The 144,179-nt window shown below is 45.8% G+C and overlaps 1 protein-coding gene across 1 annotated transcript; it reads right to left on the reverse strand.

Moving 5' to 3' along the window:
* Positions 1-8,645: 8,645 nt before the first annotated feature.
* Positions 8,646-98,297, reverse strand: LOC115478331 (galactose-3-O-sulfotransferase 2-like). Its single transcript, XM_030215634.1, is given in 3 exon segments — positions 8,646-9,869; positions 97,092-98,058; positions 98,185-98,297. Coding segments are annotated over 3 exon segments (1,977 nt in total). The 3' UTR covers positions 8,646-8,972.
* Positions 98,298-144,179: the final 45,882 nt, after the last annotated feature.

Consider the following 144,179-nt stretch of genomic DNA (forward strand, 5'->3'; position numbering starts at 1 on the left):
AGGCAATGCAGAGAAGTCCCAAGATCCCTTATAAGGGCCCCAACTCATGAAGTCATCATTGGGCAACCAGATGATTTCCTGCCATGGGCCCTTTAAAACATGACTCCCGGCATGTGCGACCAGGAGAGTCGGCATCGGCCTGAGCCTGTGGTTTCAAAGAGGGAGCGCCAGAGGCAGCAGCACAGCTAGCCCACTGCATCAAAGAGGCAGCCTGGAGTCTCAAGGGAAGCCACAGAGCCCAACCCCAACACCCCCCAACGGTAGCAGGTGAGCCAGGGCACGGGGCATGGCCAAGGCCACAACAATATGTTTTGTTTGAATCTTTGTTATTGATAATTTTAACTTTGATTTGTTTTTAGATTTTATGCCATGGCCTAGTGGTTAGGGTGGTGGACTTTGGTCCTGAGGAACTGAGTTCAATTCCCACTTCAGGCACAGGCAGCTCCTTGTGACTCTGGGCAAGCCACTTAACCCTCCATTGCCCCATGTAAGCCGCATTGAGCCTGCCATGAGTGGGAAAGAGCGGGGTACAAATGTAACAAAAAAAAAAAAAAGCCAAACATAACCACTTCAGGCTTGTTTGAATAAAAGTGACCTTTCCCATACTTCACTGGACTGTGTGTTTTATCCAACTCTTTTTCATACCTTTCCAGCATTGAATATCTGTGCCTGTGGAGGTCATCATTTTTATGTTTCAACATTTTTATTGATGACAGAGACACCATTACAAAGATAAGGATAAGAATTCAAGCATTTCATCAAAGAAAAGGACAAAATGTACAAAGTACTTGCCCAGAACATAATCTGTCATCGAACTTTTATCCATTTAACCCCCCCCGCCCCCCCCACTAACTGTTAAAACACAACAAATGCTATAATGGTAGTATATTGAAACCCATAGATTAATAGTCAATGACAAAATACGTGTACAAAGCCTGACCCCCAAACCCCCCTTCCACATCCTCAAACCACAAAAGTAACATTGGTGCATCCCATAATTACCTGATTCCATAACTCCCTGCTTGCCTAAACTAATATCAATTTAAAAAAAAGGCTAGAGCAAGAAAACAATCAATCAATCTCAAGCAGTAGGTATGCACTGACTATAAATGGGACAAAGCCGTCAATAAACCCTTCCCCTCCCCTCACCCTCTCCCCTCAACCCCTCCCTCCACCCAGAAAAGAGATACCTTGTATAGAGGCAACTCTATATAATCACAACCTAAACTGGAATACAACGAAATCCCACCTCCCCAGAGGCATTTAAAGAGAAAGAGAATTAACTACTAAACTTTTTCTCCGAGTGTGCAAAGATTGTATGTAGGGTCCTCAAATATCTAGAAACCATCTCTGTCTCTTATGAGAACAACGGACTCCTCGATGTTCAAATAACATAAGCCCATGGAATTTATTCCTCCAGTGCCAATAGTCCGGAGGGGATTCACTGGTCCACAGACTCAAAATGAGTCGCTTACCAATCAAACAAGCCTTACGGATCAGTTGTCTGGCAGGGCTGCTCTGCAATGCAAAAAGCTCATACTTGTCTAAAACAATTCCAGAAGGGGTACACGGAATTCTAGAACCCAGCAGGAACCCAAAAGTTCTGCACCAAGAAGCAATCCCATAAAGAGTGATAAAAAGAGCCTGGAGCACGTCCACATTTCTCACATAACGGAGTATCCACCCCCCCCCCCCCCCCCATTTTAAAAATCTGAGCTTTCGTGAGGTATGCTCTATGTAGGATGCAATATTGACACTCCCGTAAATCAGCATTACTAGTCTACATAGGAATCCTAGAGGTCAAAACATTGAAATCTAAGGAAAGGTTGGGCTAGACAAGTCCCGAGCTCAGCGCTGCCCAATCAACTCCTTATCCTTACGACCCGGCAAAGTTACTAAAGCCCTATGAAGGCCCCAGACCGACAGCCGACCCCCCCTGTACCAATTGAAAAAACAGCCTCATTTGATGGCTATGTCTAGAACGTAAAGCGACAGCACATAAAGAATTAACATAATGTGCAAGCTGATTATAAGCAAAAATATTATTGATCTCTTATCCAATCCCCAAGGCTCCCAGACTCAACAAAGAACCCTGTGCCGTCAAGACATGCTCCAAGTGAATTATAGCCATTCGCGTCCAACACCAAAAGGTGCTGTTATCATTTCCGGGCTTGAACAGCAAGTTTCCACAAATTGGTAGCAAGTCAGACGTATGAGAGTCCAATCCTCAAGACCTCACCATGTCTCTTCAGAGCACATGTAACGAAGTTAATAGTAAGCTGGTTCGTAAATGAACTGGAATAACAGACCTCAGAGCTTGTAGCAAAAAATAAAAATGACAAGGAGCAAAATAATGAAGCTCCAACTGCAGGGGCGTATAATCCTCCCTGCCAAAAAACCAATCACCCAAATGATGAAGAAGACATGCCCGATTATACCACCTTAAATCAGGCTGGCTCATCCCAGAAGCCCAAGAGAAATGATAACTGGAGCTTGGAGTTCTTACCTCCCTAACAATAACACTACAACAAACTATAAAGCAATTTAAAGTCCCTCTGACGAATATAAAAGGGCAGAAGTTGCAACAAATAGAGCCAACGTGGAAACTCCACCATGCGAAACATCTGTATTCTACTATACAACGTAAAAGGCAAGGACACCCATTCTCTCAACCGTGTCTCTGTAGCCTGCATCAATCAAGTAACATTTAGATGGAATAATTCCGACAATTTCATGGATAGCCTGAGACCCAAATAAGAAAAAGAGCCACTTACCCAACGAAGAGGGAAACTCGACCCCCACTTCCTTCAAAGGTCCTCCGTAGAGGCCAATGTCATGGACTTAGAGTAATTAAGCTTAAAACCAGCAAAACCACCAAACTCTTGAAATAGTTCTAACAGCGCTGGCAATGACCTAAAGGGAGCAGTAAGGTGCACTAACAGATCATCTGCAAAAGCCAACACAATAAAACTTGAGGAACCAACTGGGACCCCTGCAATGTCCGGGTGTTGAGCTATCTCTCTAATCAGAGAATCCAAAGACAAAACAAATGAAAGAGGAGACAATGGGCACCCCTGTCTCATACCCCAATAAATCCTAAACCATTGAGAACACACCCCATTCACCCCATACAAACTTGAGGCTATAAATAGATAACCCAGACAAAAAAACTTCAAAACCATAATGCCTCAAAACTGCAAACAGGTAGGGCCATCTTACCCTATCAAACACCTTTTCTGCATCAAAACTAACTAGAAGAGATGACAAACGTTTCTGAGCCACAACTTCCAAGGATGCCAAAATGGAACAAATATTTTCGAATGCCATCCGACCTTTCACAAACCCCACCTGGGCCACATCAACCAGATCTGGAAGCACAGTAGCCAATCTATTTACTAACATCTTGGCATATAATTTAAGGAGAGAGATAGGTATATAAGAGCCTGGATCATCTGGATTCTTCCCCTCTTTAGGCAACACAACTATCCGGGCTAACTTAAAAGTCTCTGGGATAGTCTGACCGGCCACCATAGAATTAAACAAGGCCAACAGCGGAAGTTTAACCCGATCATAAAACTGCTTATAGAATTCTATTCAATATCCATCCAGATCAGGTGTTTTGTGTAACGTGCTTTGTTATAAGGCTACCATAAGGTCCCCTTCCATAAAAGGCCTATTTAAAAACCTCAGCTGTTGAGGAGAAAGCTTGGGTAGTTCTAAATTGTTTAAGTATAAATCACTGTCTAACCCATTTGCTTCTGGAGTCGCATATAGATTCTCATAAAATTGGCAAAAACGATCAGCTATTTCCCTATCCAAACACAGCATCCTACCATCTGTGGCCCTCACCTGAAGGATCTGAGAGGACCCATCCCTTCTCCAAACCATCTGAGCCAGCAATCGCCCAGCCTTATTACCATAACGAAACAATTGATATTTATAATATAACTGTGACTTAACTGCCCTTTGATGTAACAGTTCATTCAACTCCTTCTGGGCTACCAACAGAGCCTCTCTTTGCACTCCAGAGTGGGAATATCCATACTTCCTAACTATCTATCCTATACTATACTATCCTAACCTCTATACCTTTCAGGAAATCTAGACTGCCCCAATTTGATGACTCCTACTTGACTAACTGTATATTTGTCCTTTAGATTGTAAGCTCTTTGAGCAGGGACTGTCCTTCTATGTTGAATTGTACAGCGCTGTGAAACCCTAGAAGAAATGTTAAATAGTAGTAGTAGTAGTAGTAGTAATATCCATACTTAATTCTATGACTCCTGACCAATCTCTCTAGATGAAAGATTTCTTTCTCCCTAAGTTTTCGCTCTCTCGCTCGATAGGAAATGATATCTTCCTGCAACACAGCTTTCACCGCTTCCCAAAAAAGAGCAGGCTGATGTTTATGAATGCCATTGTGGAACTCATAGTCATCCCAACGCTCCAACAAGTAAGCCAAGAACCTTTGGTCTCCTACCAAATCTACAGGATATTGCCAGGAGAAGTCTCCCCCTGTACCGCAGGGACAATCTAACAAAAGCCAAAATTAGGGCATGATCCGACACCTCATAAGGGCTGATCTCAGCCTGAGAAATCTGAGAAAAAAGGGGGCTCGAGACAAAAAAATAATCTATATGGGATTGAGACGCATTGGCTCTAGAGAGATGAGTGTAGTCCCACTCCAAAGAATGCAGAACTTGCTATATATCCACCAGATCCAATGCATTTCAGGGCAGCGATAAGGCACCACGACCCCACCCCCCCCGGAACTCCCCGCACCAGAGCCCGACCTATCCAAGGAAGGGTCAAACACCAAATTGAAATCCCCCCCAAGAATAACATTCCCATCTTTATAGGAGGCCAGCCTAGCGATCAAACCCTGATAGAAAACCTTGTCAAAAACATTTGGGGCATAGACATTACAGAGTATTAAGGGGCGACCCACTACTTCCACCGAGATTAATAAATATCTACCTGCTGGGTGGGCCACCATGGATTTAACCAAAATTTGTAACCCCTTCCGGAAAAGAATCATCATTCCCACCTTATGCCCAACTGTAGGCGCTTCTACCAAAGAGCCAACCCATCCTCTCCTAAACTTAGCATGCTCCACTGAGGATAAATGCGTTTCCTGTACAAAAGCAATATCCACTTTATGTCATTGTAGAGTCTGCAATACCTTAGTTTTTTTAATAGAAGATCCCCCCCCCCCCAAATTCCACAAAATTAATTTAAGTGATCCCAGAGGCCCAAAAATCCCACAAACCATTGCAAAACATTGTATTGCAAAAAGCAAGAAGGGATGCCCCCTAGCCCCTGGGCTCCCCTCCATATCCCACCAAACCAAGCCCTTTGGAAATGTTTCAGTTGTGTTCACATAACAGACAGGAAGGTACCTCATACTCACCCTCCATAACCACAACCAATTTACCCCCAACCCCCTTGAATTCCCAACATACCCTCTTCCAGGACCAGATCACGGAACTCCCTCCCCTGCCCACACACGCTAAAAAACAAAGAAACAAAAACCTCATTCATACATACATAGTCCCCAACTTGCCCTCATAAGTATTAAGCATCAAAACTGTGTCCAATATGGGCATATCCTCCTCAGGGCAAATGCGAGCCAACATAACTCTGTCCAAAATGAAGAAGGTCACTTCAGCTCCAATGTACCCAACTTCCTGTTTCACGAACCGGAAAGCTTCTGCTGGAGCAAAAAAAAAATGCCCTCCATTATACCTAACCCTCATTCCGGCTAGGCAGTGTAGATCAAGGTGGATCATTCATGCATACAGAATCCCCAGGTTGACCACATAAGTTTTAAACATCAAAACTCTGTCCAACATGGGTATATTCCCATTGGGGCAAATATCGTCCTCCATAATTCTGCTCAAAATAGAAAAGGTCCCAACAGCTCCAATATGCTCACACCCTGCGTCTCGAACTAAACAACTTCTTCAGCTACAGCAAAGGAATATTGTCTGTCATTATACTCAATCCTTCGTCTGGCTTGATATAAAAACACAAACAAACAAAAAAAAAAACACTTATCACTCATGTATCTATAAGCCTCAAGTGAACCACTTAGGTTGAAGTATCAAAACTTTGTCCAATATGGATATATTCCCATCAGAGCAAATACTGAACACCATAATTCTGTCCAAAATAGAAAAAGTCACATCGACTCCAAAGTGCTCGCTGCCTACTTCGCGAACTGTAAAGTTTCTGCAGCTTCAGTAAAAATCCGCTGCTTTCCATCATACCAAATCTTCCATCTAGCTGGGTAAAGCAGGGCAAATTGGATCTTTTTAGAAAATAACAGACTACAAGCCTCTCTGAATGCCCGTTGGCGTGCAGATACCCCCGCAGAAAAATCCTGAAAACAGCGTATCGAACATTTTCATATTGTAAAGGGCTCTCATGTCGTATAGCCCAAAAAAGTTTTTGTTTAGTACCTTAAAAATCACTACTCGGGGGCGCGGATCAGTGACTCTTCCAGGCCCCAAACGATGGACACGCTCAATGCACAGTGGGCCCATCAATGTTTGCAACTTTAAAACTTTGGGAAGCCATCCCTCCAGGAACGCCTGCAACTTCAGATCTTTGATTGTTTCAGGGAGCCCCACCATCCTTATGTTGCTCCTCCATGCCCGGTTCTCAAGGTCATCCAATTTAGCCTCCAACTGCTCCAGTTTCTGTTGCATAGATTGCTGTAACTCCCCATGTTGCTGAAGTTTATCCTCTACGTCAGATAGACGCTGCTGATACAGGGAAAGATCCAATCTAATAGTGCCCAGCTTCTCATCAATTCCTACAAGTTGATTCATAATCTTCTGCAACTTTAGATCCAATGAGAATTCTAACATAAGGGAGACTTCCGCTGCCACCTCTGCAGCCCACGCGGAGCTGATCGACCTCGGGCTCAAGCCTTCTCCATCCGCCATCTTGGAATCCCCTGCACGGCTTTGAGTCCCCTCTTTCCTCATCTGTTTGGACGCCATTCCAACCTGATATAAGTTCCAACCCTTGCAGCCGTATTCCAAACTTAGTAAGCTCTCCAAAATTACACATACACTAAAAAAATAAATTTAAAAAAAGCGTGTGGGTAGATGTTCAACCGGGGGAGCCAGGAGCTCAGCTCAGCGACAGCCACTCTTTAGCTAAGCATCACGTGACCCCGTCATCATTTTTAAAAATGCTGACTGCTACCAGTTGGACGGTTTCCTAAAGGACAAATCCATAAACCACTACTAAACGGACTTGGAAAAATCCACAATTCCAGGAATAACATGTATAGAATGTTTGTACGTTTGGGAAGCTTGCCAGGTGCCCTTGGCCTGAATTGGCTGCTGTCGTGGACAGGATGCTGGGCTCGATGGACCCTTGGTCTTTTCCCAGTGTGGCATTACTTATGTACTTAATATTGACTGGATTGAAATTTTCAGTCCTATGTGTCACCAGCTGCTAAAAAATCAACTAGATTGTTAAAGATTATCTGAAAAGGGATGGAGAGCAAAACTGAGAATATCTTTATGCCTCTGTATAGGCCCTTACTTATTTGAGATAGAAACGTTTCAGAGAAGAGTGAGAAAAATAATTAAAGGGGATAGAACACCTCCCTTATGAAGAAAGACTAAGGGGGTCTTTTACTAAGTGGCAGTAAGCCCAACGTGGGCTTACTGCTTAATAAATTGGAAGTACCGCTGGGCTACCACAGTAGCCTGGAGGTAGTTTCCACCCCCCAGCGTGCGCCATTTCTCATGCTACAAAAATATATTTTTGTAGCGCCGATGTTTACCTTGCGGTAATCAGGCAGTGCTGCGCACTGCCTGCTTACCACTAGGTTAGCATAGGAGCCCTAACTATCACTTCAATTGGTGGCAGTAAGTGCTTCCCCCCAAAATGGCCACGCGGCCAGTGCTTCACTCACCACATGGCCATTTTTTTAAAAACAAACAACACAGCCTTTTACTCACTGCGGTAAAAGGGGGCCTCAGTGCGCATAAAAAAAATGCATAGATGCCAGTGCAGGCCCCCTTTTACCACAGCTTGTTAAAAGGACCCCTTAACTGGTTAGGACTCTTCAGCTCAGAAAATAGATGACTGAGAGGGATTATGAAAAGAGCTTATAAAATTGTGAGTGGGGTGGAATGGTTAAATAGGGACAACTGTTCAACCTTTTAAACAACACAAAAATAAGAGGACACACCACATACCATGAAACTAATGACCAGCAGACTGAAAAACAAAATCATAGAAAGTGTTATTTTTTTTTGTTCAAGTAGTGCACAATGAAGTTGTGGAATCCATTGGCAGAGGATAAGGTCAACATAAATGATACTAGGATTCAAAAGAGGTTTGGACAAGTTCTTGGAGGAAAAGTTCATAAGTATTATTAGCCAAGTAGACTTGGAATAATCATTGCTTATTGCTGGAAATGAGCTATGAGAAACAGATCTACTTTTTGGGATCTGCTAGGTACTTGTGACTCATACTGGCCACTGTTTTATGCTTAATCCCTGTATTTCCACAGACTCTGTGTGATTTTCACAAAATTATTTGTTCTGACAATATTTTCATTTACCAGCTGTCACTGAGCAATGGCAACAGTAACAGTTTTATTACTCATTATCCTTTTCACCCGTTGGGAAAGAAACATACAGTAGACCATAAATTCTAACAATGGTAAAGGCTGGTGGGGTTAGCTAGGATTGACTCTGTGTGATTGTAATGTTATTCTTTGCAACAATAGGGGATTGTTTCAGTTTGGTTGTATGCCACTTTGAACCATGTGTATTGCAGTAAAAAATGTCATTGTTTTTAAAATTACATTAAAATAAACTGTTCCTAAAAGTTCAAGTTGCTGAAGTGCTATTCTATTTGTTAAATAGTTGCTCAACAATTTTCCATTCTTACAGTAGGTGTTCTTTTTTTATCCAATGATGTGTGAAGCTGGGCTTGATGTTTTAGAAGAGATTCTTTTTGATAGGAACCTTGTATTTTCCATGGTTCTGATGATTATTTCTAGGTTTAAAATATTGTGGCAGGAACTTAGCAGCTATATGGTTTTGGAGTTCAGTTGCTTTCTTGGGGAATTGTCTCTTGTATAGTAGACTACTGTACTGGAGTTCTGGGGTAACTAAGCTCTGACACAGTTCTCTTGTTACCTTGCCAATTCCTGGTTTAAGGTTATAGCCAAGAATCCTGGCTTGTCCATATTGTAATGGTGCTAATGACAAATCTTTGATTTTTAATGGATCCACCATGCCCTCATCTTGGAGACACATTCTAGTCAGCTCCTTCCGCCTCTTACGGAGTTCCTCCACTTCTTGTTGCATCTGTTCTCTCCCAATAGTTTGGTAAATCCTCTCCCAGAAAGTTCTATTAAAGTGAATGTAGAGCTCCCAATCCAGTTTGTTCCAGCTCTTGATCTTCTCTGTGCTGTTTTTTGAAAGGGCCACTCTATTTTTCCCATCTCTGCTATTGAGAGGAAAGGATACCACATCATCCAATTTCTAACACAAAGTTTCTTTTAGTAGCACCATGGACTCATCAAAGTACTCTGCAATGAGCACCAGGTCAAACATAGCCTTAATTAGTTGAATGTTTAGGTGAGCATGCTTGGCTGAAGATTTGCCGTTATGATTAAAACCAAAATCAAATGTCATAAGGTTTTTAGCATAAGAACTATCAGAGTCTGAGGCTTTATAGAATTTTATTGGCTGGTCTAGAAACTCATCTAGAGTCTTGGCTCTGGAAAATGGTGAAGTTGATTTGTAGTAGGCAAATGAAGACTCCATGAGATGAACTGGATTGCGTAGGATGGAGAAATAAAATGTGTCATTAGGCATTACTTTCTGGACCTGTGTAAAGAGAATAACACATAAATTTTATATAAATCCATCACTGGTGAAATCCATTCATGACAATGTATTTGTTTTGGTATGCTCTAATTTTGTCTATTTAGAGAGCAGTAATAAATCCTATTAAATAAATAAACTATTCACACTAGTGCAAATTATGTGGATACTTTTTACCTGTGGGATTGCTCTAAGTGAAAACAAAACTATTCTTACTTTTTTTATTCACCGGAAAAAATGTACTCTCAGAGATAAATGTCTGCTTTTTACAAGAGTACTTTTTCCCTTTGAAATAGTGCTATTCCTTTTTCCCAAACGAAATATACCTTTGGGAATGCCTCCAGACAACATATGCAATTTATCACATTTCATGTTTATTTACTATACTGCAAACAAAATGTCTAAGCAGTTTACAAAAAATAATAATTTGATAATGATATGATATGATATGATATAGCACTTATATCCTGCTAGCTCCCAAACCACATGGTGGTTCAAAGCGGGTTACAAAGTATTGGCACATCAAGCAAAGAGTTTAAACATAGTATTTTCCGAATAGGTATGTTTTCAAGTTCTTACAAAAAGAGGTGTAGGAAGTAATTGAATGCAAATCCTCATGTAATGAAAGCCTTGACTGAACTGCTTGATAGCCAAAAGAATATTCTAAGATAGAGGTTCACAAACCTGGTCCTGAAGGCACCCCAGCAAGTCAGGTTTTCAGGATACCTATAATGAATATTCATGAGAGAGATTTGCATGCACTGCCTCCACTGCATGCAAATCTCTCTCATGAATATTCATTCTTGAAAGTTAGACTATTGGGGCCTATTCATTTATGAGTTATATAAGAAAGCACAGTACAGGTTACCTAGACTGGTTGGTTTGTGGCTTGACAAGATTTTAGCGCATTAGTTTGTTAAATATATTTATTAATAAAAAATAGAGATATTATTTAATGATATAACTCAATGATTTATTATTCAAGATGAATATTCATTGTAGATATCCTGAAAACCTGACTGGCTGGGGTGCCTCCAGGACCAGGTTTGGGAACCACTGTTCTAAGACTTTCTTAGACTTAACTTCCACAAACGATGGGCAAAGTAGGAGAGAAGGGTCTCTAGATCTTGAGGATATCTTACAAGGAAAGGCCAACAAGTTTAACAAATACTCTGGACTGGCCCCATTAAACATCTTAAATACAAAACATGCTAGTTTTAAAAAAATATGAGCTTGTACAGGCACAGCTGTGGTAACACAGTCATGCTTTTTCAAATGAAAAATGAGTCTCTCAGCAATATTCTGTAAAATCTGCAATTTGGTTCACAATTTAACTGTGATAGAAGAATACAAACTATTATAATAGTCTAAATGGAATAGCACAAGGGCTTCGACCAAAACTGCAAAATGCTTCCTATGAAAGTAATGACATACATTACGGATCAAAGCTTTAAAAATACTATCTTAATAATATGATTAGCTTGAGGTTCAAAGGAGAGTGTTGAGTCAAGAATAAAACCCAAAACCTTAGTAGTACGTTCAACCTTTAAAGAAAGATCTTTAGAAATAGTAAGTGTATCTGGAATAGAATTTGTTACAGCATCTAGCCATAATAATTTGGTCTTATCCTTGTTTAATTTAAAACAATGAATTGAACTATGACATTCATTCAGAGAAATACAAGAGGCAACCTTAGACATAGTGGCAAGGTGATCATCAAATATTGGAACCAAAACAAATATATAATTTGAGTATGAGTAGAACCTTACTTTTAAGGCTGAAAATCCTGATTCAAAGTAAGCCATGTATATATTAAAGAAAATAGGCAATAAAGGCTAACTCTGTAGAATGCCAAAGGGTAGATCCAACTCTGAGAAAACTTTCCTCATTTTCACAGTATAAGCTCTATTAAATAAAAATTCTGAAAACTATAACAAAACCTTGCCAGTAATTCCCATTGTAAATAAGTTTAAAAGAAGAATCTCATGATCTACCATGTCTAAGGTAGTAGTCAAATCAAATTGCAGTAAAATGGACACATGAGGCAGCCTAATTCACAATAAGAAGTATTAAATCATATGATGGTTGATATTCAAAATAATTTAACCAGTCAGAAATGGCTGCTGACCAGTTAAATTGCTTGTTTGGGGCTATCCACTAATTTCCAGCATATCTTAACCTGTTATTGCCACTGAAAAATAGCGCTTAGCACCTAAGTGAAAACTGGCTATTTTGGGGGCATTCTGGGGGCGGAGTCAGCACTTGGCCAGTTAAATGCCGATATTCAGCAAATTAACTGGCCAGGGTAACTACATAAATGAGACCTCATTAAACAAATCTTATCTTTATGTGGCAACTCATGGCTGATGTCGTTCTGAATATCAACTTAACTGGCTCCGCATAAACCGAATATTCAATGCCAAAGCTTGGACATGACCCAGCATTGAATATCCAGGAATAGCACTAGCAGCAGTCGGCAAAATGTTCACCTCCGTTGGCTGAATATTTACTCCATAGCATTAAATTTATTCTAAAATACATTAGGAAGGAGGATGAGATAAGAAGCAGACATAAACTGGAGTGAAATGAAATCTTGTTATCAGGGATCACCATAGGGGAATAACTCAAATACATGTAATTGAGGTTTAAAGGGAAATGCTTTGGGGAAAAAGTGTGTCTTAAGAATAGGCTTGTAGTTTTGAAACAATAATTCTTGCCATAGTTGAAGAAGAATGGTATTCCAGAAGGTAGGTGCTATGACAAAGAAACAGGATGTTCTGGCGGAATGAGAACAGACCTGAAAATGGGTGACTAAAGTCAAAACAAGAACCTTAAAGCTAATCCAGTAATAGAGGGGAAGCCAGAGTAGGATAGGGGTGACACTATCAAATTTCTTAGCACCATGAATCAGCTTAACTGTGGTGTTTTCAATTAGCTGCAGTTAAGTTGAGATTGTCATAAACCTTGGAAAATAGAACTACAGTAGTCTAAGCTGGGAATAACTAAAGAGTGAACCAGTAGATGGAGTATAGGAAGGGTTTGGATCCCTTTGATGTAGAGATGAAAAATAGTCTCTCTTGGCTGAAGTAACTGATTGCCTATAGTGGGGTACTGCATCTTTATACAATGATAAGTATACGGGGAGTCAAGATTTAAGCCATTGAAGTTGGTGCCTCAGAGGTCTAAGGCCTTAATGATACCGGGGGTATGTGTGATAGTAGTGTAATTTTACTATAAGAGTAGGGGCAACGTTATCCAAGGTTGTTGGCATGATGGAGTTCCAACTTGGTTGTCCAAAGAAAGTAATGCAAACTTTGAAGGAAATGTATCACAGCTAGACATAAAGCAGTCTGGGGTGAGATGTCCTGATTTTCTAATCTGCTTAAAGTGAGATTAGTCATTTTGGAAATTTGAGGTTAACAAGGGATATAGAAATTTGAGAATATGATGATCAGATCATGGAACTGAGGAGCTGATAATATTTGAAGTTACAGAAAGGGAAGAGGTGATAATAAAATCTAGTGTATGTTCAGTTGAGTGGGTGGGTGAAATGACATGGAGGGGCATTTTCGAAAGAAACGTCTAAATCAGAATTTGAACATTTTACAAAGACGTCCAAACTCCGAACAGGAAAGAAGGTCATTTTCAAAAATACTATGGACATCCTGTGATTTCGACATTTTGTGATTTGGACATCTTTGTTTTTCGGCCATTAAAAAAAAAAAAACCCATCCAAGTGTAAAACGTCCAAAATCATGCCATTGGGACATAGGAGGAGCCAGGATTTTTAGTAGACTGGTCCCCCTGACATACCAGGACAGCATTAGGGCACCATAGGAGGCACTGCAGTGGAGTTCATAAAATGCTCCCAGGTACACATCTGACCATTGCTCTCTTACCTTGTGTGCTGAGCCCCCCAAAACCCCCCCGAAACCCACTACCCCCAACTGCACACCACTACCTTAGCCCTTATGGGTGAAGGGGGCACCTATATGTGGGTACAGTGGGTTTCTGGTGAGTTTTGGAGGCCTCACAGTTTCCTCCACAAGTGAACAGGTAGTGGAGGTATGGGCCTGGGTCCACCTGTCTGAAGTAACATAACATAGTAACATAGTAGATGACGGCAGAAAAAGACCTGCACGGTCCATCCAGTCTGCCCAACAAGATAAACTCATATGTGCTAGTTTTTGTGTATACCTTACCTTGATTTGTACCTGTCTTTTTCAGGGCACAGACCGTATAAGTCCGCCCAGTACTATCCCCACCTCCCAACCACCAGCCCCGCCTCCCAACTACTCTAGGGACCTGCATGTTGCTGTAATGGACCTGAGTATGTCATCTGAGGCTGACATAGAGGCTGGCAAGTAATGTTCTTCAACACACGTTTTGGGGGTGGGAGGGGGTTAGTGACCACTGGGGGAGTAAGGGGAGGTCATCCCTGATTCCCTCCAGTGGTCATCTGGTCATTTGGAGCACCTTTTTGTGCCTTATTTGTAATAAAAACAGGTCTAGCTCAAAATGTCTAAGTTTTAGTCCTGGACATTTTTGCTTTGTTCCATTATGGCTGAAAGACGTCCAAGTCTTAGGAATGCTCAAGTCCTGCCTTGAACACGCCCCTGGCATGCCCCCTTGAGATTTGGACGTCCTTCTGACGGACTTCAGAGAAAGACGTCCAAAAAGAGGTTTCAATAATACTGATTTGGACATTTCTGTGAGATAAACGTCCAAATGCTGACTTATGTCACTTTTTGGACGTCTATCTCTTTTGAAAATGAGCCAGATCGTGTCTTAAATTAGAATCAGAGAGAAAAGTCCAAGAATCAGAAGCAATTGGTCACTACTGTCAAAAAGATGAATATTAAAGTCACTTAAGATAATCGATAGTGACATATTAATTAGGAAGAGAGAGACTAGATCATAAAAAGCCTGTAGTAAAGTATGGGTGGCAGAGTGTGATACATAAATTAAAAGTAAGAGAAGAGATGGAGATGTAGGAAGTTGAAAAGCGATTCCTTCAAGTAAAAGTAATGAGTAAGTGTTCAATTGAGTAATTTCAAGAAAAGAAAATAGAACCACCAGTCCTCCAACTCGTCTAATTGGTTGGAGAAAATAAATCGATAGGGGGACAATATTGCTTAAGAAAGAATTTATCAGTCAGATAGCCAAGTTTTTGTGAGACAAAGATCTAGTCTATGATGAAGATCATAAATAAAGTGTGTCTTACGATGAATGGATTACTGATTGTGGAATAATCAGAATAGAAGCTGAGGGCAGTATAGGTGTAATAGTACAAAAACTCACTATGGTTGGCAATAAACACCATATAGGGGGACAAAGCCACTGACCCCATAGTACAGGAATGGACAAATAGAGAATCCAGCCTAAAAGTAGCAGCAAAATTGTGATGAGCGATAGAATAAAAGGTGCCAAAGAAGGTGCATAAAGGAACGCATATAGGAGCACGACTTGCTCCCTATCACACGCTGCTGTGTGTGCCATGAAAGAACAATAATTCAATTTAAGCAGTAGGAAAGGTAACCTCATTTCCTGTGATGTCAGAAAGGGGGCATAGTCCTGCGAGGGCAGTAAGAGAAGGCAAAAAAGGCTGGGCAATCTGGAAGACAAAACACAGAAACAGAGCTCATATGTATTGAGGGTTGCAAATTGTCAAACAGCCTATTTCCATTGGTAAAACTTTCATATGTCCCCCTTATTTTTCAAAGCATAGGGAGGACAATTTTCAAAAGCCATTGCATGTGTAAATAGCTATTTGTCTGGGTACAAGGGCTTCTGAAAACTGCACATGTTTTAAGCAAATGAAAGTATGCATATTTTTCCATAGCACACTTAGTGGCAATTCTATAAAACTTATGCACCATTTGCATGCACAAAATCAACATCAGGCAAGCCCATAAGCTGGGAACACATTCAATGGTATTCTATACTGGCAAAACAGGTGTGTGCATGTGCAACATGTTGCTTACATGTAGGTGCCCTGAAAGGGGACATGTTTGGGACAGAGATTAGGCACGAGCTAGGCAAGACCAGCAACCAAGCACACAGGGGCACAAGGGACATCACATATAAGATATGCTCAAATGCACATCCCCTATAAATGGCAGGGAATATGCCTCTTTTGACCTAAAGTATTGCTTGGTGCATTGTGCTACTGGTTGGCATCTCAGTGCATGGTCAGACCTCACTCTTTGTTTAACTAGATACCTTTCTGCCCTCACTTAACTAACTACAACCTCATTAACTCCCTGTTTGTTCTATTTTGTTCCTTTCTACCAAACACCATGTCAGTCCTCTAAAACCTGTCCCCCCTCATCTCTCTTCAGGTTCTCCACCCCATCTCTCTTTGCAACAGTGTGTATATTTGTGGTTTTGGGTGTATCCATCTACCTCTGTCAGTCTGTGTATCTATAATTGGCTGTGTCTGTTTATACCCTGTGTGTATGTGCATGTGAGTGTGTGTGTATCTGTGTGTGTGTATACAGTCCTGTACCATAGTTGGTGATGGTCACTGGATGCTACTAGTGCTGGTCATTGGTTGTTATTGGTGGTGGTTACTCGGTGGTCTTGGTGGTAGTCACGGGGAGTTACTGGTGGTAGTTACTGGGTGTTACTAGTGGTGGGTATAAGCATGAGTGGAAGCAGGGTATTGCTCCTGTGTGCCCTTTCTCATAGGAAAGAGAGGCAACAAAGGTTTAGTAAACAGACCATAGTGTATCTGTGCAATCAGCTAGAGCCCGATGCGTGGAGAGGACAAGCCCTACTAGTGCGCCTGATGTTCACCATAGCCCTAGTATTTTTTTTACACCAGAACCTTTCTAACACCCCTCAGGGCAACAGCAGGCATCTTCCAGCCAGCCACTTCACAGTGCATAGCTGTTTATAATGGCCTTTCTCAGGAAAGATACTCAATACATTTTCTTCCCTGAGCAGCAGTACAAAAATTATTTGACCTATCACATGTCCTCTCAGGGCTAGGGGCCACTGCCTGAACACACATATAGCCATTAGATGAACAAACATATAGCCATTAAACCACCTGTTGAAAGGCTATTTATAGGAACTGTATGCCATACTATTCCCTTGATATGCTGACGGTCTAATACCTGAAACATCACAACTGATGTGTGTGCCTGCTACCCAGGTTTCTGTCACAATTCCTACATGCTGTCACAATGTGGCATCAATGACTACTTTGAGAGTGGCAAGATCACTGGGGGATGGCTGCTAGGTGAGCTCACTACACTCATCCATAACCTTACTGCCACTAACCAGCACTTTCTCTCCCCACAGATGACTCCCTCTACCTGCAACAACCATCCCTGTAAATCTCTGAGATCATCAAGACTGCGATGTATCAACTCATTACACTAGATATACTGGCACTAATGTAGCCTTTTCACTCTTCCTTGAAGGTGACAGAGGCTATCCTCTCAGGGCCATGAATTCATCCAGACACATTTCTTGTGTGTACATAAAAATTTTATTACAGTTGCTCTTGTGAACATCACAAAAATCCAAACGGTGTGTATGCCTTGTTCTGAAAGTCCCTTGTTTGGTTGTATTTCCATGGTTTTATTATCTATTGTAAACTGCTTTGATGTCACTATATGCAGTATATCAAATAAAAATGACCCATAACAGTGCCAACGTGCTCCTGAATAAAACTTTCCTTCCCCCATGTGTGTCACTGTGTACATGTGTCTTTTCTGTCCTAATTCCCCCACCTTCCCTGTGACCCTTCCACATCTGTCTCAAACCCTCCCAATCCCTAGTTCTTTCCCCTGCCACTGTCATGCTTTGATGGAGCTGGATGCAGGCAAATGCTGTTGTGGGTCAGAGGGCTTACTAAAAGAGACTGGTCACCCTCTGTGCCTCACCATGGAAGTTGGGGGAAAACCAGGCATTGATGACTCTGGGGTATGTTGATGTTGGGAGAGGGCACAGTCATAGAGATGACTTGGGTAGGGTGATGTGGTTTGGAGATGTTCAGAGAGCGCATAGTCATAGAGATGTCAGACATGAAACTAGCTGGGGGAGCAAGGAAGACAGGGTACAACTCAGGGACTGGAGCTTACCACTCATGACCCATATGTCTTGATGCAGTCCACCTAGTCCCTCCTTCACAGTGGCTTGCAGACTCTGAACATCCTTGTGGAGGCCTTTTAGCTCTACCCGAGTGGGAGTCATCTTGAGAAATGTGGCTAGACAGTTTTGATATTATATTATCCCTTTGCCCAGCCAGGGCTGCTAATGTCTTGGGTGTCAGTCTCAGCTGTTGCAAGCTTTTCAGGCTGATGGAAAATATACTGTGATGGCTCTCCAATGTTCTCCTTGTCTTCCACCTCCTCCTTGGATGATAGCAGTGCCTCAGGCTTACTGTCCACTGATGTGTCCTCTTCACCCTTTTTAGAGTTGTAGATCTCCTCTTCAGGCTCCTCTGCAGGGCCCACAGGTACTGATCCCTACTAGCTTAGGACATCAAGGTATTGCACTGATGTCAGTGAATCACTGGACTCTGGAACGTTGGAAGGACTGGCTTTTTCATCCCTGCTGCCCAATGACTCGCTGCACCATCTGTAGGATAGACCAAAAAATGCTTAGCAATGGACTGAACTGAGACTTTGTTAAGGTAAGTGGGTTCATGTTTGCTCAAGAACTAGCAGGATCAGAGTACTACAAGAACAGATAAAAGAGAATTGTTTATGAGTTAACTAGCCGTTGAGCCCGTAAAAACGGGCTGGTATAGAGGTTTTCCTCCCCCCGCGGTCACCACCACTCCCCTCCCCCCCGCGAAGTCGCCACCGCTCCCCCCCCTCGAAGTCGTCGCCGCCGCCGCCGCTCCACCTGGTCCGGGCCCTCTCTTCACTTCTGAACTTACAGATCTATTCGCCGAACACAGCAACGCACATCAGCTGAGCTGCCCCTTCCTTCTCTGCCTGTGTGTGTCCCGCCCTCGCTGACATTATGTCACAGGAGGGCGGGGCCACAGGCAAAGAAGGAAGGGCTCACTGCAGCTCAGCTGATGTGCGTTGCTGCGTTCGGCGAATGGATCTCTTCAGAAGGGAAGAGAGGGCCCGGGCCGGGTGGAGGGGTGGCGGCGGCGACTCCGAGTGGTGGGGGAGCGGTAGCAACGTCGGCGGCGCAGTTTCCCTCTCTGTCCCGCCCCCCCCCGTCATCACGTATTGACGCGGGGACAGAGAGGGAAGTCTCTACTGCGCATTTGCAGTGAGTACGGTCACTCGCCGTTTATATGTTTGATAGACTGTGCAGACCTTTAGAACACACTTGAATAAGGTTAAATCATTATCGCCCCACAGGGGTTCCTTTCTGCAACTTTGCTAGACCCAATGTGAACTTCTATGAATTGCCAGTGAGTGCTACACACCATAGCATGTGTGTAGGTTCAGCCTTCTAGTGTTGTCTTTTGGGGGTTCCTTGTTGCATATGCGGCACAGGGATGGCTATGCTAACCTGGCTATGGTGCATTGATGTGGCAATCTGTCTTTCTACATTCCTACCATGTAGATCTCCTAGTCCATCTACCTCAGTGTGTTGTGCTCTTATGTGGCTTTATATTGTAAACGGGACCGCTGCGCCAGTAGGGGGAGGAAGGAAGTCTCCTCCCCAGGATTAATCCAAGCCCCACAAATTGCCACCAGCAGATACTTTCAAATATTCTTTTCTTTTTCTTTTTGTTTCCAAGTTACAAACAAAAGCTTCAGTCCAGCCCTGGGGTTAGGGCTGCCCCAGGCAGGGTAGTGCTGCCCCTCACCCAGCAATCCAAAGTCTCTGACCGTTCTTGAGGGCTGCAATAGTCCCCTTTGGAAATACTTCCTTTTCACAGTACGTATCACAAGCAGTGCTGGCCCCAAAGTACGTATCACAAGCTGTGCTGGCCCAAAGCAAAATTGTTCCCTCCTGTCCAACCAGGGTTTCCAGCTCCCACAGTTCTTACACAACCAACAGGAGCAGCTGGGGAACCAGGCTTATAATGAGGCAGTGGGCAAAAGAAATTGATTAATTCTGAGAAATCATATTAAGTGTTAATTCTGCTTAAAAATCTGGTGTTTAAAAGTTTGGTTTAGTTCTGCAAGTGATGGAGGAATGTCATCTGGTTTAGATTATTTAGAAATCTAGCTAAAGGTTAGAAAGGTCAGAAAGACCCCTTGTGAGTGATGGATTGCTAAATGCTGGCACATCTGTATACTATTATGAATGAACAAAGCATGAGCCAGACATGCTGTAGTTTAAAAGTAGTTTAAAGCTGGTTAAATAATTTTAGAAGTTCTTGATATGTAGATTTGTTATAAGGAATATTGATTCTGTGTATTTTAGAATATGTGTATTTTGTGTAGTTAATATGTAGAATACCTTTTTAAATCTAATGTTTGTTTAACTCTTTGCCTTACGTTCTGAGTAGGGCTGCAGTGAAGAGATCAGCATATGGTTTGACTTAGCCATAGTTCTGGCTGGTTTGATGTATGAAGCTGATAGGTGAAAAGAGGTCAGGACTAGTCAACTCTCTTCTCCTTGATTAATTATAGGTAAATGTAGGAATGGGTCTTGAAAGTAATAACTGATATGTATGCTATTAAGTAAGACTGGCCCTTGACCCCTTAATGAATGCCAGAGTTCAGTTAGTATGGAGTTGACTAGGAATATGAGAATTTAATAATAATAAAATGTAAGAGACTGGTGCCAAATTGTCTAGCGTGAGGGGCCCCAGGTCATAGGTCAGTTTGAGAAATATCAAACCTATGTAACTGATATTTTTAAAGTAATGATTGGCTGAGGCAAGGTAACCAATCCATTCTTTACCATCTGGAGAGTAAGGGGGGCTAGAGGTTAGGACTGTATTTAAGTGGGAGTAGAAGCAGCTTACGTCAGAAGGAACAGACAGGAGAAAGAGAGCTGAAGGAAGACAGGCAGCAGAAGAAGAGAAGAAGCTGAGACAGAAGCCATAACATCCAGAGAGCTGAGAGAGAGAGGAAGAGAGCTAGAACTGATGTCCTGCTTTGTTTGCTGGCAAATAAAGAAGATTTCTCCCTCATTCTGGTGTGTGCTGTTTGACTCCTGAAGTACCACAGATTCTGCTAACAATAGGGGTAATTCATGCATCAATTCCTGCAACAATAACTCTTCCAGTCCTCTGCCCTTCCCCCACAGCAAACAGTTCAAATCAAAACAGGCTTCTTCCTTACAACAGGTTTTAAATCAAAACTTTTAAACACATAGCTTTCCCCCTTTAGGTGCTACCTTCCTCCGGGCTCTCCAGCTCCCATTCCATCCTCCTTCTGCCTCTTGCTCAGCAGCCTTAACCCCCTCCTCCACCTGCTTTTCACCCCACCCTTCCCTCTACAGGTGGGAGGCATCATGTATTGATTACGGAGCCAGGGAACTGGGCTTCTTCCTTCTCCCTCCCTCTTGTGGTCAGAGTAGGTATATACCCATCCTGTCTATCCCTGGGGCTCCCTTTGCTGGGACGGGCAATGCATTCTGGGAGACGTAGTTCAGGATTTTGTTGTTTCATTTTGTACCTCTGGGCTGTAGCCTTGTCACAATATACACTGTTTACATGATGGTGGGGCAAAAGGGATTGCAGCTGGCCCCTATATGGAATTTGTGCTGTGCATCTCTACTTATATGTGTAGTCCCTGTGAGCATAAGTGCTTCCTCTTTACCTATCCTCCCCTTCCTCTTGAGGGTATTAGCAACTCCTTTCACTCTTCTCCAGGTCAGGGGTTTGCTACTCATTGCAGGTTTATTCTATAAGTTGTTGACCTTTTTCCATTCCCACTTTGTCACCCTCCAGTTTGGCTCTGGACCAGTGCTATGTTTTCTGTAAAACACCTCTAATTCAGGCACAGACTGGGGACTCTACCAATTATCAGTGTTGTCTTATTGTAGCCATCCAGCCGAATACCTCAAGTTCTCAGAACATTCCTCAACAGAGATGTACAGTTATACTAACCTCGTTCTTTCAGTTCAAAACCAAAAGAAGGAAAAGAAAACTAAGTGAATTGAGTTCAGGAACTAGATAGATGTTTCATCAGATTTTATTTGAATTCCAATGGAAAAATTAGCAAGATGTTATCAAAATGGAATTAACAGCTAAAGTATCTATATTTTTTCCTTAAACGTGTGACAAAATAACTTTCTGATTTACCCAATACTGATACTGATTAGCTTTCTGTGTAATACACAATTTTTTTTCCTTCAAACAGATTTAAATAAACTTTTGTCATGCCTCAGGCTTTAGAAGCAGCAATTATTTTTCACGTTCTACTAGAATTGGCGAAGGGTGAGCCCTTGTGCTGATCTCCAAGGGAAAGCAGCAGTCAACAAGCCAAGACTTTCACCTATACCAGTCATGATTCCCCAAGGGTTGAGCCCTCAGGTTCAAGTGACCAACAGGACTTACAAGTGGGCTGAAGGGTGAAGACAGCAGGAATGCTAGGCAGGAAACAGCAGATGCTGGGTCTTGGTAGGCAGAGTCAAGGTGGCAGGGGTCTGGAAGGCAGTGTTGAGGTATGGTCTGAGTCTTGGCAGGTAGCTGGCAGGCAGTGTCGAGGTCTGTTCTGGGTCTTGGCAGGCGGCTGGAAGGCAGTGTAAGAAACAGGCAGGCAGGCTCAGCATAAGAAAACCAAAGTCGAGACGCAGAAAGGTAATGCACTGGGAGCGCTAGAAGACTCCAAGCTGAAGAAGTATCTTGCAGATAGGAAGGCTTGAATATCTAGAGAAGGCAGGCGTCTGATGTCGGTGATCCCCCGACGCACCGGTGATGCTACTTCCACACCACGTGATCTAAACTGTAGGGTGAAGCTGTTCATCCTACCCATGTGCACACACTCCAGGGTGCGACCCCTAGGACCATCCGCTCCGTCCAATCCTGCTGGGATGTCGCGCCTTGCACTGAAGGTTGCTAGCCTGGCCCAGAGGACAGGGACGTGAGGTAAGCAGCTGCAACAGTACACTCCCCATTAAAGTCCTGCCCTGAGGGCCATGTTTGGAAGGATGACAGGCCCGAAGCGAGGCAGGTGCGTGAATGTGTGTTGCAGGTTCCCAAGAGTTATCCTCTGGTCTGAAGCCTTTCCATGAGATAGTACCTGCCTATGCCTGAAGTCTAGGATACCATCGTCTTCATATTCTGGGTCTGGATCAATGTCTAGAAAGGTTACCCAACCCTTATCAGAATGCCACTTTGAAGAGGTGTACGACTTGAGGAGGGACACATGAAAAGCATTATACACCTTCATCGTGGAAGGTAAATGAAGGCGGTAAGTCACCTTCCTAATTCACTACCATACGTGAAAAGGTCCAAGAAATCTAGAGGTGAATTTCTGGGAGGGTATCCAGAGTAGTAGATGTTTGGTGCTGAGCCAGACCTTCTGACCTGGAAGAAGGATGGGGGCAGGTCTCCAAAGATGATCAGCCCGATGTTTATAAGCGTCAAGATATAGTGGATATCATCTATTGTCCGTTGGGCTGCTGGAGTATCACCGGTCTCTGTGATGGGCATGGGAATTCGAGGATGTCTGCTGTACATGGCGTAGAATGGAGACGTTTGGGATGACCCGTAGGTGTTATTGTTGTAGGCGAATTCTGCGCAAGGAGAAGAGATGACCAGTTATCTTAATGAGAATTGATATACATCCAGAAGAAGGTCTTGAGGGTCTGATTGATGTGATCCATTTGACCACTGGTCTGAGGGTGGCAAGACGAGGAAAATTGCAAGGTAACTCTAAGAGAAGTACAGAGGCATTGCCACTTGACCACTGGTCTGAGGGTGGCAAGGCGAGGAAAATTGCAAGGTAACTCTAAGAGAAGTACAGAGGCATTGCCAGAAGTGTGAGGTGAACTGCATTCCCGATCACTGAGTATTCAGACAAGGAGCCCATGGAGCCGAAAGATGTGATGGACAAACAGGCGGCAAGAGCAGCTGCTGATAGAAGATGGGGCAGAGGAATGAAGTGAGCCCACTTGGTGAAACGGTCAACAACAACCCAGACGAATGTATTCCCATCTGACGGGGGAAGGTCCATGATAAGGTCCACGGAAATCTCCTCCCAAGGTTCCTTCGGAAAAGGTAAAGGTTGAAAAAGGCACCATGTACAGGTATGTGTAACTTTGTGTTGGGCACAAGTGGGTAAGTGAGAACATGTCTTGGTTCATAGTAACATAGTAGATGACGGCAGAAAAAGACCTGCATGGTCCATCCAGTCTGCCCAACAAGATAAACTCATATGTGTATACCTTACCTTGATTTGTACCTGCCTTTTTCAGGGCACAGACCGTACAAGTCTGCCCAGCAGTATTTCCCGCCTCCCAACCACCAGTCCCGCCTCCCATCACCGGCTCTGGCACAGACCGTATAAGTCTGCCCTCCACTATCCTCGCCTCCCAACCACCAACCTCTCTCCCCCACCTGCTCCGCCACCCAATTTTGGCTAAGCTTCTGAGGATCCATTCCTACTGCACAGAATTCCTTTATGCATATCCTACGCAGGTTTGAATTCCGTTACCATTTTCATCTCCACCACCTCCCGCGGGAGGGCATTCCAAGCATTCACCACCCTCTCCGTGAAAAAAATACTTCCTGACATCTTTTTTGAGTCTGCCCCCCTTCAAACTCATTTCATGTCTTCTCGTTCTACCACCTTCCCATCTCCGGAAAAGATTTTTTTGCGGATTAATACCTTTCAAGTATTTGAACGTCTGTATCATATCACCCCTGTTCCTCCTTTCCTCCAGGGTATACATGTTCAGGTCAGCAAGTCTTTGCTCATACGTCTTGGAAGGCAAATCCCATACCATTCTCGTCGCTTTTCTTTGCACCGCTTCCATTTTTTTTAACATTCTTCGCAAGGTACGGCCTCCAAAACTGAACACAATACTCCAGGTGGGGCCTCACCAAAGACTTGTACAGGGGCATCAACACTTCCTTTCTTCTGCTGATCACACCTCTCTCTATACAGCCTAGCAACCTTCTCGCTACGGCCACCGCCTTGTCACACTGTTTCGTCGCCTTTAGATCCTCGGATACTATCACCCCAAGATCCCTCTCCCCCTCAGTACCTATCAGACTCTCCCCGCCTAATACATAAGTCTCTCGTGGGTTTCTACTCCCTAAATGCATCACTTTGCATTTCTTCGCATTGAATTTTAATTGCCAAACCTTAGACTATTCTTCTAGCTTCCTCAGATCCCTTTTCATGCTTTCCACTCCCTCCCGGGTGTCCACTCTGTTGCAAATCTTAGTATCATCCGCAAATAGGCAAACTTTACCTTCTAACCCTTCGGCAATGTCACTCACAAATATATTGAACAGAATCGGCCCCAGCACCGATCCCTGAGGCACTCCACTACTCACCTTTCCCTCCTCCGAGCGAACTCCATTTACCACCACCCTCTGTCGTCTGTCCGTCAACCAGTTCCTAATCCAGTTCACCACTTCGAGACCTATCTTCAGCCCATCTAGTTTATTTAAGAGCCTCCTGTGGGGAACCGTGTCAAAAGCTTTGCTAAAATCTAAGTAGATTACGTCTATAGCACGTCAATGATTCAATTCTCCAGTTACCCAATCAAAGAATTCAATGAGATTCGTTTGGCACGATTTTCCTCTGGTAAAACCATGTTATCTCAGATCTTGCAACTTATTGGCTTCTAGGAAATTCACTATCCTTTCCTTCAGCATGGCTTCCATTACTTTTCCAATAACCGAAGTGAGGCTTACCGGCCTGTAGTTTCCAGCTTCTTCCCTATCACAACGTTTGTGAAGAGGGACCACCTCCGCCGTTCTCCAGTCCCTCGGAACCTCTCCCATCCAAAGATTTATTAAACAAATCTTTAAGAGGACCCGCCAGAACCTCTCTGAGCTCCCTCAATATTCTGGGGTGGATCCCGTCCGGTCCCATGGCTTTGTCCACCTTTAGCTTTCCAAGTTGTTGATACATACTCTCTTCCGTGAACGGTGCTATATCCATTCCATTCTCAGGTGTACTTTTGCCAATCCCTCGCGGTCCTTCTCCAGGATTTTCTTCAGTGAAAACAGAACCAAAGTATCTATTTAGCAAATTGGCTTTTTCTTCATCATTATCTACATAGTGGTTCGCTGTATCTTTTAGTCTCACAATTCCCTTTTTAGTCATTCTCCTTTCACTAATATACCTGAAGAAATTTTTGTCGCCCCTCCTTACATTTCTAGCCATTTGTTCTTCCGCTTGCACCTTCGCCAGACGTACCTCTCTCTTGGCTTCTTTCAGTTTCATCCGGTATTCCTCCCCGTGTTCCTCTTCTTGAGATTTTCTATATTTCTGGAACGCTAACTCTTTAGCCTTTATTTTCTCAGCCACTTGCTTGGAGAACCATATCGGTTTCCTTTTTCTCTTGCTTTTATTTACTCTCCTTACATAAAGGTCTGTGGCCCTATTTATTACTTCTTTCAGCCTGGACCACTGCCCTTCCACTTCATGTTCGTCCTCCCAGCCCATCATCTCCTTCCTCAGGTATTCCCCCATTTTACTAAAGTCAGCACGCTTGAAATCCAGGACTTTGAGTTTAGAGTGGCCGCCCTCCACTTCAGCCGTCATATCAAACCAAACCGTTTGATGGTCACTGCTTCCCAGGTGTGCACCCACTCGGACATTTGACACACTATCCCCATTTGTGAGCACCAGATCCAGCATCGCTCCCTCCCTCGTGGGTTCCATCACCATCTGTCTGAGCAGAGCACTTTGGAAAGCATCCATGATCTCTCTACTTCCTTCCGATTTGGCAGACGGAACCTTCCAATCTACATCCGGCAGATTGAAATCTCCCATCAACAGAACCTCTTTTTTCTTTCCTAATTTTTGAATATCTGCGATCAGATCTTTATCTAGTTCCTCTAATTGTGTTGGGGGTCTGTAGACAACACCCACGCGGACAGAGGTTCTATCCTCTCTTTTTAAGGTGATCCATATCGCTTCTTCTTTTCCCCAGGTCCCTGTCATTTCAGTTGCCATGATATCATTCCTCACATACAGAGCTACTCCTCCACCTTTACGACCCTCTCGGTCCTTCCTAAATAGATTATAGCCTGGTATGCTTGCATCCCATTCGTGGGAACCGTTGAGCCATGTCTCTGTGATTGCAACAACATCTAAGTCTGCCTCCAACATCAGGGCTTGAAGGTCATGAACTTTATTGCTTAGACTACGAGCATTTGTGGCCATCGCTTTCCATCTATATTTCTTGGTATGTGTTTCAACATTAGTGATTTGGGGGTGTCTTTTCACTTTGGGGACCTTCATGTCTTTTTGTTCCAACTCTAGTGCTTTTTCCTCTGCCTCAGTTCTATTTTCAGGAGCATTACAGTGCTGTAATGGAGCAAAAGAATTCTTTAGTGGCAGCACTTGTGCGGGCGGATGCTTCTGTGTCACATGACGAAGTCTGCCTGAGCCTACTGTGAACCATCTGTTCTTATGTGGTTTTATTCTTTGAGGGAGTGGTGAGAAGCTATTATTCTGTGCAGTCCTGGAAGCTGCTTTAATTGTATCCAATTCTTGCATTACTTTACTGAGCTCTTGTTTAAAACTAGATAGCTGAAAACAGATAGGGCAAGCTTTAAGTCTCCAGATGATTGGCCTTGAAAGTAAAGCACCACAATTATTGCAGAGAATAAAAGTCATCCTGATTGGTTGAAATGGGTATGAACAGGTGTACTTAGTTGGGGTTAACAGTCTGTAAGACTGCCTGTGTATGACTGAGTAAAGTTAATGAGGTTTGGTTTGTCTATAAATGAGTGGAAAACCCTGGGGTGGGTGGGATTATAAGTCCCAATGGGTCAACTAAATGCTGTTATCAAGGCAATTCTCTGGATGGGACCAGAATTGGTACAGTCTGGTCAAAGAATTTTCAAATGATTTAACTTTCAAAATTGCCCTACAATATAAAAAACTTTCCTTGTTGTAATATAAATCCAGATATTCCCAATAATTATATCAGTTTCAACAATGTAAAATGCACTTTAGAGCCTCAATACAATGCAATGCAGCTTCCCTCTCTATCAGAGCTTGGCAGGAAGAGAAAGAAAGAAAATAAGAGGTTTCACAGGTCAAAATGAATTAATTAAGCAATAAGCATTAAATTAAAGAGAATATCAGGTATCTCACCTATAGCCAGAAAGTTGAGGTTTGGAATTTAAAAGATCAGAATTTGCTTTACTTTGGAGGAGTTTGCTTCAGGTACATTCTATGCCACCAGTACCAGCAGAATATCAGCAGCAACATTCTCCGGATTTTGGGATGCCCAGCCAAGCAAGAGGAGTAGGCCCAATATAAAACCTCTCAACACTTCTGAGTGGGAACTAATTTTATTCCCGGGGAGGAATGAGATGCGTAGAGGCTAGAATTTTAGTGGGGTCCACAATATATTGGGGTTCCTTGGGTTGTTCATCTGGCTAAAGAGATCTAGACAAGGCGTTGACCTGGAAGTTCTTCTCTGAGGGCCGGAAAGTAAGATAAAAGTCAAATTGGGCAAAGAATGATGCCCACTGAGCTTGCCAGGGGTTAATGTGCTATCAGGCTTTCAAGGCTGGAACTAGGTTTGTGAGCCCTTGGGCCACTGCTGAGGAGCGGCAGCGGCAGGCAAAACCACCCTCAAACCAAGGACAGGGCAGAACAGGACTGGAACCCCAGACTGGGGTTGCTGCAGAGGCAAACAAGCTGGAACAGGCAGAGCAGGAACCCTAGTCTTCACCTGCGCTTAGCTGCTTTTCCCCAGGAGTTGAGCCCCTGGGTGCAGGCGGCCAGCAGGGCTTTGCAGGACAGGGCAGGGGCTGGATACCAACAGGCAACACACAACAGAGTAGGGCTAAAAGCTGCCAACACAGCCACAAAACAAGAAACACAAACAGATAAGGATTAGGACTGAAAGCTGCCAGGCAGCCACTAAACAGGAAACACAGAGAACCAAGAACTAGACACAGAATACAGACCAGAAACCAGACAAGGAAATAAGCAATAAAACCTAAACTAAACTACACACAGGCTAACTAGAATCAGGCAAGGATCTCAGACAAATTCAAACAAGAACTGGACTAGGCAGAAGTGCACTAAGCACACCAGGGACCTTAGACGCAATGCAAAGGCAAAGCAGAGAGTTTCCAAATGGCTAATAAGCCCAGCAACAGCTGAGATTCAGCTGCAGCAATCACCAGGCAACTACGGGTGCTGTGCAGGCTCAAACAAGCCAAGCAAGTCTGGCAGGCCGGAAGATCCAGACTGGACTGGGCTGAAGTCTGGAACGGGAAACAGCACACAGACAAACCAATGCAACCAGCACAGAGACAGAGACAGAACTAACACAGGAAGAACAGACAGGAGCCAGCTCAGAAGCTGACCGCTGGAAATAAGGTGAGTCTTAAAGGGGTCACGGCCACAGACATGACAGTACCTCCCCCTCAAGGCTCCCGTGTCCCCACGGAAGCTTTCAGGTTTCCATGGGTAACAATGGTGAAACCTACGGAGGAGCTTCAAAACAGGATCATGGTTAGCTGGACTGGAACTTGAACTCGGCTGGGACTGAGCAACTTGGCTGGAACTGAAACTTGACTTGGACTCAGCATCTTGGCTGGACCTGGAACTCGGCCTGGACTCAGCAGCTTGACTGGAACTGGAACTTGGCTTAGGCTCAGCATCTAGGCTAGAACTGTGACTCGGTCTGGACTCAGCATCTTGGCCGAAACTAGAACTCGGCTTGGACTCAGCCTCCTGGCTGAAACTGCAACTCGATCCGGACTCAGCATCTTCTTGGCTGGAACTGAAACTTGGAGTGGACTCAGTATCGGCTGGAACTCATACTCAGAGTGGACTCAGCATCATCTTGGCTGGAACTCAAACTCGGAGTGGACTCAGCATCAGCTTGGCTGGAAATCAAACTCGGAATGGACTCAGCATCTTCTTGGCGGGAACTCAAACTCGGAGTGGACTCAGCATCATCTTGGCCGGAACTCAAACTCGGAGTGGACTCAGCATCATCTTGGCTGGACTTCAAACTTGGAGTGGACTCAGCGTCATCTTGGCTGGACCTCAAACTCGGAGTGGACAGCAACTGGGCTGGAACTGGAACTCAAACTCGGAGTGGACTCAGCATCATCTTGGCTGGACTTCAAACTCAGAGTGGACTCAGCGTCATCTTGGCTGGACCTCAAACTCGGAGTGGACTCAGCAACTGGGCTGGAACTGGAACTCTGAACCGGAGCTAGACCGTACCAGGACCTCAGAACGCTCAACGAAAACTGCACCCGAGCCTGGTACTCAGGACTACTACAATGCCTTCTTTCAGCGTCGGCTTCAGGAGTATCCCACAGGGCTGGATCCGAGAGAAGTCTGCAGCGGTAGTCGAAGAGTGTGATAGAAACATCAATAGTGGAAACTGGGTTTCCCAAGAAACTGGAGCCCTCCCAATGCTTTCTCTTGGCCGCAGCTTCAGGAGTCTCCCATAGAACTGGATCCGCCCACAGTTTACTACGGTAATCCAGGAGCGTCATAAAAGGATCAAGAGCAAAAATTGGGTTGGAACTGGGATACATCCCGGAATCCGGAGCTGCACCGGGGCTGGAGCCCGGCTTGCCACCAAGGGAAAAAGTTCTGGGCTGGTCGCCCTGCTGGAAGGATGATTTCGCTGAGCTCATGGCCTTTGCATTCTGTCAGGCTTTCAACGCTGGAACTAGGTTTGTGAGCCCTTGGGCCACTGCTGAGGAGCGGCAGCGGCAGGCAAAACCACCCTCAAACCAGGGACAGGGCAGAACAGGACTGGAACCCTGGACTGGGGTTGCAGCAGAGGCAAACAAGCTGGAACAGGCAGAGCAGGAACCCTAGTCTTCACCTGCGCTTAGCCGCTTTTCCCCAGGAGTTGAGCCCCTGGGTGCAGGCGGCCGGCAGGGCTTTGCAGGACAGGGCAGGGGCTGGATACCAACAGGCAACACACAACAGAGTAGGGCTAAAAGCTGCCAACACAGCCACAAAACAAGAAACACAAACAGATAAGGATTAGGATTGAAAGCTGCCAGGCAGCCACTAAACAGGAAACACAGAGAACCAAGAACTAGACACAGAATACAGACCAGAAACCAGACAAGGAAATAAGCAATAAAACCTAAACTAAACTACACACAGACTAACTAGAATCAGGCAAGGATCTCAGACAAATTCAAACAAGAACTGGACTAGGCAGAAGTGCACTAAGCACACCAGGGACCTTAGACGCAATGCAAAGGCAAAGCAGAGAGTTTCCAAATGGCTAATAAGCCCAGCAACAGCTGAGATTCACTGCAGCAATCACCAGGCAACTACGGGTGCTGTGCAGGCTCAAACAAGCCAAGCAAGTTTGGCAGGCCGGAAGATCCGGACTGGACTGGGCTGAAGTCTGGAATGGGAAACAGCACACAGACAAACCTATGTAGCCAGCACACAGAGACAGAGACAGAACTAACATAGGAAGAACAGACAGGAGCCAGCTCAGAAGCTGACCGCCGGAAATAAGGTGAGTCTGAGAGGGGTCACGGCCACAGACGTGACATGTGCCTAGCCTGAGATTTTTGTGTTTATGATAACTGTGAAGGTATGCTGAGCTCCTTCCAAGAGATACCTCCACACTTCTAAATCCAGTTTTAGAGCAAGAAGCTCACGGTCGTCAGTAGTATAATTGCACTCAGTAGGAGTAAATTTCTTGGAATAAAAGAAACAGGGACACAGGTGTCCTCCCAGAGAGGCTTGGGATAAGACAGCCGCTGCCCCTATCCCAGAGGCGTCCACTTCCAAAATGAATGGCTGTGTAGGATCAGGCCGATGTAAAACGGAAGCAGAAATTAAGGCCTCTTTTAAGAGCTGGAAAGTCCTCTGGTGGCCAATACTTGGGGTTAGCCCCCTTAGTGAGGGCAGTGAGGGGAGCAGCAAGGGCGAAGTAGTGATTAATGAACTGTCTGTAGTAATTTGTAAACCCTAAGAATCATTGCAAGGTCCGTATGGCTGCGGCTATTCTATGATTGCCCGAATCTTCTCAAAGTCCAGAACCAGGCCTGATGAAGATATCACATACCTGAGAAACAGAATGGTCTCCTGTGAAAGACACATTTCTGAAGTTTTGCATATAAGCTGTTTTCCCTCAGTCATTGTAGGGCCAATCGGACATGCCCAGGGTGATCGGAAATGGGAGAAGAATAGACAAGAATGTCATCCAAGTAGACGATGACTAAGGTGTATAACAGGTTTTGAAAGATATCATTGACAAATTTCTGGAATACCGCTGGGGCATTACAAAGCCCAAAGGGCATACCTAGATATTCATCCTGACTATTAAATGCAGTTTTCCACTCATCTCCTTCTTTTATTCTAATTAGGTTGTAGGTGCCACGAAGATCTAATTTTGTGAAGACAGCAGTCCCTTGAAGCCTGTCGAATAACTCAGGGATGAGTGGTAGTGGATAATGATTCTTGATCATGATATTATTTAGTCCTCAGTAATCAATGCGGGGACGGAAACCCCTATCTTTTTTGTTAACAAAGAAGAGCTCTGCTCCGGCTGGAGAGGTAGAGTATGAATCCCTTCGAAGATTCTCTTCAATATAGTCAGACATAGCCTGAGTTTCAAGTCGGGAGAGGGCATGGGCTTAGTTTGATTGTTTCATTTGGGGGGGGCAAAGGGTGTGGCTTGGCACATTTGCATATCATTTGCATACATACATCTCATACATATTCATTATGGCTATTAATAAAAACAACAAAAACACACACGCACCAAACTAAAATGCTGAATATGAAGCCAGCATATCAAAAACAATAGGGCCAGACGCTTTATGAAATAACACAAAACCCTACAAAAAGACACTCAAAACCTATACAGAAAACTTAACACACAACAGTCTTAACCCACCTATGAAAGACAGTGCTATAAATTTTACACTTGACCCTAGAGCACCAATATACTTGCTACTGGAAAACTGTAACAAGCTGGACTGTTACACATTCCTTCACAAACACTTCATGCTAGCAGAATCCGTCACATCAGTCACATATGCAGAACATGGACAGACCCTCATGTGATACAAAATAGGGAACCACAAAAAACATGCCCACAAAAACTGAAATATGGATCTCTTCAAGAAAGCCAGACTCTGTAAGCAGTGCAAATACTGGTAAGAGAGAAACAGAAATGTATTTTCTCCTGTACTCTGCAAAATACAACAATAGAAAAAATGTACGTTTCACAAAGCAAAGCACATCTTAGTCCTTAAAAAGCATTAAATAAAAAGAATGTTTTCTTTTCTACCTTTGTTGTCTGAGCATTCTATTTTTCTAGTTGGTCTGGTCCCAGTCTCTTTTCCACTTTCCATGTATCAGTCTTCTCCTAAATTCTTTTCCAGGTTGACTTTTCCATTTCTTCGCTCTTCTCTTGTCTTCTTCCTGTCCTTCTCTGCATCTGTCCCCCCTCCCCCCCCCACACAAACACTTTTCTCTCACTCTTTAGTCCTTAGTATCCACCTACCTACTGGCTTTGACCATCTCCCTCTCATTCCCTCTCCAGCACTCCCATTCTCCCCTCTGTCTCTCCCTTACCCAGTCTAAATTCCTCCCCATCTTTCACCCATTTCATTAGTCCCCCATTCCTATACTCTATACTCACCCCCTTTGCCCTCATCTACCCTCCACTGCATCTCATCACCCTATCAGTCCCAGTTCCATCCATGTCTCTCCTTCCTTCCCTTGCCTCCAAGACCACTCTTCTGCCTGTTACCTTATACCCCATGCCCAATAACTTATCTTTCACCATCTTTTTAACCCCTTTGTACCCTAACTCAATCCCTTTCAGAGACTTATCCCCTTCTCCTATACCCTTCACCAGTACTCCAATCCCTTTTCAATGCCTCTTATCCTCTCTCCAGTCTCCCAGGACATTCACATTATGTCTCAACCTTTTCCCACATCATCCCTTTTTCTTGCCCTTTTTCTCATATCCCTCATTTCACATCCTGCTTCTTCCCCTCTCCCACCCCCCAGTCCTAGCCATCTCCTGCTCTTTCACTCTGCTCACCACCCCTCCCAGTCCCATCCATCTTCTGCTCCTTCCCTCTGCTCACCACCCCTCCCAGTCCCATCCATATTCTGCTCCTTCCCTCTGCTGTGCCCCACCTCTCCCAGTCCCATCCATCTTCTGCTCCTTCCCTCTGCTCACCACTCTTCCCAGCCAGTCCCATCCATCTTCTGCTCCTTCCCTCTGCTCACCATCCCTGCAGAAAAAAGGCTTCTGGGGCAGTGCGAAGGCAGCGTGTATACAATGCTAACGCTGCCGGGAGTCCAGATAGATTGAAGACTACAGCGCCGGAGGGAGGGAGGAAGAGAGGGGGTAGACGGAATTGCGATCGGCAATGCAGGCGGTGGCAAGCCATTTGGGGGGGGGCACTGCCCCCTCACCCCCCCCCAAACTACGCCCATGGGAGAGGGCATACACTCGTCCACGGGGTGGTTTATTCACTGGTTGGAGGTCTATGGCACAATCAAAAGGTCTATGGGGAGGTAGGTTTTCTGACTGTTTCTTGCTAAATACGTCTACAAAGTCTTGATATTCTTCAGGGAGGCCCAGAAGACTGGGGCCTGATTTAGAAGACGACACTGGGGTGACCAGTCCTATGGGGTGAACCTGAGTCAAACAAGACTGGAAGCATGCAGGTCCCCAAGGCACAATGTCATTGGTGCTCCAATGACAGGGCAGGGGCATGCTAAACATGTATATACTGAGGTTTACAATACTGTCAGTTACCTTCTGGGGACACTTATTGGCGAAGTGTCCAAATCTGCCGCAATACAGACAGAGATTGTTCTGCCTCTGGTGGGACTTTTCTTCCTCTGAGAGCCAGTAGTGTCCTACCATCATGGGTTCCTCCATCCATCTCTGGACTTATTGGAGGGGCCTACCGATACCATGGGTCTCTGAAAGCGGGGTTCCAACCGGGGTATTTTACCAGCTACACCTCTCTTTTAAGTCCTCTCCTGGAATTGGACGTCAATCCGGACACAGAAGGCGATCAGCTCGTCCAAGGTTGTCGGCGTCTCATGCCCTGCTAGTTCATTTTTCACTCTCTCCACCAGGTCCGTAGCCAAACCTTGCAGTGGGAGGGGGCTAGAGCCCGAGGTGGGGGGGGCACATATTGGTCTACCACCCTGCCGCTCCCCACCCACTGCTGTAGCAAATACCTTGGCTGGCGGGGGTCCACAACTCCTGCCAGCTGAAGCCTTGTCCAGCGCCAGTCTACAGCGCCGCTGTGTTGCCTGCCCTGCTCTCTCATCCCCTCACATCCTGCACGCTCCTTTTAGTGAAATTGAGCATGCTGGAAGAGCTGGACTGGCTCATTCTACTTCTATAGAATGAATGCTGCAAAGGATTCAACTTGTGATTAAAAAAAAAGAGAGAACAAGCACTCCAGTGCAGTTCTCTTTATTATCCACATTACACTATGTTCTCTAACCATTACATTATCCACATTACAATATGTTATCTAAACCTGTTCTCTAAAGGGTGTGCCTGCATGCATGCCCTTTATAGAATATATATATATATATTTTGACACTGCTATTTAGGTGCACCTATTTAACTGAGTGTCCTTTATAGAATTGACCTTACACCCCATATGCAAATTTACGTGTCTTGGGACTGCAATAGTGCATGTTGGTTATAGAATAGTAGCTGTTCAATTTATTGCTTAATTGGGCACACGTTGGCACAAACAACCAGTAATCTACTATAATAAAACTTACCCTCAACGTTCTGAAGACAACGTTCTGAAGTCACTCAGTCACTCACTGAAGGGTTCATGGATTCATGGTGGTGAAGCCACAACACTGACCATGTCTCTCTGCCCCGCCCTCGCATGACGGACCAATCAGAAAAAAACACACTCAACATTCTGAAACACAAAGGACCAGCACAACACCGTTCCCAGGCAACACTAGGCAACGTAAGACGGACCAATCAGAGGAAACTACGTGACAATAAGGGAGGAGCATTCCCCAGCAGAATGGCTCATTATCTGGGCAGCACGGAGAGCACAGAACCACCGCTGGAACGAGAGAAGAATATTCCTGCTGTGGGTATGTGCAAAAAATAGACTGGGGGGGAGGGGGGGGGAGAAATTTTTAAATGCCTAATGCCAGTACTGAAGAGTGCCAGAGGGCCTATAGCACAGACTATATTTGGGATCGCTTGACATGGAGTCAGAGGAGCCAGAAAACAACGTGCCCGTCACCATCTGGGACGTGGGCGAACAGGACAAGCTGCGGCCCAGCTGGAAGGATTACCCGCAACCCAGCCAGCAGCAAACAGCGACCAAGGAAGGGGGAGGAGTACTCCTTCCCTGCCTAGGAATCGCTCGAGACTGGCTGCCAAACTAACAAAACAACCGCACACCGACGCACCACCTCCATCATTCGAAAGGCATCCACTCTTTCATCAACAGAAATGCAAACTAATAATACAAAACAAACAAAGAATACATGGTTTCTCAGGTGGCTGCAGGTAACTCCCCACCCCCTTCCTCTTCCCCTTTTGCTGAAGTGGCCAAGGATGTGCCCAACCATCCCCAGCCTCAGGCAAGCTGTCTCCCACCTCGGGGATTCCCCGAGCACCCGGAAAAAGACGGCGCTGATTCCTGCAGCGCATAAATGTTCCAGCATTCCCCTGCAGCCGTCAACAACCTGCACACACACCGCACCCTCACACACTCTCACACATACACACACACACAAAATAACTCTGTGACACATACACACACACACACACACACACACAAAACCACATGCTAGCGCCCATTTCATTGGTTTCGGAAACGGGCCTTTTTTACTAGTTGACAATAATTGTAGTTAATTGGCACTAATTGACACTAATTTGCAGTTATGCATGTAACTGTACTTAGGTGCTATTCTATAATGTTGTCTCCTAAATTCTACAGTACAGGACATAAGTGAGATAGGGGTGTGGATGCAGGAGTAGCAATGACAGGGCAGGGACATGCTAAGCATGTATGCACTGAGGTTTACAATACTGTCAGTTACATGTGTAACTGCTATATTTAGGGGTGAGTATTTATGCCGACCATAGATCTAGCTTAAGTGTTTGCATTGTGAAAGATCCGTTCCTCCGCCAGGGGTTCTCAGGATCCCGTCTCTTCCTTTGAGACTTCAGCTATGGGCCAAGCTTCATGCCCAGCCCCCATAACCCACTGTAATCCACAGAGTCCGACTCGGGTAACCAACAGTTCCAAAAGAAAAAACCAGCAACCTTTTATTTCCTTGGTGCTCACAGTCCAGCAGTTCAAAATAAAACAGGAACAAAAACACAGCCCCCACTGTTTTTCCTCTTCACTGGAAACAGCACAGCAGAGTAAAAAGAAACATAACCCCCACTGCTTCAAGAACTCAGTTTGTTCCCCTTAAACAGCCCTACAGACTAGCGCTTCCCCTCCCCCCTGGGGGCGCATCTGCAGGCTACAGCTCAAAAAACAAAACCACTGCTACATGTCTTCCCCAGGTGCAGTGGCCAACAGTTCAAAAAAACATCTTCCTTTCACTTTGAGTAGTGCACACAGGCAAAACAATAATCCCTCCCAAAACAACACACTTTTCACTCTAGGTAGTTCAGCAGCACACAGTTCAAAACCGCCTAAACTCTATGGGGAGATACAAGGGTCCCACCCTTTCAGGGTCACACTTTCACTATCACTGACCCTCCTCCCGCATGATCCTTTTCTTCTCCCTTTCAGTCCAGCTGCCATACCAAGAAGTCACCTGCTTCCTCAGCTTTTTCCCCAATGAATGAGCCCATGCTGCTATGTCCATGGGTTCCTCCAGGCTCTCCTCCTTCTCTCTCTCTCCAGCCTCTTGCCACTCCATGGGTTCCTCATCCCACCCTTTTCTCAGCTGTTCCTCCTCCTCCTGATGAACCCCAGGGGGCACCTGCCTTGCCTTGTCATGGTTCTCCCCTGGAGGCTGCTGGGGAGGATAGTTTCTATACCAGGGTTTTCCCCGGGGCTGATGGGTATTGTAGTTCTTTTCCAGCCTCCATTTTTCAGTGGGAAGAAACCCTTTTCTTTTCTTCCTCTGTGGGAGTAGCAAAGGCAAGGCTCTGTTCTGTCTCCCTTTCCTCTGGACCCTCTTCACTTCTTGTTCCAGCTTGCTCCAGTCCATCTGTTCCAACTTGTTCCTGCCGTCTGTTCCAGTCTATCTGTTCCAGCTGGTTCCTGTCCGTCTGTTCCAGCTTGTTCCAATCCATCTGTTCCTGCTTGCTCTAGTCCGCCCGTTCCAGTTGTTCCAGTCCGTCCGTTCCAACTTGTTCCAGTCACATCGCATCAGCCCCTGCCTTCCTGCCTGCCTGCTAGCCCATCAACCAACCTGCCTGCCTGCTAGCCCATCAACCAACCTGCCTGCCTGCCTGCTAGCCCATCAACCAACCTGCCTGACTGCTAGCCCATCAACCAACCTACCTGCCTGCCTGCCTGCTAGCCCATCAACCAACCTGTCTGCTTGTCAGCCCATTGACTTACCTGCTCGCCAGCCCATCAACTTGCCTGCTTCTCAGCCCATCGACTTGCCTGCTTGCCTGCCCATCAACTACCTGCCTGCCTCAAGCAGCACATCTACCTACCTGCCTCCCCAACCCACCTGCCTGCCTTCAAGCCTGCATATCTACCTACCTTCCACCCCAGCCTACCTGCCCGCCTGCCTGCTAGTCACTACTTATGGCCCCTTTACACATTCTCTTCCTTGCCATGTGCCTTCCTAATCTTTTTCCCCTCCCTCTAACGCTGTCTACCACTCAAACTCACTGCCGATCCATGTCCTCTTATCTCTTTCACCATACCTTCAGAGTACATTCTCATGGATCTTCCTCCACCCCCATCCTGCTCTCTGTTGGAGTTCCCCAGGGATCTGTCCTTGGACCCTTTCTTTTTTCAATCTACACCTCTTCCCTGGGCTCGCTGATCTTATCTCATGGTTTCCAATATCATCTTTATGCTGAAACCCAGCTTTATCTCTCCACACCAGACATCACTGCGGAAACCCAGGACAAAGTATCGGCCTGCTTATCCGGCATTGCTGCCTGGATGTCCAACCGCCACCTGAAACTGAACATGGCCAAGACTAAGCTTATCATTTTCCACCAAAACCCACTTCTCCTCTTCCTCCACTCTCTATCTCAGTTGATAACACCCTCATCCTCCCCGTCTCATCTGCCCGCAACCTCGGAGTCATCTTCAACTCCTCCCTCTCCTTCTCTGAGCATATCCAGCAGATAGCCAAGACCTGTCGCTTCTTTCTCTTTAACATCAGCAAAATTCGCCCTTTCCTCTCTGAGCACACCACCCGAACTCTCATCCACTCTCTCATTACCTCTCGCCTTGACTACTGTAACCTACTCCTCACTGGCCTCCCACTTAACCATCTATCCCCCCTTCAATCCGTTCAGAACTCTGCTGCGTGTCTTATCTTCTGCCTGGACCGATATGCTCATATCACCCCTCTCAAGTCACTTCACTGGCTTCCGATCAGGTACCGCATACAGTTCAAGTTCCTCCTTCTAACCTACAGATGCACTCAGTGTGCAGCCCCTCATCACCTCTCTACCCTCATCTCCCCTTACGTTCCCACCCGAAACCTCCGCTCACAGGAAAAATCCCTCCTCTCAGTATCCTTCTCCACCACCGCCAACTTCAGACTCCGCCCTTTCTGCCTCGCCTCATCCTATGCTTGGAATAAACTTCCTGAGCCCTTACGCCAAGCCCCCCCCTGCCCATCTTCAAATCCTTGCTCAAAGCCCACCTCTTCAATGTTGCCTTCGGCACCTAACCTTTATACCTCTATTCAGGAAATCTAGACTGCCCAATTTGACTGCCCCTATTTGACTGACTGTACATTTGTCCTTTAGATTGTAAGCTCCTTGAGCAGGGACTGTCCTTCTATGTTAAACTGTACAGCGCTGCGTAACCCTAGTAGCGCTTTAGAATGTTAAGTAGTAATAGTAGTTCTTCTTCTTCCACCTCCATTTTATCCACCCCCTCGTCCTTCTCTTCACATACCCCCCCTTAAGAGACTTCCCCTCTCCTGATGCCCAGGTTCTGCACCCTCCTCCCCCATTTGGGATAAAGCATCCGCATTGCTCAGGGCACTGCCCGGCCGATGCTCCACCGAATAGCGGAACGGCTGCAGAGCCAAATACCATCGCATTAGGCGAGCATTATTATTTTTCATTTGATTAAGCCATTTTAGGGGGGCATGATCTGTTACCAGCTTAAACTCCCTCCCCTCCAAATACACCTGACAGGCCTGGACTGCCCATCTAATGGCCAAGCACTCCTTTTCAATAGTCGAGTAGTGGACTTCATGTGGAAAGAGCTTCCTACTTAAGTATAGCACTGGATGCTCTTCCCCCTCATGTTCCTGGGACAACACCGCCCCCAGACCTACCCCGGAAGCATCGGTCTGCAGGACAAAGCTTTTCCCAAAATCTATGGCCTTCAACACTGGCTCCTGACACAGAGCCCTTTTCAAGGTTTCTATCGCCCTCCCCCTTCCTCCCTCCACTTTAATTGATGGGGTTCAGCATATCTGTAAGGGGAGCAGACAGGGTAGAGAAATGGGGGATAAACCGGCGGTAGTACCCAATAAGCCCCAAGAACCCCCTGAGCTGTTTCTTTGTGTTAGGCCGGGGAAACTCCTGGACACTCTGGACCTTGTCAATCAGCGGCCTCACCTCGCCCTGACCTACCCTATAGCCCAGGTATTTCACCCTCCTTTGGGCACAGTGGCATTTTTCTGGATTAAGCGTTAGTCCAGCCTCCATGAAAGAACTAAGCACTGCTCGGACCCTGGCCCCATGGGTATTCCAGTCCCTACTGTGAATAACCACGTCGTCCATGTAGGCCGCAGTATAGTTTTGATGGGGCTGCAGCACCCTATCCAGAAGGCGCTGGCAGCTAGCTGATGCCGAGTTCAACCCAAAAGGCAACCACGTAAATTGGTAAAGCCCCTGGGGCGTACTGAAGGCCGTCTTGGGACTGGCCTCCTCTGACAGGGGGATTTGCCAATACCCTTTGGTCAAGATGCCCCGTTAGTATCCCACTGAGTAGAAATGAACCACAATGATATTGATTTGAAGTTCGTGGTACTGGACCAGATTCCAGCGAACATGACAGGAGACATTACATCCATTCTGATCCGTAAGGAACAACGTCTTATTTACTAATATTGGCAGACCGTCACCCCACGTGGCCTAAACAAAGAGAGAGTGGGTGTTATGAAAGTTTAAAAGGGCTGGAGGGATACGTCATTATATGAGCAGTGCGCATGCACCGGCGTCCGATCAACGGATGGTTTGAAGTTGTTAATGTCTTACCTACAGGTTAGCCGGTACAATGAGTTTGAAATAATATTCAACTACGATGCACATATGCAGATAAGACACTGGTAAAGATATTTGATTGAGATGTGCTTGATGTGACTTTCTATAATTCATATTTTATCATTCCAGACAGTATGGTGTTCCCCTGAGGACGCTAAGAAGTAAAACATGACGAGCATGTAGGGAACCGGTAACAACTACCATCTTGAGTGCTGGATTTCAGACCCGAGTTTAGGGAGTTGTATAACCACAATTGTGTTTTAAGCCACACTGCGGATGGGGATCCCCACAGGACGTCTATGCATCAGCACACAATCACCCCTGGAGGAGCTAAGTAGTAACATCTTGTTAATAATTTGATTGGACTAAGTTGATTAGAATAGCTTCAATGACTTATAAAGCATAGAATAGGACCGGGAAGTTGGAGTGCTATGATGTTTTAAAGGGGTTTAAAGCAGTGCATACTACGAGTGAGTCCTGTGGACATAACCCCTTCCACTGAGCACTATTAGCATATTTAAAAAGGAAAAATAATTTGTGTTTCACAGTACACATTTTTTGTTTTACTTTGCATGGAGTATAGGTTTCTTGATGTAGTATTTAGCAATAAACAGGTGGGAACCGGACGGTATCTATTTACCTCGGAAGTTAGCTTTAATTAAATTTTAACTGCCAGACCCTCGACCATTCTTCTAACGTTCGGAGATCCCTTTTCATCGTTTCTACTCCCTCCAGGGTATCCACTCTATTGGCTATTTTTGTGTCATCCACAAAAAGGCACACTTTTCCTTCCAACCCTTCAGCAATATCTCCCACAAATATATTACACAGAATAGGCCCCAGCACCTACCCCTGAGGAACTCCACTGCTCACCTTTCTTTTCTCTGAGCGGATTCCATTTACCACCACCCTCTGCCACCTGTCATTCAACCAGTTTCTTATCCAGTTCACCACTTTCGGTCCTAAGTTTAACCCTTTCAGCTTATTCACGATTCTTCTGTGGGGGACTGTATCAAAGACTTTGCTGAAGTCCAAGAAGATTACATCTAGCGCAAGTCCCTCATCCAGTTCTTTGGTCACCCAATCAAAAAAGTCAATAAGGTTTGTTTGGCAGGATTTTCCTTTGGTAAAGCCATGTTGCCTCTGGTCCTGTAATCCGTCGGTTTCTAGAAAGTTAACTATCCTTTCTTTCAGCAGCAACTCCATTATTTTTCCTACCACTGAAGTGAGACTTACTGGTCTGTAATTTCGCACTTCTTCCCTGTCTCCACTTTTGTGAAGAAGGACCACATCCGCTCGTCTCCAATCTCGCGGAACCTCTCCCGTCTCTAAAGATCTATTAAATAAATCTTTAAGAGGTCCCGCCAGTGGCGTACCAAGGGGGGGGGCGGTGGGGGTTGCTTCCTGTTCCGGGGCAGAGGGAGCATGGAAACGAAGAGCTGACAGGCGCGTGGCACCCCCCCCCCCCCCCCGCCAGTGACGTGCACCCGGGGGGTTCTTTCGCCGGGGGGGGGGGTCACGCTGTTCCGGGGGGGGGGGCGCTGCACCCGGGGGCGGGGCGCATCGGCGATCCGCCCCAGGTGTCAGCACCCCTAGGAACGCCACTGGGTCCCGCCAGGACCTCTCTGAGCTCCTTCAGTATCCTGGGATGTATCCCATCCGGCCCCATAGCTTTGTTCACCTTCAGATTCTCCGGCTGTTTATAAACTCTTTCTTCCGTAAATGGCGCAGTATCCACTCCATTCCCAGACATTCCCTTGGCAGCCAACCGCGGCCCTTCTCCAGGATTTTCCTCCGTGAACACCGAAGAGAAATAATTGTTTAGCACGTTCACTTTATGTTCATCACTCTCCACACAGCCATTCTCATTATCTTTCACTCTCGCAATTTCATTCCTATCTCTTCTCCTTTCTCCAAAATATCTGAAAAAAGTCTTGTCACCTCTGTTTACATCTTTAGCCATTTTTTCTTCCGCTCACGATTTCGCTAGCTGTATTTCCTTCTTCGCTTCTTTCAGTTTAATCCGATAATCTTTTCCGTGATCCTCTCATTGCATTCTTTAGTATTTCTTGAACAAAGCCTCTTTTGCTCTTATTTTTTCAGCTACTTGTTTGGAGAACCATATAGGCTTCCTGCTTCTCTTGTTTTTGTTTACTTTCCTCACAAAAAGATCAGTTGCCATATTTATAGCAGCCTTTAGCTTGGACCACTGTTTTTCCACTTCTCCTATGCCTTCCCGCGCCAACAGCTGCTTCTTCAGGTATTCCCCCATTTTATCATAATCAGTATGTCTGAAATCCAGTACTTTGAGTTTTGTGCGTCTGCACTCCGCCTTTGCCCTTATATCAAACCATACGGTAAGATGATCACTATTACATAGGTGGGCACCCACCTGGATGCCCACCTATGTAAAAGTCTAGGCTCCACTCCTTCTCCTGGCTCACTTCCTCCCAGGTGGGACTAGTGCTGTTAAAGTGGCTCAGGCTGCCTAAGGGACTATTCTTAAGGATGAGAGGCAGAGTTCTATAAACCCCATCACACCTTGGTTAAATAAAGAAAGGAGAGAGAGACAAGAGTTAGAAAAAAGAAGGTATCCTTAGACAGTTCAATAGACTCGAGGAGTAACAGCTCAGGAACAAATGAAGATTCCTGTAATTTTTTGGATGACAGACAACAACATCGGTGGAAAAGCAGATGGAGACATGACAACAGAGACCAGAATCAATACGACAGGCCAATAACTCAGACATAGATTAATCAGAGATTCCACTGATTAATCTATCAAAATGCAGTTTAACTTCAGAAGAGTTACAGGTTTTGGCAAAATGATTAACTTTTATACCAACTCAAATGTTATGATCCCTTTCAAATGAGGATCAATGTGGAGAAGTTTATTACAAGCCAATGGATTTGAACTCTTCAAGAGTTTGTCCTAAGTCAACATGGGTACCCTGGGGCCTGTGGACCATTTAATAAAAGCATTTCATCATTTAATATTAACAGATACTAGTATTATAGAACATCACTTGAAGAAAAAGGGTATTAATTTGACTAAACAAGAATAGATGCATATATGGCACTTAGACAGAATACAGATATAGAGGGGCATTATCGAACGGCACTGGCCAAATAGATGGCTGGCCATCACTATGGCCGGCTCCGCGAAACAGAGGATCAAACCGTATTTTCGAACGAGATGGCCGGCCATAAGGGCGGCCATAGATATACCATTATCGCGGTAGAAGCCGGCCAAATTAAATCCGGCTAAAGCATAGCAAAAAGGCCACCATTAAACATTCCATTACTGCGGTTCAAACCGGCCAAATCAGGGACGGCCAAAGTATACGAAGAATACGGTAGTGGTGACAAATAATACGTTACTGTACTTGATAGTTTTCACTGTTCCTTAAATGTTCCCTCTATCTGGATGTTCGCAACTACATGCAGTGTGCTTGCAGAACATGCAGGTATGGGAAATATATTGTGGATGAAGTTCGCATATTTGATAATGATCCATAAATGAAAAATCCCATATAAGGAAAACTCCACACGTAGGCCCCACACGCATGACGGCCATGCGTCATAGCCGGCCATGTGGATGTGCACGTACTAACCTATCCATATATGGAATGGCGAACCATATATGGAGCCTAAGGCCGGCCATCACGGCATGGCCAGCCATATAAGATGAGGCACGTTTTCCTGTATTCAATTAAAAATATGGCGATGAGAAGGGAGCCCAACTTCTCTGTGGCAGAAAACCTGCTATTGGTGACCCTGTGCCTAAGGCACAGGCGTGTTCTTTTCCCCAGGCACCACCATCTGCCCACCAGGAATCGGTGCATACAAACCTGGGGTTACATCAGAGACCAGATAGAGAGGTAGGTGTCCCCCCCTCCCTCCTGCAGCTATACATCTAAGAGCTCCCTCAGCAGTGTAACCACAAACTCTAGTCTGCATTCAAGGGTCATCACTGATATGTATACATGCCCATTCATTAATAGAATCCAGGTAGTAGAAATAAACAACATTCCCACATCCCTACAATACTACACACAAAACTTTCTCTGTCCTCACGTCCACCTGTATGACATTATCTCTACCAATGTTATGTCCCCCCCCCCCCCCCCCCCAAGAAGTGTTCAGAATGTCTTCTATTTGATGTACAAATGATTATTTGTGTGCTGAAGGCAAGAAGGCCCATCCCCTAACGCCTGGTTTACAAACTTATATCTTGCAGAAGATTTGGCATCAGGAGGGACTTGGAGTCCCTCCGCCGTAGGTTCCGCCGCATCCGGCTGCAAAGGCCAGACATGATCTGGGCTATGAGTCGGCGGATCAGAGATCAGCGTAAGTATTATAAACAGGGCACCTGTACTCATTTCTAAATGACTTCATAATGCATATGTCCTGTACAATATCACATTCCAAGTGGCTAATAGGCAACTAGTAGGTCAAAACACCTCTGTCCCAGATCAAGGCCTGAGGTTGCCGCTACCCTCCCGTGAGTGTGGCTGCAACTTCCAACTCACCTGTTCTGAGATGAGATGAATGAGATGACATGCCTCACTTCTGTATCCCCCTTTCTGAGGTGGATACTGTAGGGGTATGTCCCTGTGTCTCCCTTGCTGGTCTTGGCCTATACAAGCCTATGACATCTTGTTACTAGAAGATGGCTGCTGCAAACCTCTGACCTGCATATCTCTGTGTCAGAGTCCGCTTCAGTTTGTGGAAAATCACTGACAGGCTTGCTGAAGCCAAGGACACTCTGTGCTCCAATTATTTCCCTTCTATCTCAGAGATGATGAGAAGGGAGGCATGCATAGCACCAGAAGTTACCATTTCCAAGGTCACAAAGAAAAAAAAACAAGAACTCTTCTTGCCCATGCACAGGGTGGTACAAGAGGATAATTGGTATCACCTGACCGAGAGGCGCTGGAAGAGCGGGAAGAGTTGGGGAGTTGGAATCCTTGGAAGAAGGTGGAGGTGGAAAGAAGACCAGTGACCTAAGAAGGTCCACCAACTGATGAACTGTGTATCTGGAAGAGTACCGTGTGATTCAGCTACCTACAAGGTGTGACCTGTGCCTTTGCTGACTGCTGCAGAGTGCCTGTCGTGGCTCTGACGAAGACTCGCTGATCTCTCAGCTTGAGTCTGGGAAGTAACCTGTGCTACTCCTGAGAGGCGTCCCCAGAGGTTGCCTGGTGAGAGACACAGTGATCTATCTCCTATTAGTCTGGGTTAGCGAGTGGTGATTACCTGAGCATAAGGCTGGTGTTAGTCATAACCTTGGTTGGGAAAGAAGCTGCTAATTACCATACTACCTTGTAACATAGTTATTGCATTCTAATCAGTTGTGCAAGTTTACCTAGCAACCAGTAAGAAATGTGTGTAGTTTGAGAATATAGTTGTAAGAATTACTGCCAGTATTTTTGTTCAGGCAAAGCTCTATTTTGTATATCTCTTTTTATATTATCCATAATAAAGCTAATATATATCTCAGCCTGATTTCTCAGCTCTCTCTCTGACCGAAATAGTGGCATGTAGGGCCATAGCTAAGGTTTTCCCCCTTCCCCTAGACAGAGAACAGAATATTTTGCTTGCGGATAGTTCTGTTGGGAAACCTTGTTTCAGGTAATTTATTATCTGGGAAATCCGCCTACAATACTCGTTCATGGTAGTGCTGCCTCTGGTCCTACTCTTACTGGATGTCATTGCCTCATATTAAAGTGATGCGCTCCCCCCCCCCCCCCCCAAACAAAAATAAAGGAAACCCCAAAATGGTCAGCCAAGCAGAATCACAAATCATTATGCAAACATGCTGCTCAGCAATGAGTGTGGTCTGCCTGTGTAGTCTGAGTCAGACCAGCATCCAGGGTTCCCTGTCATCTCATCTCATGCATCCCACACCCCATCCCCTGCCTCAGGTCAGCCAGCTCCTCAGGCCAGCTACGTAAGCTATGTTGGATGTGCTGATCTCAAACACAATCCTGTTACATACACAGGGTGGCAGCAGGAGGAGGGCCAGGAGCAGGTGGAGGGCCAGGAGACGGAGGAGGAGGGCCAGGAGACGGAGGAGGAGGCCCAGGAGGAGGAGGAGGGCCAGGAGACAGAGGAGGAGGCCCAGGAGGAGGAGGCCCAGGAGATGCAGGAGGAAGGCCAGGAGGAGGAGGCCCAGGAGATGCAGGAGGAGGGCCAGGAGAAGGAGGGCCAGGAGGAGGAGGCCCTGGAGATGCAGGAGGAGGGCCAGGAGGAGGACCCCTGGGCAGACATGCCTCCCCTTGAGGGGGATGATGAGGGGCCCCACCCCCCTGCAGTCTCCACCCCATCCCCACCCCCATTCCTACACCCATCCCTAGCCCCACCCCCATCCCTACCCCCATCCCCAGCCCCATCCCTTGCCCCAGTACTGCACCTCCTGCAGCAACTGGTTGATGGCCAAACCCAGTTGTTGCAGGAGGTGTCAGCAATGAGGCAGGAGATGGGGGCAATGCAGCAGGCTAATGAGCAGCACCTTAACGCAGTGAGAGTGCTCCTGGTGCTGCCCATTAGCCTGCTGTGCACGGCCACTGCGGGTGGACGATGTGGGCACCATTGAGGGACATTGAGGGAGGGAGGGGGGAAATATTGTACAGTTTGATTGCATTGTTACATTTGAATACACATTTGATACTTTTGATATAACAGGGTGTGTGTCTCTCTTTGTGTACTACATATTTTCAAATGCTGGGGTTGATGTGAGAGGAGGCAGCAATATGAATTGCATGACAGGTGACCTATGACAGATAAACGTTGGTACATAGGTGTGATGGGTGGCCATACAGAAGGCCACCTGTTCCAACCAAACTGCATGGCTGTATGATAAGGGGGGAGGCTGGGTGGGCGTTTCTGTTGAGGAACACAAATGCCCATCCAGACTCACCCCCCCCCCCCCTTACCATAAAGCCCCACAGCACAGAGTTGGGTAAATAATAGGTATGTTGTCTAGCACTAGTGATCTGCCAATTAGAAACTAGCAGATACCCATAGGTAGCACATAGACGATGTTTGCTCTGTGATCGCCAGACACCCTTACCCACAACCAATCCTCATTGGTGAGGGCAAGGAAGGAGCTAAAAACAGCTGGGTCATCTTTTCACATTGAGCAATGGTATATAGTGCTGAGGAGAAAAGGGAAAACAATGGTAAAAGCATTAGATGGATGTTTACTTCATCACAATTGCAATAAAATACAACAGGTACAGAAGGCCACATAAATATGCATTTTTTATTTTGATGACAGCTTTTTCAGTAGTAGCTCACAGTGAGTTATATTCAGGTACTCTGCATGTTTCTCAGTGCCAGGAAGGCTTTGAGTTTGCATCTGAGGTAATGGTGGGTTAAGTGACTTGTCTAAGGTCACTAGGAACAGACTTTGAACCCACAATCTCTGGATTATAAGACCAGTGCTCTAACCACTAGGCCACTCCAGCCACCAGGTTGTAGCCACCTGCAGGTAATTTGGAGTAGGAACTGTAACAATAAACCCTTTCTCTCACTATGACTTAAGGGCTCAGTAGGCACCTACCTGTGGCCACCTTGAAATTAGTTTGTAGGCTAGAATGTAGAAATGTTGTTGTTCCATACTTATGGAGGATTGTAGGACTGTGTTGAATAATGTGGAAAAGACATTCAGGGCATATGTATTGCTGAGAAGTGGCCTAGTGGCTAGGGTGCTGGACTTTGGTCCTGGGGATCTGCGTTCAATTCTCACTTTAGGCATAGGGCAAGTCACTTAATCCTCCATTGTCACAGGTACAAATAAATACCTGTATATAATATGTAAGCTGCATCAAACCTGCCATGAGTGGGAAAGGCAGAGTTACAAAAGTACCAAACATAATGTATTTATTTGTAGCATTTATATCCCACATTTTCCCACTGGATGCAGGTTCAATGTGGCTTATATGCCTCCCCTTGAGGGGGATGATGAGGGGCCCACCCCCCATGCAGTCTCCACCCCCATCCCCAGCCCCATGGTTTACATGAGGTAAACCAAGAATACTGTATTACTGACATAATAAAACAATGCAAGCAGTGGAATAAGAAAGAACATATACTGATTTGTTATATATTGAAATGGGTTGGCGGCCATCTATTTTAGGCACAGCACTAAAGCTGGCCGGAACTGTATTATCGAAAACGATGGCCGGCCATCGTTTTCGATAATACTGTTTTAACCGGCCAAATGCATTGGATTTGGCCGGGGTTTGAGATGGCCGGTTTCTTTTTTTAGCGATAATGGAAAGTTATGTCGGCCATCTCAAAGCCGGCCAAATTCAAGGCATTTGGCCGTGGGAGGAGCTAGTATTTTCAGTGCAATGGCCCCCCTGACATGCCAGGACAGCAACCGGCCACCCTAGGGGTCACTGCGGTGGCCTTCAGAAAGCTCCCACGTGCATAGCTCCTTTACTTTGGGAGGTGACCCCCCCAACCCCCCCCCCCCCCCCGAAAAGCCCATACAACACATTCTGCTCTCATGGAGGTGGGTATGACATTTGAGGCTGGCAACACAATAATAATGGGGGATTTCAATTACCCGCATATAGACTGGGTTAATGTAACATCTGTACACGCAAGGGACATAAGATTTCTTGATGAAATCAAGGACAGCTTCATGGAACAGCTAGTTCAAGAGCCGACAAGACAAGGAAAAATACTAGACTTAGTCCTTAGTGGTGCTCATGATCTAGTGCAGGGGGTAACGATACGAGGGCCGCTTGATAACAGTGATCATAATATGATCGGTTTTGATATTGGCATTGAAGGAAGTGAAACTAGGAAATCAAGTACGCTAGCGTTTAACTATAGAAAAGGTGATTACGACAAAATGAGAAAAATGGTGAAAAAAAGACTGAAAGGAGCAGCTCGCAGAGTAAAAAACTTGCATCAGGCGTGGATGCTGTTTAAAAACACCATCCTGGAGGTTCAGGACAAATATATTCCACGTATTAGAAAAAAGGGAAAAAAAGACTAAACGTCAGCAGGCGTGGCTAAACAGTAAGATAAAGGAAATCATTAGAGCCAAAAACAATCCTTCAGAAAGTGGAGAAGAGAACCAACTGAAAGTAACAGGATAGATCATAAGGAATGCCAAGCCAAATGCAAAGCGGAGATAAGGAGGGCAAAAAAGGACTTTGAGAAGAAATTAGCGTTGGAAGCAAAATACATAGTAAAAATTTTTTTAGATACATTAAAAGCAGGAAACCGGCCAAAGAGTCGGTTGGGCCGCTGGACGAAAATGGTGTTAAAGGGGCGATCAAGGAGGACAAAGCCGTAGCGGAGAAATTAAATGAATTCTTTGCTTCGGTCTTCACCGAGGAGGATTTGGGGGGGACACCGGTGCCGGAAAGAATATTTGAAGCGGGGGAGTCGGAGAAACTAAACAAATTCTCTGTAACCTTGGAGGATGTAATGGGTCAGTTCAGCAAGCTGAAGAGTAGTAAATCACCGGGACCTGATGGTATTCATCCCAGAGTATTAATAGAACTAAAAAATGAACTTGCGGAGCTACTGTTAGAAATATGCAATCTGTCCCTAAAATCGAGTGTAGTACCGGAAGACTGGAGGGTAGCCAATGTTACTCCGATTTTTAAGAAGGGTTCCAGAGGAGATCCGGGAAATTATAGACCGGTGAGTCTGACGTCGGTGCCGGGCAAGATGGTGGAGGCTATTATTAAGAATAAAATTGCAGAGCATATACAAAAACATGGACTGATGAGACAAAGTCAGCACGGATTTAGTGAAGGGAAGTCTTGCCTCACCAATCTAATGCATTTTTTGAGGGGGTAAGCAAACATGTGGACAATGGGGAGCCGGTTGATATTGTATATCTGGATTTTCAGAAGGCGTTTGACAAAGTGCCGCACGAAAGACTCCTGAAGAAATTGCAGAGTCATGGAATCGGAGGTAGGGTATTATTATGGATTAAGAACTGGTTGAAAGATAGGAAGCAGAGAGTAGGATTGCGTGGCCAGTATTCTCAGTGGAGGAGGGTAGTTAGTGGGGTCCCGCAGGGGTCTGTGCTGGGTCCGTTGCTTTTTAATGTATTTATAAATGACCTAGAGATGGGAATAACTAGTGAGGTAATTAAATTCGCCGATGACACAAAATTATTCAGGGTCGTCAAGTCGCAGGAAGAATGTGAACGATTACAGGAGGACCTTGCGAGACTGGGAGAATGGGCGTGCAAGTGGCAGATGAAGTTCAATGTTGACAAGTGCAAAGTGATGCATGTGGGTAAGAGGAACCCGAATTATAGCTACGTCTTGCAAGGTTCCGCGTTAGGAGTTACGGATCAAGAAAGGGATCTGGGTGTCGTCGTCGATGATACGCTGAAACCTTCTGCTCAGTGTGCTGCTGCGGCTAGGAAAGCGAATAGAATGTTGGGTGTTATTAGGAAGGGTATGGAGTCCAGGTGTGCGGATGTTATAATGCCGTTGTATCGCTCCATGGTGCGACCGCACCTGGAGTATTGTGTTCAGTACTGGTCTCCGTATCTCAAAAAAGATATAGTAGAATTGGAAAAGGTACAGCGAAGGGCGACGAAAATGATAGTGGGGATGGGACGACTTTCCTATGAAGAGAGGCTGAGAAGGCTAGGGCTTTTCAGCTTGGAGAAGAGACGGCTGAGGGGAGATATGATAGAAGTGTATAAAATAATGAGTGGAATGGATCGGGTGGATGTGAAGCGACTGTTCACGCTATCCAAAAATACTAGGACTAGAGGGCATGAGTTGAAGCTACAGTGTGGTAAATTTAAAACGAATCGGAGAAAATTTTTCTTCACCCAACATGTAATTAGACTCTGGAATTCGTTGCCGGAGAACGTGGTACGGGCGGTTAGCTTGACGGAGTTTAAAAAGGGGTTAGATAGATTCCTAAAGGACAAGTCCATAGACCGCTATTAAATGGACTTGGAAAAATTCCGCATTTTTAGGTATAACTTGTCTGGAATGATTTTACGTTTGGGGAGCGTGCCAGGTGCCCTTGACCTGGATTGGCCACTGTCGGTGACAGGATGCTGGGCTAGATGGACCTTTGGTCTTTCCCAGTATGGCACTACTTATGTACTTATGTACTTATGTACTTATGTTTATGTTTTTATATTTTTAGTATGGGAGGGGATTGGTGACCACAGGGGGAGTATGGGCAGGTGATCCCCGATTCCCTCCGGTGGTCATCTGGTCATTTAGGGCACTTTTTTGGGACTTGGTCGTGAAAAAAAAAGGTCCAAAGAAAATGACCTAAATGTTCGCTAAACATGGCTAATTTTTTTCGATTATCGACAAAAGCCGGCCATTTCTGTCCAGCCCATAACCACGCCCCAGTCCCGCTTTCACCACGCCTCCGACACGGCCTTGTCAATTTTGGCTGGCTCCGCGACGGAGTGCAGTTAAACGCGGCCAAAATCAGCTTTCGATTATACCGATTTGGCCGCTTTTAGAAGATGGCCGGCCATCCCCCGATTTGTGTCGGAAGATGGCCGGCCATCACTTTCGAAAATAAGGCGGATAGTGAACCATAAAGCTGATAAAGGAGTTGCAATAGTAATGTTAGATTAAGAGAATTATTAATTGGAGGCATAAGATCAATTTTTAAACTCTTCAGATTATCTGATTGTAGATGAAGATCCAACTCCTAGATTACAAAAAAATGATTCAAATAATAACCAAGGCGGTGCTTGATGATGGATTCCTAACTAATAAGCATATAGATTTTTGAACATTTCTTATCCTAAAAATCCTGTTTTTTTGAAATGATTCCAAAAATTCATAAATTTCTTGATAAACCACCAGGCCATCAAATTGTTTCCAGTAAAGGTTCTCTTTTGGAAGCTGTATCCATTTATGTGAATAGCTTTTTATGGCCTTTAGCACATAAGATATCATCATATATTAAGGATATTATGGATTTTCTAAACAAATTAGAACAATATGTGTTAACATCTCATTAAATTTTGTTGGTAACTCTGGACATTAAATCCCTTTATACTATGATTCCTCAGGATGAGGCATTATTAGTATTAACTGATTACCTAGAGAAGAGATCTGATCTACAAAAGATACTAACAGCATTTATTATGCAATTAGCAACAATAGTTACATAAGTGCATAAGTATTGCCACACTGGGACAAAACAAAGGTCCATCAAGCCCAGCATCCAGTTTCCAAAAGTGGCCAATCCAGGTCACAAATACCTGACAAGATACCGAAAAAGTTCAATACATTTTATGCTGCTTATCCAGAAATAGCAGTGGATTTTCCCCAAGCCAATTTAATAATGGTATATGGACTTTTTCTTTAGGAAGCTGTCCAAACCTTAAAAAAAAAAAAAAACCCACTAAGCTAACTGCCTTTACCACATTCTCTGGCAACGAATTTCAGAGTTTAATTATATGTTGAGTGAAGAAAACTTTTTTCCGATTTGTATTAAATTTACTACTTTGTAGCTTCATCGCATGCCCCCTAGTCCTAGTATTTTTGGAAAGAGTAAACATAAGTACATAAGTATTGCCATACTGGGACAGACCAAAGGTTCATCAAGCCCAGCATCCTGTTCCAACAGTGTCAATCCAGGTCACAAATACCTGCAAGATCCCCCCCAAATACAAAACATTTTATGCTGCTTATCCCAGAAATATTTTCCACAAGTCAATTTAATAATGGTCTATGGACTTTTCCTTTAGGAAGCCTTCTAAATCTTTTTTAAACTCTGCTAAGCTAACCGCCTTTACCAAATTTTCTGGCAACGAATTCTAGAGTTGAATTACAAGTTGAGTGAAGAAACATTTTCTTTGATTCATTTTAAATTTACTACTCTGTAGCTTCATCGCATGCCCCCTAGTCCTAGTATTTTTGGAAAGCGTAAACAGACAATTCACATCTATCCATTCCACTCCACTCATTATTTTATAGACCTCTATCTTATCTCCCCTCAGTTGTCTTTTCTCCAAGCTGAAAAGCCCTAGACGCTTCAGCCTTTTCTCTTAGGGAAGTCGCCTCATCACCATTATCATTTTCGTTGCCCTTCTCCTTTTCTAATTCCACTATATCTTTTTTGAGATACGGTGACCAGAATTGAACACACTATTTGAGGTGCGGTCGCATTATGGACCGATACAAAGACATTATAATGTCTTCACTTTTGTTTTCTATTCCTTTCCTAATAATACCTAACATTCTATTTGCTTTCTTAGCTGCTGCAGCACACTGAGCAGAGGGTTTCAACGTATCATCAACAATGACGCTGAGATCCCTTTCTTGGTTGGTGACTCCTAATGTGGAACCTTGCATTACGTAGCTATAGTTTGGGTTCCTTTTTCCCACATGCATCACTTTGCACTTGCTCACATTAAATGTCATCTGCCATTAAGATGCCCAGTCTCCCAGTCTCGTAAGGTCCTCTTGTAATTTTTCACAATTCTCTTTTGATTTAATAACTTTAAATAACTTTGTGTTGTCAGCAAATTTAATTACCTCACTAGTTACTCCCATCTCTAAATATGTTAAAAAGCAGCGGTCCCAGCACAGACCCCTGGGGAACCCCACTATCTACCCTTCTCCATTGAAAATACTGACCATTTAACCCTATTTTCTGTTTTCTATCCTTTAGCCAGTTTTTAATCCACAATAGGACACTATCTCCGATCCCATGACTCTCCAATTTCTTCTGGAGTCTTTCATGAGGTACTTTGTCAAACGCCTTTTCAAAATCCAGTTACACAATTTCAACTGGCTCGCCTTTATCCACATATTTGTTCACCCCTTCAAAAAAATTTAATAGATTGGTGAGGCAAGATTTTCCTTCCCTAAATCCATGTTGGCTATCAGGCTCATTTTCGAAAGAGAAGGGCATCCAAAAAGCGACAGAAAAGGCACATGGGCATCCCTATGAAAGAAGGTTGCCCAAATCCAATAATCGAAACAGGGCCGTAAGGACGTCCTCAGTGCGAGGACACCCATCTATGGTCATCCCCACAGGGGGTGTGTTAGGGGCAGCATTACGAAATGGGCACCTCCAACGTATAACGGCTAGCGAAATGGTTTTGCATGGGTGGGAACATGGGCGTCCTTAGTTAGAACTGAAATAAAAGCGACCAAGGTAAGGGGGAAGTCATCTTTAGACCCATTAGCGATTTTGTGGAGATGGAGAGTGGCGAGAGCATTTTTTGGGAGAGAAAGCTGAATTGTTGTTTGCAGAAAAAGCTGAGAGTTTGTTTAGTACCTGTTACCTTTGTCTGTGTGCTGTAGTCGGAACGTTTTCACCCTCACCTGCCTCATTTGTGTTTTACCTTTTCAGCTTTGCCTACTTCTTCTAGCCCCCAGACCCAGACACCACTACTTCTTCCTCTATCTCCCCCATCCCCTCCCCCCTCTCCATTCACTGTCCCCAAGTTCATATTTCATTCCATTACTTTTTGTAGTCTCTGTTTGTCTCTTCGTCCTGTGTACTTCTGCAGCCTGTTTGTGAAGACTACTTGGAGAGTGAGTGGCTAGAGGGTGTGGCAGGAAAGTTTGTAGTGGGTCAGAGAGTGCTTGCAGTGTGGCTCTGCTGTGTGTGACTGCATTGTTTGTCGGTGGTGGGAGAGTGAGTGTCAGCTTCTGTTTGTTGCTGCTGTGTTTCACCAAGCTGGTAGGGAGAGGTGAGAACAGGTGTCACTGCATTGCACCTGTAGTGCGGGGAAATGAAGGCACTAAATGCACAGGTGGCTTACATGTTGGAGGAAGAGGGGAGGCACCACAGGAGGTACTCACGCCTAGAGTTTTCATTCCCCGTAGCAGTTTCCTAGACCTCACTGACCTGCAGTGTCTCACTAGGTACCGCTTTGATAAGGCTGCCATTCAGCACCTTTGTGACCTGCTCAAACCCATCCTGCAGCCCATGACCCATAAGAACAACCCCATCCCTGTGCACCTAAAGAGGCTACCCACAGCGGAGTTGGCTCATGACCCCCATAGTGCACCCACAAACAGGGTCAGAGGAGAACTACAACAGTAGACATCGGACTACCCGTGGCATCATCGAGCGCACCTTCGGACAACTTACATATTGCAGCACTCGGGCATTTTTCGCAGGTTTGACCGAGGGGAGATCACCGGCGGATGGCTCCTAGGTAAGTGCGGCATGGATCTGCCCTCCAACAGGCAGCCCTCAGCACTGTCTCCTTCCAGCTCACTCTACAACCCACTATTCCCCCCCCCACCTCCACAAGGTACCCACTCCAAACATTACACACTCATCATCTGTCTTATTCTGCTTCTCTCCAAAGGTGATCGAGGCTACCCACAGCGGACTTGGCTCATGACCCCCATAGTGCACCCACATGTCGCGTCCCGCGCCCCTACCTGCTCTTCCGCCACGGGGGGCGGGAGCCAGTGTCCTCCGCGGCGAGGGGTAGCGGCCCGAAGGCCTTGGCGTGGAGTCAGGCTCCGCCGCAGTGATGGCGGTTCCGGCTGGGACCGGAGGCCGGCGACTGCGGCCGCCGGTCTCTCGGTCGCCGGTTGTGGAGGCGATGTTCGCGCTGCCGAAGGAGGCGGTGCCAGAACGTGATGGTCGGCGTCTTCCTCCCTCCTGGGCAGGAGGGCCCGGAGCTCCGCCTCTGAGGCGCCGGATTGGGAGGCCAAGTTGGTGGTCCCGCCTGGGAAATCGGACAGAGCCAATCAGAGGGGCTCTGCCGATACCCAGGGCCGGATTGGTGGGCTGCTTCTACGGGGGCGGGGCGGCTGATGTGGTACTGTATTTAAAGAAGGGAACTGAGCTAGCACTTTGCTTCAGGTTCTGTTCCCGAAGCCTATCTCCGTGGTTCCTGTGTTTGGTTGTCTTCCTGGTTTTGCGGATTTTGGAATTTGGACTGTTTCCTGGTTTCTCTGCCTAGCTGCCTGCCTCGACCTCCAGCCTGACTTTGTCTTCTCTACTAGCCGCCGGCCTTGACCTCTTGCCTGACCCCGACTACGCTTTTGCTGCCGGTCCTGATCTGCTGCCAGTCGTTGGACTCTTCTTTCCACCTGCCCACCTCTCTCCCGGTTCCAGCCCAGGCCAGTCCTGTAACCCCGCAGTTCCTGAAGTCCCGTTGACCGCCTGCAGCTGGGGGCTCAACCCTTGGTGAACGGTGGTCGCCGCGGGTGAAGACTTGGAGTTGCGCGGCTGTCCTTTGAGGTCCTTTTGGGCCTTGCAGGACCTAAGGGCTCACCCTCCTTGTGGACAAGACAGGAACCTGAAGCCATGAGCTCGCCTACGCAACCTGACCTGCGGGACCTGGCTAAAGTTCTCCAGCAGCAGCAGGAGCAGTTGAATGCCCTGTCGGGGGCCCTCCAGAACGTATGCTCTCAGCTCTCTTCGGTCCAGGTACAGAACCACGCCGCTGCGGTCCAGGGTGCCGCAGTGGCTCCCCGTCCGGGAGGGTCTTTCCCGGGACCTCGGTTCCCTGAGCCTGCACGATTTGATGGCATTCCCGGAAGCTGCCGGGGTTTCCTCAACCAGTGCAATTTATACTTCAAGATGCAACCAGAAGCTTTTGCATCAGACCAGATAAAAGTGGCCTATGTTATTTCCTTGCTTACGGGACGGGCCCTGGCATGGGCGTCCTCGTTATGTGGACAACAGGATCCGCTCTTGGACAATTATGCGGAGTTCCAACGCCACTTCCGCATGGTGTTTGACCTCCCAGGAAGGCCGTCTTCCGCCGCGTCTGAACTCCTGCTGATTCAACAGGGCGAAGGGACCGTGGCAGACTATGCTATTTGATTTCGGACTTTGGCAACCGAGTTGCGTTGGAATCAGGAGTCCTTATCTGCAATCTTCCTGGAGGGACTTTAGGATCGAATCAAGGATGAGCTGGCGGGCCGGGAGGTCCCGGGGCAACTGGATGCTCTGATCTCGCTCTGTGTCCGGGTGGATACCCGTTTCCAGGAGAGGGCTAGAGCTCGAGCAGACCGGCAGAAGGGATCCAGGGGTGTGTCTCGGCCTGGTCAGGGACCGTCTCCCCGCCGTGGCTCCCGAGATCTTAGGGAGACCTCCGAAGAACCTATGGTAATCGGCCGCCAACGATTGACTCCGTCGGAGAGGACTCAACGTTTGCGGGGTGGTCTTTGCCTGTATTGCGGCGAGGCGGGTCATTTCATTCGCACTTGCCCCGCACGGCCGGGAAACGCCACTCCCAAGGCGCCCTGAGGGGAGGGGTCTTGGGGCACACTACGCCCCTACCTGATCATCTGATAACACTTCCGGTAACTTTGTGGTGGCAGGAGATGATGGTTCACACCCGTGCCCTCTTGGACTCCGGGGCTGGGGGGAATTTCATTTGCCAGGAACTCCTGCAGCAGATGGAATGGCCCACACTGCCCTATCGACCTGCGCTGCAAGTAACATCCATTCAGGGTACTACGTTACCCCAGCCTATCACAGAGGTAACCCCCTTTTTGGGGCTTCAGGTGGGGGAGGATCACCGTGAGGAGGCTCAATTTCTGATCTTACCCCGCACCATTCATCCTGTGGTGCTGGGCCTGCCCTGGTTACGGCGCCATACCCCCGTTATAGACTGGACTTTAGGGAAGATTCAGGCCTGGGGTGATGCCTGCATTGAGGCCTGTTTGAAGGGCCGGGAATCCAGCTGTCCCGTGGTAGTAGCTACCCCTAGAACTGTGCCAGCCTGTCAAGCTACTCTGCCAGAGGAATACCGGGAGTTTGCGGATGTATTTAGTCCCGTGGAAGCGGATGTGCTACCGCCACATCGGTCCTTTGATTGTGCCATTAAGTTGATGGCTGACACAATGCCACCTCAGGGCCGTCTCTACACACTGTTCCGGGAGGAATCTAAGGTAATGCAAGCCTATATCCGGGAGAACCTCCAGAAAGGGTTCATCCGTCCCTCTACGTCCCCTGCCGGGGCGGGATTCTTTTTTGTGACCAAGAAAGATGGCTCCTTGAGGCCCTGTATTGACTACCGGGGCCTAAATGCCATCACCGTGAAGGATCGATATCCTCTGCCCCTTATCCCAGAGCTGTTTGATCGGTTGCAGGGGGCCCAGATCTTCACCAAGTTGGATCTCCGTGGGGCCTACAACTTGGTCCGTATCCGGCAGGGGGACGAATGGAAAACTGCATTTAATACTCATGAGGGACATTTCGAGTATCGGGTGATGCCCTTCGGCTTGTGTAACACTCCCGCAGTGTTCCAAAGGTTTATTAACTTCGCTCTCGAGGAGCTGTTGTATACTACGGTAATTGTTTACTTGGATGACATCCTGATCTTCTCCAAAGATCCCATGGAGCATGTGACCCATGTTCGAACTGTACTTCAGCGCTTACGACAATTCCGCTTGTTTGCCAAGCTCAGCAAATGTTCTTTTCATCAGCAGTCTCTGCCTTTTCTGGGACATATTCTGTTACCAGGGGGTTTGCAGATGGATCCAGATAAACTCCGCGCTATCCGGGAGTGGCCTCAACCTCAGGGACTGAAGGCTCTACAACGGTTCCTGGGGTTTGCGAATTACTACCGTCAATTTATTCCTTACTATTCGCAGTTGACAGCTCCTTTGACAGCGCTCACCAAGAAGCATGCTGATGTCCGAAACTGGCCAGCCAAGGCGCAAGCAGCATTCAGTCAATTGAAGAAAGCCTTTGAATCTGCTTCCATCCTTCAGGCTCCGGATCCTGACAAACCATTTGTGGTAGAGGTGGACGCTTCTGCTTTGGGCGCCGGGGCAGTCCTCTCTCAAGTTAACGCCAAGGGCCGGCGCCAACCTTGCTTCTTCTTCTCCCGTAAGTTCTCCCCAGCGGAACGCAACTATACTGTGGGAGACAGAGAACTACTAGCCTTGAAGTTAGCTCTGCAAGAGTGGAGACATTTGCTGGAGGCGGCAAAGCACCGGTTTACGGTGATTACGGACCACAAGAATCTCTTGTATCTACAGGAGGCCCAAAGACTGAATCCACGGCAAGCCCGTTGGTCATTGTTTTTCGCCAGGTTCCACTTTCAGCTTGTATTCCGGTCTGCTGCCCAGAATACCCCTGCGGACTCCCTCTCCAGAGCCTTCGAAGCTCCAGAGGAGATTGAAGAGCTTCATCCTATGCTGGATCCAGTCTGCCTCAGTGCGGCCCCAGGAGGGGTCGCCCCGGTGAGAAAGCTTGTGCCTCCACAGGACTGGGGAAAAGTAATGCATTGGGGACATTCCTCCGTATGGGCCGGACATTTTGGGTTCCAAAAGACCCTTCGTCTGATTTCTCGACAGTACCAGTGGCCTCACATGAGGCAAGATATCCTTCAGTTTGTCACGACCTGCCCTACCTGTGCCCGGACTAAGTCTGTGGTAGGGCGCCCTTGGGGAGACCTGCAACCGTTGCCCATTCCTGCAGCTCCCTGGGAGGAATTGTCTATGGATTTCATCACGGACCTTCCCCGCTCCCAGGGACACACCATGATTTGGGTTGTGGTAGACCGTTTTTCCCGTATGGCACATTTTGTTCCCCTGCCAGGACTTCCGTCGGCGGCATTGTTAGCCCAGCAGTTCATCCAGCATATTTTCCGGCTCCATGGGCTACCTGTCAGGATTATCAGTGACCGTAGAACCCAGTTCACTTCAGGATTCTGGAGAGCCCTGTGTTCCGCTCTGGGCCTATCATCCTCAGACCAATGGTATGGTCGAACGGATTAACCAAACATTGAAAGGGTTCTTGCGGGCCTTTGTCAATAAGCGGCAAGACAACTGGGCATCCCTTCTTCCGTGGGCCGAGTTTGCCTATAACCACAGTGACCATTCTGCCTCTGGGCAATCTCCCTTTTTCATGGTGTATGGACAACATCCGCGGCTTCCTTCGCCCATTCCCTCTGACTCCTCTACGCCCATGGTCACAAACCCTGGCCGACCTGCAGGAGGTCTGGAATATGGCCCGTGAACAACTACAAAGAGTGGCCGCCAAGTACAAGTCGTTTGCTGACCGACACCGGCGTCCCGCCCCGGTGTTGCAGCCGGGGCAAAAGGTATGGCTAAGTACTAAATACCTAAGGCTCCAGGTACCCTCTCGGAGGTTGGGACCACGGTACATCGGGCCGTTTACGATCCAGTCTCGGATCGGAGACATACCGCCTGCGGCTACCTAGTACTCTACGGGTTCATAATGCCTTCCATGTTTCTATGTTGAAGAGTTTCCGGGGATCCAAATGGCAGCTACAGAATAAAGAAACTGTCGTTCCGGAGGCTGACCACGATCCCGAGTATGAGGTTGAAGAAATCATTGACTCCAAGAGGCGGCGGGGGAAGCTACACTACCTGCTATCTTGGAAGCATTTCGGTCCCGAAGACAATTCCTGGGAACCAGCTACCAACGTACATGCTCCGGAGTTGGTAAGGGCTTTCCATGAGCGTTATCCTCTTAAACCTGGCCCCGGGAGGAGGGGGGCATCCGGGGGGGGGGGGATACTGTTGCGTCCCGCGCCCCTACCAGCTCTTCCGCCGCGGGGGGCGAGAGCCAGCGTCCTCCGCGGCGAGGGGTAGCGGCCCGAAGGCCTCGGCATGGAGTCGGGCTCCGCCGCAGTGATGGCGGTTCCAGCCGGGACCGGAGGCCGGCGACTGTGGCCGCCGGTCTCTCGGTTGCCGGTTGTGGAGGCGATGTTCGCACCGCCAGAGGCGGCGCCAGAACGCGATGGTCAGCGTCTTCCTCCCTCCTGGGCAGGAGGGCCCGGAGCTCCGCCTCTGAGGCGCCGGATTGGGAGGCCAAGTTGGTGGTCCCGCCTGGGAAATCGGACAGAGCCAATCAGAGGGGCTCTGCCGATACCCAGGGCTGGATTGGTGGGCTGCTCCTATGGGGGCGGGGCGGCTGATGTGGTACTGTATTTAAAGAAGGGATCTGAGCTAGCACTTTGCTTCAGGTTCTGTTCCCGAAGCCTATCTCCGTGGTTCCTGTGTTTGGTTGTCTTCCTGGTTTTGCGGATTTTGGAATTTGGACTGTTTCCTGGTTTCTCTGCCTAGCTGCCTGCCTCGACCTCCAGCCTGACTTTGTCTTCTCTACTAGCCGCCGGCCTTGACCTCTTGCCTGACCCCGACTATGCTTTTGCTGCCGGTCCTGATCTGCTGCCAGTCTTTGGACTCTTCTTTCCACCTGCCCGCCTCTCTCCCGGTTCCAGCCCAGGCCAGTCCGGTAACCCCGCGGTTCCTGAAGTCCCGTTGACCGCCTGCAGCTGGGGGCTCAACCCTTGGTGAACGGCGGTCTCCACGGGTGAAGACTTGGGGTTGCGCGGCTGTCCTTTGAGGTCCTTTTGGGCCTTGCGGGACCTAAGGGCTCACCCTCCTTGTGGACAAGACACCACAAAGAAGGTCAGAGGTAGGGTTACCATATGGCTCCAGAAAAAGGAGGACGGATTGAGCCAGCCGGGTTTTACTTCCATTGCTTTCAATGGAAAGCAATGGAAGTAAAACCTGGTGAACTACAACAGTAGGCATCGGACCACCCATGGCATCATAGAGCGCATGTTTGGACTACTAAAGAACAGGCTCCAATGTATGGACCATTCTGGAGGGGAGTTCCTGTACAGCCCCCAAAAGATGGCAAAGGTATTCCTGGCCTGCTGCATGCTACATAATTTGGCAATGTACAGAGGACAGGCCCTCCCAGAAGAGCCACAGCTACCAGAGCAGCAGGCCCCAGATGTAGAGGATGAGGAGCCCCCTCCACCTCCCACCCACAGGGCAGAGCAGAGTGCACACCAGCTGGGGGTCAGAGGCAGGCAAAGACTGATCAAGACAAGTTTTCTGTGAGAGTAAGTTGACATTTTATTTGTATCACATAGTATTTACACACCACCACCACCTCCACTCCCACCACCATCACCCGCTCTGTGCATATTCCCCTCCCTCTAATCCTAACCCCCTAGCATGTCATCATCATCATCATTTATTTATTTACTATACCGTTACTTATTGCTATAGCAAAACAGAACGGTTTACATAAAAGAAATAAAACATATAAAACACATATAATAACATCTAGGAAATCCAGTACTTGATAGGAAAGCACAGCAAACCAACCGTAAAAGATCATAACTAATTAATAATAACGATTACAAACAAACTTAAAATATATAATAAAATATAGTTTAGCATCCAGTTTATGGTTTTTTTTTTTTACTTTTCTTTATCCTGCATCATTGTCATATGCATTTTGAAAGAGATATGTCTGTAACCTTTTGCAAAAACTGGTATATGTGTCCTCTAATCTTAATAATTTCGGGAGACCGTTCCAAAGTGATGGCCCTGAAAAAAAGAAAGCCGACTTTCGTGTAGATTCCCATCTAGCCCTTGTTAATGATGGAATTACTAATCTATTATCTGTGAGCGATCTAAGGGTACGTATCGGTGCATAAGGTATAATAAGATTAGCTAAATATGATGGAATTAGTAAGTGTAATGCTTTGTATGTCAAAATATAGATCTTAAATTTTATTCTTGCTTCAATCGGAAGCCAGTGAAGCTGATATAAGAACGGTGTAATTGTATCATATTTTGATGCTCGACAAATTACACGTGCTGCAGTATTTTGTATTAATTGTAGCCGTCTTAAATTTAACTTTGTGACACCTTCGTAAATAACATTACAGTAATCTAGGCGTGAAATAATATAAGCATACATTAACGTATGTAACAAATCTTTATCCAATGAATTTCTGATGGAACATAATCTCTGTAAATGGTAAAAGGATATCTTTATTACATCTGATATTTGCTGATCAAAAGATAAAGCAGAATCAAGAATAACTCCTAAATATTTAAATAATGATACCATAGGTAATTGTTTACCAAATAGAGTAGGTATTAATGTAAGTATTGGTCCATGACCTGTTATCCAGGATGTTATTGTTTTATCTGGATTTAATACCAACTGTTGTTTTTGAAGCCAATTTGCTACTTCATCAAGACAATTTTGGATAGGTGTTAAATCAATGTTTTGTGGTTGTACGTAATGAATGAGGAGAAAGTCATCAGCATAGGAATAAGAGCTAATACCTAAAGTCTGGATAAGCAACGAAAGTGGACTAACATATAAATTAAATAATACGATGACAAAAACGATCCTTGTGGTACCCCACAGGTGATAATGTGTGAATTTGAAATAGATCGATTTTGAACAACTTTAAAAGAACGATTACTAAGGAAAGATGTAAACCATGTAAGAACGGTACCAGAAATACCAACTTCTTTTAGGCGACTAAGTAATAGATCATGGTTTATTAGATCAAACGCCATGGAAAGATCAAGGAAAACGATCAATGCAATAAAACCTTGTTCCAATCTAGAATGTAATTCACTTAAAAGAGAGGTCAAAATCGTCTCCGTACTATGTCCTTTCCTAAAACCTGATTGTCTTAGATGTAACACATTTCTTGACTCTTTGTGAGACTGCAACTGTGTGAGAACTGTCATCTCCAAAATTTTAGCTAAAAATGGGAGATTTGAAACTGGACTATAGTTATTCGGAAGGTATGGGTCCAATGATGATTTCTTTAGACTCAGTTTAACCATAGCTTCTTTAAGAGCATTTGGGACCACTCCATCTTCAAGACTTTTTTTTATAATTGAATATAAATAAAATTGTAGCTCTAATGAAGGAAATTCAACCAACTGGATGGTATGGGGTCCAACGAACAGAAAGTAGGTGGAAGATTTGATATAATATTTTGAAATTGTATTAAAGATGGAGTCTCAAACTGATGCCAAATCCCTGATAGAGCTGAAAAACCTCTCTCTTCCCTATCTATATTCTTTGTGAAAGAAGCTCTCAACTTATCAATCTTTAAAATAAAAAATTTTGCTAATGTTTCCGACTCTATATATAGTATCTCCTTGTTTATTTCCGGTTTTGTTACTAACTGATTCATAACATGAAACAATTGTTTAGATGAATTTGCAGCCATGTGTATTTGTTTTGAAAAATAAGATGTTTTTGCAATCCTTAGCTGTTTTATATAGCACCGTTGACATTGTTTACATTTATTTTTTTGTTCTAACGTCTTTCCCTTTCGCCATAATCTTTCTGCTCTACATAATTGCTGTCCCATCACTTTCTCCGCCCCCTCCCCTCCTACCCCTCCCACTATGTTCCTTTGCAGCTGGTGCTGCAGGGGAACTCTGTTGAGAGTCCTCTGATGAGCTCCCACTCTCCTCCTCTGTGTCCACAAGGCAGCTTGCTTCCTGGGCTGCCCTGTGGAAGTTCGGCCACCTTGCGGTCTGTGGCTTGCCCTGCAACCTGGGCACAGGACCCAGAAGGGGAGCTGGTGTGGTGGCTGCTGGACCAGTGGCTGGGGAGGCTGAGGATCTCAAGCTCCTCCTATTTGTGGGTGATTGCTGTGCAGTGATGGAAGTAGATGCCACTTGTTGCTGCATCAGGGCTGTACTAGGTGCTTTCAGGTCACGGCGGAGGCCCTCGATGCTGTGCTCCAGCTGTTGGAGCTGCTGTACCACTTCACGTTACATAAGTACATAAGTATTGCCATACTGGAAAAGACCAAAGGTCCATTGAGCCCAGCATCCTGTTTCCCACAGTGGCAAATCCAGGTCACAAATACCCGGCAAAATCCCCAAAATGTACAAAACATTTTATATTGCTTATCCCAGAAGTAGTGGATTTTCCCCAAGTCCATTTAATAACGGTCTATGGACTTTTCCTTTAGGAAGTCGTCCAAATCTTTTTTAAATTCCGCTAAGCTAACCGCCTTTACCACATTCCCTGGCAATGAATTCCAGAGTTTAATTACACATTGAGTGAAGAAACATTTTCTCTGATTCGTTTTAAATTTACTACATTGTAGGTTCATCGCATGCCCACTAGTCCTAGTTGGGCCTGTACTGCTTCCCGTTGCACCTGGAGCGCTTCCCGTTGCAGCTCCAATTTCTGGTGCCGGTAATCTTCCATGTGCACATTTTGGCCCAGCAATTGTGTGGCGAGGCGCAGTAGCTGCCTCCTCTGGCTGGATGGCCTCTGCTGAGGATGTGCCCCCCCCCCCCCCCCCTTCTGCATCTTCTTCTTCTGTGCCACCTCGGCTAAGGCTGTGGGTAGTGGAGGGAGAGCCTCTGCTGTGGGTGGTGGAGGAAATCCAGCGCTGCTGCTGCTGCTGCTGGGTCCTGTGGTTCCACCCCATGGCCCTGTGTGCTTTCTTGTGCAGGCCCACTGGTTTGCTACTCTGTGTACTGGGGCTGGTGACCACTAGGGCCAGCTTCTTCCTCCGACTGGCTGTCATCACCTGCATTGCAAAAGGGGAGGAAGTGTGTTGGTCAAAATAACCCACTTTTGTTTTTCAGCATTCATATACATAGCCCCACAGGCAAAGACTCAGCAAAGTGATGGTGAGGAATGGGATTGGCAGGCAAGCCACAGATGTCATTGTACATGGTACAGAGCTGGAGACAAGGAGCACAGTGTACTACAGAAACTGATGTGCAAGAGAGCCACACAGGCAGGTGGGTAGACATAGAACAGTGGAAGGAGTGCAGAGGACACAGTGGCTATAGCACAGAGGTGTGGGAAGGAGATATGCAGAGTTTGGTGATGGGAAAAGAGGAGGGAGTGGGGAAGGCCCCCAAAGCTGTGAAACAGTGCTAACCTACACACAGTTTATTTATTTTATTTAGATAGTATATTTTATATTTTACATATATTATTTACATATATTATCTATATTGCTGGAAACCCTCCCCCTCCACTCTCCTCCTCCCCCCTCCCCCGGCTACTCCCTATGTCATAGTCTGTAATGAATAGTGATTTGTATTGCATGTGGTGTTCTCACCCCTTCCCCTACTGAGGAGCACCACACTGTCCCCCACTTGTGTAAAACAGAGTGTAGTGCAGCACAACAGATACCCCAGCTTCCTAATGGTCAACCTACCTGAGCCCTCAGGCTGTGCTGATGTGTCAAGGGACCCAATGCCGTGGATCCCCTCCTGGGGCAAGAGCTCATGAATAATGCACTTGATGGGGGTCAAATTAGCAGTGTCATCTGCTGGGGGGTTGGCACCAGCCTTCTTCCTGATATCACGCCTCAGCTGGCGCCACTTCCGTTTGCAGTCTTCCACATCCCTGGCACAGTGGAAGACCGCATTGACCTGGTCCCTTACTGCCTCCCATTCTCTCTGCTTTGTTGTAGTAGCCAGCCTCTGTCCCGTGGGAGCAAAGAGATGCGTGTGCCTCCTCTGGACTTCCTGAACCAGCACTTCAATTTCAGGGTCGCTGAAATTACCCTTGCGGGTGGGTGGTTGCTTTGGTGTCATTGTACCAATACCATGCAAAGAATCGAAAATACTGAGGACGCTTAAATACTATCCCAGGGATGCCCATGTAAGAACGCGATGTGCGTCCCTGAGATGGGCGTCCTAATTTTGATTATTGACAAAATCCCTAAACGTCCCCAGCTGCTCTGGCGATTTGGGCATCCTCATTTTGATTATGGGTAGGGAACTATGGACGTCCCTAGCTGTTCTGTGTTTTGGGCGTCCTCATTTCGATTATGGGTGAAAATGATAGTCCCCAGCTGGTCTTCCCATTTGGAAGTTTGCATTCCCTTTATTGGTGCCTCTTTAAAACGGCTTTCTCTGTGCTTGCACTTTAGAGGTTTTTCTTTAGATTATGGGGTGGTATTTCGAAGCGTTTTAGCTTCAGTTATAGTAAACCTTGTTTTTGCCACTGTATCCTTTGTACACCTGTTTGTTTGGGGTTTTTTTGTGGGGGGGGGGGGGGGGGGGACTTTTTTGCCAATTCCTGAAAGATGGGCTTTGTACCTTTCATTTCCAAAAGTTTCAGATTGGGTGTTAGCTGGTAGCTCAGCATATACTCTGCATTTTCTACTTGTGACCAACTCTTCATTCTCAACCTTCCAGGAGTTCCTTGCTCTGTGTGATGTGCTCCCTCACTGCCCCCCCTTCTCTCTCTCTCCTTTGTTGAAGCAGGCAGCCTCTGGTCCCTTGGAGCCAACAGATTCTTGCTCCACAAGTTCAAGGTAAGCTCATACCTCTCAGCCACCTCTTCCCTTTCTGCTATGTAGGTGTTAAACTAACACTTCTTGCATTTTGCAGGTCAGCTGGTCAAGAGGATTGCAAGAGACAGCAGTGGACTGTAATACACTGAACTCTGAAAGCCATGATTGTTTCTACCCAATTCATTGTACAGATGTCTTGTTCTTTATTGGACACACTCAGTTGTGGCTGCCTGTGGGGTGGGGGAGGGGAAGAGGCCCTGAGAATGGATGTGTGCATCCCTCATGGTCAAGGGCTCCCCATTCTCTGTATGTTCTCTGGATTCAAATCTTACCTCTATTTTCACCAGGTTCACGGGTATCCACACAGCTGGTAGGTTGTCTCCCGCTTTGCACATCATGTGTCTCCCCGCTAGGTCCCACCCTTCTTTATGTGGTGAGCCCTAGTCCCCTTTCATGAAGTGCCCACCTATTCTCAAGGTTGCTGGGGGTGGGGAGGGGGGGAAGCATATATGCACTGAATGTCTTTTCCACATTATTGAACACAATCCTACAATCCTCCATAGTTATGGAACAACAACATTTCTAAACTCTATCCTGCAAACCATTTTCAAGTTGGCCACAGGTGCGTGCCTACCATGGCCTTCAGCCCTTAAGTCATGGTGAGGGAGAGGGGTTCTGGTTACAGTTCCTATTCTAAATTACCTGCAGGTGGCTACAGCCTGGTGCCTATATAATTCCCCTAGCCTGTGCCCTTCTGTACCTGATGTATTATGTTGCAATTGTGATGAAGTAAACATCCATCTAATGCTTTTACCGTTGTTTTCCCTTTTCTCCTCAGCACTATATACCATTGCTGATACATTCAATGTGAAAAGATGATCCAGCTGTTTGTAGCTCCTTCCTCGCCCTCACCAATGTGGTTTGTTTGTGGGTAAGGGTGTCTGGTGATCAGAGAGCAAACATTGTCTATGCGCTATCTATGGTTATCTGCAAGTTTGTACTTGGCAGATCACTAGTGCTAGAGAACATACCTATTATTTACACAACTCTGTGCTGTGGGGCTCTATGGTAAGGGGGGGAGAGGCTGGATGGGCATTTCTGTTCCTCAACAGAAATGCCCACCCAGCCTCCCCCCCCCTTACCATACAGCCATGTAGTTTGGAAGGAACCGGTGGCCTTCTGTATGGCCACACTTATGACACATATGTACCAAAGTTTCTCTGTCACAGTTCACCTGTCATGCAACCCAGATTGCTGCCTCCTCTCACATCAACCCCAGCATTTGATAATATGTAGTGCACAAAGTACAGACACACACCCTGTGGAGGAGTAGCCTAGTGGTTAGTGCAGTGGACTTTGATCCTGGGGAACTGAGTTCGATTCCCACTGCAGCTCCTTGTGACTCTGGGCAAGTCACTTAACCCTCCATTGCCCTTGGTACAAAATAAGTACCTGAATATAGGTAAACTGCTTTGAATGTAGTTGCAAAAACCTCAGAAAGGCGGTATATCAAGTCCCATTTCCCTTTCCCATGAAAAATAAGAAATGTATATTTAAGTAAACCAAAAAAAAAAAAAATAACTATTTACAATTTCCCCCCCCCCCCCCCCCTGAAATCATTCTCTCCTCTCCTGTCTCCTGTCCCTCCACTAGTAACAACTCAATCACCAGCAGCATGAGTCGGCTATGGGTCTGCTGGCAGGCCTCGACAGAGTGTCGCAGTGCTGCCACCTGACTACAGCAACCAGTTACTGCAGGAGTTGCAGTACTGTGGCACTGTTGTCCACAGGTGGTGGTGGTGGTGGTGTTGCTACTGGAGCTGGTGGGTGCTTCTCCTCCTCCCCCACCAGAGGAGGCATATTTGCCCATTGGTCCTCCTCCACCTCCGCCTCCTCCTCCTGTGCTACTGGTGCTGTGGCCGCCTCCTCCTCCTCCTGCTGCCACCGCTGCTGCCCTGTGTATGTAAAAGGATTGTCTTTGAGATCAGCACATCCAACATGGCTTGCATAGTGCAGGAGCTGGCTGGCCTGAGGCGGGGGATGGGGAATGGTGTGGTGAGCCCTGGGCTATACCCACGGGGTGTGAGAGATGCATGAGATGACATGACAGGGATCCCTGGAAGCTGATCTGACACAGAGTACACGGGATATGTTGGCAGACCACACTCATTGGTCAGCAGCATGTTTGCATTATGATTTGTGACTATGGTTGGCTGACCAGTTTGTTTTTTTTTGGGGGGGGGGTTGGGAGGGGGGGAGCACATAACTTTAATATGAGGCAATGACATCCACTAAGAGTAGGACCTCAGGCAGGAATACCATGAAACAGTATCCACCCCAGAAAGGGGGATACAGAAGTGAGGCATGTCATCTCATTCATCTCAGAGGAGGTTAGTTGGAAGTTGCAGCCACACTCATGGGAGGGTAGCTGTAACCTCAGGCCTTGATCTGGGACAGAGGTGTTATGACTTACTAGTTGCCTATTAGCCACATGGAAACTGATATTGTACACGACATTTGCATTATTCAATAAATACATTTACAAATGAGTACAGATGCCTGTTTATAATACTTACGTGGAGCCCTGAGGCGCCATCGCATTGCCCTTATCATGTCAGGGCTCTCCTGCTTTATTCAGCCGAACCTGCGCCAGAGGGACTCGAGGTCCCTCCGAATGCTAAATCTTCTGCAAGATATAAGTTTATACACCAGAGTCAGGGGATGGCCCTTCTTGCCTTCAGCACACAAATTCATTTGGAAATCAAATAGGAGAGACACACAACACTGATTGGGGGGGGGGGGGGGGGGGGGCATTACATTGGTACAGGTGATGTCATTCAGGTGGACATGAGGACAGAGAGTACCGTTTGTGTGCAGTATTGTAGGGATGTGGGAATGGTTTTCCTTTTTAGTACATAGATTCTATTAATGAATGTGTGTGCACATATCACTGATTACCCTTGAATGCAGACTACAGTTAGTGCTTACACTGCTGAGGGAGCTCTTATATGTGTAGCTACAGGAGGGGGACCTGATAGCCCAGGAGGGTGGGGGGAAGCAAACACTTACCTTTCCAACTTGTCTTTTATTTGACACCAGGTTTGAATAGAAACAGTCCTGGGGGGCAGGTGGTGGTGGTGTATATAAAGAATGCGCCGGTGTTTTAGACAAAGGTGCACCAGGCACAAGCTTTCAGCGTCGCTGAAGTTTGGTTCTCTTCTGAGTGCTATCTCAGTGAATAACAGTTGGGAAACGTGCATCGCCTTATATGGACGCCCATGCGTGATGGATGTCCTAACATGCACAGTTCCATATATGGATGACCATCCCATATATGGACGGGTCAGCACGTGGACATCCTGGCATATATAATGGGTCCGCATATGGACGGCTGTCACGCATGTGGGGCCTTATCTGGATGAGTAGGTGCTCACACGTGCGGAATCTTCCTTATATGGATCATTATCAAGTGTGCGAACCTCTTCATATATACAAAATAAAATATGTATGTTCCTTATATTTCCCATAGCTGCATGTAATTGCGGACATCCAGGTACGGGAAATATAAGGAAAATTAATAGTGATAAATACAGTAAAAAGACGTTTCTCACAGAACTGCCGAAGGACATCCCTCTTACAGGCCCGCCGTCCTTCGGTGGGCCTAGTAAGATGGACGTCCTTCGGCAATTCTGCCAGAAACATGTCCTTGTTACTGTACTTTGCACTTATGAATATTCTTTATATTTCCCGTACCTGGATGTCTGCAACTACATGCACTGTACTTGCGGAACACCCAGATACATCAGAGAAGTCCAAAGTATAGTAATAAGGACGTCATTCTCATAGAACCGCCGAAGGACGTTCATATGACAAATGTTGGCAAGTACAGTGAATGTTGGGGACGTCCTTTGGCGGTTCTGGAAGATGGGCGTCCTTTTTTACTATACTTTGGGCATCCCTGATTTGGGTGTTTCGCACTGCGATAATGGAATGTCTAAGGGCGTCCATACTATTTTTCGATTATACCTACCTGATTTTGGATGACTTCGCGAGGGTATCCTAATTCATACTTGGATGACCTTTCGAAAATATCCCTCCATGTCTCATTAATCCATGCTTTTGAATATGCTCTGTAATTTTGTTCTTTATAATAGTCTCTACCGTTTTGCCCAGCACCAACGTCAGACTCACCGGTCTATAATTTCCTGGATCCCCTGTGGAACCTTTTTTAAATATCGGCGTTACATGGGCTACCCTCCAAACTTCTGGTACCACACTCGATTTTAAAGATAAATTACATATTACTAACAATAGTTCCGCCAGTCCATTTTTCAATTTTATCAATACTCTGGTATGAATACCATCTGGTCCAGGAGATTTGCTGCTGTTCAATAGTTATGAAAGAAAGTTTTTTTTTCTATTTGAAGGTACATTATAACAACGAACTTCAGGGGTAGCCATGGGAATTACCATGGGCCCTTTGAAACAAAATGGGTGTTTTCATCTTCTTATTTTAAAGAGTTTGCCCTTTGGCTATGGTTTATGGATGATATATTTTTTCTGTGGATGAGTTCCAAGCAGGAATTGGATTTGTGGAATGGCTGAATACATAAAATGATAGGATACAGTTTACTATGGAGTGTAATCCTGTGGAAATTTCATATTTGGATGTGAAGATTACTTTATGTGAAGGAAGATTTTATACATCAGTATATAGAAAAGCAACAGATAAGAATACCTTACTCCACTATTCAAGTTTTCACCCTGAATCTCTTAAACAAAGTTTACCATTTTCACAGTTTTTATGATTTTGTCGCATATGTTGCTCTGTGGAAGAATATAAAGAGCAATCTCAAGACCTCATTCAAAGGTTTTGCAAGAGGGGTTAACTGAGGAATATAGTACTAAGAGCTTTTTTTTTTTTATAAGATGGCCAACAGAGAAGGACGCTTGTGACCCAGCTCCAGCCGTCCACCCCTTTTCTCGTGTCTGCTGGTTACCAGAGCTGCCATACTACAAACCTCCGGGGACAAGACAAGAACCCAACTACGGAATGGGAGGCCCAAACCGCACCAAGAACCTGACAATGGAACAGGAGGCATGAACAGTGTCTCATGCGCATCCCTACATGTGAAACGAACTAACGCTGCAGATCAGCAGAAGTGGCACCATACTGTCCAGATAAGGACGAACAAGCGGACCGAAGAATGGGATCTGAGATCGTTCACGAAGAGCGGGGCAACCTCATGCCAATTCCAGTGGCAGGGTAACCTCGTGCCGATCTCAGTGACAATGTGGGATGCCTGGACGTGCCTGTCAGCACGGCCACAGAGACGGAGGTGGGGCCCGAATGAGGAGAAGCCCCTCCGTGGAACAAACACCTGAGCATGCCTCACCCAGCACTTCTTCACCCAGCTCTCACTGACCCCGCCACACTGACTGCTGACTACAGAGTCCCAACACCCACCCTCCTGCAAAACCAAAATGACCACCCAACAGGCAAGCACTGAGGCAAGAAGGTGATGGCGTAGCCACTGAGAGCCCCTACACTCAACCCAGATCCAACAGTCTCTGCTTTCACCTTAGCCCAGATTTTTGTTGCCACTCTTGATTCCTACAGAGATGGAATGGCGATGGTATAGCCGACTCCTGCATAACTGAAATGACCACCCAACAGGCAGGTTTATGTTACTGCTCTCAGCACCAAACAACATAGCAGGAGTAAAATCCAATCACCTGCGACACAGGAGGAAAATGAGAGCCCGTTGCTCACTACTCCACACCAGAACAGAGCATGTTGCCAACCTTGACTGCAGCGGGGCCCTCCACATATCATCCAGACTCCGAATCATCTGAAGGCGAATGGTGGTAGAAGTGGACACAACTGTGAGTGGTGACAACGCAGCTGTGCCGCTCCACAAACCAGAAACACACATTTACAGACCTTACACCTTCCCCCAATTTACTATATAAAAACACAGACTGGAGGAGTGGCCTAGTGGTTAGAGCATCACTCTTGCAATCCAGAGGTGGCCGGTTCAAATCCCACTACTGCTCCTTGTGATCTTGGGCAAGTCACTTAACCCACCATTACCTCAGGTACAAACTTAGATTGTGAGCCCTCCTGCAACAGAGAAATATCCAGTGTACCTGAATGTAACTCACCTTGAGCTACTACTGAACAAGGTGTGAGCAAAATCCAAATAAATAAATAGAAGGCACCAGACCAGACAGGAACTGTTCTGACTGTAATTTTCTTCTCCTCACACCTTCTCCACTTTTAGAAGGTGCCAGACTAAACAGGTACTGTGTTCTGTCTCTGATTTTCTGTTCCAGAAAATATGTAATTTGTAACTTTTAACTTCATTGAAAATTGCTAATTATCTCCCTCCTCCTGAAGCAGAAGTGAAAGAGGGACTGTTTGGTTACATACTGTGATAAGTATGAGGCTGTCCTACCCTGGTTAGGCCCCTAGAGGGCGCTGTTACCCTAAAATGTCCTGGGAGAAGGGCTGGGTGAGTCACTAAAGGGAGCCAGTAAGGGGATGTATAGCAGGAGGTCGCTAGGACCGAGGAGAGTCCTGGAGGAGGAAACAGGTGCAGCAGGTTATGGGCTGGGTCCTGTTTAGCCATTAACCACTTAATACCCCACCTGAGTGGGAGGGAGAGAAGAGAGCTAGCAGCTGAAGCAGAGAGCTGGGAGCTGAGGCAGAAAGATCCGCATGGAAAGTACTGGTGGAGCCCTATGGACTGGTGGTGAATTGTGTGTATAAAGAAAGGAAACTGGCTGGGGTAAGAAGGCCCTTGAGCTTTAAGTATAAGAACTGTGTGTCCAAGTACAGAGAGAGGCAGGCTGCAAAGCCTGGGGTTGGAAGTCCCCAAAGTATTGCTGTACTGAGAGAAGCAGGCTGCAAAGCCTGGGGATAGGTCCCCAAAGTATTGTGGAGCTAAAGGAAGTGTGCCCTAGGGGCTGAAATAAAGTTTTGTATGAATAATATTCTGTTGGTGAGACCTGACTGTGTTTGCCTTTTGAGAAGCAGGTCACCCCGAGCCGAAAGGGGTATGAGACTAATTTGCATATAATCTGCATACTAAAATCCAGCTCACCCTGAGTGAAAGAGGGGCCTGGGATCTAGAGGTTGGAGCCTCCTCTCACAAGAGGAGGTAGGGGATATCACAATATGAAACAAACAGGTACTGCCAGAAAATATGTAACTTGTAACAAAATCATTTTATTTAAAATTGTTAACTATCTCCCTTTTCTCAAACGCACAAAGATTGTAACTTAATACTCTAACAAATACTCTACTGTGATTGTCTATTCTAGAAAATATGTAACCTTGTATCAAAATCAAGCACTGTACAGATTGGAAATTAACACTTTTACCGAAAACCGAAAACCTATCTATCCCACCATCCTCAACCTAATTTCCCCAAACAAAATCACCACTAATACCTCACAAACACCATACCAGGCCTATGTGAGCCAGCAAAGAGTGTCTCCACTATTGCCCTCCAAACCCAAAGCAGATCCCAAGAAAGCAAAAGTAAACACCCTCATCCCCCATTTCACCTCACCACCTTCCATCCAACCTAGAACAATTCCAACAAGGTACCCAACAACAGACCCCTCAACGCAAAAATCAATCAATCAACAACAACAGCAACAACAACAAAACTCACCGAAGAATATGTCCAACACCAAAACTAACAAGCACGTGTACCTCAAATCTATTCAACTCATTTACTCCACCTCCACAACACCTAACCTCCACACAAACAATATATACAGTATTCCAAACATATCCCACACATACCTTAACAGCATATCAACATACACCCACAACAGTGATCTCACAACACCACACAACAGCTTTTGCAAACCAAACCCACAGAAACAAGAAAGTAAATAAAATAGAAATATAAAATCAAATAAAACTGACAAACATAACCTTATCAAAATTCACTGTAACAATGACTCAGCCCCCAGTTACCTACCATTACCATTTGCATATATAAATGTCAGATCAGTGGTGAACAAAAAAGAAACTATCAGAGGATGGATAGAAGAGGAAAACCTCTCTATTCATTATAAAAACCTGGATTCAACTTGAAAATGACCCTATCCTAAATGAAATATGCCCCCAGGCTACAAAATCATATACACTACAAGAGAAAGGGAAAAAAAAGGAGGTGGAATAGCAGTGATCTTCAAATCCTTCCTCAAAACAGAACTTATCTCCAAATTTAGCTCTCCGCAACTCAAAATATTATCATGCACAATACAATACAACACCCTTCAAGATCAACTATGCTGCATCCTCTTCTACAGACCACCAGGAAAATGGTCAGAAACCCAACAGGAATTTACCGACTTCATCTCCAACACATGCATATCTCACTCAAACATATTGCTCCTCAGAGATCTAAACATACACCTAGAAAACACAAACGATGCAAACACCATAGAATGTTACAATTTCATTCAACAATGGAACTTCCGATACCCATTCCCTCAACCAACCCATAACAAAGGCCACACACGTGACCTAATAGCATATAAATTCACAGAAACACACCACCTAATGCACAACGACCTAAAATGGGAAGAAACACCATGGTCCAACCACTTCAAACTACTCGCAACCCTCAACTGGAAAGAGGCCTCCCTCCAAACTTCTACTGCCCACACAACTTACGAATCCTGAGGCAGAATCAACAACAAAGCCTTCTGGACCAACATCTATTCCAATTCTTGGTCTCCCCTTCATAATACCACACAATTCATAACATCCTGGGAGGACAGATGCCAGATCATCCTCAACTCCATTCCACCTCTAAAAACAAAGAGAGTCGCCAGAAACAAGGGGAATCCATGGTACAACAACAAACTAAAGGAACAGAAAAGAGAATGCAGAAAATTAGAAAGACTATAGCAGAAACACAAAACAGATGACAAAATGAAATGGAAATCAGAAATCAGACAATACAAAGCAAAACTGAGGAAAATCAAATTCAACTACTACAAACAACTAATTGGATCTGACTACAAAAACACAAAAAACCTTCTACAGCATAATCAACTTATTTATTTCTACAGAGCAACTGACAAGCAAATCAGAAAACTCACCGGGAGCATATGAACTAGCCAACTATTTCAAAAATAAAAATAACATCAATGAGAGCATCCTTCCAAAAAGATGACCCAGACCTTGATCTGTTTCTGGACGAACTCACCAGAAAAAAATGAACCTTTTGATGCTGACAGATCATGCTCATCATTCTCACCTCCAAACACCGCTCTAGTTCGGTAAATGCTATTTAAAACCACCAAATCCCACTGCTCACTGGACACATGCCCCAGCTACCTACTAAAAGAACCTCCCGCCTAATTCCTAGAAAACATCACAGCCTATCTAACTGACCTGTTAGCCGCAGAATCTTCCCTAGGGAAAAGGGGAACATCATTCTAACACCTATCCCCAAAAACCCTAAATCAAGCAAAAGTGACATCAAAAATTACAGACTAGTGGCCTTCATACCCCTCAATGCCAAATTACTAGAATGCATAGTCAACAAACAACTCATTGCATATTTGAACAACTTCTCAATACTATACAATTCTCAATCAGGCTTCAGATCATGCCACAGCACAGAAACTACACTCACCACACTGCTCGCCAACTTCAGAAGAGAAATCAGTCAGGGCAGAAACAATTCGATATGTCCTTAGCCTTCAATATGGTCGACCACTGTGTCCTAATACTTGACAACATTGGCATAAGCGGGACAGTACTCAAATGGTTCTAGAGATTCTTGGCCAAAAGATCCTACCAGGTCAAAATGAACAAGGAACTATCCTCCACCTGGTTAGCACAAACAGGAGTCCCAAAGGGATCTTCCATCTCTCCAATGCTATTCAACATCATGATGACCCCATTAGCCAAAAAACTTTACAACCAAGGTCTCAACCTATTCATCTACGCAGACAATGTGACTATCTTTATACCATTTGAAAGTGACATCAAAGACATTACAGAGGAAATCAAAAGAGGCCTAAACACACTAGAAAACTGGGCCACCACATTCAACCTCAAACTCAACTGAGACAAAACCCAATTCCAGATAGTAACAGCACCCCACAAACAAACCATCCTACCCAATATAATTATAGACAGGACCACATACCCCCTCACAAACAACCTAAAGCTCCTTGATCCATTGATCAAAAATTATCTTTCAAACCACAGTTCACAAAGGTAGTAATGACCACATTCCACACAATGTGGAAACTAAAAAGAATTAGAAACAACTTCCCCACAAAAGTATTCCGACTCATAGTGCAATCCTTAGTTCTCTCACACTTAGATTACTGCAATGCAATCTACTCAGGTTACAAACAGCAAATCATAAAGAGACTCGAAACTGCCCAAAATACAGCAGCCAGACTCATTTTCAGGAAGACATAATTTGAAAGAGCCACCCCTCTACTACAAGCACTCCACTGACTTCCAATCAAAGCCCACATAACCTTCAAACTCTGCACCAGGGTCTGGCTCATAGTCCACGGTGAAGCACCCACTTACCTCTCAGATATGATCATCCTACCTCTTAAGAATACCCTAGAGGATGCGAGGAATACCTGACCCTTCACTTTCCCTTATGTCACAAGCTAATCTACAAGTCCGTTCACTCAGAGAACTTCCCCTACCAAAGCTCCAAGCTATGGAATGCCCTTCTCAAGTCATTAAGGACCTTAACACCGCACACCAACTTTCAGAAACACCTCAAGACCTACCTGTTCAAAAAGTTCCTACCAACAGACAACAACAAGCATACTAACTGACTCTCCCCATCTTCTCCCTAAGTCAACCATCCAACATCTCTCTCCCCAATTAAGACCTCCCTCTAGACCCTCTTCACATCCATCCAGCCTCTTAAAATACAAATCGCTAAAAACTTACTAAAAATGTAATTCTCTTATTCTTCTCCTCCCCCATCCACCCTCATATAATGTAATTCCCCACCTCTCTAACCAAACTGTAAGCCACATCGAACCAAACATGTTTGTCTATCTATATTTATTTCCCACATTTTCCAGACATATATATAAAAGAGAGCATTGTATAATAATAGAGAATTGTTATTGCAATCAAGGCTGATTTCCTCTCGATGAGAAGAGTCTGTCACCTGTGTGATGACATACTTCAACACAGTTTTCAATTGTCATGGATTTTGAAAAAAACATTGGCGTGTACTCAGCACCTGCACTGCATTTTGAAGGAAAGTCATTAAGAATTGCTTTCTACAGGGATCGGAGCTTAAAAGAAATTTTGTGTCCTAACCCTGCTGTATTTGGAAATTGTTCAAAGGGGAGGGGGTCACAGTCCATATTGCTCATGTCATTTTTGTTATAACATGCAAGTTACCAGTGTTTTTGTCAATCCAGTGGATCACAAGATGTATAATACACCTTGCAAGACTGACTGTAGTTTATTGCCTTCAATGCCCTTGTGCTAAAATCTATATTGGACAACTTTTGCTCAGGTTGTATATGCGATTGACTGAACATAAGAGTAATTTAAAAAGTAGAAACCCAGAGGCCCCCATTTTAAACACTGTTTACAATATAACCACAACCTTTAAGATCTTAAGATTGAGGATTTAGATCATATAGTAAAAACTTGAGAACATGAGACCAAAAAAAGATTTTAGTTCTAAAAGAAGAGAGATGGATATATACTTTGGGATCAATTGAGCCAGTGGGATTAAATGCCTGCATTGAATGGTGTCATTTCTATTGAACAGAGACTACCTATCATTGTGGAATACATGTAGGAGAGTGATTGGCCGGTTCCACTTTATTAGAGACTGTTTTGAATTCTAAGCAGTAGATAGATAAGTAGCATTCTAAGTAGTAGATCGTGTATTGGTATGTGAAGAGTGGTAAGTAATTTTTGTTATTATAGAAGTTATATAAAATGTTTGACTATAGTTTCTTTTATAAAGCAATTTAAGCAGCAACATAAACCTTTCCCTGAAGCAGTGGCAGGGGCTGCGAAAACACTGGCTGCGATGGAGCTGTTTAATCAAGACTGTTTAATCAAGACAAGAACTGTGATGTCTGTGGGAAGAAGTGTGTGGAGCTGCATTAACTTTTGAAGAGATTTTCAGCTCAAGATAATGTAACCTGATGGGTTATATTTATTTTTTTTCTTTATTTTTTAAATTTTTACCTGGGGTCCAGGGGAGGCTCCGGGCTTCCAGTGATTGCTGGTGGCCAGTGATGTGGCTCCAGAAATGGTCCTGGGCTTCCTGTACAGAGCGGAGCTGTCCACGGCATGCCCCAATGCTCTGAGCATTGGATTTGTTTTTATTGAGTGGGCATCTCTCAGGCATGTATGTGGGGTGATGCAGAATTTAATTAGAGTGAATATCTCTAGTTTTATAGATGCTTTGATAGAGATTTATGGTAAAAATCTGTAAATGTCTTTAAATGTGTGTTTAAATTTATAAAATATGCACTGTATGTGTAGCTTGATGGCGCTAATGATTGTAAGATATTTTGATCAAATATCAAATTTTATGGGTTTTTTTCTAAAAATATAACTTTTCTATTATTTTCTATGGAAAGTTGTTTTCCAAAATGGAGATTGTGAAAAATGCTAATTAGGGTCCATGAGGCAAACACCCTGTATTCTGAAACCTTATTGGCTGGCAGAGGTCAGCTAGTGACTCAGAGACACAGTCTCCCTTGGCAACAGCTTGCCAGGAAGTAGAGAAAGGGCTGAAGACATTGAAGAGGGAAGATGTGTATGTGAAAACTCTGACTGCATGACAGAATTTCTGAGACAGAAAGTATGTGAAAGTAAGTTTTTCTGCAAGTGTTTGTGCTCTAAGTGCAGATGAAGTAAGCTGGAGGAGAAAGGTGTTGGATTTGTGCAGAGGAAAAAAAAGAACTAAAACTGATTTTTGTTTGTTTGTGTGCTATTTAAAAATTTTGCAACTTGAGACTGTGGTAGAGAGACCAAGTGGATGTTTATGTAAAACAAATTTGTGCAAGTGGATTAATCCCAGTTAAATTACTAGGAAAACTGGTCTCCAAAGCTTAAGGTTGGGCTGACAGCATGTGTGTTCTGCATAGTCTGCTGGTGTGCTAGTGTGAAAGATTGTAAGATTTTGGGGAGACCAGGTTGCTGTGGGCAGTGTGTCTACAGGATCTAATGAAGAGTGCCATTCCTGAGTTAGGGTACTCAGTAATAGAATAGAAAAAAAACTATTTAAGGTTATACAGTTATTATTTATTTTGTTAGTTACAATGCCACATTTGTCCCTGAATCCCAGCTAGGGCTGTTCCTGCTGTTAGTCAGGGAGGAAGTCTTTTTTGTTGATTTAATTTAAAGTGTGAGGCACTAGGTTCCTGTACTGGAAGAGAAGAACCTGAGTTCCATTGTTCAAGCAAGGAGAAGAAAGAATCTCCAAGAATGGCCAAAGATAAGTCTGTACTCCTATGTACAGCTAAAGAAAGGACACTGAAAGGTCACTGAGTTTAATCTGATTTACCTGTTCAAGAGACTGGATCTGGGTGTTCACACCTGAAAGACATAAATTAGTTGAAAAAGAATCTTCTTGAGACATACACCATAAAGAAAAGTTATAACTATAGAGTAAGAGACAGCAAATAAGATACTTTGGTTAATACTTATCTGATGGTTTCACTGTTGTTCTTAAGCTATACCACTTCACCTGTTAGAGAAATTTCTGCTGTTAATGTTTAAATGAATGTTTATGCAACAAAAGAACCTAATGTGTTAACACCACCACATTTTCTATACTCCAAATTGGGTTTAAATAAACAACTAGTAACTAGTACTTACCATCTGTCTGGTTACTGGGTCTTAAAATCCTTTTAGTTTTCTTTCCTCTCCATAGTTTAGAACGTTGGAGATGAGGTTAGTTTAATTGTCTCTGATCTCAGAGGTGAACTGCAAGCTTGAGGTATTCGGACATGGGTAATAGTAGAGCTTGCAGGGCCTTCTGAGACAAGGAAGCTACAATAAGTAAAAAGATTATGAGTAAGAAACTGCTTTTTACAGATGCATATGAATGCCCTAAAGTGTTTTTGAAGATTGATTGGTTGAATCAAGAGACTGTTTTACAAGAATTAAGAAAAGATATGAACATGCAATGTGTAAAAAATGGGGAGGTTATTTTTAGCCAATGATTGGATGGCTACTCCATATTCTGATGCTTTTTCTTACCCCAAATAAATAATTACATTTTTGTGGTTTTTGGACATTAATTAGACAAATATTGAAAAAAAGATTACAGTGGAATTTTTATGTTTTGTGTGTTTTGGCCACTGTTCTCATGTATTTATAGTGTGTAATACATTTATGTTTTGAAGAATTGCCTATAGAAAACTGTGCTTGGCAACTTGTAAGTAGGAAAATAGCTGATTCAGGGGGACAGTTTGTCACTCTTGGTTATGATCTTCTTCCATTGCTAGCAATTATTGTATGCTGTGGTGAATAAACATAGTAACATAGTAGATGATGGCACAAAAAGACCTGCACGGTCCATCCAGTCTGCCCAACAAGATAACTCATATTTGCTGCTTTTTGTGTATACCCTACTTTTGTTACGTCTGTGGCCGTGACCACCCTCAGACTTACCCTGTTTCTGGGAGTCAGTGGCTGTGCTGGCTTCTGCTTGTCTCTGTGTCTGTCTTAGTTTCTCTCTGGCTCTGTGTGCTGATTGCCCTACTGAACCTCACCTGTGTGGGCTATGCCTTTTCCAAGATGGCTGCTGCCGACTCCTCTATGCCAGTATCCAAGATGGCTCCCGCTGGGCTGACTTCTCTGTGTGTCAAGCCTCTGTTTGGATGCAAGGTGATTGCTGCAGCTGTGCCTCTGGTGTGGAAGGGCTTTATTAATCACTTAGAGACTACAGCCCTGGCCTTTGCGTTTCATTTAGGGCCCTGGTGTATAGAGTGCTCTGTACACTGTTTCAGTGTTTGCTCTGTGTGAGTTTCTATGTTTGACTAGATAGCTTAGGCACCGTGTGGCTTGTTAGCCTGTGTATAGCTTTGCTAGTGCTCTGTGTTTGTTTAGACTAGCCAGCTTAGGCACCGTGTGGCTTGTTAGCCTGTGTATAGCTTTGCTAGTGCTCTGTGTTTGTTTAGACTAGCCAGCTTAGGCACCGTGTGGCTTGTTAGCCTGTGTATAGCTTTCAAGTCTCCTGAGTGTGCTCTGTGTATGTTTCTTGTGTATGACTGGTTTGCCTGGGTATAGCGTTTCTATTAGCCTAGGTACAGTTTTCTAGTCATTGTGTTTAAACCTGCCGACTGCCAGAACCCGGACAGTCCCTGCCTGTCGGCCTTGCCTGCGCCTAGGTGCCAGGGGGCACTCCTGGATCTTCATTCCTGCTGTTCCTGCTTGCAAGTTCCAGTTCCGGGTTTTCCTGTAAGTCCTACCGGCTGCCAGAACCTGAGGGCTCAACCCTCGGGGAAAGGTGGTCAAGCGTAGGTGAAGCCTAGGTCCAGTGTGTTCCAGTCCAGCGGGTTTCACTCCGGTATGTTCCAGTCCTGTGGGGCCCTCCAGTGTGTTCCAGTCCAGCGGGCTCCACTCCAGTGCGCACCTGTCCGGTGCGTTCCAGTTCCGTGTATTCCGGTGTAGAACTCCAGTCCGGGGTTCCGGTCCAGTTTTGTCTCATCTCTACCTTGGAGGTGACCTTGCCTGCCACTGCCGCTCCACGGTAGTGGCCCATGGGCTCACGAACCCAGTGCTCCCGGGGAAGAAGCCTGACAGTATGCCAAGGTCCTCGAGCACGCGACAACTTTGATTTGTACCTGTGCTCTTCAGGGCACAGACCGTATAAGTCTGCCCCACACTATCCCCGCCTCCCAACCACCAGCCCCACCTCCCAACCACCGGCTCTGGCACAGGCACAGACCTTATAAGTCTGCCCAGCACTATCCTCACCTCCCCACCACCAGCCCTGCCTCCCAACCACCGGCTCTGGCACAGACCGTACAAGTCTGTCCAGCACTATCCCCGCCTCCCAACCACCAGTCCCGCTTCCCACCACCGGCTCTGGCACAGACCGTATAAGTCTGCCCAGCCCTATCCCCGCCTCCCAACCACCAGCCCCGCCTCCCGATCTTGACTAAACAATCTCTTATAATGGCTTGTTAGAATTTGACAAAGTTCCTCATGGGAGACTCCTGAGAAAATTAGAGTCATGGGACAAGAGACAATGTTGTGTAGTGGATATTGGTTATTGGACAGAAAACAGAGGGTAGGACTAAATGGCTAATTTTCAATGGAGGAGGGTGAATAGTGGAGAGCCACAGGGATCTGTACTGGGATCAGGGCTATTTAATCTATTTATAAATTATCTGGAAATCGGAACAAGTGAGGTGATTAAATTTACAGATAATAGTAACAAGGTAACATGGAGGGGCATAATCGAATGGCGCTGGCCAAATAGCTGGCCGGCCATCTTCGCCACCGGCTCTGGCACAGACCGTACAAGTCTGTCCAGCACTATCCCCGCCTCCCAACCACCAGTCCCGCTTCCCACCACCGGCTCTGGCACAGACCGTATAAGTCTGCCCAGCCCTATCCCCGCCTCCCAACCACCAGCCCCGCCTCCCGATCTTGACTAAACAATCTCTTATAATGGCTTGTTAGAATTTGACAAAGTTCCTCATGGGAGACTCCTGAGAAAATTAGAGTCATGGGACAAGAGACAATGTTGTGTAGTGGATATTGATTATTGGACAGAAAACAGAGGGTAGGGCTAAATGGCTAATTTTCAATGGAGGAGGGTGAATAGTGGAGAGCCACAGGGATCTGTACTGGGATCAGGGCTATTTAATCTATTTATAAATTATCTGGAAATTGGAACAAGTGAGGTGATTAAATTTACAGATAATAGTAACAAGGTAACATGGAGGGGCATAATCGAATGGCGCTGGCCGGCCATCTTCGCTAATACGGTTGGGCCCAGCCAAATGTCAGAGTTCGCCGGGTTTGAGATGGCCGGCATCGGTTTTCGGCCATAACGGAAAATAATGCTGGCGATCTCAAACCCAGCCAAATCCAAGGCATTTGGTTGTGGGAGGAGCCAGCATTTGTAGTGCACTGGTCCCCCTGACATGCCAGGACACCAACAGGGTGTAAAAAAATGGGAAGGTTATTTTTAGCCAATGATTGAAGAGAGGGAAGAGCGGGAACTAAGAACATTTGGACATTGATTTTTCACTAAAGCTTTGCATAGTCTGATATTCAAAAAGTATTGCAGTGATCAAGAACATACAGCAAGAACACGATTGGACTTGCACAAACTCTATCTAAGCTAAGTAGATGATATGTATTTCAGATCTTTCACTTTCCATTAATAGAGTATCAGAACCAGGTTTTCGGATAAGGAATATTGCTTTTCTGCTTAGCACTTTGATTAGGATGGAGGTAGGTTGTGCAATGATGTAAGTATGGTGTTTATACACATTTTGAACCGCCAGGTCACTGTAATACACCAAAAAAAACTGAGCACAAACCAATATTTTGAATAAATATTTTTTAAATTTTTTTATTGATATCAATATAAATAGTTTATATAAATATATTTTATATTTTACACATTTTTTAATTTATTATTTATTTATTTTTTTTGTGGTTTCTGTAATAGTCTACCAATTGTGATATTAGAAACCGATCTTTATAGGTAACCCAGAAATTTGATTAGTATATTAAATTTTAACTGCCAGACCCTCGACCATTCTTCTAACTTTTGGAGATCCCTTATTGTTTCTACTTCCTCCAGGGATCCACTCCATTGGCTATCTTCGTGTCATCCGCAAAAAGGAAAACCTTTCCTTCCAACCCTTCAGCAGTATCTCTCACAAATATATTAAACAGAATAGGCCCCAGCACCAACCCCCGAGGAACTCCTCTGCTTACCTTCCTATCCTCTGAGCGGATTCCATTTACCACCACCTTCTGCCACCTGTCGGTTTATTCACAAGTCTTCTGTGGGGGACTGTATCAAAGGCACGTTCTTCATCCAGTTCTTTGGTCACCCAGTCAAAGAAATCAATTAGATTTGTTTGGCAGGATTTTCCTTTGGTAGAGCCATGTTGCCTTGGGTCCTGTAATCCATTGGCTTCTAGAAAGTTAACTATCCTTTCTTTCAACAGCGACTCCATTATTACCGGTCTGTAGTTTCCCACTTCTTCCCTGTCTCCACTTTCCACTTTTGTGAAGAGGGACCACATCCGCTCGTTTCCAATCCCACGGAACCTCTAAAGATCTATTAAATAAATCTTTAAGAGGTCCCGCCAGGACCTTCCTGAGCTCCCTCAGTATCCTTCAGAATCTCCAGCTGTTTATAAATTCTTTCTTTCTTCCATAAACAGCGCGGTATCCACTCCATTCCCATATATTCCCTCGGCAGCTAACCGCAGTCCTTCACCAGGATTTTCCTCCATGAACACCGAAGAGAAGTAATTGTTTAGCACATTCGCTTTATCCTCCTCACTCTCCACATAGCCATTCTCGTTATCTTTCACTCTTGCAATTCCATTCCTATCTTTTCTCCTTTCTCCAATATATCTGAAAAAGGTCTTGTCATGTCTCTTACCATCTTTAGCCATTTTTTCTTCTGCTCGCGCTTTCACTATTCGTATTTCTCTCTTTGCTTCCTTGAGTTTGTTGAGAATAGAGGGGTCCCGAGCCCCCCCAAGAAGGCTGGAGTGACCTTAAATCTGACTCCATCTCTAAATAGCACTAGTACTGGGGTAATCAAGGAGTTATTGCCTCTAAGGGAGACGTTAGATCTAAGGAAAGGATACCAGCCTTATGACAAACTGGATTTAGACTACAGGTTATACAATGCAGCGAATGACAGCCTGATGTAGCAAAAGCATTTATACTTACAGCCTTTCATCATTAAGTGAAGCCCACAAATCATCATTTGGAATGAAGAGTTTATTTGCAAATCAGACTTTAATCAGATACATTCATCAGACAAATTCTGGATTCAGCTGACTGGAGCTCTGCGTCCTAGATACGCTGGGGAGAACCTCCGAAATATGCTTGGGTGACCAGTCCTTATATACCATCTGGTCCCCATACAAGTCTATTGAGAGGGACTTTTTTCTAATCTTGCTCAATCTATGAGTCATGTCCTCCGGCCAGGTGCCCCTCTTTCCGTTTTTGTAAACACTTCCCTAGATACGGACATCCAAACATCCAAACATGGCTATTGTGTAATTTCCTTTTTTGTAAACACTTTGTTCTTATGAAGATATCTAAATATAGATATATCAATTTCATAACATCTTGTGATCTGGGTGCCAACTTATTAAAGACAGACTCCGTGTTATGAACCAAACTTCTTATCATTTCTGTCTTTAATTTCTACATCATGTGTGTTACACTCAATTTGGAAGTTGCACCAGGTTTCATTAGAACTCACCAAGCAGTCCTTGCTCTTGCAGGCTCTCTGCTATAAGGCCATCATCTTGTTATCAGGCCTACTCAGTGCTTTTCAGCTGTTTAAAGCTATGTAGCTTGGCCCACCACTATTCCAGTGGATAGGTCTTTAGCTAGAACACATATTAACTTGCAGGAAAAGCAAGTCCTTGCTCAGCCAGTCATAGATTTTTAAACCTAGCTGGTATTTTTACAGCCTGAGTCCTAAAATCTGGCCTTCCACCCTTCCGGTGGGCATCCAGTGAGGGCCTCTTGCTGTACTATAATTATACAAGTTTAATCTGATAATCTTTTTTGTGATACTCTCATTGCGTTCTTTTGAATTTCTTGAACAAAGTCTCTTTTGCTCTTATTTTTTCAGCTACTTGTTTGGAGAACCACATCGGCTTCCTGTTTTTTTTTTACTTTCCTCGCGTAAGATCAGTCACCATATTTATAGCAGCCTTTAGCTTTGACCACTGATTTTCCACTTCTCCTACGACTTCCCTTGCCAACAGTTCCTTCTTCAGGTATTCCCCCATTTTATCAAAATCAGTACATCTGAAATTCAGTACTTTGAGTTTTCTTTGTCTGCTCTCTGCCTTTGTCCTTATATCAAACCATATCATATGATGATCACTATTACATAGGTGGGCACCCACCTGGATATTAGAAACACTTCCTCCATTTGTGAGCACTAAATCCAGCATCGACCCTTTCCTCGTGGGTTCCATCACCATTTGTCTGAGCAAGGCACTTTGACAGGAGTCCACAATTTCCCTACTTCTTTCCCATTCCACAGAAGGGACGTTCCAATCCACATCAGACAAATTGAAATCTCCCAACAGTAGCACCTCCCCTTTCATACCAATCATTTGAATATCTTCTATCAGATCCTTGTCTAGCTTCTCCGTTTGTGCCAGAGGTCTGTAGATAACCCCCGTGTGGATACAGGTTCCATCTTCTCTTTTCAGGTCGATCCATAAAGCTTCTTCTTTTCCCCAGGTTCCCCGCATTTCAGCCGTTCTGATATTGTCTCTCACATACAGCGCCACTCCTCCACCTCTTCGGCCCTCTCTATCATTCCTAAAAAGATTATAGCCCAGTATAGCTACATCCCATTCATGGGAATCATGGAACCACGCCTCTGTAATAGCAACAGTATCCAAGTTTTCTTCAAACATCAGGGCTTCCTAGTCTTCAACATTTTTACCTAGACTAGGAGCATTTGTGCTCATTGCTTTCCATGTGCTTAGTGAGTTTAGGTGGTTTTCTATAGTTAGGTGACCTTGTCCTCTGTCATCATGTTTATTCTGGGGATGACTTTTTGAATTCCCTTGTTTCCTTTTGTCACCCCGCCTTCTAGTTTAAATGTCTAGAAACATAGTGTCTGAATTTCTCCCCAATGATCCTTTTTTTCCATCACATAAAGATGTAGTCCATCATTAGAGTACAGCCTGTTATTCCTCCACGTATTGCCCCATGCTCCTATGTATCTAAAACCTTCTTCTTTACACCAAGACTCAAGTCACTTAATGAAATCCACTGTTTTGTGTAGTCTTTCCTCTTCTTTCCCCCACGTGGGAATTACTTCAGAAAAAGCCACAGTCTGAACCAAAGATTTGAGTCCAAAAGACCCAAGGAAGCGAACTCTATGCTCTCAACATCCAGGCCGTGAGAGCCAGAGACTGGAGGTTGGGATATAGAAGTGACCCCTTGTTCTGAGTAATGACGGTCGAGAAACACTCCAATCTTCATGGTTCTTCGGAGGACAATTCCAGAAGAGGGAACCAAATCTGACATGGCCAGTAGGGCACAATCAGGATCATGGTTCCATGGTCTTGTTTGAGTTTCAACAAAATCTTCCCTACCAGAGGTATGGGAAGGTATGCATACAGAAGACCTGTTCCCCAATGTAGGAAAAAGGCATCCGATGCTTGTCTGCCATGGGCCTGAAGTCTGGAACAGAACAGAGGGACCTTGTGGTTCAGTTGAGTGGCAAAAAGATCCACTGAGGGGGTGCCCCATGCTTGCTTGGAAGATCTTGCGGGCCACGCCTATATGCAGCAACCACTCATGAGGTTGCATTACTCTGCACAGCCCATTGGCCAGACTGCTGTTTACACCTGCCAGGTAAGTGGCTTGTAGAAACATGCTTCCTGACACAGAGGGTGAGATCCGGTGCCTCCCTGCTTGTTGGTGTAGTACATCGCAACCTGATTGTCTGTTTGAACCAATATAATTTGGTTGGATAGCTGATCTCTGAAAGCCTTCAGAGTGTACCAGTTCGCTCGGAGCACCAGGAGGTTGATCTGAAGATCTGATTCCTGGGGGGTCCAGGCTCCCCATCCCAGGAGAGATGCATTCATCGTCAGCACTTTTTGCGGTTGAGGAATTTGGAATGGACATCCCATGGTCAGATTGGACCGAATTGTCCACCATTGAAGAGAATGTACAAAATCAGTGGGCACATGGATGACATTTTCTAGATTCCCTGTGGCTTGATACTACTGAGAAGCTAGGGTCCATTCAGCAGATCTCATGTGCAGACGTGCAATAGGCATGGCATGAACTGTGGAGGCCATGTGCCCCAACAGTCTCAATATCTGCCGAGCTGTGACTTGCTGTGATGCTCAAACCTTGGACACTACGGACAGAAGGTTGTCTGCCCACACCTCGGGAAGACAGGCTCGAACCGTTCTCATGTCAAGCAATGCTCCAATGAACTCCAATTTCTGAACCGGAGTGAGATGGGACATGAGATAATTTATTACGAACCCTAGCAGTTCCAGCACCTGAAAAGTCTTCTGCATGGACTCCCGAGCACCGTCCTCCGAGGTGCTCTTCACCAGCCAATCGTTGAGATAAGGGAACACATGCACTCCCAGCCTGCGCAGCGACGCTGCAACTACCACAAGGCATTTTGTGAATACTCTGGGAGCTGATGCTAGGCCAAAGGGCAGCACACGGTACTGGAAGTGCTGCATTTCCAACCAAAATCGAAGATACTTCCTGTGAGCTGGAAGTATTGGCATGTGTATATATGTATCCCTCAAGTTCAGAGAGCATAGCCAATCATTTTCCTGAATCATGGGAAGAAGGGTGCCTAGGGAAACCATCCTGAACTTTTCTTAAACCAGGAATTTGTTCAGGGCCCTTAGGTCTAGGATGGGATGCATCCCCCCTGTTTTCTTCTGCACAAAGAAGTACCTGGAATAGAATCCCAGCCCTTATTCCCCTGGTGGAACGGGTTCCACTGCATGGGCTTTTAGAAGGGCGGAGAGTTCCTCTGCAAGTACCTGCCTGTGTGAAGAGCTGAAGGAATGAGTTCTTGGTGGGCAATTTGGAAGTTTGGATTCCAGATTGAGGGTGTATTTTTATTTATTTATTGCATTTGTATCCCACATTTTCCCACCTTTTTGCGGGTTCAGTGTGGCTTACAATATGAGTTGAATGTTGGAAATACAATTTGTTACAGATAGTTATGGATTACATTGTGCAGGGTTAAGCCAAACAATTGAGGTGTCGTTAAGGAATGTAATAATGGAACATAGGCATTGCAACTTTGGAAGGAAACAATGGGAGCTTAGAGGGCGATAAAAAGGCATGAAGGCGTATGGTATATATCTTTCTGTGAGTGAAGGTATGAGTGATGTGATAATGCGGGAATGGGAGTTCAGAGGTGAATGTATGATGCATTAGTGAACAGTAAGTGTGGACTTTATGTGTTTTGTTTCTTTCCGTAAATGTTTTCGAAAAGATGGGTCTTCAATAATCTGCGGAAGGAAGCTTGCTCGTTGGTTGTTCTTAGGTTGCGCGGCAGTGTATTCCAAAACTGCGTGCTCATGTGAGAAAAGGTTGATGCGTGTAGCGCTTTGTATTTCACGCCTTTGCTATTGGGGAAGTGGAGGTTAAGGAAGGTTCGGGATGATCTTTTGGCATTTCTGGGTGGTAAGTCTATCAACTCAGATAGTAGGCTGGGGCTTCGCCGTGAATGATTTTGTGGACTAATGTGCATACTTTAAAAGTGACGCGTTCCTTGAGTGGAAGCCAGTGCAGTTTCTCTCTTAATGGTTTTGCACTTTCATATTTTGGCTTTCCAAAGATGAGTCTGGCTGCCGTATTCTGGGCTGTTTGAAGTTTCCTCAGTGTTTGTTCTTTGCAACCTGCGTATAGTGAGTTGCAATAATCCAAATGGCTGAGCACAAGGGATTGCACTAGGCTGCGAAAGACGGATCTTGGGAAGTATGGTCTTATCCTTTTTAGTTTCCACATGCTGTAAAACATCTTTTTTGTTGTGTTGTTAGCGTAAGTTTCAAGCGTTAGGTGGCGGTCGATAGTGATTCCAAGGATTTTTAGCGTTTCTGAGATTTGAAGGTTCAGGTTTGGTGTGTTTATGGTTGTGAATTCTTTTGTGTTGTATTGAGAGGTGAGAATCACGCATTGAGTTTTTTCTGCATTTAATTTCAGTCGAAATGCATCCGCCCATGTGTTCATGATGTGTAGGCTTTGATCAATTTCGTTGAGGATTTCGTTAATGTCTTGTTTGAAGGGGATGTATATTGTCACATCATGAGCATAGATATATGGGTTAAGGTTATGGTTTGATAGGAGTTTTGCCAAAGGGATCATCATTAAGTTGAAAATGGTTGGTGAGAGAGGTGATCCTTGTGGTACTCCACATTCAGGTGTCCATGCTTTAGATGTGGTTGAATTTGATGTGACTTGATATGAACGTTGGGTTAGGAACCCTTCGAACCAATTCAGGACATTTCCTCCAATGCCAAAGTATTCGAGTATGTGTAATAGGATTCCGTGGTCAACCATATCAAAGGCACTTGACATGTCAAATTGTAGGAGGAGTATATTGTTGCCAGTTGCAATTGTTTGTTTGAATCTGGTCATAAGGGTGACTAATACTGTTTCTGTGCTATGATTCGACCGGAATCCTGATTGGGCGTCATGCAGTATTGAGTGTTTGTTTAGATAGTGTATCCTAACCGGACTATTTGAAGAACCCACTGATCGGAGTTTGAAAGGCCACCTTTAGTAAAAAAAAATATTAACCTCCCCCCCAACTGGCAAGTCGTCTGACACAGACACTTTTACCGTGACTATGCTTGCCTGAAGCCAGTCAAAAGCCCGTCCCTTGCTTTTGCTGGGGAGCAGCAGGGGCCTTAGGCACACGCTGTTGATGGGAACGAGCTCGCTGGGGCTGAGCCTGAGTATGCTGTCGAGAAACGGGAGTGTACCTATGCTTAGAATAGGAATAGGAAGCACTCCGTGACCCACCAAAAAACTTCCTAGTTGAGGAGGTGGTAGCAGAAGGCGCCTGGCGGGAGAGAGAAGCCATAGCACCTGTGTGCTTCTTGATTTGGTCAACTAGATCTTCTCTCTAAAAAGATTATCCCCCCCGGCAAGGAACATCCACTATCCTCTGCTGGACTGAATGATCCAGGTCAGAAATACGCAGCCATGAGAGTCTGCATATTGCTATACCTTGAGCAGAGATCTGGTTGCTACATCAAAAGTGTCATATGCACCCCTGGGCAAACATTTACACACGTCTTCTGCTGTTTGACCAGCTGGTGAAAGGGTTTGGCCTGCTCCGGAGGGAGGGCATCGACGAAACTGGACAGCTGCTGCACCGAGTTCTGCAAGTGGATGTTCGTGAAGAGCTGGTATGATTGTATACAGACAGCGAGCATGGTGGCCTGATACATTTTCCTCCCAAAAGAATCCAAGGTCCTAGCCTCTCTGCCAAAGCATAGTCTAGTACTCTTGGCTCTTTTGAGGGTGGAGTCCACCACCATGGAGTTGTGGGGTAACTGAGACTTCATCAATCAAGGCTCCCCATGGATCCGACATTGGAAATCTGTCTTCTTCAGGACAGTGGGGCTGCCCTGTTTCGCATAAGGACTTCCCTGAGTACCTTATGCAAAGGAGATGTCACTGCCTCCCTAGCTGGAGAGGTGTAGTCCAGGACCTTGAGCATCTCAGCCCCGGGCTCAACCTTCACGCCTATGGGGAATGGAAGGCCTGAATCATTTCCCACACAAAAGATGAGAAGGAGAGGAGGAGACAGTCTTCTTTCAGGTGGAGGGGAAGGTTCAGAGGGAATCCCAAAGGACTCATCTGGGATATTCCTCTGACTCCCACGAGCGTTCTTCCTTGGTGTCAGAGAGCACTTCCCTAAGTGACTTCAGGGATTGGACCCACCTCAATTCGGAAGACCCATGATCTCGATGGCAATGTTGAAGGGACGACCCCTGCAAGGACTGCGGCGAAGCTTCCTCCATCGATGTCGATGGGGAGTCGACCTGGGTGGCAGCTGACACCGGAGCCGCAAGTGGCACCGAGCTCAGAGGAGGGCCAGACACAGCTGCAGCAGACGGCAAGGTAGGCGCAAGCACCACCGACGCAGGTGCAGTTTGGCGCAACAGTCCTTCCAGAAGCTCTGGAAGCAAGGCCTGAATCCGCTTGTCAAGAGCCTCCATCGGAAAAGGCTTTGGGGCCGGTGGAACAGTTGGTGTCAGAGCTGCCTGGGGTTCGGGAGCAGGAACTGGACTGCTGGGAGACCGATGCGCCGGTACCTCTTGTATGGAGGGGGAGTGGTCCTTCCGGCGTCAACGCTTCTCAGGTGCCGATGTCCTTGGCACCCCAGAGCTCCTGGCACCAAGTGTCGAGGGAGAATGATTTATTTATTTATTTGTAAGCATTTGTATCCCACATTTTCCCAACAATTTGCAGGCTCAATGTGGCTTACATTTGCCGTAATGGCGGTTGCCATTTCCGGGTAACAGAATTACAACTGGTAATGTGTTAAGTTGCACACATAGATGGTAACATACATGTAACATAACATACGTGAACAGATCATGGTATAGATATATATCATGTGCATATATATGTTAAGGAAGAATAAATTATGGTAATACATGAACGTTTCTGAGTAAGAAATTGGAAGAATAAATTATAGTAATGATGTCGGTGCTTCTTAGCCTTCGCTCGATGCACCTCACCGAGGCTCCTCGGTACCAACGAGGACGATGTCGAATCCCCATGTCTCCTCGGAGTCAGGTCCGATGATGGATGGTTCTGGCGGGCCTTCATAGCAGGAGGCTTTGAAGTGGGTGGAGACCACTCAATGCCTCACTGCTCCCAGTGTGTTGAGGTCTCTCAGCAGCCATGCCTACCTCAGTTCCCGATGTCGATGCCTCCCTCGATGCCGATGCCAACATCGAAGGACTGGACCGAGCCCCAAAAAGTTTTTCTCTCTAGGCTTCTTGAACCAGTTGAGTCCTTTTCTTCATACAAAGACAAAGGGCACAACGGGCCGGGCTATGGTCGGGCCCAAGGCACTGAATACACCACGGTTCTCATTTTCTTAATACGTTCCTAAAGTCTTTTATACCAGCTCTGGGTATTTCACACCACACTGTTTGTATTTATAAACCCACTAGCAATGGCCTTGTTGAGCGATATAATGGACTTTTGAAAACTAAATTGAGACAACGTATGGCAAATGGAATTAAGAATTGGCTTGATGCTCTGCCGCTGGCTCTTTGAGCCCTTCGAGCCACCCCATCTGCCTCTTTGAAGCTGACTCTTTTTCAGCTCTGTACAGGCCGCAATATGCGCCTTATTAAAGGCAATCCTGATAATCACTTGCCCAACAAATATTCTGTTTACTGGGATGTGTTACAAACTATCATTACTTCTCTGTCTGAGATGGTCCGGTTGCACCGAGAACAGCGTTTGAAGCCACTGGGAGTCTTCGTTGACATGGAAGGGAAGACTGCCCTAGACAAATCAAAAAATGCGATTGTGCTGAAAAATATGCACGAATCAAAAAAATAAACCCAAGAAATAAAAGGATTTTTTTTTTTTTACTATACTAAAGAAATAAAAGAAGAAAATTCAGGCAAAAAAGCCGCAAAAAAAGAGGCATTGAAGGCTCTCCCGGGTGACGAAGCAGAGCCAGGAAAACAGCTGATGCTCCTCACATGGAAAAAAAGTAACCAAGGAGCGCAGCCGCACGGCAGGTGGGAAGGCACTCGGCGAATGTGCAGTCGGACGTGCGGCGTGCTAAGAAAGCTGTAGCAAACTTTTTTGCTATTCTAAATGCTGGTTCTCGGGCCGGCGATCCCACTTGTGAGGATTATTTCAGCATGTTTGTCCTCAGAGAAGAAAGGTTTAAACACAAAGGGGGGAAACAACACACATAATAAAAAACAAGCCAAAAATAAAAACAGTACAGTAAACATAAAAATTTTCCATATATTTCACAATGACAGTAAATTAACAGAAATCAAAACATAAACAACTATTCTCAAAACAGAACAGGTTAAAAGGTTAAGAAAGTAACTTTATAACAAGTCACCTTTATTTGAAGACCACCTAGGTGCCTATTCCAGCCTATTTTATAAAGCCACATAAGATGCCATCTTATTTTTATGAAATGCTAGGGGCAAAGCAGCAGAACTCACATCTAGATTGATGCTGCAGATATATAGGTTTACGTAGGCTCAGGTATAAATATTCAACTGCAAAGTATGCATATATGCATGTATTTTATAAATTAGGTGCATATCTATAAGTAGGCACCTCCATTTTGCCACCCTGATTCAGCACAGTGATAGCCTATTCTATAATAGCATCTAAGAACTCAGATTCCTTTATAGAATACTAGTGTAACTTGGTATTGGTGGGCCTTACATTTACATAACCTACTTTCCTTTCCAAAATGACAGCATAAAAGGATATATATGCATTTAAAATTTAAGTTTGAGCACATACGTAAATGGGAGTGCCAAACTGCGGCAGATATCTGTATAATTTACAGTATTCTGTACGTTACAGATGCAAGTGGGAGCCCCGCTTATGCTCTGCCCCTGTTTATATACCCCTTGCAAATACATGCTATGTAACTATGTGGGTTTTTGCAGAACAGCACTTAGGTAGCATGCTGACATATATGTGTGTATGTGCATACATATGTGCATATATGCTAGTATTCTGAACATACACATAATGTATATATAAATATTACCACTTGGTTTATAGAATTTCCCCAAATATGAACACTACTGTAGAAAGGGGCATGCTTCTTTGATCTTGGGAATTATTTTTCTTTTCCATTTTATGCTAGTTTAGAACTTTTTATACTTCAATATGCACAGTCTACAGTCTTTCTCTCCCTTCTTTTCTGCATTGCTTTTCTCACTCTCTCCCTCTCCCTTTTGCTACACTTTTTCCTTTCTTATTTTCCATTCTTTTTCTTTCCTCTACTCTCATCTTACCTCTGTCTTCAGAAACCTCATGTGATGGCACATGATGTTGAACAGAGTCCTTTTGTTTGGAGAGAAACCTTCTACAAATGAAGCCATGAAATAATGTGGATAGAACAACTGAGTGGCATTGTTGTATGGGAAGGCAAATGTTAAGTTCCGGGTGTCACCAAAGCGGAAGAGAATGTTCATAATTGTGCTGCTGGCACTCTTGTGCACTTTGAGGAAGACAATATTTGTTTGGGATTTGCAGCTTGAGCTAGTGAGGGAACTGGAGAGCAGTGACTGACCCTGAGCACCTCTGAACACAGCTGTGCCAGGCTTTGCAGAAGTTAGTTCTCCCTTTAATAACATTCCATGCCTCTGTACTGGAGCAATGATAGACTTTGAATTATTCTTTTTGTGTGCTCTGATTGATTTTTGGGTTAAAAATGTATTAGCAATTGCAGCACTCCTGGAAGTCTTGTTCATTCTGTTTGAAGAGAAGTAGACAATGGCCTCTAATGGTGCTGGTTCAAGGAGCTTGTCTGTGTTTATGCTGTCTGGTGTTGCTAATGTCTTTTTGAAAGGATCTGCACTGGCTTGTGCAAAATCATTGACCCCACTGACAGAGGAAGCTCTTGTCACTGTCAAACTATCAATTCTAGATTTCATGAAAGAGTTCTGAAAGTCTGCATCAACATCATTATCTGAGTGGAGAAGCCACATTTCTGATGTTTCCTTTGGGAATCCCCTTATTTCTGACTCCTGCAGCTTTTTTAGACTGTTGCTTAGTCCATTAGAAATAACAAATTCCTTGCTGAGTTTCATCACCTCCGTAAAGTAACCACTAGAAGTGGGATCCACCAAGGACTTCTTTTCTCTGCTTTGTTGAATGCTATCATGCACGGATTCTATAGGTGAGTCCTTCTGAAAATGAATAGAATTCTGAATACCAGAGATGTGCTTTAGGAGAAGAGACTTGAATTCTTGGTCACATCTGTATAAGAGAAGATAGTGTTTAGCTATATAGAGGAATAGTCAGTATTGTCAGCATAACCTATTCCCCCCCCCCCAAAAAAAAAAAAAAATCTACAAGAATTAATACAAATTTCTAATGACCTACCTTTGCTCTAACTTACACTTTCTAGTCCCTGCTACTGCACTGAATTTACGTTTATTGCATTTTATTTGACTAGTGCTCATTCTGGTTGAGGCTGTTGGATACTCAAAGGACATCCTACCATAGAGAAGGAGAAACTGGAGGGCATTGATGGGTCATCACAAGCCTTTCCTATGGGGCCCTGTGAATGTTAACCACAGTCTCCACTGAATGCAGAAAGCCTGGAAGTGAGGAAAGATGGGCAATTAAGCCAAGGAAAAGAATCCACATGGAAGCTAAAAGCCGAAATTACATGACAATCTGCCTTAATACACTGGGTCAGGCAAGAAAGAAAATACAAGCATGGATACTGCAAGTGAAGAAACTTAGAAATGTATAAGGAAGTGAAAAGAGTCAGTCATTAATTGCATCACAAGAAGATACTGAAAAGAAACAAGTTATATTATAGGAGTACAGTCATCAAGATAAAGAAGTTTAAAAGGTGCAATATAAAATGTTGACTTTGATACATCAATGTATATATGGCAAGATTCCGCAATATTTTGTGGATTCTTTGCTCATATTTGAACCACAACGAGATCTATGTTCTGTGATGAAGAAACAATTAGATGTGCCTGTTTGTCGTTTATCAGAAACAAGGAATTGTGTTTTTTGTAAAAAGCATTCATTGATAGATAAAGATTAGTTTGTCTTAGCAGCTCTTTCTAATATGTTTACAGCACTTAAGATTTATGAGTCTATGGAGCTCATTTTTCTTACAAAAACGTCCAAATTGGTATTTTCAAAACCAGTTTTTAGACTTTTTTCTATAAAGTCCGTCAGAAGTGCATTGGGCCTGGATGGGCCCAGGCCCAGCCACTTTCCCTCCAGGCCAGCCCAGCCAACATCCGGTGTATCAAGGGCGGGGCGGTGGGGGCGGTCCACCCCGGGTGTCAGCAGGTGGGGAGTGCTCCGCTGGCACTGCAGTCCCCACCTGCCCACCAGCTCCGTCGACGGACAGACGACCCTCTTCTCGTGCCACCCAGCATCCAGCTTTAAAAAAAAAAAAAACCTATGAAGCGCCTCGCCTCTGCTCTGCTGTAAAGGAAGCAAATTGCCTTGTCATGTCGGCCCTTCCCTCACTGTGTCCCGCCCTCACGGAAATAGGAAGTTACATCAGAGTAGAGTAGAGCAGAGCAGAGGTAAGGCGCTTCATAGGTTTTTTTTATTAAACCTGGGTGCCGAGTGGCAGGAGAAGAGGGTCGCCTGTCCGTCGACGGAGCTGGTAGGCAGGTGGGGACTGGGTCGGGGAGGGGGGCTCAGATAGGAGAAGGGTACTGGGACTGGGTCTGGGGGGGGGGCTCAGATGGGAGAAGGGAACTGGGTCTGGGGGGGGGGGGCTCAGATGGGAGAAGGGGACTGGGTCTGGGAGGGGGGCTCAGATGGGAGAAGGGACCTGGAGCTGGAACTGGGGTCTGAGAAGGGGGCAGGAAGGAGAATGGGGCCATGCCTGGGGCAGGTGGGAGAATGGGTCTGGGGCTGAAAAGGGGGGCCCTAATGCAAGGCATATGGATGAAGGGGACTGGAACTGGGGGCTGAAAAAGGAGGGTAGGTGAGATAAGGGGGCCAGTACTGGAACTGGGGGCTGAAAAGGAGCAGGGGCTGAAACTGTGGGGACTGGGGGCTGAAAAGGGGACAGGGAGGAGTGGCTGGGGCTGAAGCTCGGGACTGATGGGAGAAAAGTGCTGGGGTTGAAACTGGGGACTGGGGGATGCTAAAGGGGACAGGGAGAAGTGGCTGCATAGGCGGTCGGTGGCCCAACTGTTTGGGGATGCTAAAGGGGGCGGGGTTAGGGGTGGAGCCAGGAGCGGAGCTTATAGCCACAATTAACACAGAAAAAAAATAAGTAAACATAAGTCACAATTAATACCTTTTATTAAATTTAGATATTAGATATGTATCATATGTCAAAGAATAAAGTGGTTGCTCAAAGCATATACTAACCACAATCGCTCAACTGCAAAACACTATGCACAAATTTGTGCAAAAACACACTCAGAACCTTACTGTACCATAACACTAGGCAGACCCTAATATGCCAATATACCACCCATATGGAAAATGCAGACCGTCAACAATATGAAACAAGGGATCATAATATCACAATTCTCATGTAGAGCCACAAAACACCCTTTTAGGGTAGATAGTGTTCACAATGAGCTCCTTTTATTAACAACTATATGTAGATCCTTCAAGAGGTAGTGTGTGATGATTTAGGCTCTAAAACCCTTTCTGATGTTTTGGTGCCACCTCAGTAATGCCAATACACAATCTCTCCACTGCTAAACACTATATACAAACTTGTGCATAAACACACTCATAACCTTAGCAAACCATAACAGCACTAATTCCAAGGACAGGACGAGCTACAACCTTATGCGTGGAAAAACAGCACTGTAATTACACCAGGCTCTAAAACACCAGTACACAACCTAGTGAAACAAACAAAACAAAACAAAAAAAACCAAAAAGGGCTGTAATTTCTACACACTAGTAGAATACTGCACCTTGATTACACATGAAAAACACATGACACAACAGATATGAAGGCAAAACTGGAAAGTTACCTCAAGAAGTCAGACTCAGCATGCAGCAATACTAGAAAAATTGAAACTTACATGCAAAATATCACAGATGCACATTTCCAAACGCTCAAAGAAAAAACACACAGAGTGTGGAGGTGCACTTGATCCCCACAGGACAAAAGGGAGAAAACAGAAAAGGGGTGGGGAAAATAGGCTCTATTCAAACAATGGGGGAGACGTATGGATTAGTTAAAACAATGATATTTATTATGAATAGGTGACTCAACACAGCCGTGTTTCGGCGCCGTAGCGCCTTCCTCAGGAGTCTATAAAAACAAATATAATAACAGATATAATACATAAATACTGCATACAAAATACATATATCAATGTACGTATATACTAAATAAACATCTCAGAACATATATATGAATAAAAACCAAATGAACATATATAGATGTAAAAAACAAGAGCAAAATTATAACCAATTTCAAATCCATAAGGGTAATATTAAAATAATGTCAAGTAATCTCTAAAAGTATTAAATGTGAATAAAATGGTGTTGCAGAATGAATGCATGCATCAGTAATGCAAAAACAAATGCTTGTACAGGGAGTAACGTAAAGTGTGATGTTTACACAATACACAGCAAACACAGGGTTTCAACAGTATCTGATGAGTAACATACAAGAGTCTGTAGGTGTCCAAAGATTGTTGACCAGAAAGAGTGCAAGGAGTATACAAAGAGTGACAGAGTGACAAACATGATGTATAGGCAAATAGAGTGTATAGATGATGAAGGGTGAGGTAGGCTTGAAACATGCACATGAAAAAAATAGTGTGTATGTGTAAATATGTGAGAAAATAGATAGAGAGTGAAGATGAGGTGCTCAGTGTGTGTGGGGGCTAAGAGAAAGAGAGGGGTTATGGGGGGGGGGGGGAAGGGAAGGAAGAGGAGAGGAAGGAGGGAGGGAAAACAGGACTAAAATAGGAAAAACAATATCAAAAAAGGAGTGTATCAAAAAAATCAGGTTGAAAAATAATATCAGAAAGAAAATTTCCAAGTGGATGTATAACTAACCTTCCGGAAGTGTTTCAGTCTTTAAGGTGATTGGCACACTGGGAAAAAACACTAAGGAATACACAATCCTTTCTGAAAAAGAAATAAATAGGTATGGTCAAAGTAGATATTCTAAAGGGAAGAATGGGAAATGACAAATGCCAGAGGGGAGAATAATATGAAGAAATAAAAAGATTATATATAAAAATATAAATAAAAATATCAAGGTATTAAAATGTAATAATGAAATAATGCATAGGTAGGAATCAGGGGGTAGAGAGATGTAACCAAGGCCAAAAGGCGTTTGACAAGGTACCTCATGAAAGGCTACAGAAGAAATTGGAGGGTCATGGGATAGGAGGAAATGTCCTGTTGTGGATTAAAAACTGGTTGAAGGATAGGAAACAGAGAGTGGGGTTAAATGGGCAGTATTCACAGTGGAGAAGGGTAGTTAGTGGGGTTCCTCAGGGGTCTGTGCTAGGACCGCTGCTTTTTAATATATTTATAAATGATTTAGAGATGGGAGTAACTAGCGAGGTAATTAAATTTGCTGATGACACAAAGTTATTCAAAGTTGTTAAATCGTGACAGGATTGTGAAAAATTATAAGAGGACCTTACGAGACTGGGAGACTGGGTGGCTAAATGGCAGATGATGTTTAATGTGAGCAAGTGCAAGGTGATGCATGTGGGAAAAAAGAACCCGAATTATAGCTACGTCATGCAAGGTTCCACGTTAGGAATTACGGACCAAGAAAGGGATCTGGGTGTCGTCGTCGATAATACACTGAAACCTTCTGCTCAGTGTGCTGCTGCGGCTAGGAAAGCAAATAGAATGTTGGGTATTATTAGGAAAGGTATGGAAAACAGGTTATAATGGATGTTATAATGCCGTTGTATCGCTCCATGGTGCGACCGCACCTTGAGTATTGTGTTCAATTCTGGTCGCCGCATCTCAAGAAAGATATAGTAGAATTGGAAAAGGTGCAGAGAAGGGCGACTAAAATGATAGCGGGGATGGGACGACTTCCCTATGAAGAAAGATTAAGGAGGCTAGGGCTATTCAGCTTGGAGAAGAGACGGCTGAGGGGAGACATGATAGAGGTATATAAAATAATGAGTGGAGTGGAACAGGTGGATGCGAAGCGTCTGTTCACGCTTTCCAAAAATACTAGGACTAGGGGGCAAGCGATGAAACTACAGTGTAGTAAATTTAAAACAAAAAGGAGAAAATATTTCTTCACCCAATGTATAATTAAACTCTGGAATTCGTTGCCGGAGAAAGTGGTGAAGGTAGTTAGCTTAGCAGAGTTTAAAAAGGGGTTGGACGGTTTCCTAAAGGACAAGTCCATAAACCGCTACTAAATGGACTTGGGAAAAATCCACAATTCCAGGAATAACATGTATAGAATGTTTGTACGTTTGGGAAGCTTGCCAGGTGCCCTTGGCCTGGATTGGCCGCTGTCGTGGACTTATGTACTTATGTACTTATAAACAGGTAAAAATAAAAAGTATTTACTGACCTTCCAAATGAGTATTCAATGGTTAGATGGATAACACTCAGGAAGATAATAGCATAAAGGAATGCACAGTTCCTCCTGAAAGAGATAATGGGTATGGGAAAAGGTCAACAAAGACTACTGATCGTAATCAAGGTGAAGGAACCATGTAGATAGGAATAAAAACCGTGATGTGGATTGGCTGATGGGAAAGCCTTTGAATGCTCGCATTGGGAATGACAAATGGCATTTGTCATTTACCATTCTTCCCTTTAGAATATCTACATTGACCATACCTATTTATTTCTTTTTCAGAAAGGATTGCGTATTCCTTAGTGTTTTTTTCCCAGTGTGCCAATCACCTTAAAGACTGAAACACTTCCGGAAGGTTAGTTATACATCCACTTGGAAATTTTCTTTCTGATATCATTTTTCAACCTGATTTTTTTGATACACTCCTTTTTTGATATTGTTTTTCCTATTTTAGTCCTGTTTTTCCCTCCCTTCTTCCTCTCCTCTTCCTTCCCTTCCCCCCCCCCATGCCCCCTCTCTTTCTCTTAGCCCCCCCCCACACTGAGCACCTCATCTTCACTCTCTATCTATTTTCTCACATATTTACACATACACACTATTTTTTTCATGTGCATGTTTCAAACCTACCTCACCCTTCATCATCTATACACTCTATTTGCCTATACATCATGTTTGTCACTCTGTCACTCTTTGTATACTCCTTGCACTCTTTCTGGTCAACAATCTTTGGACACCTACAGACTCTTGTATGTTACTCATCAGATACTGTTGAAACCCTGTGTTTGCTGTGTATTGTGTAAACATCACACTTTACGTTACTCCCTGTACAAGCATTTGTTTTTGCATTACTGATGCATGCATTCATTCTGCAACACCATTTTATTCACATTTAATACTTTTAGAGATTACTTGACATTATTTTAATATTACCCTTATGGATTTGAAATTGGTTATAATTTTGCTCTTGTTTTTTACATCTATATATGTTCATTTGGTTTTTATTCATATATATGTTCTGAGATGTTTATTTAGTATATACGTACATTGATATATGTATTTTGTATGCAGTATTTATGTATTATATCTGTTATTATATTTGTTTTTATAGACTCCTGAGGAAGGCGCTACGGCGCCGAAACATGGCTGTGTTGAGTCACCTATTCATAATAAATATCATTGTTTTAACTAATCCATACGTCTCCCCCATTGTTTGAATAGAGCCTATTTTCCCCACCCCTTTTCTGTTTTCTCCCATTTCCAAAAGCTGACATATTCCAGTTAATAAATTCTGAATAAAATACTTTTTTCTACCTTTGTTGTCTGATCATTTAGTTTTTCTATTTGCTTTGGTCCCAGTGTCTTCTTTCCATTTGATATTTTTTCTCTCAACATGTCCACCATCCTCCTGTGTCCTTATGCGTCCTGTCTACCATCTGTAGCCCTGTCCCTATCCTTTCTCCAGTTTCAGCATCTGCCCTCAAAGTGTTCCAATCCAGCCCTTAAATTTAGCAATTTTCCCTCCATCCATATCCAGCATTTCTCCCCTCCCCTCCATCCATGTGCATGAACTTCCTCTGTCTTCTCTCCCCTCCATCCATGTCCAGCATTTCTCCTTTCTCCCTTCCACTCCATCCGTGTGCATCTCCTGCCTTTGTCTTTCCTTCCCTCCATCCTTGTCCAACATTTCTCCTCTCTTCCCTCCCCTCCATCCATCCATGTCTTTCTCTTCTACCCTTCCATCCAGTGTCATCCCTCTTTCTCTCTCCATCCTTCTATCCATTACCCTCTCCCAATCCTTCCGTCTATTGTCTCCCTCTCCTTCCATCCATTTTCTCCCTCTATCTCCCCTTCCTTCTAAACAGTTCTCTCTCTCGACCCTTTTCCATTCAGCATGTCCTCTCTATCCCCATCCTTCCAGTGTCTTTCCTCTTTCCCTCCCTAACCTTACGTCCAGTGTCTTCCCTCTTTCTGCCCCCTCCTTCCAGCATTTTCCCTCTTTCTCCCTCCTTTCAATCAGCATTTCTCCGTCTGACAGTTAGGGTCTCCCCCAGTTTCTCCCCAGCAGCTTCTCTCTCTCTCCTGCCCATGTCCCCTCTTTCTCTCCTCATCTTTCCACTAATCTCTCTCTCTCTCTCCTCTTCCATCCAGCATCTTCTCTCTGGCTCTCCCCTGCTCTCTTCCATGTCCCCTCTTTCTCTCCCCATCTCTCTCTGGCTCTTCCCTGCTCTCTTCCATGTCCCCTCTTTCGCTCCCCATCTCTTTCTGGCTGTCCCCTGCTCTCTTCCATGTCCCCTCTTTCTCTCCCCATCTCTCTTTGACTCTCCCCTGCTCTTTTGCATGTCCCTGGCTCTCCCCTGCATTTTTCCACTTTCTCTCTCTCTCCTCCAGCGTCCTCATGCATCTCTCCTCTCCCTCATGCATCCCACTTTTCTCTTCCCTCCCCTTCTTGCTTCCATCACTCTCCTTTCTCCACCCCCCCTTTTCCCATTCCCTGCCATTGCTTTCCTTCCTCCCTCTTCCCCTTAGATGTGGCACCTCACATCCTCCTCTCTCCACCCCCTTTCCCTTTGGTCTGGCAGTTGGCTGGCATGATGCATCGCTCCCCCCCCCCCCCCCCGGACTAGTTCGGTATCGCTCTCCCCCTCCGCTCCTGTCATGTCTTTGAACTTCGAGATTTCCTTCCGGTAGCAGCAGCAGCATCAGCAATGATGTAAGTGCTGATTTCAGCCTGCCCCGGAAACACTCTCTGTACAGTTTTCCGCATAGGAGGGACGCTGTCCAAAGAAGGCTTCCGGGGCAGGCTGAAAGCAGCGCTTACATCGTTGCTGCTGCTGCTGCTACTATCGGAAGGAAACCTCGAAGTTCAAAGATGACGTGACAGGAGCGGAGGGGGAGAGCGATACCGCAGTAGTCGGGGGGGGGGGGGGGCTAAAGATTGCACGGTCCACGCACCAGTCGGAGGGGAGGGAGGGAGATGTTCAAGGCAGCGGGAGCTGCACCCGGGGCGGTCCGCCCCGCCCTTGCCGCACTTCTGGCTGGGGAGGCTTAGCCTCCCCAAGCCTCTTATACCGGGCGCCTATGAGTGGCTGGGGGCTGAAGCTTGGGACTGGTGGGAGAAAAGGGCTGGGGCTGAAACTGGGGACTGATGGGATAGTGGGGCTGAAACTGGGGGCTGAAAAGGAGGGGCAGGTGGGAGTTGTGGGCTGGGGCTGGAACTAGGGGCAGGTGGGATAATGGGGCTGGAACTGGGGCCTGAAAAGAAGGGGCAGCGAGAGGGAGGGCAGACCCTGGATGGATGGGAGAGGGAGGGCAAATGGTGGATTGAAGGGGCAGAGAGAAAGGGCAGACAGTGGATGGCAGAGAGAGAGCGAAGACAGATGCTGGATGAAAGGAAGACGGTGAAAAGAAGATGAGGAAAGCAGAAACCAGAGACAACAAACTGTAAATAAAATATATATTTTTATTTTTTTTGCTTTAGGATAAAGTAGTATTGTAGATGTGTTAATAAATGTTTATAAATAGAACATGTAAATAAGGTAATCTTTTTATTGGACTAATTTTAATACATTTTGACTAACTTTCAGAAAACAAAACCCCCTTCCTCAGGTCAGAATAGGATACTGTAACAGCACTATACTGTATTGACCTGAGGAAGGAGGTTTTGGCGTCTGAAAGCTAAATGTTTTAGACCAATAAAATGGTATTATTTTATTTTCTATATTTGTTTTATTTGTATTTGTTATTTCTGATGCCAAACTATGGGGGAGGGGGAAGGGCAGGGTTGATGCCGGGCTACAGTTTCAGGCTGGAGATTTTGGGACAGTCCTGCATTTCTGACCACCCTATGGTTATGGGACTTGCGGCACTGATTTCCATGGGCAGAATCAGGCACTGCAAATCCCACACTGATTTGGGTTATAAAGTTTAAATCAGGTCTGCAGAAAATCTCAAGCCTGGAACTGGGTAATTTGCCATCTCTGTGATTTCTAATTTTTTTGTGTTTTATTCTGCAATTTGTAAGGGGTGGTCTGTGTTCTTGGCATCTCTGCGATTTCTAATTTTTTGTCTTTTATTCTGCAGTTGGTAAGGGGTGGTCTGTGTTTTGCATGTGACCGATGTAAAAGATTCTGTGTGCATGTAGTTCGTGTGGAGATCTATATGAGTCTGACTTCTCTGGCTTTTTAAATGGGAATGTCAGTTTCAGAATTTACCTGTTTTATGAATACAGCTTAATCAGGCATTTGCATTTGTTACAAAGCAAAGTTTGAAGGATATGTTCCATTGACATGTTTGCCTTATAGCAGTCATATTTGGTCAAGTTTAAGATATGGGATAAAATCACTATATTTAAAAATGTCGGTGTTCCATGAACCAGGTATGTGGTTTATGTTAATGCAGGAGGGCTGTTGCACAGACTGTTTACTTGGAAATCCATCATCAAGTGCACTCTGAGGCATTATTAAGGAGTATCCCAAGAAACACTACTCACACCTAGTGCCCACCCATATTAGCTCTGGGCCCACCCAAAATGTCAGGTCTGGCTACGCCACTGTTTCAAATAACAAGAGGGTGTTTCAGGGATATGTTAAGGGCGGGATCTGGGCGTTCCTAACACTTGGACATTTTTCAGCCATGGTGGAACAAAACAAAACCGTCCAGGACTAAAACTAAGATGTTTTGAGCTAGACCTGTTTTTATAATGAATACGTCACAAAAAGGTGCCATAAATGACCAGATGACCACTGGAAGGAATCAGGGATGATCTCCTCTTACTCCCCCAGTGGTCATTAACCCCCTCCCACCCCCTAAAAATGTGATTAAAAACATTGTTTGCCAGCCTCTAATCCAGCCTCAGATGTTATACTCAGGTCCATTAGAACAGCATGCAGGTCCCTGAAGTAGTCTAGTGGTGGGTGCAGTGCACTGCAGGCAGGTGGACCCAGGCTCCTACCTCCCTTACCTGTTACACTTGTGGAGGAAACTGTGAGCCCTCCCTCACCAGAAACCCATTGTACCCACATATAGGTGCCCCCTTCACCCATAAGGGTTATGGTAGTGGTGTACAGTTTAGGGTAGTGGGTTTGGGGGGGGGGGGGTTGGGGGGCACAGAAGACAAGGTAAGGGAGCAATGGTGAGATGTGTACCTGGGAACATTTTATGAAGTTCACTGCAGTGCCTCCTAGGGTGCCCTATTGCTTTCCTGGGATGTCAGGGGGACCAGCCTACTAATAATACTGGCTCCTCCTACATCCTAATGGCTTGATTTTGTTACACTTGGATGTTTTCTTTTTTTCGAAAATGAACTAAAAAAACAAAACATCCAAATCACAAAACCTTGTTCAAAACAGTATTTTTGAAAAAAAAAAAAGTTAGATGTTTTTCTTTTTTGAAAATGACCTTCTTTCCTATTCAGATTTTAGACGTCTTTTGCAAAACGTCCAAAGTTGGACTTAGATGTCATATCGAAAATGCCCCTCCACATGTCCAATAATGTCTAATGGATATGCTTTATATTGTCAATGTTTTTATTATAACCCCCCCCCCCCCCCCTTTGATTTTAAAGCATGATATAAATCCATGAAATAAATAAATGAGAGAAGATAAGCTGGGCTGAAGAAAATAGCACAAGAAGCAGTACAAAAAGGAGACTTGAAAACAGAGTATCTCATAATCAATCGGTTAATAGAACAAAGGAGGCAAAGTCATTACAGACAAAAAAGTGTAAAGAGTAAAGCAGTGTAGCTAACACAGCTCTTCCAAGGAAAATAACTTCCTCTCGCTCCTCATTCAATCTTTATACATTCCAATTGTATCTGATATTCTGGAATGACAATGTCATAATGAAACTCTGTAAGCCACATTGAGCCTGCAAATAGGTGGGAAAATGTGGGATACAAATGCAATAAATAATAATAATAATAAAAACAGGAGGATGATGTAGATAGGGAAAGGACTTTATTCTTTAAAGGACCTGACACTGCACCGTGTTTCTGCTACGTGCCTGTCTTAGGGGTCTAAAAACAACAAATAAACAAATTACACAATAGTTTATAAAGAAAGATAAAGTAAAAACATATATATAAAAGCATCAATTAAAAATATCCAAGATCAATACATACAAAAACATAAAAGAACTGTTAAACAATCTCTTTTCATTAAAAAAATGTTTCCTTGTCATCAAGCAGATGAAGCCATTACGTATGGGTTATGTCCATCAACCAGCAGGGGAGATAGAGAGCACTCAAACTTTCACAGTGCCCTCTTGGCCAGCTAGCTCCACTGCCTCTTCAGTATTCTCTATCTCCCTTAGCAGGGTGGCTGCAGCTTGTTCGAGCTCCAGAAAAATCTGCCGGGAGGTGGTTCCTGGCTTGCCAGTTGTTAACCAGGGTGTTGGAGGCTATAGCAGCTTCACTTTAAAGGCACATAGGTTAGCCCTTTCCCTGCCTTACCCATACTGAAGGGGTGGAACGCCGGATACTACTTGAATACTGTGAATACTACTAATACTACTGACCACCAGAACAACTTCATGTTTTGTGCCTACTGATGGACTTATACTTATGGACTCTACCTCTGCTTTTGGCCTTTAGCCATACTTTATTGATGCACTGGACCTTTTGTGCCTTACATATAATGAGCCTAGACTAAGACTAAAACTTGTGCAGTTTGGACCTTTTTTACTAGTAGTGTGTATTTGTTAACCAGCAGCTAGATAACAAATTGTAGTAGTCAGCAATGTAGAAAGGCAGCTGGCCCTGCCAGCCCAGTCTCGTGATCTATGCATAGAGGCTGTATTGTGTAGATGTGCTGGAACACTGCAATAAGTTACATTTCTTGCAAAGTAACAATTTCTATGAAAGCTATGAAACTGACGTATCTTTTCTCTGTGAGAACTACAGAACTACTAATGTATTGCGCATGTGCCTGTACTGCGCATGTGTGTGTGTGACGTATGATGCGTTTTATGCGCATGACCAGTAATCTGTATAAGAACGAGTGTCAGATGACGCTCAACACACAGTATTCTGAGATTGTACTCGGGGCTGTGTGAAATTGCTGGCAATAAAAAGCTGTTTTGTTTTGGAACCAATTTGTCTTTCGCCTCCTGATTTTCGGACCCGTTACATTGGCGACCCAGATGGGACAGGAGTAGAAAGGGAAATCGGATTATATTCTTTCCCCTTCCCACTGCAGGCGGATCGGTTCACCGACTCCCCCGACCGGGAAAGTGGTTAGTGGCCACCGCTGACTTCAGCGTCCACTTCACGGCGGGAGGGCCGATCAATTCCGGCCGGCTGAAAGTGGGACTGTGTGGCTCCGACAAAGCAGCTTTCTCATTTTTCTTTTTCCTCTCCGGAGAGACGCGTACGACGGCGCGGCCTGCTGGGACGACGGACAGGCGAGTATACTCAACGTAGTGACCGGCTCGGTAAAGGGCCGAAGAAGAGGATTGATCACCCTCTTAGCCAGTGACTAATACGGACTAGGTCCCGAAACCTCACTAGGCCTGGGCGAAGAAACCGTACGGGAGGGTTTCTTGTTGTGTGCGAAAGTTGTGTGATTGGGCCTGCAGTTCCAGGCTGGGCGACCACATCCTGGTCAGGCCGAGTGTTGAACCTTCTGTGTCCGGTGGATCGAGACCCCTTACTCCTCCACCATCCCTCTCCCCTTCATCTGTCTCCTATCCTTTGGCACTCAGGTTAGGATGGGCGGGGGTGGTTCCACACCGCTAGACTTAATGACGGAACACTTTAGCGAAGTGTTCGACCAAGATAAATGCAGTAGGGCCGGGATGATACAGCGATGTCAGTTTATGTGGCCCGGGCTAGGAATTGCCGAATGGCCCCCGGAAGGGTCATTTGAGTACGAGAAGGTGGCGGCGGTCATGAATATTGTTATAGTTGGGGGAAACCCCGGGTGCCCAGAGGACATCCCCTACATTGAAGCGTGGTTAAGCGTTGTCCGAGACCCGCCCGATTGGGCCCAACATAAAGTAGAAAAAGCCGCCCTTATGGTGATAAAACAGAGGAAGGGGCGGGGAGCCAAACGAACCCCGGCCTTCGCTCTCCAAACTCCGGCAGTCGCTGCCGTTCCGGAGGCCAGGGGAACCGCCCCTATAACGCCCACCGCCCCTTCCGTCAGAGCCCTAGAGGCCACGCCCCGTACTACCGCCAAGAATAGTAAGGCCACGCCCCGTGCTACCAGTGCGCTTCCCAAACCTAGACCACCCATGAAAGGCCGAGGGAAAGCGCAGGGCCCGCCCGAAAAGGTGCCCCCTAAGGCCCCAGTTCTTGTGACCACGGAAACCTACGAGGATGATGTGGCGCCTCCTCCATATGTTCCCCTGTACCCCGACCTCGCGGACTTGTCGGATGGCCCGGATGACGCTGAGGCCTCCGAGTCCGAGTCGGATACTGGAGACGCTATAACCCCGGACCCCAGAACTAACAGGAAGAGTCACAGAGTAGTGAAAGCCGTTACTCGATACCCCCAGTCGAGTCCGAGAAGTACACTTCCGGCTTCCCGGAGGACAGAAGTGACTAACCTATACCCGGTCCGGCTGTCTACGACCTACACCCCTAACCCAGTGGCCGATGCCCAGCCCATTCAGTCGACCGTCTATAGCCACGTCCCCTTCTCCAGCGCTGACCTATATAACTGGAAGCTGCACGGACCATCCTATGATCAGAAACCCGAACAACTGATAGAACTGGTCGAAGGCATCATTTACAGTTATAATCCCACGTGGGCCGACCTCAGGCAGTTGAGCGCCCACATCCTGACCACTGAAGAACGCCGCCTCCTACAGCAAAATATGGAACAAGCGATCCGAGACGCCAACCCGGGAAATGCTAACGTACAGGCCATCCTAGATACAGAAGCCCCTACCGCGGTCCCTGCATGGGACTACCGGACCGAGGAAGGACAGGCCGTTATCCGCCGGTACCAACAGGCATACCTGGCGGCCCTTAAGAAGGGAAAACAGAAGATTACAAATATGGGAAAAATTCACAATATAGTTCAACAGAAGAATGAAAGTCCGGGGGACTTCCTTGAGCGCCTTATGGATGCATTCAGGAGACATAGTCCAATAAACCCCGAGGACCCTAAAAACGTCTCCACAGTGGTCATGAGTTTTGTTAGCCAGTCAGCACCCGACATACGGAGGAAACTCCAGAGAACCGAAGGATTTGAAGGGATGGGCATCAGCCAACTGAAGGCCATAGCTGATCGCGTGTTCGGATACCGCGACCAAGAAGAGAAGGCCGAAGCCCGGAAGGAGTCCACCAGGCGGATGCGCGAGAATGCGGATGTGTTGGCCACAGTGCTGGAAGAACGTTTAGGGTCCAGGCCACGGGGCAGGGGTAGAGGCCGAGGGGGGAGAGGAACACGGTCCCCCTTAGGACGCAACCAATGCGCAAACTGTCGGGAGGAAGGGCACTGGTGGGCGGATTGTCCGGAGAAACCGCGTGACCAACAGAGAGGGGGAAAAGATACCGACCACCCAAAGGCCCCCAGACAAGGACAACGAGGACGGGGCCGCGGCCGGGAACGGGCCGAACAGCAGGAATGGCAGATGGCTCTGGACGCCACCCGGGACCATACGGCATGAAGGGACCGGGAGGGCAGAGTCCCCACTGACCCTCTGGTGGAGATCCGCGTGGGGACGCAATTGATGAAGGCCCTCCTAGATACGGGGGCCCAACGTTCTGTCATCACCACAGCCATCGCCCCGGCCACAAAAGAAACCATACCAATTATCGGTGCTTCTGGAAGATCGCTTACAGCCCCCCTCCTCAGGGAACGCCAAGTCCAGATCGGTGGGACGATGGTGTCTCACCAGTTCATCCATATCCCCGAGTGCCCCGTTCCCCTGATTGGCCGTGACCTACTGTGTAAACTCCAAGCCACCCTGAAGTTCAAACCAACGGGCGAAGTGGAAGCCCATTTCGAAGACCACCCAGTGACGCTCCTTTGCCCGGTGCGGGAGGAATGGAGACTATATGCCCCCCTTATTGCAGGCCCTGACGACGGCCGCTATTACCAGGACACCCCTTTCGCACAACAGAGAAGGGACCTAATGGAAGAGGTGCCCAACGTATGGGCGGAGGTGAACCCTGGTGGGTTAGCCGTCAACGCCATCCCCCTCTGGATCGAACTCAAACCAAATGCCCAAGTTGTCAACCAAGGACAATATCACATCCCTTATGCAGCCCGGCATAGCATGCAAAAACACCTACAGAAACTCCTTCAGCACGGGGTCCTGAGACCTGTCAGATCTGCTTGGAACACCCCATTATTGCCCGTGAAGAAGCCAGGAACGTCGGAGTATAGGCCCGTCCAAGACTTGAGAAAGGTCAACAACCAGGTAGCCGACATAGTTGCCCTCGTACCGAACCCTTATTCCATTCTCGCCCAAGTGCCAGCCCAGACCAAGTGGTACAGTGTCATTGATCTGAAGGACGCCTTCTTCTCCATCCCCCTTGCTGCCGACAGCCAGAAGTTGTTTGCCTTCACGTGGGAAGACTTACAGACTGGTAATAAGCAGCAGTTTACCTGGACACGACTCCCCCAGGGATTCAAGAACTCCCCCACCCTCTTCGGCGACCAACTCGCTCAGGACCTGAAGACGTATCAGGACGAGTATGGGCCGGTCGTCCAATACGTGGATGATCTGTTGGTGGCCCGTGAAACGTACACGGACTGTGCAGAAGCTACCCTTTACCTCTTGAAAACCCTGGAAGCCCAGGGGTACCGGGCCAGTCGCAAGAAGGCCCAGATATGCGAGATCGAAGTCGAGTATCTGGGGTTTCGCCTCCGAGAAGGAACCCGGAGGCTCGGTATCCCCCGAACCCAAGCTATCCGCAACCAACCCACTCCTGCAAATAAGAAGGAACTACGGGCACTCCTCGGAGCCGCTGGATATTGCCGCATTTGGATCATCAATTTTGCTATCCTGACCCACAGTTTGTATGCCAAACTGAAGGGGCCTGAACTCGAGGGCCAAGATCTCCAGTGGGAGAAAAGCGAACTGAAAGCCCTTCAGGACCTTAAGGATGCCCTTGCGGCCCCACCAGCGCTCGGACTGCCAGATGTGACTAAGCCGTTCCACTTGTTCATCAACGAAAAGAAGGGATTGGCACTTGGAGTCCTCACCCAACTGGTCGGCACCTGGCAACGCCCTGTAGCATACCTCTCCAAGGGCATGGACAACGTGGCACGAGGATGGCCGGGCTGCCTCCGAAGCATTGCGGCGGCCTGTCTGTTGATACACGAGGCCAATAAACTCACGTTTGGCCAGACACTCTTTGTGACCACACCCCACACCATCCGCGGCCTACTCGAGAGCCACGGACCTAGATGGATGACCAACTCCCGATTGGTCAAATACCAAGCCCTCCTGTGCGAAAATCCGGAGGTGCGGATCCTGGACACCGCTAACCTTAATCCCGCTACTCTCCTTCCGGTCCCTGAACCACCACTCCACGACTGTGAAGAGGTAATGGCCACTGTGCACTCGAGCAGACCTGACCTGAAGGACCAACCCTGGCAAGGGGGCATCACCCTTTTTACCAATGGAAGCAGCCAGGTGATAGAGGGAATTCGAAGAGCTGGCTATGCGGTGGTGTCTGAGGACCATGTGATCGAGGCTATGGCCCTGCCGCCCGGAACGTCAGCACAGAAAGCGGAGCTAATCGCCCTCACCAAAGCCCTCCAGTGGGCTGAAGGAAAAGTTGTTAACATTTACACCGACTCCAAATACGCTTTCCTCACCCTCCAGGTGCATGGAGCCTTGTACAAGGAGAGAGAATATCTGACAGCTGAGGGGAAAGGACTTGCAAATGCCGCTGAGATCTGCCAGTTACTCGAGTCAGTATGGAAACCGAAGAAGGTGGCTGTGATGCACTGCAGGGCCCACACCGGGAGAACGGACCCTATAGCCCGGGGAAATCAGCGGGCAGACGACGCTGCAAAAAGAGCAAGTCAACTCCCTTATCTTTCTTGTTCCTCTGACCCTGTACTCATTGTTCACCTCCCCACCGAGATCCCTATCTATGCCCCGCAAGAAACGGAATGGGCCCGGCAAGAGGGCCTGGAGTCACGCAATGGCTGGTGGATGTTACAAGACGGACGCGTATGGATACCCGAGGCCCTGGCGTGGACCGTGGCCAAGGAGGCCCACGAACGTACCCACCTAGGCAAGAACGCTCTGGGACGCCTGCTCGAGAAGACCTACTACATCAACAAACTGTCCATGTGGACCAAAAATGCTTCCAGTCAATGCTTAACCTGTGCTCGGAACAATCCAAGGGCGGGACCTGGCCCGTCGCCAAGCCATGTTCTCCGGGGCACTAGCCCATTCCACGTTTGCCAGATTGATTTCACGCATATGCCCCCAGCACGGGGATATAAAGCTATCCTCGTTGCTGTGTGTACCTACACTGGATGGATTGAGGCTCAGCCCACCAGAACGGAAATGGCAAAGGAAGTCACCTCCTTATTGATCCAGCACATTCTGCCGAGATACGGCCTCCCCAAGCAAATAAACTCTGACAACGGCCCTGCATTCGCCAGCGAAGTGACACAACAGCTCAGTACGAGACTGGGCCTCGACTGGAAGTTGCATTGTGCCTGGAGGCCCCAGAGCAGCGGTATAGTGGAGAGAGCTAACCGTTCCCTGAAGAATCAGCTAGCCAAGCTGTGCCAAGAGGCAAAGGCCAAATGGCCCGACCTGCTCCCACTGGCCTTGTTACACATGAGGTGCACCCCCAAGGCCACAGGCCTTACTCCTTATGAGATGATGTATGCTAGACCACCACCACTACCCTCTTTTCCCGACTCCTTGCAGATACAGGGCGAGAATTCCTTAGTGAGACAGATGAAAGCCTTACGCGAGGTAGTACAGGACATTCAACAATACACTGAGAGTGTAGGTCCCTTAGTTCTTACCAGTCCTACACACCAGTTTAAGGTGGGGGATGAGGTTTGGGTAAAGGAGTGGGATGAATCGGACTGTCTGAAACCCAAATGGAAAGGGCCCTCCCTTGTTCTTCTAACGACTCCAACCGCTGTTAAAATTGCAGGAAGCCCAGTGTGGATACATTGGACCCGACTGAAACCTGCTGCTCCTGCTAACAGCACCCCGAAACAGTGGACAGCGCATCAACATCCTAACGCTCCACTACGGCTGACCCTCAGAAAGACGTGAACCGGTAGATTCATGCCTGCCCAGCAACAGGACCCCAGCTTTTGGACCCACTGTGTCTTTGGCTCTGCGTTTATTGTAGCCATAATCGTGGGCCTTATCATCTTCTTGCTGCAAAGGCTCGGATACCTCCCACCATATATGTGATGATGCTGAGTCTACTCCTCCTCCTCTGCACAGTCCCAAGCTACTACCCCCTGAGCCAGAACTGTACTGAATGTTTGCGCCTGGTGCGCCATCGTATAGAAGGAGGGTACCACCTAGTCACCACCCTCATCCACCAGTCGCAACCCCCGGACAACGGTTGTCGGCTCCTTCCGACTTGCGCCATTATCACCCCGGCTGGCCTCCAACAGTTCCACAGGTGCCTCCAAGGCAACCTCACCGTCTGCCATAGCCCCACCAAGCCAAGATACTACAATGTCACCCTCAGTGTAGGACTCCCCGCGTATGTGGCTGGGTTCCCGGGGGTTGAAGGGGATGGCATTCTGTACTACGTTAATTCCACTCGCATCCTTGCTGGCGGCACCCAAACTGTGGCCACACTCACCTTCGACGTTTGCGCCGCCATGGACAAACACCCTTGGTCCCGTAAGTGTGGTAGCCAAAGTTGGCGTGAGGCATATGTGAACGACCACAAGTATGTCTGCCCTTTCAGTGCAGACATGAGATGCTGCTCCCCTTGGGTTTGGCTCCCGTGTGCCGGCGACACTCGAGCCTCGGGCTGGGAACGAGTATGCGCTTACACGGGAGGAGGATATACCGGATGTACTGGCCTGGGCGAATTTCGTCGAGGGTCTGGTAACTATGTGTCCCTAGACTGGCCCATCCGAAGCCACGACATGCCATGGAGAGGAACATGGGGCCTTGGCATTGACGGAGGAGGAATGGATCCGCTGACGTATATTACCATATATCAGACCCTCGAAACAAAGCCTCCCACGCACTACCAGACTACTGTCGTTGGGTACCAAGAGGTATTCGATGAAATCGCTCGTGCGGAAGAAGCAGCGACTAAGTTCCCCATCTCCTCAGAAGCGCGGAATATGTTCCTCAACCTGGCCGAAAACATTGCCCTCTCCCTGGGAATTACCAATTGTTTCGTCTGTGGAGGCACCGACATGGGTGAGCAATGGCCTTGGGAAGCAAGGGAGATCCGACAACAGACATGGGATGCGCTTAACACCACAAACATTACCTTTCCCCAGCGCCCGAAGCCGTACGAGTGGGCCCTGAGAACCAATATCATAGGTACCCTCTGCGCTAGTCGAGCGCCATCGCAGCATTATTCTGTACCCGTGGGAGATTCCGCTTGCACGGGGGTCCTTCAGTTTAACGGCAGTCGACATACCTGGTGGCAGACGGACCGCCTGCCTGCCCCGGAGCCCATCTGGACTGAACCCACCTTGAACGCAACGTGGACACACGGGGGAAAGGCCTCCCTTAAGTGGGTAGCCCCGGAGGGCTACTATTATATTTGCGGGCGCCGGGCTTATGAACAGCTCCCGGCCCGCTGGTACGGTACCTGTCTCTTGGGCACCGTCCGACCTAGTTTCTTCCTTCTACCCCTGCGAGTCGGCGAGACATTGGGCATCCCCCTTTACATGGAAACGGGGCCAGATAACCTTGGCAGACGTAAACGGTCCCTCCCAAATACTAAACCCAAAGTCCAGATAGGAGACTGGAAGGATAACGAGTGGCCGCCAGAACGTATCATTCATTATTATGGACCGGCCACATGGGCTGAAGATGGTACATATGGGTACCGTACTCCTATCTATATGATAAATCGCATTATCCGCTTGCAGGCGGTGCTTGAGATTCTTACCAATGATTCGGCTTTTGCCCTCAATATTTTAGCCCGACAGAACACTAAGCTTATTACCGCAGTTTACCAAAATCGTTTGGCTCTTGACTACCTCTTGGCCCAGGAAGGTGGGGTGTGTGGCAAGTTTAACCTCAGTAATTGCTGCTTACAGATTGATGACCAAAGCCAAGTCATCAGCGAAATAACTAACCGGATGGTCAAACTGGCCCACGTCCCTGTCCAAACCTGGAACAGCGCTTGGGATTGGACCCCCTCCCTAACTAGCTGGTTGCCGACCTCCGGGAGCCTAAAGGGTCTCTTCGTCATGGGGGGCCTGTTTTTGCTGTCCTGCCTATTAATACCTTTGTCTCTCCCCTTAGTTTTCAGGTGTCTCCGCTCCACCATGGAAAGCATCGCTGACCGCCGTGCTGCTGCCCAACTTATGGCTCTCCAGATGTACTCCCCCATTCCCCAGTCTGATGAAGCTGACGATGAAGCACCTTGTGGCCGACGTGCACCTTTCACCTCCTGAGTCACTTAATGGGCCAGTACCCTTGTGTCAGCATAAGACCGGATACAAAGGGGGGGGGATTCCACTAGGGGCCCTCCGTCTCAACCCCGGCGAAGCAACCAACGGCTGCGCAAGGGCTTAGGGCTCGCTTTTTGTCTCCCTGCTAATGCTTCTTGTCTCTCTCTCTTCCCTTTCAGGGTTCATGGAGGTGATACTCTCCACCAGATGGATGTTCAAGTATCAAAAGGGGGGAATGAAGGGGTGGAACGCCGGATACTACTTGAATACTGTGAATACTACTAATACTACTGACCACCAGAACAACTTCATGTTTTGTGCCTACTGATGGACTTATACTTATGGACTCTACCTCTGCTTTTGGCCTTTAGCCATACTTTATTGATGCACTGGACCTTTTGTGCCTTACATATAATGAGCCTAGACTAAGACTAAAACTTGTGCAGTTTGGACCTTTTTTACTAGTAGTGTGTATTTGTTAACCAGCAGCTAGATAACAAATTGTAGTAGTCAGCAATGTAGAAAGGCAGCTGGCCCTGCCAGCCCAGTCTCGTGATCTATGCATAGAGGCTGTATTGTGTAGATGTGCTGGAACACTGCAATAAGTTACATTTCTTGCAAAGTAACAATTTCTATGAAAGCTATGAAACTGACGTATCTTTTCTCTGTGAGAACTACAGAACTACTAATGTATTGCGCATGTGCCTGTACTGCGCATGTGTGTGTGTGACGTATGATGCGTTTTATGCGCATGACCAGTAATCTGTATAAGAACGAGTGTCAGATGACGCTCAACACACAGTATTCTGAGATTGTACTCGGGGCTGTGTGAAATTGCTGGCAATAAAAAGCTGTTTTGTTTTGGAACCAATTTGTCTTTCGCCTCCTGATTTTCGGACCCGTTACAATACCTCTGTGGATGTGGACATATTGCCTTGCTTTCCCTGTCCTTACCCACCAACAGTGGATGCAGGCATATAGGTTCGCCCTTTCCCTGCCTTTCCCACTCATCTGAGCCTCCGGAGTCTTCAGTACCTCTGCTTTCCTCACAGCTTAAAAAAAAAAAAAAAAAAAAGTCGCGTCGCGTTTTTAAATGCAGAGACGCTGGAACAGAGGTTTTTGACCTGATTTTCAGCAGGATCGCAGTTGTACACTAGATCCTTTGAGGTAAGAGAGTTTTCCAACTCCTCCGGGGTGGGCCCACGATCGGGGCGATTTTGGCGCGAAACCGCCATTTTGGATTTTACCGCCGTTTTTCAGTGATGGCTGCGGACAATGTAAAGCGCTGTTCCACTTGTGGCAAGCGCAAATCAGCAGCAGGGCTCTGTAAATCGTGCTGTATTGGCGTAGGAGCCAGCCCGAGCATGGCGAGCGATGTTTCTTCCCGCTCTGAGCTGGCAGCGGGCGCCATTTTGCTTACACCGCATGGCGCGGCCTCCGTGGACACGGAGAGACCTGAGCCGGGTGGGGCACCTCGAGATGAGGTTATTTCAGGAGTGGCTAGCACCGGACAGGATTTGGGTGCCCAGGGTGAGATTTTCTCCCCGGATTTTGTGCTTTTGCTGCATAAAGCATACATGATGAAAAGAGCTCTTCCTCAAGGGTCGCCCGAGGCTCCTCTGATTGCCCCCCCCCCCCCCCGATGGATTCTGGCCTGGGACTGCCCAGTGAGGCTTTTTTCCCGGATGCTTGGCCTAAAGATAAGCGCAGAAGGGTTAATTCCCCTTCAGATTGTGGTGCACCTTTTTCCCCCCCGTGGTCGGGGTGTGAGGATTCGGAGAACTCTGACAGATGTTCTTGGTCTGAGGAACCAGAGTCAGGTGCGGATTTACCACAGGATCTGGATGATCCCTCTGCGGTGAGGATTTTCCACCGTGATGAGCTGCCAGCGCTTATTTCAGATACCCTGCAGGCCCTCTCGATTGAAGATCCTGACAATGGCATGGCCTCCTCGGGTAATCCCAGGATGGCTAGTACCAAGAAAGCTGCTCGGGCCTTCCCTTTGCATGACTCCATCCTAGAGCTTGTTTCGGCTCAGTGGGCTGACCCCGAGGGACCTTTGAGAGTTTCCAGGGCTATGGGGCAGTTATACCCTCTGCGTGAGGGACATATGGCTCGTTTTCAAATGCCTACAGTGGATGCCCTAGTCACTGCGGTGACAACGAGAACTAACCTCCCTGTTGAAGGAGGTGTTGCCCTGAAGGATGTTCAAGACCGTAGGCTGGAAACAGCATTGAAACGGTCCTTTGAAATTGCAGGTCTCACTGTTCGGGCGTCTGCATGCAGCTGTTATGCTGTGAGAGCCTGCCTAGTTTGGCTGCAACAGGCAGTGGCTCAGCCCGGAGATAGAGCAGAGCCCTTCTTGGATGTGGCTCCGCGGATGGAGGTGGCCTTGTCCTTTCTGGCTGATGCCCTTTATGACCTTGTCAGAGCTTCGGCTAAACAAATGGCAGTAGCAGTGGCGGCTCGCCGTCGTCTGTGGCTACGACACTGGGCAGCGGACATGGCCTCTAAGCAAAGGTTGGTGAAGTTGCCTTTTCAAGGACTTCTCCTATTTGGTGAGGAGTTAGAGAAAATTGTGAAAGGCCTGGGTGATCCAAAACCCCAGCGCTTGCCCGAAGATAGGCAGAGGCCTTCCTCTAAGGGCCAGGCGGTCCACTCCTCGTACAGACCTCGCTTCCGTGAAGCTAGAAGGTACCGCCCGGGGCGTTCTGCTGGGTTCACTTCACGTGCCCGTGGTCAGCAGAGGAACTCCTTTCGCTCGGACAAGCGTTCCGCAGCCGGTGGCTCAAGACCAGGAGTTCATGGGCGACCCTCTCAATGATGGTGCGCCGGCCCTCTCCTCGATGCCTGTCATCGGAGGACGGCTTTCCCTCTTTGTCGAGGAGTGGGCCAAGATTTCCTCAGATTAGTGGGTTCTGGACCTGATCAGAGATGGATACAGAATAGAATTCAACGCCCCAGTAAGAGACGTGTTTGTGGAGTCCCGATGCGGTTCTGCCGTCAAACGGGCGGCGGTGGAGGAGACTTTACAAGGTCTGATTCAGTTAGGGGCAGTGACCCCGGTGCCTCCCGCCGAGCAAGGCTGTGGCCCATACTCCATCTACTTTGTGGTGCCACGAAAAGGTGGGTCCTTTCGCCCTATTCTGGACTTAAAAGAAGTGAACAAGTCCCTGAGAGTGCGGCATTTCCACATGGAATCCCTGCGCTCCGTCATTGCGGCGGTTCAGCCAGGAGAGTTTCTCGCATCTCTAGACCTGAAAGAAGCTTACTTGCACATACCGATTTGGCCCCCGCACCAGAAGTTTCTGAGGTTTGCGGTGTTGGGAAAACATTTCCAGTTCAGGGCCTTGCCTTTTGGCCTCGCCACAGCTCCCCGAACCTTTTCGAAGGTAATGGTGGTAGTAGCTGCTTTTCTCAGGCGAGAAGGTATCAGGGTTCACCCGTACCTAGACGACTGGCTCATCAGAGCAGACTCTGCAACAGAGAGCTTACAAGCTACAGCCAGAGTGGTCTCAGTACTGCAATCTCTAGGCTGGGTCGTCAATATGGCCAAAAGTCACCTGTCCCCTTCACAATCTCTAGAGTTTTTGGGGGCCAGGTTCAACACAGTCTCGGGCTATGTGTTCCTACCCGAGCTAAGGCGGTGCAAGCTTCAGAATCAGGTCTGTCTGCTCCTGAGGATGCCCCGCCCGCGAGCTTGGGACATTGTCCAGCTGCTGGGATCGATGACAGCCACGATGGAAGTGGTACCCTGGGCGAGAGCGCACCTGAGACCTCTACAGTATTCCCTACTCCGGAGATGGTCTCCTATTTCTCAGGATTACCAATGCAGACTTACTTGGCTCCCTGCGGCCCGTCTCAGCATGGAGTGGTGGCTCTCGGACAGCATGCTGCGGCGAGGAATGCTGCTGACGCTCCCCGTTTGGTGCCTAGTGGTAACAGATGCCAGCCTGAAGGGCTGGGGCGCACACTGCAAGGGGAAGCATGCCCAGGGTCTATGGACACCCGAGGAGTCGGAGTGGTCCATCAACCGCCTAGAGTTGAAAGCGGTGTTTCAGGCGCTTCTGGCCTTTCAAGTGACCCTGGAAGGATTGGCCGTCAGAGTGATGTCGGACAACACGACAACGGTGGCCTGTATAAATCGACAAGGCGGAACAAGGTGCAGAGCACTAGCCACGCAGGCCGAACTGATTTGCCACTGGGCCAAGCTGCATCTTCAGTGTCTGTCGGCAGCTCATATTGCAGGTCAGAGCAATGTGCAGGCCGATTATCTGAGCAGGCTTCAGATCGATCCAGCAGAATGGAATCTGGCAGACGAAGTATTCCTGCAGATCTGTGCCAAATGGGGCTAGCCCGTGATGGATCTAATGGTGACAAGTGCCAATTCAGCAGACGGAGAGATCCTCGCTCGGCGGGGTTGGATGCCTTGGCTCAACCCTGGCCTCCGGGTCTACTTTATGTGTTTCCCCCATGGCCCTTGATAGGGCGCCTGCTCTTGCGGATTCGGCTGCACCCAGGAGAAGTGGTCCTCATCGCCCCGGATTGGCCAAGGAGACCTTGGTATGCAGACCTCCGACAGATGCTCCTGGAGGCTCCTCTGCCGTTACCTCTGGTACCGAACCTGGACTCAGGGACCGGTAGCCATGGAGGACGCCGGCCGCTTTGGTCTTACGGCATGGCTATTGAGAGGGCGCAATTGAGGGATAAAGGTTATTCCAATAAAGTTATTTCCACTCTCTTGCAAGCCCGCAAGCGGTCCACTTCCGTGGCTTATGCCAGGATTTGGTGCCTGTTTGAGTCTTGGTGTGCTTCCAGAGCCATTGCTCCAATGCGGGCTCCTGTCTCGTCGATTCTGGACTTTTTGCAGGAAGGTGTACAAAAAGGCTTGGCCTATAATTCCCTGCGGGTGCAGGTGGCAGCGTTGGCCTCCCTTCGTGGTAAGGTGGAAGGCGTGTCTTTGGCTGCTCACCCAAATGTGGCACGGTTTCTTAGAGGGGTGCTTCGGCTCCGACCTCCAATGCGAGCACCCTGTCCAGCTTGGAACCTGGGGCTAGTTTTGAAAACCCTGCAGGCATCTCCTTTTGAGCCGCTTCGGCGAGCATCGGAGAAAGATTTGACACTGAAGGCCGTTTTTCTGGTGGCCATTACCTCGGCGAGACGGGTGTCAGAGCTCCAGGCGCTGTCCTGTAGAGACCCATTTCTGCAATTTTCAGAGTCCGGAGTCACGGTTCGGACCGTGCCTTCCTTTATGCCTAAGGTGGTTTCAGCCTTTCACCTGAACCAGCCTATTTTCTTGCCCTCTTTTTCAGAGGAAGAGTTTCCAGAATCTTTTGGGCAGCTGCACCTTTTGAATGTGCGCAGGACTCTGCTGTAGTATCTGCGAGTTACTAACTCTTTCAGGACTTCTGATCATCTGTTTGTTTTGCTATCCGGTTCTCGCAGAGGGTCTCCAGCGTCTAAAGCCACTATTGCCCACTGGCTCAAAGAAACTATCTTTTCAGCTTATCTGCTGGCCGGCAGGGTTCCGCCTGTAGCCTTTAAGGCACATTCTACTAGAGCGATTTCTTCCTCTTGGGCTGAAACTGGAGCACTCTCTCTTCAAGAGATATGCAGTGCAGCAACATGGGCTTCTAAGCTCTCCTTTGCCCGACATTACAGGCTGGATGTGGCTGCCAGGAGGGATGCGCGTTTTGGTGCACAAGTGCTAGCGCATGGTGTGGCTTGTTCCCACCCTATCTAGGGATTGCTTTGTTACATCCCATACGTAATGGCTTCATCTGCTTGATGACAAGGAAGGGAAAATTAGGTTCTTACCTTGGTAATTTTCTTTCCTTTAGTCATAGCAGATGAAGCCATGAGCCCTCCCTGTATGATTGTCTGTATGCTGTGAATCTGTTTTTCAGGTTCTGTTCTAATTTCCTGAAGTTCCTTCCTTGGGAGAAAGTTGGAAAACAATCTTCAGGATTCATGTTCAGTTTAAATTTAGGAGGATGTGTTCATTCCCTCCAGCATGTTTTTTTGGAGGATGTGTTGATTCTCTCCAGGAGGCGCGTGTGTTCCCCTCCAGTTCTATAAATAGGAGGATGAGTTCATTCCCTCCAGTGTGTTGGGAGGATGTGTGATACCCTCCAGGAGGCGCGTGTGTTCCCCTCCACTTATACAATAAGGAGGATGAGTTTATTCCCTCCAGGAGGATGTGCATTCCCTCCTTTATGAGTTCATGCCCTTGTGATGGGCCACCGTTCGCTGTGAGGAAAGCTCTTGTGATTCCCATTGCGGTTTGCCATACTGCTTTGGAAGCTTCAAATACTGAAGAGGCAGTGGAGCTAGCTGGCCAAGAGGGCACTGTGAAAATTTGAGTGCTCTCTATCTCCCCTGCTGGTTGATGGACATAACCCATACGTAATGGCTTCATCTGCTATGACTAAAGGAAAGAAAATTACCAAGGTAAGAACCTAATTTTCCCATGCATAACAAAGATGCCATAACAATGGAGGAGTGGCCTAGTGGTTAGGGTGGTGGACTTTGGTCCTGAGGAACTGAGTTCAATTCCCACTTCAGGCACAGGCAGCTCCTTGTGATTCTGGGCAAGTCACTTAACCCTCAGTTGCCCCATGTAAGCCGCATTGAGCCTGCCATGAGTGGGAAAGTGTGGGGTACAAATGTAACAAAAAAAAAAAAAATCAATCTAGAATAGACAAAACATTAAAACACATAAATACAAACAACTTGACATAAAAGTAATGACTAGTCTTGAAAGAGGAAAATACTTATAATAATTTTAAAAAACCCCACCTTTTCAAAAGTCTGAATGAAACCTTGCTCTTTTAAATCAAAATGAAACACACAGTCTAAAGAGAAGAGCATGAAAAATATATGAAGTAATTTTGACATGACTATGTAAATATAAACAAACATATTATTCAAAAAGATCAATAAAAGATGAAGAGAAAAGAGGAAGAATTAAGTGTTTGTGCAGCTAGGGGAAAAACAACCTTTTAGGAAAATGTGAAAAATGTGTAATAAACCGTATGACCTGATTCTGTTATAATGCCAATATCTACATCTACTAAAGGACTAATGGTGAAAACTGTGTGGTGATGCAGCCAACCAATGTGCCTCACAGTGCAATGAAAGAGATAAATGTGAACAGTGTTTAATAAACAACATTATGTGATTCTGCTCTGATGCCAATGTCTATTGAAAGACAAATAGTGAGAAATATACATTAAAAATATAGTAATATGACCAGCAATATAGTAACGTGCCTCACAGTGAAATGAAAGAAATGAATATACAAAGGAAATTGTTTGCAATATAGAGTGCCTCACGAAATAAAGAAGAAAAAAAGAAAAGAATAAATAAATACACGTGACGTGTAAAGAAAATTCTTCTTCTTTTATTAATCTTTTTTGAATAGTATGTTTGTTCATATTTACATAGTCATGTCAAATTTTCCTTTCATTCAGACTTTTGAAAAGGTGTGAGGTTTTTTTCCCCATTATAATAAGCATTTTCCTCTTTAAAGATATGTCGTTACTTTTATCTCAAGTTGATTGTATTTATATGTTTTAATGTTTTGTCTATCTTGGATTGATATTTGTTCATATCCATTGTTTTTACCATTACTATCTTGGCACCTTTATTATGTATACACGTTTTAATGAAAATTGTTTTATAGTTCTTTTAGCGTTTTTGTATGTATTAATCTTGGATATTTTTAATTAATGTTTTCATATATTTGTTTTTACTTTATCTTTCTTTATACATATATAAACTATTGTGTAATTTGTTTATTTGCTGTTTTTAGACCCCTGAAGCATGCATTTAGCCGAAACATGGTGCAATGTCGGGTTCTTTCAAGAATAAAGCATTTTTCCCATCTATGTTTCCTCCTGATTTTCCTTGGAAGAGCTGTGTTGGCTACAATACATTTCTCTTTGGCCCTTACATTCGTAGGGCCCTATTTACTAAGCCGCATTATAGGCACATTAGTGTCTTTAACGCACATTAACCATGTACATGTGTTAACTGTGTACGCGCCTACAATATCTCCAGAGTGTCAATGCATGGATAAGACGGTGGTACAGGGATGAGGGTTTTAGATTTGTTAGGAACTGGGCAACATACTGGGGAAAGGGGAGCCTATTCCGAAAGGATGGGCTCCACCTTAACCAGGGTGGGACCAGGCTGCTGGCATTGGCATTTAAAAAGGAGATAGAGCAGCTTTTAAACTAGAAACTGGGGGAAGGCCGACAGTCACTCAAAAGTGCATGGTTTGGAATAAGGTATCTTTCAAAGATATCACCAAAACAGGGAAGATAGGGAATCCCGATAGTGAGGTTACAAAAGAGACCATAGTAGATCAGCCTGCTTATTTTCGAAGGAGAAAGGCAACCATCTTCTGACACTATTCGGGAGATGGCCGGCCTTCTCCTAAGGCCGGCCAAATCGGTATAATCGAAAGCCGATTTTGGCTGGCTTCAACTGCTTTCCGTCGCAGGGCCAGCCAAAGTTCAAGGGGGTGTGTCGGCAGTGTACCGAAGGCAGGACGGGGGCAAAGTTAAGAGATTGCTGGCCTCGGCCGATAATGGAAAAAAGAAGGCCGGCCCTGACAAGCATTTGGCCGACTTTACTTGGTCCCTTTTTGTTCATGACCAAGCCTCGAAAGGTGCCCAAACTGACCAGATGACCACCGGAGTGAATCGGGGATCACCTCCCCTTACTCCCCTAGTAGTCACCAACTCCCTCCCACCCAAAAAAAAATTAAAAAACATTTTTTTGCCAGCCTCTATGCCAGCCTCAAATGTCATACCCAGCTCCATCACAGCACTATGCAGGTCCCTGGAGCAGTTTTTAGTGGGTACTGCAGTGCACTTCAGGCAGGCAGACCCAGGCCCATCCCCACTACCTGTTACACTTGTGGTGGTAAATGGAAGCCCTCCAAAACCCACCCGAAACCCACTGTACCCACATCTAGGTGCCCCCCGTTACCCTTTAAGGGCTATGGTAGTGTTGTACAGTTGTGGGTAGTAGGTTTGCGGGGGGGGGGGGGTTGGGGGGCTCAGCACCCAAGGTAAGGGAGCTATGCACCTGGGATCAATTTGTGAAGTCTAATGCAGTGCCCCCTAGGGTGCCCGGTTGGTGTCCTGGCATGTGAGGGGGACCAGTGCATTACAAATGCTGGCTCCTCCCATGACCAAATGGCTTGGATTTGGCCAGGTTTGAGATGGCTGCCATTAGTTTCCATTATCGGCGAAAACCAATGGCGGCCATCTCTAACACCGGCCATCTCTAAGGGCGGCCCAAATGTTGAGATTTGGCTGGCCCTGACCGTATTATTGAAACAAAAGATGGCCTGCCATCTTGTTTTGATAATACAGTCGGGTACGCCGCTTAACGGGGCCGTCATTAGAGATGGCCGCCCTTATAGATGGGTGCCCCTGTTCGATTATGCCCCCAGGTGTCCTTAAATAAAAATCAGACAAAAGATTGCAAATTAATAGTTAAGTACTGAGCATTACGTAAATAGGAAAAACAAACATAGGGCCCTGTTTACTAAGCTGAGTTATAGGCGTGTTAATGTTTTTAACGCACGTTAAACATGTAAGCGCCTACAATATCCCTATAGGTGCTTATACGGTTAGTATGCACGCTAATTGTAGGCACATTAAAAATGCTAATGCGGGGCCTATAGTTTGAAATGTCTATATGTGAATGCCAGAAGCCTAAGAAATAAGATGGGAGAGTTAGAATATATTGCACTAAATGAAAAATTAGATATAATAGGCATCTCTGAGACCTGGTGTAAGGAGGATAACCAGTGGGACACTGTCATACCAGGGTACAAATTATATTGTAGTGATAGGGTGGATCGAATTAGTGGAGGGGTAGCATTGTATATTAACGAGATCCTTGAATCAAATAGATTGAAAATTTTGCAGGAAACAAAACACATCTTGGAATCCCTATGGATTGAAATTCCATGTGTAAAGGAGAAAAGGATAGTGATAGGAGTGTACTACCATTCGCCTGGCCAAGATGAACAGACGGATGTAAAAATGTTATCAGAAATTAGGATACCCGATATTGACTGGGTAAATGTAACATCAGGGCATGCTAGGGAGCTAAAATTCCTTGACAAAATCAAGATAAAAAACAACAAAGCAGTGGAATCAAATGCATTTATTGGAACAATACCCGACGTGGCCACGTTTCGCCCTCAGGCTGCGTCAGGGGTACAAACTATAAAAACAAAACATAAGTATAAAAACATGTATAACCATACATATTAACAATGTCATAAGCATGATTCAACTAATAAAAGGCAATTATTTAAAAAATTCAACATATATAAAACAATCCTTTAAAAGTTCTAAAAAACATGTATAGACATACATGATATCATCTGTAAAACAAATATTTATAATTATCATTAAAATCATACATCACATAAAATTTTTATCAGAACATCTACAATTACTCATATCACATTTATAACTCTCAATAAAAAATGTTAAAATCATACAATTAGAATCAAAACAATTCAATGAAGAGGGGAAGAAATTTCTTTATACATACCTATCAAAAGTGTATGTAAATATATCATACACACTAGTAGTTCCAAAAATCTAGTTCTACACCGATACTGATGTGGCAACGTAACCTAACGTTACCTAGATGTAACAAGCGGGACTACATACCAAAAACAAAAATAAAGTAAAACAACAAACTAGTGACCAAGAATGAGGACGCGTGTAAGTTAAAGTGTAAAAATAATAATAAAAGGAAAGAAATGCCCTGCGAGATGACGTTGGAAGAAAAATCAATTGCTGACGTAACTGACGTCATGAAGACATCACCTAACGTGCCAGAAGCACAAAAACGACTAATGTCTTCCTTAATTTGGACTAACTGGTGATAAAAATATAAAATAAAAGCACTAAAAATGATGAAAAATGTGGGTGATGAAAATAAAAGAAAAAATTAGTAATAAAAATTAAAATGATGAAAAAAATATATAAAAATAATTTAAAAAATTGTGAAAATGTAAGAAACATGGTGATAAGAATAAAATTACAAAAAAAGTAATGATAATGGTGATGGTAACAAATTAAAAAGGTTGAAAAAAATAAAAATATATAAAAATAAAAAGTAATAATAATAATAAACCGAGAAAAAAACATAATAATACTAGTTCAATAACAATGACATGACTAAAGGTACATGTATAAACAAAATTAAAATTAAAAGCATTAATAAATAATTAATTAAAGTTACAGATGATTTATACATACAATTGAAAATAATTAGCCATAAAGACAATAGAAATCATAAAGTAAAAACAGAAAAATAGTACAATTAAACCATGTGAATAATAGTCAAAATAAATTGTCATACTGTAAATTATATATTTGTATATAATATATATAATGTAATATTAATCATAAAAATATGTAAAAATAAATACAATGATAATGGAGATGCAATGTAAAATTTCAATGTAGCGAAAATAAAAAGGAAAATATAAAAGTAGTCCTAAACAAAATAATCAATTTTGAATGGTTCCTTCATATAATAAAAATGAGAACATACCAAACCCTTCACTTCCCAAGTTGTAAGGGCCTGAAGTATAAATCAACATACGCATCCAGTTTTTCCTACATATGTACACAGCTTTGGAATACACTACCAAAAGGCCTGAAAACCACGAACAATCATCTAAAATTCCGTAAAAACCTAAAGACTCACCTTTTCAGAAAGGCATACCACACAACCGATATAAACACCAAATAATGAAACAAAACAATTTAACTAGGAAACGGACAGTACTCAACCCCTGACACATGATCCCACCCTAGCAATTTGCTTGGGATGAACCACACCAAATTTATTACCTGTACTCCTACACTGTATTTGTTCATTGTACCTGAGCTCCAATACTAACCACCTCTCCGGAACTATGTAAGCCACTTTGAGCCTACTAATAGGTGGGAAAAAGTGGGATACAAATGTAACAAATAAAAAATAAGCCATAGTTGGCATAAATAAAACAGAAATAATTGTTAAGCATAATAACACAATGTAACTAAAATTATATATATCTATGTGAATAATTATAATAGTAAAATATATTTGTGACTGCAATCTAGAAATCTGTTGATTAAAATGATGAATTGCTCATAAAAATGCTCATAAAAAATGATAAATTGCTCATAAAAAATATATCATTTCAATCTCTTTGTTCAAGCCCTTCGGTGAAACACATGCCAATTGATAGATGGCACGTTGTTCTGCTCTTAATAGTGTTAAATCAATATTACCACCTCTATTGTTTATTTTAATAACTTGAAACATGAAAAAATTTATATCATCGATTTTGTGATTTGCATGAATCCAATGCTCTACCAATGGTGCAGTTTTAATCTGTCTCTTAATACAACTGCGGTGTTCAATAATCCTAACTCTGATCATCCTATTTGTTTTGCCAATGTATAGCATTTTACATGGACAAATGATGATGTATACAACATTCTTGGTATTGCAATCACTGTTAAATCTGAGTTTATAATGTTTGCCAGTAATGGGATGTATGAAGGTATCAAGCTGAATTGAGTGTGCGCAAACCGAGCAAGAGTTACAAGGTCTGTGACCTATATATTTCTGAGATGTATCACCTTGTAACATTGGTAGGGCGGATGGTACCAAATTATTCCTTAGATTGGGATTCCTTGAGAGAGCAAAAGTGGGAGTAATGTCTCTGAAGCAAGGATGTGTTTGTACACTATGCCAATGTTTAAGAATGATTTTTTTAAAGGCATAACTCATAGATGAAAACAGGGGCGTAGCTACGTTTTTCCTACTCCTCCAACCAATCAGTGCACAGCCTTTCAGTTCTGCCATGGCAGCGTATCCGACAGGAAAAAGAGCAGGGTGCAGCGCGTTTATTTTTGTGTTTGCTAAGGTGGTAGGGACAGCTCCGGCCAGAAGACTGAATGTTGAGTCCAGATCGTGCGAGCAGGAGCTTTGAGAAAGAGGAAGTAGATTGGAATAAAAAGGAGTGCCCCCCCTGCTGAGCCCACACCCGGGGTGTGACCCCCCCCTCCCGCGAAGGAGGACCCTTGCACTGTGCCAGCCATCGCCTGGAGGTGCCACTGCTCTGCACACTGGCACCAAACCCGGGGGGAATCCGCGATGGCTTTTGGAAGCACCTCTCACGGGGTAACCCTGAGCCCTTGAAGTGTACTTTGAAATGATTAGTGCGATTTGGCAGCAATAATTCAATAGCAACTAAAAACAGATTTTTGCGGTTACTTAAATACTTTACTTGCCGAGTATTAGCTTCATTGGACAGAACCGATCGTACTGGTCAAGGTGCACCTTTCGTTTTTTTTCTAGGCAATGATACTGATCTATGCCAAAAAATATCGGATCGGAGTGGGGTAAGGCTGGAAATCTGGGAAGGGGGGTGCTGCCTGTGTCAGGAGGATGGTAGGGAACTGTACTCTGTGCCCTAGGAGAGGCCAGAAATGCGATGGGAAAAATAAACGCGGATAGATTGTGCCAGTTTGTGCGTTCAGCGAGTCACTCATTAAACCTGAGGTGCCATTTATTTTCGATAAGATTAACCGCCAGTTCAGATAGTCTGGCTGGGGTAACTTCTCCATCCTGTGGTGAAAGTTATCGTGCTTTAAAAGTACATAATGAATGAGGAGCTGTTTTTGAGTTCTTTCATTATTTATAGTTGTTTACTGTATTTTCTCTGAACGTTTTGTTGTAACCCACCCTTATCAAATGTAAATTTGTTAATTAAATGCTAGAGACTAAGCAGGAGGAAATCTTCAGTTAGTGGGGTTTGTAGATCCCCTCCTGCTCAGGTATTTAATATTGTGGGCTTGCAGGTGGAGGGAGGGATGAAGAGAAGACAGTGGAGCAAAGCAGAGCAGAGGGAGCCTAGGGACAGGGGGCATGAATTCTGTGCCCACCCACCTTGGACTCAGGCCCACCCAAAATTGGCTGTCTGGCTACGCCCCTGGATGAATATCGGAATGTACGTACTATCTCAGGATTTAGCTTGGGTTTTGTGCCGGTTTCCAATAATTCCTCCCTCGTTCTAGCATTGGCTTTATTAAAGCCTTGTGATGTACATGCTTTGGGATATCCACATTGTCTGAATCTGTTCAATAGTGCTCTAGAGTGTTTATGAAAATCATCTGTCTTTGCGCATATTCTTTTAATACTAAGAAACTAACAGAATGGCAGATTATTTTTAAGGGCGCGATTGTGATAACTAGAATAATGTAAGTAGCAATTTTTGTCCGTACACTTCCTATATAAAGTTGTTGATAGTCAGTATTTATCTTTCCTTACCATTATATCTAGAAATGGGACGTTCTCCATATCAAACTGCATTTTGAATTTGAGATTAGAATCGCAGGTATTGATCCATTCAAAAAATAGATTTAATGAATTAACATCACCCTTCCATAGGATAAAAATATTGTTGATATACTGCTTGTATATCTTAATTTGATCTTTATACAGGTGATCAGATAAAAAATTCTGTTCAAATTTGGCCATGTATAGGTTAGCTATATCGGAGGCCATGGATGCCCCCATAGCTGTGCCTTTGGTCTGTAGATAAAAATGTCCATCAAAACAAAAATAATTTTTAGTAAGGGCCAAAGTGGCCAGTGTCAGAATAAATCTATTAGGAATCCGTGTGTCAGTCTATCGATTTCGCAATGTCTCTTCAATATGTTTGCATATAAATGACTATATATATGGTTATGCTTATTATTATTGTTTTTATTTTTATTTTTAATACTTTGTGTGTTTTTAGACCCCTGAAGAAGGCTTGTTGCCGAAACACGGACCGTGTAGGGTCCCAATAAACTTTGTTTGGAGCTTTTACTTCTGTGTTCTGGCTGGTCACTTGGACTTGTTTTCTTCCACCCTGTGGTTGGTTTCCTTTTCAAAAAATACCATCCTGGAAGCCCAGGCGAAATATATTCTGTATATTTAAAAAAGGAGGAAGGAAGACCTTACAACAGTTGGCATGGTTAAAAAGTGAGGTGAAGGAAGATATTAGAGCTAAAACAAAATCCTTCAGAAAATGGAAGAAGGAACTGACTGAAAATAATAAGAAACAGCATAAGGAATGTCATGTCAAATGCCAAGCGCTGATAAGGAAAGCAAAGAGGGATTTTGAAAAAAAGACTGCGTTGGAGGCAAAAACACATATTAAAATTTTTTAAAGGTATATTAAAAGCAAGAAGCCAGCAAAAGAATCGGTTGGACCGCTAGATGACCGAGGGGTAAAAGGGGCAATCAGTGAAGACAAAACCATAGCGGAGAGATTAAATGAATTCTTTGCTTCAGTCTTCACTGAGGAAGGTTTAGGAGAGATACCAGTGCCAGAAATGGTATTTAAAGCTGATGAGTCACAGAAACTGAATGAAATCTCTATAAACCTGGAGGATGTAATGGGGAAATTTGACAAATTGATGAGTAGCAAATCTCATGGACCGGATGGTATTCATCCCAGAGTACTGATAGAATTGAAATATGAACTTCCGGAACTATTTTTAGTAATATGTAATTTATCTTTAAAATCAAGCATGGTACTGGAAGATTGGAGGGTGGCCAATATAACACAGATTTTTTAAAAAAAAAGTTCCAGAGAAGATCCAGGAAATTATAGACTGGTAAGCCTAATGTTGGTGCTGTGCAAAATGGTAGAGTCTATTATAAAGAACAAAATTACAGAGCATATTCAAAAGCATGGATTAATGAGGCAAAGCCAACATGGATTTAGTGAAGAGAAATCTTGCCTCACCAATCTATTACATTTCTTTGAAGGGGTGAACAAACATATTTTGTTCATTTTTGGTATATTTCACATACCAAATTAATTAGAGCTGTGTTTTATCTTCTTCCACATTCCAAATCATTTCACACAAACAGAATTACTTCTAATCAAAAATACAAACCCCCGAGTGCACTGTCGGTCAAGGCAGAGTTGAAAAGCAATCTTTAAAATCTTCCATTACATTCACTCAACATGTAATTAAACTCTGGAATTTGTTGCAGAGAATGTGGTAAAGGTGGTTAGCTTAGTGGGGATTTAAAAAAGGTTTGGACGGCTTCCTAAAGGAAAAGTCCATAGATCATTATTAAAATGGGGAAAATCCACTGCTTATTTTTGGGATAAGCAGCATAGAATGTATTGTACATTTTTGGGATCTTGCCAGGTATTTGTGAGCTGGATTGGCCACTGTTGGAAACAGGATGCTGGACTTGATGGACCTTTGGTCTGTCCCAGTATGGCAATACTTATGTACTTTATCTCTATAGGCACCTACACGGTTAGCACGTGCGCTAATTGTAGGTGTGTTAAAAACACTAATATGCCTTACTAAACAGGGCCCTTAAAGTGTTTTCCGGTCCTCCACTCCTGTGGTTTTCTTCATGTGTTCTTTAGACAAAAAAGTTCAACATTTAGAAAAACATTGGGAAATACTAAACCACCCAAAGCCTGAAACAGCATTAGACCAGCTGATTGCTGAAACATTAACAGAGCTGCAGATAGATTCCAGGCCATTCATAATGGACAAGTTAAAGCTATTAAGGGACTAAAGAAGAGAAAATCACCTGGACAAACAACATCTGTGCAGAAGTCTTGAAGAAAGGATCAAATCAAATAATAAAATGATTGCTATGACTGTATAATGCAGCATGAGAACAGGGAAAAAAAAAACACCAGATGACTGGAAGAAAGATATAATTGTAAATCTGCAGAAGGAAGGAGATTTATTAGTCTGCAATAACTGGAAGGGAATTGTTCTGTTATCTGTACACCAAAATGTTACAGTTAAATGATTCTTAGCTGACATAGAGGAACATTTTTGAAAGAAACGTCTAAGTCGGAATTTGGACGTCTTTGTAAAACATCCAACTTCGGAAGTGGGGAAAGGTCATTTTCAAAAACAGATGGACGTCCATCTTTTGTTTCGAAAATACTAAGGACGTCCTTGGATTTGGGGCATCCTTAGATTTGGACGTCATTGATTTTCGGCGATTTTCGAAACCAAAGACGTCCAAGTTTAAAACATCCAAATGCAAGTCATTTGGACATGGGAGGAGCCAGCATTTCTAGTACACTGGTCCCCATGACATGCCAGAACAGCAATCGGGCACCCTAGGGAGCACTGCAGTGGACTTCATAAAATGCTTCCAGGTACATAGCTTCCTTACCTTGTGTGCTGAGCCCCCCCAAAACACACTACCCCCAACTGTACACCACTACCATAGTCCTTACGTGTGAAGGGGGCACCTGTATGTGGGTACAGAGGGTTTCTAGTGGGTTTTGGAGGGCTCGCTGTTTCCTCCACAAATGTAACAGGTAGGAGGGGGTATGGGCCTGGGTCCACCTGTCCGAAGTGCACTGCACCTACTTAAACTGCTCCAGGGACCTGCACGCACTGTCATGGACCCGAGTATGACTTCTGAGGCTGGTAATCAATATTTGTAATGATGTTTTTTGAGGATGGGAGTGGGTTAGTGACCACTGAGGGAGTAAGGGGAGGTCATCCCCAATTCCTTCCAGTGGTCATCTGGTCATTTGGGGCACATTTTTGTGCCTTATTCGCAATAAAAACAGGTACGGGTGAAAACGTCCAAATTTTAGTATTGGACATCTCTGCTTTTTTCCATTATGGCTCAAAAATGTCCAAGTCTTAGGAACGCCGAAGTCCTGCCTTCACCATGCCTCCGATATGCCCCCCCCCCCCCCCCCCAGATTTGGATGTTCTTGCGACGGACTTTCGCTATAGACGTCCAAAATCGGGTTTCGATTATACCGATTTGGACGTCTCTGAGAGATGTACTTCCAAGTGCCAATTTATGTCGGAAGATGGACGTCCATCTCTTTCGAAAATGAGCCTGTTAAGGCTCAAGTGGACTACTTAACTACAAGAACAACAAGCCAGGTTCAGGTACAATAGATCCTGTGTACAATAGATCAAATTTTCACTCTGTGCAGAGTATTCAAAAAGCTTGTTGAGTGAGTATAAAATTCCAGTACTTATAAATGTTATGGATTTTGAAAAAGCATTCGACAGCATTGATAGATATAGCTTATGGAGTATGGAATACCTGCCTATTTCATCCAAGTTATTGAAAACCAGTAGGAGGACAGTGAATGCTGTGTGAATGTAGAAGATGGTTACTCAAATTGTTTTAAAATAGTACCTAGAGTCAAGCAAGATCATGTATTGTTACCATTGTTATTTAGCTTAGCCATGGACTGGTTAATGTGGAATACAGTAGGAGTGAAAAATATAGGAATCATGTGGCTTGGAAACATGTAGTTAGAGGACATGGATTTTGCAGGCAATGTGGCCTTGTTGGCAAATTCTCTTCAGGCAATGCTGACTAAGACAGATAGAATAATGCATTATGGTTAGCAGATTGGGTTAACTAACCTGCTTATTTTCGAAGGAGAAGGGCGCCCATCTTCCGACACTAATCGGGAGATGGGAATCCTTCTCCTAAGGTCACCCAAATCGGCATAATCGAAAGCCGATTTTGGGCGTCCTCAACTGCTTTCCGTCGCGGGGATGACCAAAGTTCAAGGGGGCGTGTCGGCAGGATACCGAAGGTGGGATGGGGGCGTGGTTAACAGATGGGCGTCCTCGGTCGATAATGGAAAAAAAGAAGGGCTTCTCTCACGAGCATTTGGCCGACTTTACTTGGTCCATTTTTTTTCACGACCAAGCATCAAAAAGGTGCCCGAACTGACCAGATGATCACCTGAGGGAATTGGGGATGACCTCCCCTGACTTCCCCAGTGGTCACTAACCACCTCCCACCCCCAAAAAAAAAACAACTTCAAAAACGTTTGTCTTTTTTTAGAGTATGTCCTTTGCTATGCCTCTGTCCCTGTGACGGCAGTTAGGGGTGTCCAAAATGTGGATGTTTCTGTGAGAAGGACATCCATGCCTTTGCTATGCCTCTGACACTCTCTTTATTTGTTTATTTGGATTACAAGTAGTAGCAGTGGGATTTGAACTGGCCACCTCTGGATTGCAAGACCAGTGCTCTAACCACTAGGCCACTCCGCTCCCTTGAAATTTGGCCATCCCTGGGGGGGGCAGTATGCAGGTCCCTGGGGGGGAGGTATGTGTGTGTCAGCGGAGGCATAACGAAGGCGTGGACGTCCTTCTTTCAAACATTTTGGACATCCTCAACTGCCCCCCACAGGGATGGCCACATTTCCAGGGAGTGGAAGAGTGGCCTAGTGGTTAGAGCACTGGTCTTGCAATCAAGAGGTGGCCAGTTCAAATCCCACTGCTGCTACTTGTGATCCAAAATCTAAATAAATAAAAAAGAGGGTGTCAGAGGCATAGCAAAGACATGGACATCCTTCTCACAGGAACATCTACATTTTGGACATCCTCAACTTCCGTTGCTTCCCCTTCTTAGGAAGGAAATCGTGTGCAAATGAGCTAACAGCGAGCAGCTCATTTGCATGCAATTTCCTTCATGCATGCCCGTTCCTTTCCGGATCGGTAAGGGAAGGGCTTTTTCCATTCAGTTAGTGGGACCAGTGCACTATGAATGCTGGCTCCTCCCATGATCAAATGGCTTGGATTTGGTCATTCCTGAGATGGGCGTCCTCGTTTTCCATTATTGCCAAAAACCGGGGACTACCATCTCTAATATCGACCTAAAGGAAAGATGGCCGCTGCCTAGAGGTCTCGAAAGCAACCAGCTCCGGCGACCCAGGTCGGAAATCGGCCTAAAGCGAGGGTCATTTGGCCCCACGCACGTAGATCTTGCCTCAAAGACAGAGGAGAACGTGAGGGTGGACCGGAGCCTCCCGCGAACGTCCTGCCAAGGATAGACCGGAGCCTCCTGGAGCCCCTCACGGAAGTTCTTCCCTCAAAGGCAAGAGTGAGTGCGAGGGTTGACCGGAACACCCAGCGGATGACCCGCCAAGAACAGGCTGTTGCCGAGCACCGAAGGCGGCTACCACCCTGCCCAGAACCACCACTGAGTACCAGACGCTGAAAACTGACCGCGGATCACACCCGATGCGAACCGCGACCGTCGGCCTACCTCGTGGCTGCGGCGGATCCCAACTGAAAAAGGCCAAGCCGTGCAAGGATCGGCCAACCACGCCATCCGACGAACTTAGTGAGAGACCGAAGCGGGTCTGACTAACCTGGCCCGACTCGAGGTGCAGAATCCGACTGGCAAGGTACCGGCCGACCGGAATAGACCCTACTGAGGCTCCAGCCCAAGCGATTCAGGGAAAGCCGCGGTCATCGGCATACCGTGTGGTTACGGCGGACCCGGCTGGACGAGACCTAGCCTACCGGGATTCGCCGACATAGCCAACTAACGGCATTCGCGGGAAACCGCCATGAGTCCAACCACCCAGATCCGTGTCGGAGTGCTGAGAAAAGCCCTCGGCGATCGCGCACGCCCAGAAGGGGCACGAAGTGAAGAAACACCGGATCAATCCAAAGCAGAAAGAGAACTGCACGGTCAGCCACGAACGGGATCGCAAGCCCGAAACAGACGGGAATCGCAAGACTTCCCCAACGCGGCGTTCCAACACGGGACAACCTAAGCTAAGTGCCAGGGAATTTTTGCTGTTGATGTCGAGCTGCTTGCAACCTTGCTGCTTGCGCAATGCTTGGGGTGCTCAGAGTTAAAGATCGAGCGGAGACCCGAAGAAAACTATCACTGCTAAGCTACCAAAACAGATTGCTGCTGACGAGACCCTGCTTAAGCACAGCTTCAGCGACCCAGAACACACTCGCAGTTTGTCTGTCTGTCTACCACCTGTTGCATGCTTGATTGCTCGAATGCCATGTATAGCTGCACTGCTCTCTAATTATAGGACACCGCTTTATTTGTGGGGCGCTGCTTCAGTGACCAAAGCACTCTTGCAATTCATCTGTCATTGCCTATATGCAGTCTTGCATCCTTACTCTGCCTGAAAACCAATTTTCCAGCGTCTCCCTGCTTGCTCCAGTCCGCTGATCCAGCGTCTCCCTGCTTGCTCCAGTCCATCGGCTCCAGCGTGTTCCAGCTTGTTCCAGTCCGCTTGATCCAGTTTTCCCCCTGCTTGTTCCAGTCTATCGGCACCAGTGGGTTCCAGTCCGCCTGATCCAGTTTTCCCCCTGCTTGTTCCAGTCTATCGGCTCCACTGTGTTCCAGTCCGCCTGATCCAGCTTCTCCCTGTTTGCTCCAGTCCACTGGCTCCAGCATGATCCAGCTCGTTCCAGTGCTCCTGATCCAGCTTGTTCCAGTCCGCCGTTCCAGCCTTCCCCCTGCCTGTTCCAGTCCATCGGCTCCAGTGTGTCCCGGTCCGTCTGCTCATCCTGACACAGTTCATCTGTTCCTGCTTGTTCCAGCTTGTCCATCTGTTCCTGCCTGTTCCGGCTTGTTCCTGCTTGTTTCAGCTTGTTCCGGCTTGCTCCAATCCATCTGCCTGTTAACACATCGAGTAACCTGCCTGCCTGCTTGCGAGCCTCTCAGCCATTGACTTACCTACCTGCCTGCTAGCTTGTCAGCCATTGACTTACCTAATCGCCAACCCAAAACCTAGCTTCAAGCCCTATCTATCTGCTTAACACCTCAGTCATTACATAGTCACCTATTAACACCTGTTAACTGTTTAACACCTCAGTCACTATATAGTCACCTGTTACACCTCAGTCACCACCTATGGCCCCTGCCCATGTTCTCTTCCTTGCCCTGTCCCTTCCTAATCTTCTTTCCCCCCCCACTCCCACTGTCTACCATTAGAACTACCCGCTGCCCTCCCACCCTGCCCGCCACCGCAATACCCTATTCACCTCCATCCCTCACCTCACCATCCCTCTTGTCCCCCTCCTCCTTCCTGGCTCTCAACCTTCGGCACTTCCTTCCTGCCATTAACCCATCCCCTTTCCTCCTAAGTACACCCCGTCTTCGTCGCCTTCGTCGCCCGACCTCCCCCACCCTCCTCCGCACTCTCTTGCTCCTCCTCCTGCTATCCGCGGGAGACATTAACCCTAATCCAGGTCCCCCTCACCTGTCCCCGTCCTATCCTTGCGAACGATCCCAGGATGTCTCCAATCTTGTCTCTATTCCCCTCCTTCCCCCCTCCTCCCTCCCCTTCTCATGCGCCTTGTGGAATGCCCACTCAGTCTGCAACAAACTGTCTCTCACCCACGATCTCTTTATCTCTCGCTCCCTTCAACTGCTCGCCCTAACCGAAACCTGGATCTCCCCGGAAGACTCTGCCTCAGTTGCAGCCCTCTGCCATGGAGGCTATCTCTTCTCCCACATGCCCCGCCCAGTTGGCCGCGGCGGAGGCGTTGGGCTACTACTCTCACCCTCCTGTAGTTTCCAACCCCTCCACCTACCGCAATCTCACTGCTTCTCATCCTTTGAAGCCCATTCCATCCGGCTATTCTACCCACTACCACTCAGAGTGGCAGTCATTTACCGCCCCCCTGATAAATCCTTCCCTTCCTTCCTTACCGACTTTGATGCTTGGCTCTCTGTCTTTCTTGACCCCTCATCTCCGTCCCTCATTCTCGGAGACTTTAATGTACATGCTGATGACCTATCCGACCCCCATGCTTCTAAGTTCCTCACCCTAACATCCTCCTTCAACCTCCAGCTGTGCTCCACCACCCCTACTCACCTTGACGGCCATTGTCTTGACCTCGTCCTCTCCTCCTCCAGCTCACCCTCCAATTTCCACGTCTCAGCTCTTCCTCTCTCCGACCATCACCTGATCACATTCACACTTCTTCACCCCCCCCCCTCCACCCCGTCCAACTTTAACCACCACCTCCAGGAACCTCCAGGCTATTGACCCCTCCACCTTATCATCTACTATCTCTAATCTCCTCCCCTCCATCACGTCCTCCGAAACTGTCGACAAAGCGGTCTCCGCTTACAATACCGCTCTCTCCTCTGCTTTGGACACCCTCGCGCCATCCATCTCCCGCCCCACAAAGCGCACCAATCCCCAGCCCTGGCTGACTCCTTGCATCCGTTACCTTCGCTCCTGCACCCGATCCGCTGAGCGCCTCTGGAGGAAATCTCGTACCCTTTCAGACTTCCTCCACTACAAATTCATGCTATCCTCCCTCCACTCCTCCCTATTCCGTGCAAAACAGGACTATTACACCCAATTGACCAATTCTCTCAGCTCCAACCCTTGTCTTCTCTTCACCACCCTTAACTCCCTCCTAAAAGTGCCCCCCGCTCCTACTCCCCCTTCTCTCTCTCCTCAATCACTGGCCGACTATTTCCGCGACAAAGTGCAAAAGATCAACCTTGAGTTCACGACCAAGCCACCACCTCCTCTTCACCCTTTAACCCTCTCCCTCAACCAACCTACCCAGGTCTCTTTCTCCTCTTTTCCTGAGATCACCGAGAATGAAACTTCCTGCCTTCTTTCCTCCTCGAAATGCACCACCTGTTCCTCTGATCCCATCCCCACCAACCTACTCAACACCATCTCCCATACTGTCACCCCCTCCATCTGTCGCATCCTCAACCTCTCTCTCTCCACTGCAACTGTCCCTGACACCTTCAAGCACGCCGTTGTCACACCTCTCCTCAAAAAACCTTCACTTGACCCTACCTGCCCCTCCAACTACCGCCCCATCTCTCTTTTACCCTTCCTTTCCAAAATACTTGAGCGCGCCGTTCACAGCCGCTGCCTTGATTTTCTCTCCTCTCATGCCATCCTCGATCCACTTCAATCCGGTTTTCGCCCTCTGCACTCAACAGAAACGGCACTCTCTAAAGTTTGCAATGACCTGCTCCTGGCCAAATCCAGAGGTCACTATTCCATCCTCATCCTCCTCGATCTTTCTGCCGCGTTTGACACTGTCAATCATGATTTACTTCTTGCCACGCTGTCCTCTTTTGGGTTCCAAGGCCCTGTCCTCTCCTGGTTCTCCTCTTATCTCTCCCACCGCACCTTCAGGGTACACTCCCATGGATCTTCCTCCACTCCCATCCCACTATCTGTTGGAGTTCTCCAGGGATCTATCCTTGGACCCCTTCTCTTCTCAATCTACACCTCTTCCCTGGGCTCGCTGATCTCGTCTCATGGTTTTCAGTATCATCTTTATGCTGATGACACCCAGCTATACCTCTCCACACCTGACATCACCACGGAGACCCAGGCCAAGGTATCGGCCTGTTTATCCGACTTTGCGGCATGGATGTCCAACCGCCACCTGAAGCTGAACATGTCCAAGACCGAGCTCCTCGTCTTTCCTCCTAAACCCACTTCTCCTCTTCCTCCACTCTCTATCTCAGTTGATAACACCCTCATCCTCCCCGTCCCATCTGCCCGCAACCTCGGAGTCATCTTCGACTCCTCCCTCTCCTTCTCTGCGCATATCCAACAGACTGCCAAGACCTGTCGCTTCTTCCTCTTCAACATCAGCAAAATTCGCCCTTTCCTTTCTGAGCACACCACCAGAACTCTCGTCCATGGTCTCATTACCTCTCGCCTTGATTACTGCAACTTACTCCTCACCGGCCTCCCACTCAGCCATCTATCCCCCCTTCAATCCGTTCAGAACGCCGCTGCACGTCTTATATTCCGCCAAAACCGATATACTCATATCACCCCTCTCCTCAAATCACTTCATTGGCTTCCGATCAGATATCGCATACAATTCAAGCTCCTCCTCCTTACCTACAAATGCACTCAGTCTGCGGCTCCTCACTACCTCTCCACCCTCATCTCCCCCTATGTTCCCGCCCGTAACCTCCGCTCACAGGACAAAGCCCTTCTCTCAGTACCCTTCTCCACCACTGCCAACTCCAGGCTCCGCTCATTCTGCCTTGCCTCACCCCATGCCTGGAACAATCTTCCTTTACCCATACGCCATGCCCCCTCCCTACCCATCTTCAAATCTCTGCTTAAAACTCACCTCTTCAATGCCGCCTTCAGCGCCTAACCGCTCGAGAAATATAGAATGCCCCAATCTATCCACCTTATCAGATTAACTGTTCACTCGTCCTCTAGATGGTTCACTTGTCTTTAGATTGTTCTCTTGTCTTTTAGATTGTAAGCTCTTTGAGCAGGGACTGTCCTTCTATGTTTAAATTGTACAGCGCTACGTAACCCTAGTAGCGCTTTAGAAATGTTAGTTAGTTAGTTAAATTTCATGATTTGGGTGCCCATGATTGTATTATTGAAACAAGATGGATGCCCATCTTGTTTCGATAATACGGGTTGCCTTGCCCCTTTACAGGGCCG

Source organism: Microcaecilia unicolor, chromosome 10 (genome assembly GCF_901765095.1).
Source record: "Microcaecilia unicolor chromosome 10, aMicUni1.1, whole genome shotgun sequence".
Lineage (NCBI taxonomy): Eukaryota > Metazoa > Chordata > Amphibia > Gymnophiona > Siphonopidae > Microcaecilia > Microcaecilia unicolor.